Source organism: Trachurus japonicus, chromosome 6 (assembly GCF_045865225.1).
Source record: "Trachurus japonicus isolate A0001 chromosome 6, Traja_1.0".
NCBI lineage: Eukaryota > Metazoa > Chordata > Actinopteri > Carangiformes > Carangidae > Trachurus > Trachurus japonicus.
Window position 1 is genome coordinate 9,618,804 of NC_140912.1, and position 121,896 is coordinate 9,740,699.

A 121,896-nucleotide genomic window follows, 5' to 3' on the forward strand; every position below is an offset into this window, starting at 1 on the left:
GGATGAGCTCTGGACTGTACTGTTCATCTGATCCGACATCACTGGAAGCAAGCAAAAGTCTCTCTTTTAACTCGATTGCTCTAAAGAGGAAGTTTTGAGGGGACTCACGACTGTCTTGTGTTATGTTGACTAGTCGGTGATACAGGTCTGTTGAACTGTCCTCTTTGAAATGTCCCTTTAATATTGCCTTCAACTGGGGGAGGGTTAGGTCTCTTTTTATCTCAAGCATGTCGCGAAGACTCAAACCTGGACTGATCGACTTGATGACGGCCTCCATGACTTCAGCCTCACTGTGTCCTCTCATCAGGCCTCTGTCTATCTGATGCATCAGGTTTGTATATGAGAGTTTGTCCTTTTGTCCCTTCTCCCCAATCTGACCACAGATCTTGAAATCCCTCCTTATGGTCACTTCTGGAAGCCGGTTCACAGTTGTAGGCATCACATTTTGTGTTACTGAAGCTTGACTTGGAGATGCACTATTCAGTCTTTCACTCAGCCTTCTCACTTCATCTTGCATGGCTTGGCTGCTGAGCTGGAGCTGTGAGTATTTTTCTGCTAAACTCATTTCTTCAGCTGTTTTCTGACTGGTTTGTGCTGTGTTTTCTGTACTTTCTTCATCGTCAGTATTTTCACTATTTCCTATCATCTGATCCACTCGTTTCATTAATGTCCTTAGATGATGTGCTGCAACATCCTGCTCTTCATCATCAATCACACTGTCCATAGATTCTGTAATTAGTCTGATTAACGCTCGCCTTGTTGCGACCGTCCCGCTCTGGATTTTATTTTCCACACAGACCTTTTGGAGCTGGTTCAACTGTAGAAGCCATAGTTTCTCCGACAGGGTCTCTGCCAACTCTTCCAGGTCCAATGTGTCCGACATGGCGGTGCTCCCGACGCTGCGCGCACCCGCCGTCACTCCGGTAATCCAGCGCACTTCCTCGTCTCACGACGCGGCGTTAATCATCCCAGCGGTGCCTCCATATTTGTTGCACACTTGGACAAAGTACACTCCAGGCGTGCATGAAGTTTGTGTCTTTCTTTTAATATCTGATAACACAGGAATACAGACACGGTAAGTTACGTGGTCGCTCACTGCGGCGCTCTGTTTACTATCTCACATGTACACACTTAACTTAAACCGTAACTTTCTCACACATACTACTTTCACATTCACACACCATTTACTCAGCTGGTCTCTGTAATGTAACTCTTATCACTGTGGAAATATGAGGTGTAATACTGTTCTTGATAATTTACCAACATGCTCACCTGATAACACAGGAATACAGACACGGTAATTAGGAAAAATGTGTTGCTCATCTGTTGTTCAATCTCGTCTCTTGAGATACATTTGAGCTTCTCATATTCGTATCATTCTGTGATCATTTGTTTCTGAATTATTTCTCCTAAGGGTCCCTTAGGAGCAAGAGATAAGCTAAGAAGAGACAAGACACCAGTAAGACAAAGGAGGTTGAATTGAGAAAACAATTTGAGCAATACTTGAGAATTGGGATAAACAGATGAGATCTCATAATTGTATACCCCTGTTCTCAATTATGTCTTGGTTATTTGAATGAGAATTGGCGAGAATAACATGAGATGAATCTGAGACTTTTATGAGACAAATCTGAGAAGTATGAGCCTTAAAAGAGATCTTATCATTGTCTGTCCTATGTCTCTTCCATGTCTTAATTATTTCTCTTAAATGTCTTTCTTAAGCTATATATGAGAATGATATCTGAGCTATATTTGAGAAATACGAGAACAAATTGAGAATGTAATTTAAAGATGAATAAACTTTAGTAATTAGAAATAACTGTAAAAACAATTCTTAATATTGAAAAGTTGAAAACTTTATTTGTGTGACACCATTACTACGTACAACACTTCCAGATTGTAAAAAAAAAACAAAGCAAAAACACACTGACCAGCACTGCTGTGGTACGTGGAACAACAATGTACGGTGGCCTGGAGGTGCAAACCAACATTACAAAATCTGAAACACTTTTACAAAGCTTGAGACAAATTTACAATTTAGAAAACATTTTTACATATCATAAAACAAAATTACATTACCATAACACCGGTTGGCTGCTTCTGTTATCACCTCTGGTTCAACCCCAGAGTTGGTGCATTCCCTTTCCAGTTGATGTTATTTGTAAATTTGTTTTGGGACTTGCACATTTATCTGTGTTTGTAAAAATGTTTAGTTTCTTGTTAATTTGTTTTCTGAAATGTAAATTTGTTTCAGGATATGTAAAAATGTTTTCTAAAATGTAAATTTGTCTCAAGCTTTGTAAAAGTGTTTCAGATTTTGTTATGTTGATTTGCACCTCCAGGCCACCGTAAAAGGACCTGAGAACCTACTACTACTACTACTAACAACTCGCATACTACCAGACCTCAAAATGAACTTGGCATTTACTGGTCCATGAAAATGAATGAGAAAAATTTAAAAAAAAAAAAAAAAAAAAAGGTGAGAGAGAAAGCAGTCCACATAGGGCAGGCTATACCAGTGGCCTACTCTTTGGAGCCTGCTCTGGCCCTACATTTGTTCACAAAGGCTTTCTTGAGCTTGGCCTCCTCAATTGGTTCCCAGTCCGGTAGAGTTGCACATCTCAGGTCATAAGCTGTAAGACAAGAGCATAAAATCTGTCGTGAGTAATTTGACGAAAAGACTTACCACATAGACCATACACAACTGCACTTCAGGTTAAAAGGAAATAACACCGTGAGATGTCCATTTCAGTTCAGAGAATTGCAAATCAGCAAGTAAGATTTTGGGGCCAATCATAAATATAAATGTAAACAACAGTGTTATCCTTAAAAGTGCTGTAAGTGATACTGGATAACACTTAATTTCTGATATTAAACTTCTATTCTGATAGTTCAGTCAGACAACTCTGAAATAAGAACAAATCATTTATAAGCATGCATTGCAAGCTGAAGCACAGCATAGGTATCCTTGAGCATGGCTGCAGCAGGTTTAGTGTCAGGCTCTGACTCAGAAATTTGTTCCCTGAATGATCTGCTTTGCAAGACATTACAGGGAATGAAGCAGAATGAAGCATAGAGACAGAGCCCACAGGTGGATGCTGGGGAGGTGGTGGGTTTGCAAAACCTCATGTGCGGCAGCAGTGAGATGTATGCAGAAGCAGCAGCAGCAGGAGCAGAGTGTATGCAGAAAATAGCAACGGCAGCAGCAGCATAGCCAGGGATGAGCAGGTAAACTGGGGGGTTTAAATAGCCCGCCCTATTTGGATGAGGAGAGCATGTGACTGATCAGCTGATCAGGATGGGCGCAGCTTGAGTTGTCTGCCTGAACTAGTTCGCAGACTTTGCATCATTAATCATTGCTACACTGTCCTAATTGGATATAATCATTATTCCCACTATCCTGGCCTAAAAACACAGAGCCTTTTTTGAAAAAACTTACTTAGGATTCAAAAAGTGCATGGAACAGACGCATGCATGCGTGATTCATGGCAGCAAGGCGGAATGATGAGACGAACATGCTTCTCCCAGGAAACAGCTCCTGCTGGCCTGATGATGAAGATGGGCTGTCACGATGTCACTCTCCAATTAAGTCGCAAAGAGTCTGAAGCTCTCTGACCTGGCCTCGATCTGAAAGGGAGAAATAGTACAAACAATACAGGAGTGAGAAAATACCAAGCTACTCAGCTTTAATGGCAGGCAAGTTCATTTTTGAACATAATTAAAACATGCCTAGATAACCTTGCACATGCTACAACACCACAAGAAAAAAAAATTAGTGAGTAGCTTGTTCGTGTGGTGTGTCATGTCTTTCTACATGGCCTGAAGAATGCCTATGTGAGGCCAAACATGTAGGCATGTTTTAATATGTCCTAAGACTAAGTAGCCCACCATTAACTAGTGTGTCCCCTACAAAGGCTTTACTTGGGTGGCCCGCCCAAGAAGACCCACCTACGGAGCAAATAGATTTGCTGCTGCTAGGGGGCAGCTAGATTTATAGGCTACTAGTTCAGATTAATTTGATCACCTTTAGCCGATTTATAAACTTTACCTTATCATTAAAATCTCACAATAATAATTCATATAATGAATTGTTGTGCTGTTAAATTATGTTCATACTATAATTTAATTGCTATTATTGCTTTTAATTATTAAGTGTTATTATTAGATTAATTTAAATAGGTGAATGTAAACGATTCTGACCATTAAGCAAAAATAATGACAAAAATAATAGCAAATAATCTTCATCAGGGCCCATGAGTCATTCACATACTATTTGGATAACAAAGTTATCTTACTGCTGTTTTTTTGGTTATGAACTTCACCAAATCTGATAGGATAATGATTAAAAGTTTTGAACATGTGGGCCCAGGCGATTATGTAATAATTATGACAAACCTACCCATAAGGTGGTGGTCCAGCTGTGTTGCATGTCCCCCGTCAGGTGATGGATTCAGCGATGGAATTTTCTCGCCATGCTTAGAGACTGGGCTCTCATCTATTATAATGGTGTCAGACCCTGACGTTGAGTCTGATGGCTCATCACCTTTTAACATATTTATTTTGTGTGGAGTTGGGTGGCCTTTTGGCAGCTTAGCCAGATCCTGCAAGAGAGAGAGAATGAAAAAATCAAATCGTGACCCTAATTTTTTAAAATCAAAAGTCAAATCAAATCATGGGTTTCAAGAATTGCCACACCCTAGAATTTCACAGTCAAAGAAACTGAATAAATAAATGAACATCTGGTAACATGTAATCAATATTTCAATTAGAGATTTCACAAGTGTAACTTACTCAGTGGCTCTCAAACTGTTTTAATTTCAAGGACCCCCAGTTTGATATGCAATGTAGAACCTAATTAGAAAATATTTTTTGCCAGAGACCCCCATCAAAGATTTAATAGTGGGCATTTATTTAAAATAGCTAGATCTGCAAGTTCTCAGTAGGTTTGTGAACTTGTAGATCGGCTATTTCTCAGACTAGGACTAACTTACAGTAATTCACACCCGCGAAATCACACAAAAGAGAAAAAAAAAAAGTAATAAACACACATCGACACTTCTGCTAGCGCTAACGAGCTACTAAGGAGCAACTCTAACAGCACTAGTAGCGCGGACACTACTAGGAGAGGACGCCAGAGCCGTGACACAGTGCATCTACAGCCGATCCGCCGGCTCGTTAACGGGTCGTTAGCGCCGGCCGCACTAACGATTCCCATCCAGACAGCTGTTAGCAACCGTTAGCCGCAGCAGAGCAGCTAGAGTGCCTAGCAACCGTTAGCGGCAGGCAGCAGCCGGTGCTGATTGGTCGGGGAGCTGGTGGCCGGTGACGAAAGCGGCCACCAAACCGTCATCTGCCTCCATCTCAGCCAATAGAAAAATTCGATTGTGGTTTGAAATAAATATGATAAAAAATAAAAATAAAATAAAAAAGCCGTGTTTCAACCTTGGAGCTTGGAGTTAACGTTAGCCGTTAGCCGTTAGCTTATCTGCCATTGTATCTTACTGCAGCTAGCTTAGCTAACCATTACCACCGTTACAGTTCGGAGTTTCTTTGTCAATTACTTGTTGGACAGACGCCTAATTACCTAATCCCCACCTTCCAGCGGACCGCTCCGTCGCCACAACTGTTAATTTTTCACCTCATGAGAATGTCAAAAATAATTTCATTCTTACCTCTTCGAGTCTCGGCGTGGCTGGGGAAAAACGTTGTGCAGCAGCAGCAGCAGCGCAGCGACCAACAGACACTCCTCTCTGTCCCACCTGTGCCCCCCCCTCCCCCGTAGTTAACGGTCACGTCTGTAATGTTCCCGCCGTGCAACGGTTCAGCTGCTGCTTCTTCCTCTTTTTGTTTTTCGGCGGTTGTGCAGTGCACTACCGCCCCCTTCTGGTCTGGAGGATAGAGATAAACTGAGACATGATTGAGGTATAATATTAAATAATGTCTCATGTTGAGACTAATTTGAGAGCTTGCACTACTCTCATTTTTCTTTTTGCTGAAACACTAGAAAAGAGACAACTAGAGAATCTGAGAACTCAAACAGTGAGCAGTGAGAGACAGAATTCTCACTGAGACATAACTGAGGTCAAATTGAGACATATTTGAAAGCGGCATAGCATGTCTCATTTTTCTCTTAGTTGAGATCAGGAAAAGAGACAGCTGTGAGAGAATTTAGAGAACTTGCACAGTGCTCACTGTGAGACTTAATTCTCAGGAGAGACATTTGAGAAGAATGAGAAAACCACTTTTGTCTTGATTAGTGCTCATTTATATCTAGGAGATGTAAATGTGACATAAAGGAGATCTCATCTTCGATTTTGCTTTGCTATGGGAAGTTACGTGGTCGCTCACTGCGGCGCTCTGTTTACTATGGCACATACACGCCTTCCTGGTCCTGAGGACCCCTACCTGGACCCCTGGCTGCCCACAGTGCCTGCACTAATCTCTATTCTCTGCCTCACATTAACACACACACTCTTCCAGTTACATTCATCCACATTCAGACCAACTACTGTGAATAAAATAATGGTGAAATATAAAATACAATAATGGTGAGTATAATAATTAAAATAAATAATAAATGCAGATGGGGGGGTGCCCATGTTTCATAAACAACTGTACTTATGGGTCCCACAAGTGCAAGCTGTGATCACCATACAAATGTTTGACCAAGGTCAGAATCGAACCCACATCCTCATGGTCATTAGACTTCCACTCTGCCTCTAGGCCACAGTGCATACACAGTTGCAGAGACTGTTGTCTGTTAATGATCTGCACACTGTCAACATCAAGAAAGCTTGAGAGTCAAGCTTGAATGACTTAGAATGAAAATGTCTGTGAATTTCAGGCTGAGCACTAACCATATGGCCACAGAGAACCTGAGTTACAATGAGCTTTATACTATGAGGAATCAAAGACTGTGCAATGACAGCTGAATAATTGGAATCAAAAGTCAAGCAATGAAGTGAAAAGACTGAGGCAGGAATCGAACCCATGACCATATGATCACTAAACCTTTACTCTGCCACTCGGCTACAGAGAGCACACTGCTTTCAAAACTGTTGTCATTCATTGTAATGTGATGATGTGCTGCAAACTGGTATGAGTAATCAAGGAGATAACAAACACCTGTAACCAATTGAAGGCGGGGGAGGAGAGCAGAATTCAACATAACATAACAAGAGTTCTTCCCTTGGATTCGAACCAGTGACCTTAGGGTTGGCAAGCAGTTACCCTACCCACTACACTACAGTGGAGTTGTGAAAAAGAGAGGTTGAGACTTTGATGAATGTGAGATTTTTTGTGAAAAAGTTAAATATTTTAAAAAGTATAAATAGTTAAAAAGAGAAAAGTAATGCCGATAAAGTTCAAAAAAAGCTGCACGTTTTGATATATGAATTGTTGAAATAGCACAAAGTATGAAGGACTAGAAGAAGACCGTAAAAAGGCGGAAGAAAATGGCCAAACAGAAGAACAATAGTGTGACTGCTTCAGCAGTCACACTAATTAAGAGAGGAGAAGGAGTTGAAGGGTCGACAATATGTCACCCAGTATTCCCCCAAAAAAGGTGGGTTTGTTAGTTGTGGTGGAAAGTTATGGAATATTAACTTTATCCCTGTCTGTGGTCTATAAGCTATAGCTCACTTTTCTCATCATGTTAGCTCAAGAAAACTCTGGATTTTTACATTTCACTGTTATTTTAGTTAAATAATCAATCCAGTCAAACATTTATCAAGCTGTTCTTATTCAATTAGTTGACCTCCCCTCTGTCAAAATGATGCCTCATTCTGAACAGAGTCAAGTGCACCAGCAGCTGTCTGTCAGCCCCCAACCAGCCCCAGTGCCCCCACATGAGGAAGGAGCTGAGCAGCTCTGTGTGTTGAAATAATAATAATAATAATAATAATAATAATAATAATAATAATAATACATTTTACTACAGTCTCAAAACAATACAAAGCTGAATCTGTTATGGGAAAGATTAATTAAAATGAATGAAATAAAAATCATTTTGAACAATTTGAATGGTTCAAAAAGCATAAACCCTTTAAAAAAAATTAAATAGAACATGTGCAGTAAGAACAGTGGAGAAAACCTGTGGTGTGTGCAGCAGACTGGGGTGACTGCTCTCAGTCCAATCTGAGAAGTTTACATGTTGGTGACTATGCTATTACAAATAGTTATATTATAGGAAATACTATATAATTAATGTATGTCATGTACACTCTACAGAGCCAGGTCCAGGACCCTCTTCTGGTTTGTCAGGGAGGAATGTGGAGGAAGAGATGGAAGAGGGTACAGATGAAAGTGAGAGCGCAGAAACACAGGTGACAGAGAGTGAGGACGAAGATGTTGAAAGGAATTCAGAGGAGGATGGACTGAATGAGTGTACAGAAAGAGTCAGAAAGACCACAGAGAGGCAGGAAGAAAAACAAGCTGATGTTAAGGTATTTGAAAGGGAAGAAGATAATCTGACTGATGACCCTGGTTTCTGGCCAGCAGAGTTTACTGATCAAAAATACCATTAAAATGCATAATTGTATGTAAAATAGCATCAAAAAATGTTGTTGCTGTGTTGGGGGCCCTGTAAAGATTCTTTTCATGGGGCCCAAAATCCCTAGCGGCGCCCCTGGCAGTGATGGATAACTGTACCAGAGAGGCTCAACAACTTAACCCATAAGGACCCACGGTGACACGGGTGTCACACTGCCTTCAAGTGTCCTGGAAAGCCCCTTACACATATTTATGTTGAACTTTTAACTCATAAAGTCCCTAAGTGACATCTACTCAACATCCTGGTGCAGTCACATGACTCTCTGTGAATCTCTCTATCCATGACAACATTTCCAAGATGGTGGCCAGCAGAGTTGGCACATTTCACAGAGGCCGCTACTTTTAAAAAGCTTGCTTTCTGTCAATAAAATAAGCCACCACCCATTTCACAATGCAAATCCTTTTATAACATGTCCCTTGTTGTATTTAACCTGTTCTGACCTCATTTTTTGAAGAAACTCATATAAAACAACTTAAGAAAATATTGCTGTGACATATACGTCACATCGGGCCTTAGCCTTAAAAAAGTCAGGAAAAATACCATGTGACGCCTATGTCACAATGAGGAAAATGGGAAAGAACTGCTCAATTAAATTAGGTGATTCAGGTATTTTGAATTAATATACTCTATGTTGTTCAATTTAAAACATAATTTAAAAATGTTAACATAAAAATAATGTCAAATTCAATCAATATTTAATAAAATGATATATCAGTCCGGAAATTGAACCACAGATTTAGCAGAGACACTCTTCTCAGTAAATGAACAAGATTTTAGTATCCCATGCTGGTCCCATATTAATGTAATTACGCTTTTTTGCTGTATTTTCTGTAACAAAATAGGATACAGTGTTCAGGATGTACTGACGACCATCAGACGTGCAATAGATGTTGTATACAGAACAACAAATACATCAAAGAAGAATGAGAGTTTACATAAGAAAATATTAGGAAACAAATAAGAAAAGTTAACACAGTCAAACAGTCATGAACCAGGTTTGAGACAAGGGTTCTGGACTGCTGTACTGATGGGAGAGAGGGTCCCATGTGGTGCATTGTGAGAGAAGGACGTTTTACCCAGCTCAGTTCTGACGAATGGAATATGACCCAACTATCAGTTCTGTGAGTGGGTACCAATGTTTTGTGATTTCATAGTTAACAGAGATGATAAATAAGGAGACAATAACTGTGACAGGGCTTTAAAAATGGATAAAAACCAATGCTGTTTTCCCCTTACTGTCAGAAATGACCAGCCGACATTTTGATAAAGAGTGCCGTGATGAGTATTATATGAATCATTGGAAATGAAATGTAAGGCTGAGTGGTAAACAGCATCCAGGGGAATCATGGAACTAGCAGCTCTTCCATAGATGTCATCTCCATAGTCTAAAACAGAGGAAAAAATAGTGTCTCCAATAACGGTGCTTATTTCTGTATAGAAAGCCAAGTATTGTTCTTAGTTTAGCAATGAGGGTGGTGATATGGTGCTTAAAATTAAGACAACTTTCCATCCAGATGCCAAGGTATTTGTAGTTGGAAAGAAAATTGTGGTTGCACAGCTTGCTCGCTGGGAAGGCTTCAGTAACTGGTTAAAGTCTTCAATATGAGGCAATATTCGCATTTCTATAGTGTTTGCCCTTTTTTGTTGTGAAACTTGTCTTAAAAAGGTGTTAATAGTAACCAGCAAATTTGTAATTTTGATATATGTTATGGAAATGCAAATAAAAGGTCAAATTTGTGTTACAGAGCAAAAGAAAATGTTAAGCCCATTTATTTTCAAGTGAAAATGTAAGATACCAAAAACGCCCGATGTGACATATATGCAACATTCCAGATATCACGTGACGTCACACAGCGTTCGCAGCCGGTCACAGCGCCATCTTGGGTACCGACTTCCAAAGGCAGTCTATGGGCTGTGACCTAATACATCCATGGCTGTGACATCAAATCTCACAAAAATAGTGGATAAACCTTTTTTTATTACATGGCACTATTGAATGTCGTATTCCGATAATTTATTGATATTTCTGATATTTATTTACATCTTGGTTTTGCATTTAACAGTCTGTTATTCCTGTTTAACAGATCGTTGCTAAGTAAAATACACTAGGTAGGGACGCCGCTCTGATCAGCGCAGCACAGAAAAGAGAAACTATGCAGGATATTTACTTTCTGTTTCATTTTTTACCGTCATTAAACAGCTTGGGAGACATGTACGCCAAGGGAGGCTGCCTCACTCTACTGAGTGTGAGCGGCACGTACGTTCACGTTGCTTTCGTGAATTGTAAACACACAGACGCCCCCTCGGTTTTAGCGTCCAGCAGTTTAGCGGCTAATTCAACTGCAGTGATGGATAACTGTACCGGAGAGGCTCAACAACTTCATGAGCTTCATTTGAGGAATAAACGGCAGCTTTTACCTGACGGGAGACCGACACCTGAGCTACGGTAGCTAACAGCTAGCAGCTAGCAGGTTTTTACCTACTTTTCCTCTCTCCCTCCCTCCCTCCCTCCCCCCTTTCTTATCGCACACACACGGCCCAGGTTGTCTGTCATATCTGTTGTAAACCTTGTAATAATAGCTTGTTGAGTACAGTCAACACTATTGTTGCTTCGGTTTGAGTGTGGATTATTAATTGTTAACGGTTTGTTTAATGTGAGTGGTGGTCATCGCGTCCTGATGAGTTGGGTTTTAATAACAGCTGATAACGTAACTGTGTAGATGGTGTGGATTGTGATGAGAAGGTGTTGCACATATTTTAAGACTTATCTGTGCAAACCATTGTGCAAAACCTGTTTGTTGTGACTTTTTGCGTGATAAGATGATTTGCCGAATTCTTCTTCCATTCCTGCAGCCTTTTGTCTCAATGTTAACGATGGCAAAATGTCCAGATATTTTATTACTTTATGAAAATAAATGTCTGTGAGTTAAAAAGAAGTGGGCTACGCATTTCTGATTTGATTTGGCTTTTCGTGTATTTGGAGGAGAGACAGAGCGAGCGAGAGAGAGACAAGGAGAGAGAGAGACGAGGAGGTCCGCTGGGTGAGCTAGATTAACTTTTAACGGACGGGAGAGAGAGAGGCGCACCGCGCTGTCAAAGATCGTCTCAGCAGAAATGGTGTGTGCTTTCAAGGCAAGGCCATCAAAATGAGAAATATCCATATCCAAACTACATCAGGCAGCTAGCAGTCATTTCTGGTCAGAGAGGATGTGGCTGCATTGATCTGAATAGAGGTTAACTCAGTGTTCGGTACCCAGCATGGCGGCGGCCAGGTGGAACGCATCGTGACGTCACCCTACTGATAAGTATCTATCCACCTTATTCCTAGCCCCCATGATGCTTTGCGGGAATTATGGGCGCAGCTTCCAGTGCGAACCGGAAGTAGCGTTTGTTTACATGCTAACAGTACGCGCTAATCCACTTTCTGCGAGCGTTAGAGACATAAAACACCACCTTTTACAACTCAAACGAGACAATATCATAATACCGCTGCCTACTAATATTGTGAGGTGTGAGGACGACTTAAAAAAGTGTCCAAAGATAAAAAGATAACGTACAGTAGCATATTTAGCTACTTGTTAACTTGGTTGCTTCAGTTGTTGAGGCAACGAGCTATCTGCTAGCTCTGGAAAGTTGCCTCATATAAATTGGAATAATTTTATTTTAAAACACATTCCTCTTTTATAAAGAAATGTGTGTGTGGGGGGGGGGGGGTCTCTCTCTCTCACTCACCTCTTTACTGTCTGCTCTCAGGGATTGTGTGTGTGTGTGTGGTGGTGGTGGTGGGGGCGGAGTATTTTACTGGAGGTTCTCACCATGGATAAGACCACACACAGACACATCCGAGTGTCCAACCAACAAAGTTGTAGCAAAAAAAAATCCATTTAGTTTATTTTAATCATAAAGACCTATACTTTTGATACAGAGGGGTGTGTCAGTGTACACAACGTTTACACGGAATGAAACAGTAAACATAAAATTGCGTGTATCATTTAGGGATATAAAAACCCCTAAATGATACACGCAATTTTTTATACATATTTGTATACATATAGTCTTATAGATTCGGGGTCTAGATATTTATGTACCTATGCAAATCAGCGGGTGACACCAAACAACGTCTGCCCAAGCAAGTCACAGCTTTTATTTCTCTCACACTCACACACACCAGTGTCCTGGAGAGATGCAGCCGCATCTGAGGGGACGATGGCGTGTGTGCGCATAGCGTGTGTTGCCCCTTCTCCACTACACAGTTACAGCTCAGCTCTACTCCACTTGGTTTAGGTTCTTTTAATCACAGTCATAGTTTGTCATATTGAAGCGGGTTCGTCAGCACCGCGGAGCTGATCGCTGTCTCTCTAATCAATGAGCATTTCCCACCGAGTCCGACTCTCTTTTTTCTCTCCTTTCGTCAGCTCCAAACTCACTCTTCTGCACCGCGATTACGAACCGCAGCGTGGTTTCAAACACAGCTGTTATTTAACTCATGTGTCAGAATAACAATAATCTCGAGGGGGGGCTGTTACATTCATTACAATGCATTTCTCCTCTGTGACGGGCGGCGCGCCCCCTCACTCCCGTCACAACACACACACACGCACACGCCCAGTCGCTGCCTCTCTCCCGGTTCAGCCCCGTCCACTTCTCGGTCTCCTGCCCAGGTTACGTTGTACGAGCGGACCTGTTGGTCCGAGTGGCCGCGGTCCAAGCGGACCTGTTGGTCTGACTCGTCCAACACAGTCCAGTCCTCCACCCGCAGCCCCCAGAAGCTGCAGACGGGTCAACCAAACAGGCTACTCCCTCAGTTCTTCACTCGAGCTGATTTTTTAATTACGAGCGCTCACCACCATGGATCAATAACCGGTCTATTATCACTACATGAATTACCTCATCTACCGAATTAACTAAGAAAACAGAAAACAATGTGAAAACTTTCAAATAACCCGCTAACAGTAATGAAGACCGCTAGCAACCACTGCTGTTAGCCAATGGCTCACTGCTACTTCCGGTGCTGACCGGAAGTTCCACCCATAACCGTTTCTACAGTAACGACCCCAGGAATAAGGTGGATAGGTGGCGCTATTTCAAAAAAAACTTCAAAAATGTGTTCCATGCATTCCACTTGGTCTGTGTTTCACCCCACTTAATTTTCCTTCAAGGATAAATGGGTCTGGGTTCTTATGGGTTAATGAGCTTCATTTGAGGAATAAACAGCAGCTTTTACCTGACGGGAGACCGACGCCTGAGCTACGGTAGCTAACAGTTAGCTGGTTTTATCTACTTCTCTCTCTCTTTCCCTCTCTTTCTTACACACACACACGCACACGCACACACACACACACACACACACACACACACACACACACACACAGAGAGTTGTCTGTCATATCTGTCGTAAACCTTGTAATACGTTGTTGAGTGCAGTTCACATTATTGTTGCTTCGGTTTGAGTGTGGATCATAGACTGTAAAAAGAATGGACGTAGCGTCCGTGACGTCACCCATTGGTTTTGGGGAGTCGTTTTTGTGACTCAAATATGGCGGCCTGAACAGCGCCATGTTGGATTGGCCGGCCGAGAACCCGCCCACTGGCCTCGAAGCAGCTGTCCACGGAGCTGCTCGGACCTGTCACTCAACGTTTCCGCGCCCTAATTGGCCAGAGTTTTAACCTAATAACAGTAAAACGGTAGAGTTAAAAAAAAATTCACCCCCCTCAGAGTGTGTGCGGGGGTAGAAACTATCGATTGAGACGAAAAAACGTTCTGACACCAGGCTTTTAACATGTTTACTGAGGATGTAAAGTCGGCGATTTTAACACGGGGGTCTATGGGGAATGCTCCCTTCTGACACCAGCCCCCAGAGGAATCCGAGGGGATTGCAGTTTTTTGAACGCGGAAGTGAGCTTCACTTCTCAGACCGACAACTGCCCCCTTGGTGTGGATTAATTGTTAATGGCTTGTTGTGTAATGTGAGCTGGTCCAAAATCGCGATTCTGTTATTGATGAGTTAGGTTTTAATAACAGCTGATAAATGGCATGGATTGATGAGAAGGTGTTGCACACATGGTTGTCAAAATGAAATAAAGTGTCACGCGCTACGTGATGCGATGTCACGTACTTGATGGCTGGGGGGGGGGGGGGGGGTCATGTATCTTTTGATAAGGCTTATGCAGGGTCATGTGACTCCGACAGGGGGGTCATGTAAAAAAAAAAAAAAAAAGTCCCGTGAATCCCTCCGGTGGCACTGATGATAAATAACGAACAGTCCCTTAAGCTTCAAGGTCTTGTACATTTGTCACAGGAATGTCAGAGAAATTCAGATTCCGCCAAAAGGAAAAAAAAAAAGAGAGAGAAAAGAGTGATGTAACCTACACTCCTTATCTAGGTTCCTCTTTCTAGCCATTAGCGGCCCACATACAGTAGGTAAGCATATGATGCTATACCCTTGTGTGCCCACCTGCACAGGTTCACTAGGTTTTTCTCACATGGGGTAAACAGATGGATGCATCAAATGCAGCCTAGATGCTGGGATGAAATGATGACTGTAATAAGCAGCTGAAATATGTTTAGCATGCAGGCTATCTGTGTTTCTTCTAAGTAGCTGACTGTGATATTTTACATTACCATTAAGATAGTCTTTATAAGGTCTCTTGCCACACTAATTTCTGTACCATGAAGAGATGGAGATGTATATAGACACTGTCTATATACAAACGATAGCCTACATAAAATAGATGGAGCATTCAGGCTATAAGACTCCACCACACTATCACCGTAGCCTGACCATCTGCTCATTGCAGGCATTTTACTATAATGACAGTTCAGTCTCCTGAGTTGCGACCTCTGAGATGGCAAGGAGAGGAGAGCAATCAAAGCACATTCAGTTCTGCCACAGTCATTTGCCTGCTCTCAAAAAGCTATCACAGGGTGCAGCTGTAAACATTTTTGCTCCTCAGCACTCCTGAGACATGCAGTCAGAGAGGATAGCAGCTATCAGTCTCTTTCATAGAGGAAGCCTGAGTGAATACACTTTCCAAGCTGCATACAGAAGAGAGGGCAAAATACACAGAATAGTCCAGGGAGCTGAATTAGGTCAAAAATAAAAGAGGAGAGAAAACTGAAAGCAATGCTCAAGAACTCCCCTAGTCTCTGTTGTTGATGTGCAACACCCGTGCAGTTTATGTTTGTGAGCGAGCCAACAGCTGTTTATGTTCCCTATTATTGGGCACAAACATCCAAATAGAGAAATCCAATTAAATTGTGGTATATTGATGTGCTGATGAAAAGAAGGGATCACCGCCGACACGTCTTCACTTGTGTTCAAAACGAAGTTTATTAACAAGTAGAAGAATAGTGTACAAAAAATGTCGAATCTTGGAGCATCTCATGGTGCCAATGTGAGATCTCTCTCTATGGTTCAAAACCACAATCTTTATATGCTTTCTAACTCCAAAACTCCACCTTCTCCCAACATAAGGATAGCTTTCCGTATTAGGCATTAACTGTTCGACATTAATGGAAGCATTCTGTAAATCCAAACAATAGCTGTATCTGTCTAACATACACAGTTCATGTATTGTTTTCATAAACACAAGACAGGATCTAGCCTATATAAAATTTTACGACCTTGAGTTCATGCTTCGGACAAGGCTGAACATCAGCTTAAGGCTCTGAACAACAAAAACACATTCACCTAGGGTGCATCTCACAAGGGTCACTCATGTCTCATCTATTACTGTTACTAAACACTTTCCTTCAGTTCCAAGAAAAACAGAAGAACATAATACATGATGTTAAAGCAAAAAGTTCAGGTGGATAATATACTACAGAGTCTTTTTGTAATGAATTGAGCTTTTTGAATTAGCCTTCCATCACAGTGATGACTTACCAACTGTCAACTGCGTCGCTAATTAAAACTGTTACTCATCTGTAGCACAGCTTAACAGATATAAAAGAAAAAATACTGCAATATTTACTACACACATAGGACCACCAAAAGCTATGGTATATTCTATTTATTATATAACATCGCCCCCTTGTGGACATTTGTTTGGTTTCTCCTGTGCAGAAAACCCTTAGTCTGAAAAGTCATCATATCCAAAGACATATTGTAAATTTAGGTACAGTATGCTTGTTTATTTAGGTTATGGGATAAATATAAAACATTAGTGCTTAATCACCAAAAAGAAGGTGAGGGTTTCTCCTACATAACTATTTTTGTGCACTGGTATGAAATGTGAGAAGGCACCAACAACAAACACACTGACATGCAACACCAGGGGGAAAGAAAACTGGTCTACAGTAAATGTAAAAAGAAAAGATGAATCTTAAAGTAATTCTGTAGACTGATCATAAATCATGTGGTGAGTTTGAATGTTGTAGTCTTTCACAAATCCAAAGGGGCTGACCAATGAGGTCAGCCTACCGGCAGTTTTATTTAGGGCTGTAGGGCCTCTGATTCTCCCCAGCAGCTGTTGTGAGTGTGTGTGAGCGCATGTGCGTGCATGTCTGAATGTTTCCATTCTTCTGATCGTTCAACTTGTCTGGTAAGCCAACAACTCTATTTATTACTTGGAATCAAGCGACTACCTCTCGCTGTTGAACAAAACAACAGCAGCTGATACTTGTGCTGAGGAGTTAGAATAGATGTAGAGGTTTAAGTCTTTAAATAGCAAACTAGCTGCATGATAATGCAGATTTCCTGTTGTGTGAGGTAGGGCTATGAAATACGAATGGGCATATGCTAACAAAATGATTAAACAGTGTAAAAGAGTAGCTTACAGTACAGTTGAATAGGCAAAGGTTAAACAATACTACTTTTACATTTTCATTGACTTCCACTGCTACTATTTTGATTGAATGTAAAAATATACAACATAGGCCTATGATAATGGAAGAATGTCTCCAAATATAAAACTTTATATTATTTCAGTTCTGTTTTGTTAGTGACAGGGGTCTTATTTGTGAATCTCCTCAGGAAATCACAGTGACGATGACTCTCCAGTGGACAGCTGTGGCTCTCTTCCTCTATGGAGAGATAGCAGTCATCCTCATGTTGTGTATACCCTTCATATCAGCACAAAGGTAAATTCACAATCTAAAGTCTTGTGCAGCAGCCTGCTGAACCAGAAAGCAAAAAGTTTGGTTGTGAAGCAAAAGGAAGCAATTCACAGAAATCACCAGCAGAGTGCACCACACCCCTTCCAGGAAGAGCTGATGTTTGTTATGACAGCTCCACTCTCACTTAACTGTCCTTTTGACCTACTTTGTAGATGGCGTTCGGTGTTCAGCTGGAGATTATGGAACTGGTTATCGCCATATTGGAACAAGTGCTTCTTTACTATGATCATGGTCCTTGTTGTTCTTTTCCTTGGTAAGCAATCTGCTGTGTTAGACAATACTGAGAAGGCTGACAGCCTGGGTAGCAACAGTCATGTCTCTGTCCCTCCTGCTCACCCCCAGATGCTCTCCGTGAGGTGCACAAGTACTCGGGTCCTGAGCCCATGCAAGACGCCAAGGTGAACCCCAATGTGTATGACCATGTCCACATGAAGCTGTTCAGAGCCCAGAGGAACCTCTACATATCTGGCTTCTCTCTCTTCCTCTGGCTGTTAGTGTCATTTCTTTCTACATTCATTCAGAATGACAGCAAAAGATGTTTGGGACCTCATTCAATTACAAACGCTACTACACCATTCCACACTGTTGTCCTCTTGTTTATTCATTTTTCACACTTCGCTTCCTGAGGTCCTGTCCTGTCTTGCTTTGTCCTGCTTTTATTTTTTCCGGTTCTTGTCTTTTCCTGTCCTGTGAACTCGATCACAGTATCATGCGTCGGGTTGTCACCTTGCTAAACCAGGTTGCTGTCACACTGGAGGACAGTGCAGGCCTGCTGATGCAGATGGGCAGTGCTGTAAAAGCAGCTAAGCAGCACCAGGAGGACAACCAGAGGCTCAAACAAGTGAGAAAATTAACAAGTTAATTATTGTTTTTCTTTCTTATAAAGCCAGTTTATTTTCTTTCCCACCCCCCCAATAGGTGCCATCCTCTGTAACATCACAATATAACATAATGTTGCATTTTAAAACGTTTTCAGAGTATTGTTTCTATTTTGTATGAGCTCTGCTGTCAGCTGTTAAAATAATCCATTTAAGCTTGGTAATTAGAGATAATCCTTTGTGCCCAGGCTCTCCTAGATGATGAAAAATCTATGTCAGCAAAAAACGAACAACTGAAGCTGGAGGCTCAGAAGCTGGCAAGTCAACTGAAGGCTGCAGAGGAGGGTGAGTCATCATCATCACTGCCTTCAGACAGGACACTCTGCAGTTAGACATCTTGAAAGCAAAGAGTGCAGTTCGTACAAAGATTATTCATAAGGAGCATGAACCACTGTGGAGCATTTCTTGCATACAGCTGTTAAATTATGAAAGAAGTTCATTCTACAGGGCACTGATGATATAGAGCGATTTAAAGATGCAGGACTGTTTGTGTGTGTGTGTGTGTGTGTGTAGCTGTGCGCAAGTCTCACGCTGAAGTGGATACCATGAAAAGGCAGGCGAAATGTCTGGCACAAGAGTATGACAGACTATTAAGGGAACACCATCAGCTCCAGGTAACACAAATACATAAATGCATACAAAAGTTTTATGTGCATGTAAATACACAAGCACAATAGTGTATATTAAGTCTACTAATCCTGGAGTCATTGTTTTAATCCTTTACTTGACCCACAGAATCTCCAGAGTGATCAAGACAAGAAGGATCAGTAACCAGAGGATGGCACTGATAGTTGTCTGCTGATGTTGCCTCACCTCTGGACCTTCATTGTGGATGCATCTTCTTACCATTTAGAATTGTGTGCGATTTGCAGTAAACAACACGTGGCCATATTTGTATTGTCTTTTTCAATTGTAATTTTCCTTTAACTGTGAACTGAGGCGTGTGTTTAAATTGATAGTATAAAAGAAACAAGTATACTTCATAGGATAAAAATGAGTTCTAAATTTACTTTAGGTGCAAGTATTTAATAATGATTAATACCTGACGTGTGCTTTATACTACTGCAGCATCTTACTGTAAAAACCTTAATACCAACATATACATGCGTTATGTAAATAGGTTATCACTCTTTATAGTGGTCATAAACAGTAAATCACTGTTTTAAAAACCATAATGGAAATGTTGTTTTTTTTTTTTTAGGGGGATGCACTAGACTTGATATTTAGGATATTTTTCTAAAGATGTTCAAATTCTTGAAAACACTCAAAATTTTCTTTTGCATTTTTATCATCTGCCTTTTAAATTTAACTGACCTCTCTGGAACTGCAGCGCTTTCTTCCAACCTTTATATATATATGATATATTTAATATAATGGGCTCTTTGCACAGCTCCACTACTTCCTGTTTGTGATTAATCAGTTTGTCCAATAGTGTAAGACAGGAAATAAAGGAGCAGCATTAAGTTCAGGAAGTAGTGGAGCTGTGCAAAGAGCCCATTTGATAGTATGTTACCTACTGTAATGCTGAAGCACAAGCTTCAAAATGACCACAGTGACAAGGCACTGATGTGCACAGTCAGGTACTGTTCTGGTTTGCTGCTGTTGACAGAACAGGCTGGGTGTAAATGCAGAATTAGACAAGGCAGATGTAATGAGCTGGTAAATGGTGAAAACACTGGCTTACATGTTGAATTGCATGGGAAGAGAAGCAGGCAGGCAGGAACACAGGCTGGTGCTGTAGAGACAACAGGATGGACAACAGGAAACAGCTTGAACAGGAACATCGGCAGAACTGTAGGCAGTAAGATGATCAGATGGCCATCACAGAAGTGGTACTCAGGGTGGATTAGTTAACGAGCTGCAGGTGGGTAATGCTAAGTGCATGGCTGAAGATAAGTGGGAACAGGTGTGCAGCTGTGAGGGACCTCTGTCCAGGGCCAGACCCCTGGTGGCAGATGGAAGAATGGCAGGAGACAGGGTGGCCAAAATGAATAGCAGGAGTCATGACAGCTATAATAGATGTGGTGGGGTTTGTCAAACAAAACTGCAAAACTCTTCTCTGGAAGTCTACTTCGACAGTAGTCCTGGAGCCACTGACCATATCACACAGTGGTTGCCAGTGGACTGAGGTTTGTCGTGGACCTTTCCATGATTGATGATTGGGAGAATCTCCAAGGCTTCACACTGAGAGAAGTTTGACTGTTAAAACCACAAAGTGATGAAATAGTGATCCTTCTGCGGGAGCGATTTCTGTTACATCTAGGTAAGAAGCGATAGTTTCCCCTCTCTACGCCAACAAAATAATCTTCCAGTGGGCAGCTGTTCCTTTGTTGCCTCCAGCTTTGATCTGTGTGTTGACCTCATTTGTTTGCAAGCTGAAATATGTACTCCTGCCTCATGCAGCTATATTCAGCAAGTGTGCCACAGAAACAGTCTACACACCTGTTTAATTTGTTTCTTCTTGGAGATTAAAAAAAAAAAACTGAAGCCATGAAAACAAGACTAAGATGATGCCACTGCAGTGGGAGATAGATGTGATTTTTAACAAGTTTAATCATAAAAACCAAGACCAATTTCAATTCATGAAAAATACAAACACATAAATGTATACATTCCTGAAATAGCCTGTTTTGTTTATAAAATGACTCTTTTGTCAGGGATTGAATGTCTGCATAAAACCTGTACAAATATATACTCTGTGTGCTATGAAAAGTGTGTCCACAGTGTGTGTTCCTCTATACATCTGAGTCAGAAGAGAAGAGATTGTGCTGAGGCTCATAAACCAGTTTCTCTGTCGGGACTGCAGTCCAAGGCCAGTATAAACTGCTCACAGTGTATGGAGTTGTTCTCCTCTTTCTTTAGTGACTCAAGCTCTGCACTCCCATTCAGAGCGTTTTTCTCCTCCCGCTTAATATGTCGTTTCAGTAGAGCAAAACCCAAAATACAAAAGAAGAAGGAGACTGTCCTCAAGCCGAGCGTCAGGCCCAGGTACATTATCCTGCAAAACAGTAGTGCAGTTTGGGTAAAAATAAGAGAATTGTTTTTTTAAGGTTACAGTCAAGCTACAATTCGTTAAAAACAATTTGTTAAAAGTTTTTGGGCCCTGAATAAAAAATACTACCAACACTGTAGACAATGTATCAGTATTAATGTTCTCATGAGTATAAGGGTTTCCTTTACCATGGCTTTCCTTCTAGTAAACTTATGTACACTGCTTTATATTTTGTAGTACACATGATAAGAATTTGAGGATAGCAAAGTTGTTTCTCCATTTTGCACTCATTGAGTAATATTGTTATTGGTATTACTGTCACACAGTGATGTTTCTATTCAGCAGACTTGAGTTGAACAGACATCCTGGTGGATTCTGTATACAAAGTCATAGTCACCTGTAAGCTGAGGTGTTGTATATTCTGCATGCTCCTTTTCCTCCGCACATTTTGTATCCCCACTTCAGGCAGGTTGTGTCGATTATGGCTCCAAAGTATATAGGGGCAGGTATCCCAGCTGTTGGACAATTCAAATAACTTCTTACTTCAAATAAACCACAAATACAGAGCTATATACTATTCATTAATATTTGGTGATGAGCTGCATGTAATGATTTGTTTATATAACTACCAGTCAGAAGTTTTACAACACCTCCATTTCTGCAGATGTTACTGATATTTACAAATTAAGAATACAATATAAAAAGAGGAATGGAATCTTGAATACAAAATTTAATGTGAAATTGTCAGTTATTAAGCAGCTGAAGCCACTTGAGGCAACTACAATGGAAATCAAATATTGATTGCAAAGTTTATTTCAGAAAAGTGTTAAACATGTGGTTTGATTTTCTTTCACCTCGTCTCCAGTTCATCCCAAACCAGCTCCAATGGGATTTAGGTTTAGAGACTGTGATGCTCCTCCATTATGTGAAGTAACTGTCTGGTTCTTTTCTTGTAATGATTTGGGTCATTATCTTGTTCTCTGTGAAACTCTGACTATCGAGTTTGTATTCCTTTGTTTTTCACCTTTTTTGCACTATTCTGATAACAATGTACAGCCAACTCCCTTAATTAGCCTCCAGTGTTGTGCCCAATATTGCATCAGAGGGTGTAGAAACACAGTTTGTTCCTTCATCCAGACAGAGGGTTTGTTAGTTATCAAAAAGTTATCAAAATTGTTTGTATTACCTTTAAGAGTCTGTGTTCTATGACCTTTACAAGTTTTTCATTTTTTGTTAACTTCACTACCTTGTTACTTTACCCAACTAGTTTACAATATAAACAAGATACACTGACATGCTCTAAACCCTTTGACTGGATGTGTATACAAACATTATTTCAGCAATCTTCCTCACTGCGACATACAGCATATAAGTTCTTACTGTAAGTGATTTCTTTGTTTGTCTGCAATTCATGGTGGAGGCAGTTACTATGTGCAAAATACCAAAGATAATTCTCACCGAGAGTGCGAGTAGCCAGCGTGTGGATTCCAAGTGCGAGGGATTTCAGCTCAGGCTTAATGCACCTATAGAAACAAGAATGAGGTGTTATAGAAGACTCATGGTTCAGTTTCAGGTTCATTTATTTAGCACAATAATACCAAACAAGAGACAAGCAGACAACATACATGAGCTAAACAAAAACAATCAATCAATAGCAGCAGGAATCAAGGTAGGACTTGAAGCAAATAACAGCAAAAAAAATATGTGACAAAAGCAGAACAATGACAGAGAAAATATATTTAAGAGAAACATAATTAGGTTCCTGTGGAAAGTAAAAATTCCTTCTTTTCATTCTTCATTCTTTCATTCTTTTTAAAAATGCAAAGGGAGGAGATGGACCTCAGTGATAAGTTTAATTCAGTCCAAAGCTTGGGCCTTCTATAAGTAGCCTAATGTTGAATTGATGACTTGATGTTCGGGAAGACGGTAAAAATAAGCTGTTATGACTAAGCCTTGTTTGATAGGAATGAATATCTGTAGTCGGAATAAAGAAATTATGAAAAGTAATAGGCAGATCTTGTTTCCTGTTAATAAACCTATGGATGAAGAGGCATGTTTGATAGGCATTTACCTTATCAATAGATAAGAGTCGATATTTCAAAAAGAGAGGCTCATCTTTTATGATCTGTTTTACTGAAAGACTTAGAACTCCATGACTGGGCATTGTACTAACACCAAATCAGGTACAGAAGAAGAAATTCTTTAATGAAAGCTTCTGATTTCAAACAGCTTTACCCATTTTTAAAAGTACCTATATTAATGACACTGAATCATGGAGGAGTGGTCATTTTTTCTGATAAAGGCAGGAAGTAAAACCTGTCCAAGAATGACATGGTGATACACTGGTGTAAAAAAAAAGGCCACATGTGAATATGGTCTAATGTTTCCAACAAGGTGAGTGTTGACAGACCTGACAAGCAGCACAAAGCCAGGTGTTCCCCCGAGAGATATTATGAATGAGCTGAGGACAGACAGAGCCAGGAAGTATGGAAAGATTTTGTCACAGCTGTCCCTGTGTGGACACTGGCCTAGAGTAGCTGTCAGGTTGCCTGGTTGGGTATCAGCCAGCACCACACACCTGCAATTTTCAAAAACCTAACGGAGAAGAAATGAGAACGTTGGTGATAAATGAGAAAAACTTCTGCTTTAAATATATGTACTACTATTTGGGCATGACTATATTGCATAGCGGTTCAACCTACATGTTAATGTTTCTTATCCAGCAGTTGTATTAAGAAATATTATAAATGAGGGAGACATTGGTGTGTGTCTGACCGTGTTCCTGCCGGAGCCAGAGGAAGAGGTGCATCCAGCCAAGCACGGGGACACGTAGGTGATCCCATTCTCTCCACACACTGGATCCCACTCTCTTCCAGAGCACAAGCAACCAGAGTTACAGTCGGAGAAGAGAGATCGCTCCTGATTGGATAAGCCTTCCACTCTGCATGTGACAACATAGAAAATGCATATATTATTGACTAGCTAATGAAAAATAGATCAAATAAGAAAAAACACGGCCATTACTGTGCATGCAACGAGAACACATAAAGGTAACAGACAACAAAAGGAACCCTAGGAAGTGAGTTAGCTATAACAATGACTGATAATTGTAGAATTGACATAAAGACATCATATACCTGGTATATGAAACGGTGATGCCTGCCACTCTGGAGTTCTCGCAGCCCATGGCTAAGAAAAAGAGCGACAGGAAGTAGCCCAGCAGGGAGGTCCCAAAGGCAAATTGTGCTGCTCCAATGATGCCCAGCTTGTACTTCTTCATGACAACCCCACCTGAGAACATCCCAAGGGCCACAGCTGGGATGTTGATCATGCCTAGCAAGAACACAGTGTAATCTTAAATGAATGGGGGAACAGGAACCAGCGCGCACAGGCAACATCAGGCACCATTAACACTCCCCAAAAAGGATCAAAGTCAGAACACTCATTCATATCAAAGTAGTTTAATTTATATTTCATGTAAAGTGAACCAAAGTCATATCGCAAAAGATTAAAATTACTTTTGATGCTTGAGAGGATATGGAATGCATTTCCCATCATCCAACACACCATGCACTCATTCACACACATAGATGTAAGAGCTGTTATTACACCGTCTTCACTTTCATCATGCCAAACATAAAACTGGTTTCACTAATCTGTCTGCTGTTTAAATAAATGTCTCAATGTCATTTCAGAATGCCCAACAATTGCAGTAAACCTGGTTGTCATCTTCAAGCTTACTTAAGAGGGATGTGGGAGTTGGATCATAAAAAATTCATCAAAAGCTGCCTCATGAAACAGTCATGATGACCGTCCAGCTCACATCATTTTGCAGCACTAAATACTTTTCTTTCAGCAAAGAAACACAGGTTTTGAACAAGCTTACAACTGACAACATTAAAGAAGGCAAACATTATGAATTATCAAAAAAGTCTGCTTACCCATGAGAAAATTGGCTTTTGATGCTGACTGGCCATAGTGTTGCTCAATGTATTTGGGTTTGTAGGTGACCATCCCAATGAGGGAGTTGAACTGAATGATGGTCACGCATAAGTACACAATGTACACAGGATTTCCCAGGAGGCTCTTCAATGTAGGCATAAATTCTGTATGAATAAGGGGCAACAAAGGTTCATGCAGTTCATAATTACCATCTGAACACTTGTGTTCATACTGTAATTTATAAAATTACACAACTATATTTATAATCAAGTATGTCATGTTAGGAGCTAGACCCACAAACAGGTCCATGTCAGATCCTACAAACAATATTATGGGACTTCTTCACACAAAGTGTTCTCAGATTCAAAGGCAATTGAAATTGAAAACAGACATGATTTCTTTAGGGGGAAAAAACAACCTTTAAGCTGTAGTACAATTGTAATAATAATAATTATAATGAATTTTAGTTGTAATGCACTTTATATTGAGCAAACAATCTCAAAGTGCTACATTAAAAAGATAAAATTTGGAGAGAGAGAACACCCCCCCCCCAAAAAAAGAAATTGTGAGCATCTTTGCTTTTTTAAACAAAAGCCAAATGATGTGACAAATCAGGATTCATTACATCCTAAACACTTACTAAGTGAATACAGATTACGATGCCAGCATTGAACGTATTAATGTTGTTCATACCCTTGGCCATCTGATGTAAATTTGCTGGCTCCTCAGGTCTGAACTTGTGCTCCATGTTTGGGGAATCTTTGATAAACCTGGTTTGCTCTGGAGTGCAGCTAGTGTCGTGTTTATCAACAGGCAATGGCAGTGATTTGGGCAGGAACCAGAAAGGGACAGCCGACATAAGAGTGATGACACCAGCAACGAGGTAGCCCAGCCACCATGCCCCCACCCAGCGGGCATCACCAGGGTTAATAGTAAGAGTTTCTGCAAAGAAATAAAACATTTTCTTTTCAGTTATATTTATCTGTAAGGCAAAAAAAGCAAGTAGCACCGCTGTTACATCTAAAATCTAATTTATACTCACCAGTCACTTTATCAGGTACAGTACACCTGTTAAACTGCTTATTAGCACAAATATCTAATATACCCATAACCCATCACATGGTAGCAGCTCAATGCATTTATCCCTGTAGTACATGGTCAACACAATCTGCTATAGTTCAACCTGAGCATCATAATAGGTAAGAAATGTGGTTAGGACCAGAAGTGGCATGGTTATTGGAAAAACACACGTATTTAACCACCACGCTTGGTGCTACTCCTGCCAAAAAAGAGCAGGAAACGGAGGCTACAAGTTGCACATGCTCACCAAAATTGGACAAAAGAAGGTAGGTAAAACATTTCCTGGTCAGATGATAGGCTCAGAAAAAACAACATGAAAACATGGATCCATTCAACCCTGTATCTACAGCTTAGGCTGCTGGTGGTGGCGAAGGAGGCCAACCTGGTACCAGTCAGGTGTACCTAATGAAGTAGCTTGTGAATGTTCATACAGAATTACTTTCTAAGGCTGTCTTTACACTACAGGCCTTGATGCCCAATTCCAATTTGTTGCCTATATTACTACTACGTGAGAGGGAGGATCGGACAGTGGCATAATGTCACTGTCCCTGGACATCTCATAACAGCTGTCCGCTCCACGCAGGCACTTCACTAACTTTATTTTGTAAGGACAGAGTAGATGTTTACTTTGAAAACAGTGACGTGTTGGATATAAACTCTGAGCGCCAGACTCATCTTTATAGTATATATAATTATTATGGAATTATAACGTGACAATCTCCAATCTTTAAAGAAGTTCACTATCTTATTTCCTATTCAGTGGGTTGTGCACGCAAGCAAAGCAGGTGTAAATGCAGATATCAGATGTGGGTCACTTCTGATAGAACGTGTAAATAGACAGTCAAAAAAATTGGATATAGGCAACAAATTGGAATTGGGCATTGAGGCCTGTAGTGTAAAGACAGCCTAAGTGCTTTACATACACCTCATGCTTTAATGTTCAAAGGCAACATTTTATTACATGAAGAGATGCCTCCTTACTTGTGTTGTTCAACACAACTGGTTTACAGAAGCTTCAGATTGTTTGCTTTCCAGTCGTATTAAACTGTGTCACCGGATTTACACTGTCCTGATTCAGTGCCTCTTGGCAGGTGTGTTGTGTCTTGTGCATCCTCAACACTGCCTTGTACAAGAACCATTTTCCAAATCCACTGCTCCACAGTGGAGTGTTGGTGCATTATGTTATTGTGAGCTGGTGATAATCCACAATAATACCCACACCATGCTCACTGGAGCTTTTCTATCATGGTTTATCAATGACAGTTGCCTGAGCTTATTTACCCATGTCCACATAGCCGATGTCAACGTAGATTTTGGCACAAAGCGACCCTAGCAGGTATCCGAAGACAGGACCTATGATTGATATGGTCTGAACACAACCTGTAATACACAACAAAAAAGGCACATTTAGCCACAAACCACTCTTAGTAATAGCTAATGTTTTTGTGCACTATTCAGTTTATTATTCAAGATTATTTTGGTACTGTTAACACATCACACAAGTCAATTCATTACAAATGTATTCTTTGAGCAAAAGCATTAGTGCACTGGACATGGAAACATGTAGGAGGCAAGATTTACTTAAGTCACAATGAACCCTTAGCACATCATATGTGCTGCCAGTACATGCTGTAGTCAGACACTGAGACTTTCACTATCAGGACAGCCACCAATTTACTATTGTACTTTATTTTCTTTGTGTGTGTGTCAAGGGCAAGTACAAATTCTACATTTTGACTGTATTGTTGGTGGTATGATAATAAAACTGAATTTAAATGACTGTTACTCTGCTTGAGGGGTCAAAATTAAGCATCAGGATGTCATTTATTGTGTCCAACAAAATTAACATAGGTGAAAGTGACATTGGTAAATTATCACACTATAATTAATCATCAGCATTGTACATATGATGTATAATAAATGTATGCTAGACCTGACAGACATTCCCTTAGCAATAAATTGGTAATGAGATAAATAAGACAAAACAAATTATTTCCTGGTTGCCAGAATATAATTTCTGACATAAGACTATAGTAAAAATCCACTTATGAAATTAATTGCTTTGAAAATGAACTGACATTAATCCATACAGTTCAAATCTAAGATAAACAGTGGATGAGGTACATTACCAATATAGAGGGCAGCATTCTCAGATTGTGCATAGTCATCAAGGTAGGAGATACCCAATGGCTGCACTGGAGTCTCTCCGATCCCACGCAGGACATTTCCCAGAAACACATAGATCCACATTGTAACACTGGACTCTCGCTCACAGCCTATATTTCAAAATTAAATTGGAGAATTTTTATTAGAAATATTAATAATTAGAAGTCTTAGAAACTGGCACAACTCCCTCTGAGTTGTTGCAGACACTCCATGATTAATCCAGACATATTCCTGACGAGTTAGGGACAGTAAGTGTTCTTCTGCGTGTGTCTTACCTCTAGAGGGGAGTATGGAAGGTCTGTCACCTGCCCTGATGGACTCAGGTGAGCTTGCTGGACATGGAGAGAGGTTATTTGTTGAATTCACTGAAGATCTAACTGATGTTTCAATCTTATAGCTGCGTACAAAATACCAATGTGACTGTTAAACAAGGGAAGGGAGAAAGCATCAGGTATCGTTAGATACTCTGTGAAGCATAAATACATCAATCAGAGATTACATTTTTAAATTCCAAGAAGTCACAACAATGTATTCACAGTGCTTGAAGCCTTAGGGTTGGAGAACCTATTCTGGAGCATTTTTTTTTTTTTTACAAAATTATTTGAAATCCTCTTCAACCAATTAATTAAACGCTTTTTATACAACAGTTAGTTCCGACCGGTCCCAACCGAGCAATTTGATTGGACAAGAGACGTTCCATGAGTGCTGATATACAGTATAACAGCACTGCGACTTTTTACGGACGTTATCACTCCGCTGTTCAGCAGTGGACAGGGGGCGCATGACGTCTGTCCGACTACCCATTTCTCCGACCACCCATTTCTCCGACTCCGACCATACATTTCTTTATTTTTGCGTCATCAGTCCGACCTCCCACTTCTCCGACTTAAGTAGCCCTAACCCTTAACCTTACCCTAAACCTAACCTCAACACTGTAGAATGGGTAGTCGGAGAAATGAGCCGTCGGACTTGTGGGCAGTCGGACTGACGTATGCTCCCCGCCTTGTCTCCCTTCCAGTTGCGGAACTATTTCTGTTGGCGGAGCTAAATAAATGATTAAATAAACAAACAAATCATAATCTCTTGTAGTTTATTACTGTTCTAAAATGCGCTCGTAGCACTGTTGTATATGTATATCAGCACGGCTGTGCGGCCGAGTGCCGCAGATAATCACACCGTGCTGATATACTTAATTCACAAAAAAGAAAACTTCTCAGTCACCACACCGTACAAGCGTTTGCGTGTTCCTGAGCTCTGGAGGCGTGGCGAGAAGTCTGCGGAAAGGTGCTTTGACTTGTGTATTTTCAAAATGTGGCCTGCTAGAACCATTTTTCAGGATCTCCAACCCTACCTTTAAATTAAACAAATACAAAGATGGCATTTATGTATACAGACATGAAACTTTCCCTACCGGCCAATGATGAAATGTGGCATGGCAATCAAGAAGGTCCCAAAAGACATCAAAATACATCCAATTGCTATGATCTTGGGTCTGTGGAGTTTGGCACCAAAATAGCTCACAAAGGCAATCACCAACAAATTCCCTATTGGTTTGAAATGATCAGAAGAAAGATGATGACGGGTCAAAGACGTCAAATATGGCACTGTGGTTTGGTAAACAGTAAGCAAACACACCTTTGTTATCATTTCAACAGTATATCCCCTTCATCGTGACACTGGTGTAAGTATCTGTCTTTGAATGCAAGATCCTTATGGGTTGCTGTGTGTATTCGCTCTGTAGTCATTAGGAAAAAACTGACATGGAAGTGTTTATAAGTTAGTTATTTCAGGTGTATATGTTAGTATCTTGCTCTTTGCATATTGTGCATTCACAAGACATTTGGGGCAGATGTACCTCTGCCCAACCAGGGACCTGAATAGTCTCTGATTAAAATCAGTGAGAATAATCGTCTGTCTACACACATGCAACATCACATTTTCGTCATTCATTGATGCCTTTCTGTTGTGCAACTACACAAATCATTACAAATCTATTGAAGCCTACTGTGGCTTCAAAGGATTTTTTGCTCATTAAGAGTCAATTAGGTATGCGACCAGTGACTATTTAAAGCTCAAAGGGAATGCATATACACTATGGTGTCACAGGGGCCGAGGACATATTTATGGCTTTCTTGGATTAGCATTTAAATGCTCCAAAATATATGAATTGCCAGAGTAAATAGAGAGATGTACGGACAAAAACTGAGAAACTCACCTACTTCAAAGCTCCCGTCTATGATGCCAATCAGATAACTGGAGATGTCAAATCGCCTCTCTAGTTGTGTAATTGTGCTCTTCATGTAGCTACCAGATAAAGCCTTAGCAAAGTAGGCAAAGGACAAGGCTGCGAGGAACATCTGTGAAAACAGAGAGAGAGAGAGAGAAAAATATATAGCAGTGTGTCAAATAATAAAGCTTTTAAGCGTTTTTCTCGCTGTTTTAATTTCCAAGGAACATATTAATCTGTTTCATAATTATTATATTTTCATTATTATCATCATTATTATCATGTTATACTATTATTATTGATACACGAGTGCTCTGCCTGTAATGCATTTATGAGGCATATTGTGAACAAACTCATAGTCATAGTAGCAGTTGAAAACACTCACAGTTCAGTGAGCTAGACAGCCACGATGGAAAGGAAACACAAGAAGTCATAAAATAAGTTTCCAAAGGTTGAAAAGCAAAGTTAATATTTATACCAAATAAAACATATTTAGCTGGGCACCAGCTAGTAGGGAATGTGTTTACTGTATGTATGACGTAAATGTGCAGTGTAGATACGTCTTTGTCAAAGAAAAGCTGGCAGTGTGCTGTTAAAGCTTGGGCCAGAGGGTGTACTGAGCTCCCCCTTTCTTTTGCTCAGCCACCTGTGGACAGTGACAGACACTAACAAAAGGAGGATTAAAGAAGCCAATCCCACCAGGATATAGACTCATCCAATGTACTCTGATCTGACAAACCAACCAACATGCAGCATAATTGGAAACAGGTGAGAGGTAACCATAATCTGCACTTTTAGGAATGAAAATAGCCCGAGCTCAGAAGACAAGCACGCGCCTACAACCAGCACATGCATAGTATACATCCTCTTTTTTTAGTCAACAGAATAATTCTGTTATTTGAATGATATTTTAAATTCACATACACCTGGTTTATGACAATGACATTATTATTATTATTATTATTATTATTATTATTAGAAACACATTAAGAAGATACAACTCTGCTCTGTTAAGTTGTTGAGCAAGCAACAAAACATAACAAGGCCTTATAGTGAACACATTATAGTAATGACTGCACTGACTTAGTCAGCCATTTAATCTGCTTACAACATACAGCAACTTTCAATGGCAATTCACTGTGCCCCATTAACAGTGAACAGCATTTCTGTTGCAGTCCAAAAGGTTGGAGAATTAGACAGCCTGAGTCCTGTTGTGAGGTGAATAGTAGTAGTATAGTGAATAGTGAAAAAATACAGCAAATTTTTAAACAATACAATTATTAGGTGAGTCAGTTTTCTTCGGAGTCTTTTCTCAGTCAGTGTGAGGGTCGAGGGGCAGAGGATGTTGTTACGATGTTGTGTAAAGCCCTTTAGACAAACGGTTTGTAAAAATGGGCTATACAAATAAACTTGCCTCGCCTTGCGTCACCTACAATAGACAATGAACAAAAGAGGAGTAGGACCACCTCACATTTAATCATTCAGTTACAATCCAGTCTTCAGATCCCCCTCTATGCAGTTTATGAGTCACGCCACCCAAAACTCATGTGAAGCTCACCAAAATTATTTTTTAAAAGTTGGCAATGTGTAGCCCAATTATGGTGTTTACACATCAAAACTATAATCTACTTTTTCAGTGAGGTGTCAGCTAGACATTTAGCCTGCTCTGGAAATATTTACTGAAATAAACTATACTGTAGTAACAGTAGATAGTTTGGTGTCATGTACATAAATACTAAAAGTTTATGGTTTTTTTTTTTTTTTTTTTTTTTTTTTACAGATCATGTATCCAAGTGCAAGCACAGAGGAAACAGTATATTACGGCATATCACATCTAATATCTCTACTGGTGGCTCAAAGTAACAGATCTGTGCAACATCAGTGAGGAACCTGACAATCTCAACAGATCAGAACATGTTAAAAATTAAATGTCAGTGACATAAAATATTACAGTAGTGCTACCACACACATCAGGATAAAGCTGAGCAGAAAGTATCTGAGTGCAATGACTTTTTCTCAGTATTAATTCATATTTATAGTTTATAAAAATGGATTATGTATTGCAGGGTAACAGTGTATAGGTAAGCTCTCTGCAGTTTGTGCCCAACCTAACGGCAAGGACAGCTTACAATGTTTGTCATGTGGTAACAGCCAAACCAGGAGAAACAATTCTAAATTGATAAGCAATTATCTTAATTTTCCCTCTCTGACTCACTCCATCTGCAGCTGTAGAGACATGAGTGGCGCTGAGTGAGAGATGAACGAAGATATAGGCCATAGTGCAGACAGACTTAACTACAAGCTTTCTCAATTATGGCAAATAAATGAAAAATCTGAGGGACCAGTGAAACTATGGCAACCACCAGGGTGGTCCAGGCTTTGCTCTAATGTCAAGTGGATGCTTAGCATTTACACCACAGAATATAATTGGATATAATGCCTCTGCAACTGTTCTCAAATGACTGCATTACAGTTTTTCTGAATTGATAAAACACCGGCAAGGCAAGACAATATTTAGCAGTTAGACACAAGTTCCATTACCTGTTTGTAAAACTCAAACAATTTCACTCACTGAAACACACTGTGCACTGTGATGCACTCTTGATGCATGATGGCAAACACAGGTTGTACAGCACAGGTGTCATGTAGTGACAAAACTAAAATAAACTAGATCAGAGTGTAGAAGGTTGAGGAAAGAAAGAATCAATGGAAGAAAATGATGTACAGGAGGAAGAAGAGGAGGATGAGTAAGAACAGTACTTGGTCTTGCATTTATATAACATACATACATATCAATATCATTAAATTCGAACATTCTCAGCATGTAGACAGATATAGTTTTGTAAGTGCTTCAGAGAAACAGGCCTATGCTGTGGAGTACAATTACTCACTTACATACACTGTCCGTACAGTATGTAATGTGATGCTAGGTGTCCTCACACTCCTGTATGGCAGTCTTGCAATTCTACAGAAGTGAATGTGCAAAATATTTGTAATGTAATGTTTTGAAATAGTACTTCACTGATAAAACAGTACAGTAAAGTACACTGTGCCTGTCCTATTGTCTAAATCGGTGGACTACAGAGAATCTACTGATGTTCCCTCATTGTCATGTCCTGGTCTGTGACAGAAGCCCGGATTTAATCAGAAATGACCACTCTTCATCTTCATCTTCCTCCTTCTTGACCCTCTCCTCTTCCATGCAATCTTCTACTGTGTCTCTGATTGTGTCTCTCAATTGTTTGTATGAACTTGCAGGATGCACCTGCTTGCACTCTGAAGTGGCTTATACAGTACTGGTTGTCACGTCATGAGAAACAAGTGTGATCAATCTTGAGTCTTTGTGTTGTAATGGATGAAACATGTGTCTAATTTGTATTTATCTTTTGCCACTTGTTATGAGTCACAAGTGCTTCACAGTGACAACTATGTTTTATTGCATGAGAATGTGTTTAAAGTTTTGCGTAAGGAAGGACTGAGATCTGCACATGGTGTGTTTTTCTTGGTGAAGATTGTTTATTGTGAAAAGTATGTTTGGTTCAGTGAATGACAACTAATAAGTAATAGTAGTAATTGATTCACACAACAGGAATTAATGTTTGAGCAATTCAGAAAAACTCTAAATAATTGCTTAAGTACTTATGGTGGGTCAGACAGTAACTGTCACTTGCTATTGGAAGTATAAATAGATAAATAAAACATTTTCTCTTTTAAAAGGATAAAAAAATGAGCTACATGCTGTGAACACTGTTTTCCATTTTTCTGTGGAGTGTGTAATTAATAATCAGTGGTGTTTTTATTTTTATTGGCTTATCTAAGATCTGAAAACAGTTTGATTTTGAGCACAGATAAAACAGTTTTGAGGTGTGTGTTTGGTTTTGCAAGAGGAGTAAGAGTTTTTGTGTTTTTGGTTTTTCGAAAAGCAAAGAATTGAAAAAAAGTGTTTTAGCAACTGTGAAAAACTGTAATAGTTATCATTTGTCACTACTCTGACAAACTGAAGTGTGTGGTACAGTATATTAGGAACTGTCTTACTATCAATACAGCAGCAGCTGCAGAGGTCATCATCTATGTCTAAAATTCAACTGAAATTTTACAGATGAGTTTTTAAGCTCACGATTTTCCCTTGTTGGCAATATAATACTGACTTTCACTGTGGTGTACAACTTGCCTTGAGTCTTATATATACACAGCATACAATAATCAAAATATGGGCTAAACAAACATTCAGCAGCAGCAACTGCAGCAGCTGACAAAAAACCTTTTCTAGATAAATAAGTAAACCTTGTGTCAAAAGCAGCTCACACTGAGAGGTTCGCAGCAGGATTACAACACAGAGGGAAAACACACATGGACAAAAAGCAGAATGACTGGAATTCCTAATTATTGTTGCTTGAAGCTGATGCATTTCACTAAGCAGCTTTTCAATTGATTCTTAATCCAGTAAAGTGGTACAGACCCACCCTGACCTCTTTTACTGGAGCACAACCTTTGTCTAAGGAATTTTTCATAGCAGTCTAATACCCAGTCCAAAGGGCACAGAGAGCTACTGTAATGCTGTCCCCAATGGCATTTGAATCTGTATAGCTGTCCTTCTCTGCCATTTCAGAAGTAGATTTTTTTAAATAAATTCCAGGTTTGATATGCACAACATTTTCTGAGTAGAGACATTGTTAGGTTTTGAATAAACTGGTGCAGAAAAGCTGAACTCAAGACATAGGTACATTTCAGTTTGCTGTTGTTATAATCTCATATTCAGAATCTGTTTTACATGATAAACATGGATGATCTTAAGGTCAAAGAGCTGGGCAGGATCTAGTTTGTCCACAGAGCACTATACCTTCAGGTTGGGATGGCAGGAGTTCTTTACTGCAGAGGATATAGGGTTGTTGTCTAGAATCCAGCTGCCTGCAGGTGTGTTGTCCATTTTCTTCATCGTGGCAGCCTCCTGCTGTGTGTTACCTGAGTTGTGGCGTCTCTGCAGGGGATTTGCTATGACTGTCCTCCTTCACATCTGTTGGGAGGAATTAAGATTTAAAGGTGTACAGAAAAGAAAATTGAATTTGAGCCCACTCTGGGTCATAAAATTAGTGTAATAACTCATCTATCAGACGATGTAGGCCAAACTTTGTGCAAAATTCTATTTTTGAGTAAATCCGTGATGAAAGTGTGTATTTTAGTGTAGTTTTTTTTTTCGTATTGGATAATGCAGGCGCACGGATTATACGTCAGCCTGTACACGATTCACTAGCCACTGATATTGGATCCGTAATCCGTCATTCAAACGTCTGAGACACGCACACACACACGGAGCTCGGTCTCGCCCCAAACTTTGAATATCCCGCCCGCTCGATAACGACCAATCAAATTCATTTTCCTTACTCGGGTAAACTGGGGTAAACTCGTGTTGCAGCTCGTGACAACTCGGCGCGACAAACGGGACAAACGGCCATTTCTGTACACCTTTAAAGATGGGCAGAGATCTGTGGTCTTCTGTTGCAAAACAAGACAGCAAATCATTATATCTCCATGTTCTAGGAATATCATGTTCCTTGTACTAATAACGTAGATATAAGGTCAAGTTTATTTTTATCTCTGTGCACCCACAACAGATAGGTTTAAGATATGTATAGTCTAAAAAAATGAAAATACGGATTTAAAGCAACACAATCATTATATGTAGTATGTTGTATCTGCTTATATGCATATTAAACACACTGAGCAATGTAGTTGATTTTTAGGGGTAAAGCTGACAAACAGTTGAGTGTAGCCACTGCAGATAGCATCTAAGAGGTTTTGTTCATGGATTTTCAGATTGTCAAACCACTGAACTAGATGTTGGAGGGAACAATTTGCTCTAAAAGTTAAAGTTAGCTATTAGCAGCTTCCTACAGCTTTCAGTCTCTGGGTTAAACTTGGCTAATCACTTCCTTCACCAATCTGAACATGACACTGATTCTGTTCCTTAAAATGACTGCATATTCCTTTAGGTGACACTGGCTGGTGCTGATTCAAATGAACTACTGCTACACTACTTATCAACTTGTTAGTATGTGAATATATCTGTTTAATGTTTTTGTATCTTCTATAAGCTTTGTTTACTGTAAACATAATAATTAATCACACTGTAATAAAATCTAATTGCACATAACTAGGTACAGTATATGGCAATATAGCTATGTGCAACATCCAATTTGCAGGAGCTGCTATTTTTTGGATAAGGCGTTTCACAACACTGTTGTGCATTTCAGTGATATGAATGGCAATAAATCATATTGTCAAGATGTAACAGGACTTATTTGTTTGGTACAAGACCATCCATAATCGCTTTATCACATTTCTATTTTCAAAGTGAAAATGATTAGCAAAAAGAAGTCCAACTGAAACCACAATCTCATAATCTGCCTATATGATCACAATATGACCCTTTTTTTTGCATACCATGCAGCCCTAAACTTTGGAACAAGAAATTGCAGCAAAACCATAATGGCAGTAATAATAATTTGCTGAACTTTAAGGTCTTAAAACACTCAGAGAGAGAACATCTCAGCTTGAAGAGGATCTTTGAAGATCAGCACAGAGGACAAAACACAGTAATCAAGTGTTCCATGCCTGGGACAACTTGTTCTATACCACATGTACTCTCAAACCAGTATTCCTGGTTTGAGAGTACATGTCGTATAGAAGGTATGAAAAATTCAGTATCATCTATGATCATCATCAACAACCTGAAGAAGACACAATGCCTTTTATCTTCACGACAGGCCTACTGACAACAAAAGGAGGTTGCTTCATTAAGTGAAAGACAACTGGCATTTGTATTAAGTCCGTTCAGCTTAGTGTTGCAGAAGACATAGAGATAGAGAGAGCAGAGCAGTGCAAAGAGCAGAGCTGTGACACTGTTTAAGAGGCAGAGCTTATTCAGTGGCATGACAACTCCCTATGGATCCCTCCTCCTTGCACCAAACCAAAGAATGGCTTTGAACTATGCAAGAAAAAAAAATGTAGCTAGAGCTGTCGACAAAAAGGCTTTCGTGCTCATGTAACATTAATAGACATTGAGTAGAACAGCAATTTGGCACTGCAAGACTAAACTATACTGATCTCTGTTTATGTATTGCATGAGCTATGCTGTTCCATGTTTACAATAACTTGGCTGCACATATAGGAGAAGTAGATGTCCACCTCATCTAACCATCTTTTATCAATAATAGTGACTTTATTCTTGTCAACAATATTCTTAACATATACCCTGCGAATTGTTTCACATTCAACATTCAAAAATATTTATATACATACATATTTTCTGATGTCTGACAGTTGAATCTGACTAATAGGGACTGTTTATGAACCGTTGTCACTGTTATTACACATTATTACTCTCCAAATTCACTATGAGATTTACACAGACCATACAGAAGGAGGAAGTGGGAAAGGGTGCATGCTTCATCAATGTACTTTTAAAAGGTACTCATCTCATACACCAATCAGCCTACATAATATCTGCCATGTAACTACAATCTTCTCTGCCATCTCTAAAACTTCCTGTCTCTTCACCACAAGACATACTGAGCAAGCCTTCATTTCTTTTTTGCTGACAAACTGGTGTAAGGTACTCTAATAAATGGCCTGTTATAATGATTCTCTCTGAAAGCAGTGGGTGTCTTTCTGATTCCTGACTGTGATCCACAAGTGCTTGGCTGATGTTGAGAGTGGCCTTTAAGATCAAAATTAGAGATAAAACAAAGAGTTTTCTAGGAAAACAGCCACTTTGAAACCTACTGACCCAGATTTATCTCACAAATGAAAAGCATGCACCAATTAGAAATAATAAAAAAAGAAAACAGGAATGAACTTGTGCTGAGTTCAAAGGAAATTCTCTGTCTGGGATTAAACGTGATGACGATCACGTGATGTCGGCTGACTTATTGGTGATGGCACACACTCCTGATACAGAGATCAATTTTCTCTGGCTTCTGCAAAAGCCCCGTCTGTTTCCGTCGACAGCTCTGCGCACTGCACCGGTTAAGAGATGCAGAGTTGATGCTTCACTGACACAGATGTTTTGTTTTTTCCTATCCCTTAAATCTGCAATATTCTGAGCTCATATAAATATAGCCTTCTAAATAACGAAAAAATACCTGCACGACTTTTAATGACGGTAAATCTTGACTGAAAAGAACATCATGACACTTACCCAAATTCGGTGCTTCAGAGCTCTTCCCTCAGTGTGTCTGACTACTTATTTAAAATGGAAAGAAAACAGATGATAGAGGGAATATCCTGATGTTTCACGGAAAGGCTCCAGCCACATCAAATGACACTTGTTCTCATCAAGTCACCTCCTCATACTGAACACGCTCCTCGGCAGCGGGGAGCGGAGCCTCTTGACTGACTGGCACAGACAGGGTGGATGCAGAGCGCCGCGTACACTGTCAACCACACGTGACGCGCGAGAGCTGCGATTTGTACTGGCCACACAAGGGCGTAAGAATGAGTTTAACATGGCGTGGGCGGGGGGGGGGGGGCATATCGGAAACCTGACAGTCATAAATGATTTGAACAGAAACATTTCATACATTCACTATACTGCAGTGTAATATTAAAATCATGTTTGTTATAAATAATTACAATTTTAATTCAACCTGAACTTCATCTGATCTCTAATATGAAAGCAGTGGACATGAATAGTTTTATTGTCACTGTTCAGAAGAAAGGAGTCGGATCTGGAGCAGCATTTATTTTAAAGTTTAATCAGCACCAGTTCTTATAAATAAATGTGTGCTCCGGCCACAGACACACAGACATATAGCCCTCCGGCTCATTCCATGGCTCAGTCGGTCGTGATTCACCCTGCGGCATGTTGTGGCATCAATCCGAAAATGACTCTGTTCAAACAATACAAATGGACAAAATGTTCCCATGTTTAGCATACACAACGAGTCAAGTCGAGAGAAATTAGAACTGGACAAAGTGCTGTGCAAAAAGACTATCATGTAAATAAAAGCAAGTGAAACAATTCAAATACAGTGCATAATCACAAGGGCAGCAGGTTAATAATCTGTAAAATACATGAATATACTAACAAACCATACAGTAACAACAAGAAGCAAATACGCAGTATGAACATTATAATGGACTAGAAGGTTAGAGAGTTAAAATGGCCAGTGTTTAAAAAATTGTCTTTAGCCTATAGACCTAAAAATGAAGATGGGGAAGCAAATCTGTTATCAAATGGTAAAAGTTTTCATAGTTTTGGAGGAGCACCTTAGCTTCGAGATCTGAGAGGTTTAGGATCTCAGTGACAGTGGATAAGATCTGTAAGGTGGGGCTTGATCATTAAGAGTCTCCTGTTGTCAGCAGCATCATGAGTTGAATTCTGAAGAGACCAGGTAACCAATGGAAGATAGGACTGGGGTGATTTGCTCGTGCTTTAGAGAACTGAGTAGTGATAAAGACCTGAATTACTTTCTCTATATCATTGAAGGACATAATCAATTTCAGTTTGGGGGTCTGAGGTGATATATGTGTCAAGGCACAGGTAGAATCAAGGATCATATACCACGATTTTTAACATGAGGCCACACACTAGGTGGCCCAATAGCTCACTAATGAGGAGGGATCACAGGTGTCAGATGGGGAATCTCTTTATTCACAACAGCCCTATATCACCAACGTAGTCAGAGATATCTTCCACACAGCTCAATTTCACTTATCTTGCACTTTGGCCATGTAAGTTGGCTATAACTCAGCACTATAGAGTGCCGAAGTGGAAGCAGCCCCATGGGTCCTCAATTCGAAAAAAGTCTCCATACGAATGAATGGGAGTCCAAGATTTATTTCGTGATCCGTTTGAATTGTGCCATGACAAAAAAATATGTCCTCCACCTGTTTAAAACATCACGTTTCATGCCGAGAAATCAGCCGTTTGTTGTAAAACTATTGTAAAATAAAATCCCGAAGAGTCCGTAACCAGAAAGACTACAAGTCGCGTAGGTGACGTCACACACCAAATGCCGCCCTTTCCCGTGTCAGTTGGTGACGTATTTTTTGTGGGACACCAGATCTGTAGTCCGCAGAGCGTCGTCACACAAAATACATTCTTCTGTTGCCGTTTTACGATAAACTGCTGATTTCTCGGCATGAAACGTGATGTTTTAAACAGGTAGAGGACATGTTTTTTTGTCATGGCACAATTCAAACGGATCACGAAATAAATCTTGAAGTCCCATTCATTTCTATGGAGACTTTTTTTGATTTGAGGACCCATGGGGCTGCTTCCGCTTCGGCACTCTATGTGTGTGTGTGTGTGTGTGTGTGTGTGGTGTATTTCACTATTTCCCAATATTTCCTGGCTGTTATTGGTCTTAAATTGTTTGGTGCCAGTACAGGTCATAGTGACCTGGGTCAAGTCTTGGTGACCTGGCACTCACACTCCTATTGGTGCCCAACCACGTGATATGCATCCTGACCTGGACCCTGTCATTCTCCTACATTGCCTTCCAGGCTTTAATGTCCTTGAAAGAGTCCAGGAAAGGTTGAATGTGGGTGGAATGATGATAATACAAGCTTTATTACAGCCTCATTTGAGTGCATACGGGGCAATTGCTCAGTCATTTGAAATTGAATTGTAAAATGTATTTATTGATAAGCATTAGACACACATAAGTTATTCTAATTAATGATTAATGATAATGCATCATATTATCACTATGTCTTGCTCATAGGAATAAACCGGTCTTCTTCAAATACTTCTGATAAAATGTGTCTTTTGAAAGCAATGTTTGTGATCAACTATGAGATTGCCACAAAATTGAGTCCAAGATCATTTGACCTAAATTGTGTCAGCAACCTCAAGTCAGATTGGAATCATTTTCATTAAAATGGTCAAGAAATACAGGTGCACCAGGTGAATGCAAAGTGTGCAGTATGGGCCAAAATGTGAATTGAAGTTTGGATTGACAGTTCTATTAAAATTATCTGTTCAACTAATCTCAAATAAATTTTGATAAAAGAAAGACAGATAACAAGAAATGAAAAGAATGTAAAAAACAAAACAAAAATCCTGATGTAAAAAAATGTGGAATCAACAGACCTTTAATACTTATACTTGCCTACTAAAATGCATCTTTAGATAAGGTCATAATTCTCCTGTTGAGCCTACTGACACACCAGGTGGTCAGATCTCATTTCTCAAGTTTCCCTGTTGCCATGGGGATAACTGGTCTACATACAGCAGGCCCACTTGTTATGAACATGTCCACGCCTCTCTCTGTGGCTTCAGGGGTAGGATAACATGACCTATTAAACACCCAATAGTCCAGGCAATTTAGCTCATTTTGGACCCCAAAATAGAACTAATTGTCACAGAAGGTTTTTCACCATACATCATTTCTATGAGGTGTCTAGAACAACATACTAAAAGTCCTAAGAAATCCTAGTTGGGGAAATATGTTTAATTTGCATCATTATTTACTGTATAAAGTCTATGGTGCCGACAACAATACACCCCAATGGGGCTATTTTTTTCCTTTACTCCTATCACAATGAAACTTTACATGATGAAAGTATCCATGAAATGTAAAATTTTTTGTATTACAAGTTTCTTTGAAAATGAATTTGAATATGCAAATGAGCCTTACACTAATCAAATATGCCCAAAATACACCCGAATAGGCTTATGTTTTTCCTTTACTCCTACCACAATGAAACTTTACACAATGAAAGTAGACATTAAAAGTAACATTTTTTGTATTACAAGTTTCTTGGAAAATTTATTTGAATATGCAAATGAGCAATACACTAATGGAATATGCCCAAAATACACCCAAATAGGCTTATTTTCTTCCTTTACTCCTACCACAATCACACTTCACACAATAAAAGTATACATGAAAAGTAACATTTCTGTATTTCAAGATTCTTGGAAAATTAATTTTAAATATGTAAATGAGCTCAACACCAATTGACTTATGGTCAAGAAGCCATAAAGCCGCAAGCAGCAAAAACAGGGGCCAAATAACTTAGTTCTTAGTCCCGCTCATATGTTGTTGAACATAACAGCATATTTAATATAACATCACACACAGTCGTTAAAACGACTTTGATGAATTCTGACTTTCTTATGATGTTCTCTGCAAACTGGGAGGAAAGTCGTTAAGGCTTGTTCGCTAATAAAAAAAAAAAAAGAATTTAGAAAGCAACTGGAGACAAGACTGTGCAATTAATTCTTAAGGTCAATATACAGTAGGTCTTTTAAGTGTGGCAAGTGACATGTGTGTATGCATAAGTCAAGTGTGGCAAGTGACAGCACTCAGTGCATAGGTTAACTTATTGAATGGACATGAATGTGTTAGTTGTTTGGCCCCTGTTGCTGCTTGTGGCTTTATGGCTTCTTGACCATAAGTCAATTAGTGTTGAGCTCATTTACATATTTAAAATTAATTTTCCAAGAAACTTGAAATACAGAAATGTTACTTTTCATGTATACTTTTATTGTGTGAAGTGTGATTGTGGTAGCAGTAAAGGAAGAATATAAGCCTATTCGGGTGTATTTTGGGCATATTCCATTAGTGTATTGCTCATTTGCATATTCAAATTCATTTTCCAAGAAACTTGTAATACAAAAAATGTTACTTTTAATGTTTATTTTCATTGTGTAAAGTTTCATTGTGGTAGGAGTAAAGGGAAAAAATAGCCCCATCGGGGTGTATTGTTGTCAGCACCATAGACTTTATACAGTAAATAATGATGCTAATTAAACATATTTCCCCAACTAGGATTTCTTACGACTTTTAGTATGCTGCTCTAGACACCTCATAGAAATGATGTATGGTGAAAAACCTTCTGTGACAATTAGTAACTTCATAATTTACTTTAAAAGTTTGTCGTTTTGTCCCAGAACCAATGTTTATCACCTGTGTTTTGCTGGGTAGAATTAATTGATGCTATAATAGTGTGTATTATCCAAGGTGTGCCAAGGACCTCTGTTCATGACAAGTGCCCAACAAGGTACTTTTCTTTGCATTTGTCATGTTCTTCTGAGCCCGAGCGGCCCCTATTCAGGGGGCCGCCTGAGGTGCGTGTAGTAGATGATCTCTGCACGCTAGGAAGCTCCAATACTAACATAATAGCATACCAAAATGATGGAGAGAAACTCATGCCAAACATTGCCACCCAAACGCAACACATCTCAAACCCCAAGCAATTATATGGGCATGTAACAAGAACGCAAAAACAACGCAGATCCGCTTCTTCTCATTTCACCCAAGTGGCAACCCTCCGTGACGTCACCCATTGGTTTGTGAAGGGCCGTTTGTGAAGCCCGGAGATTGGCTTTCAGGGCGCCGCCATTTTTGATTTTTGGAGCCAGAAGAAACCATATTTGGACAAGGGGGCGGAGCTAAGGAGGGTCGAGGGGCGGGTCGGACCTTCTTTTTACAGTCTATGGGTCGGACCCGTGTCTCCGAGGCTGCTAATTTACCCAGCAACACCGGCTAACTGACCCATAGACATATACATAGACGCCGCATTGACTGCTGCCTTCCACTAGAGCGACGTGCCTACAGGGTGGCCATCTTGGAACAGGACTACTCACTCCTACAGTGCATTACTTCCATAGAGGTATGATATAAAAGTGATCATAATTCGCTCAACTGTCAAGCTATTTTCACGGGGTTTGTTTGTAACAAATGTCAGACATGATAAATATGTAGATCCGGTCATTATTTAAGGAGTTTTTTTTAAGGGTATATATTATTATATTAGGCTTATTAGTGCCTCGTGCTGTGCAGCCAGCCAGCCGCCCCTCCAGAGCTCTGACAACACACAAAACACACTTTGCTCGGCACCAGCACCGGTACCAGCAACGATGATTGCATTGTACCGGTACCGGTACTGACGACGGCAACACATTCACGTGGGCTGCTCTCGGGACACAACCACAACACAGGCAGCAGACAGACAGCTGTCCCTCATCAACCAGAGCACCAGCACCACGTAACCGGGCCGTTGCTAGGGACGCCGCTTGTTAAACCGTGCCGGTAGTTTTCTTTTTCAGAGGTAGTTTATAGATTGATAACGTCGCATTTTAACCAACATTTTGTCTCAAATGAGTTATTTCACCAGTAAGATAGTTAGTCAAGCATAGCAAACGTCCTGGCTGTTTACAAACATACCAAGGGGTGAAGTATGTCTTGCTGCGCCGTCACGCATGACTGCGCAAACGGCGCGAAAACAACCCCCGCGAATCACGCCCGGGAAGCTGCGTTTGTTTATGTCGTGGATGGATGGATGTATTTGGTTTATGTTTGCTCGACCCGGATTTTCAGCAGAAGAGGTTCTCCGTATGCTGGAAGGAAATAGTGGGGCCAATGTTTACCCTGACCTAACCCTTGTCAAGGACAAAAACTGTTTTGTGGAGTGGTATGATGCTAAAACCAAACCCCGTTTCTGTCCGTAGGGGGCAGCACTGAACTGATAGCTATAAAGGCCTGGGTGGATTTTCAAAATGACTCAAAAACAGTTGTATTTGGATGGAATGAATAACCATAATTCACCATTAGTGAAATAAAATATTTCCTGTCTGGTACCTGAGAAAGGTTAAATTGCGCCTGGACATAGGCCTGTGTTAAAACAGATGTAAAATTGCAAAGGTTCATTTTTTTTTAGCATACTTTTGCACAGTTATTGATCAGATATCACTTTCTACTTTCAAGATCAATTAGTATCCATCATTCAAAGGTAATTTTCACTCTAAATAATGTGTTTCTTGATTAGGCGGAGATAAAATGTTTACATTTTCTACTGTGTTCCAAATGAATTTATGTTGACACAGTAACACATATCTTGATTCTGACACTTATGTAGAAATCTCACAAGTCTTAGCTTTCTTTTGAGACCAAGATTATTTATACAGCCCTTGTAGTTGTGAAGATATACTCTATTTAGTTTAAGTAATTTCGGACATGAAGCAGCAAAAATAGGCCTGGTATGGAAAAGGTTAAAGCAGAAGTAAGCGATCCGGTCGTTTTGGCTAATGCTGCGTTCCAGGCAGGCTTTTGAAACCGTAAATTACAGCTTCAAGTCACAACTTACGACTTTGTAGCGTTCCAGGCAACCCACTCGTGTTTTTCCGACCTGTTTTACCTGTGAAAGTGCACTATAACGGCCACTCGTAACTTCCGACCCGTGAACTCGTACCAGATTGAACTGGTATGACTTCATAGGTCGGAAAAACACGAGTTACGAGTTTCCTTGAACGCACCATAACAGTCCTCGTCCCTACGTCACCACATTCACGGCGTCCCTTGGCTGCACACACAGCCCTGCATGCCGTTCTCTCCCCTCATTGGATAAAAACTGTAGGATACGATAAATGTTTTCTCCTCGGCTCAGAGCAGAGCAGAGTGACTGACAGACCCGTGTTTCGGTCCAAACACTCTATGTAAGTGATTGCTGTCGGAAGATATAACTATTTAAGACTTATATTAACACAAATATATCACTTACTTCTGCTTTAAGTTTACACAATGTGACATTTAAGCTTTGATTTAGCCTACTGAGCGGAGCCTGTGTAGCCTATATTTGTATTATTATACTAACAGTTTGCACGGCATTAACAATTTAAGACGAGCCGAAATAAATGCCACTAAAAAAGAAACGATCTGTGTCTGTTGTGACGCAAGCTACACAAATCTTTAAGAGGCATGGCATCTTAAACCTGATGAATGATTATTTATTTTGTAGACTTTAATATGAAACACATTCTAGGTATAAATCAACTGATAAAGAAAAACACGACACAGAGATACCACAGAAATTATAGTCTTGTAATTCAATGTATTCACATTACAACATCCACATGGTTCAGTTTGTGACAACTTCTAATGATCTTCAAATATATTCACTGTATGATACATAATACCAATGTAGGCACTTCCAGTAAGTCTGGCAATATTGCAGCTACAGTATAGTGTCTAAATTACAAAATGGTAAAAATAAATAATGTATATCTAAAAGAGTTTTTGTAGTTTTAAAATTTCTTTACTGTACAGCATATATGTGTATTGTACAAAATGGAGCATCAACCTGCAAGGAAATTCATGACTTTACTTTGACAAATACTGTGTATTTGGACATATTCTTCCTTGTGTAAGTATTAGTACATATGGTAAGTGCAAGGTTCTAGTGAGAAGAAAGCAATTAATTATTTAATCATGTGTCAACTATATAAAAATACTCATCTCATTTTTGTTTACATAATTGTAAAGCTTGTTTGGTTCCCATGGTTACAATTATGCTACATGTGTGAATAAGTATGACAATCGAATAAAACCAATTAACACATAAAAATACACTATCAAAATGTATATACCATATCAGCTCAAATGCAGGAATTGACTTGAAACTGATGTGACTGGGGGAAAATGCATGCATTATCAAAAAAAAAAAAAAAAGAGGAAAAAAAGAAATGTGATCATCCAATAAAATGGGCAAGATCCCATCACCTGAAGATGAGGGATGTTTTGTGATGAACACTTCTACCTCTGTTGCCAGTGAGGATCTTAGATCTGCAGGCAAAGCAGGGTGTAGATCAAAGAGGAAGCGCAAGGAGAAATGTGCTATAGGGCCTTCTGTGAATAACAATTTCATCAGAACTACTAACTGCATCACCATCTCTTCTGGTGAGTAGAAGCAGTACAATTAGTCAAACACAGGACAGTTACACCAGAGGCCAGTGGAAGAATTCAAATAGGCAAAGATGCAAACACACGCGCACACTCTCTCTCTCTCTCTCTCTCTCTCTCTCTCTCTCTCTCTCTCTGTAAACACACATTCACGAAGCAGGAGCTTTAATAGAGGCTAGGAATTGTTATATTATCCCAATGAATGACATGAAGAGAAAATTCTGGGCCACTTCAGTAGATGTTTATGTTGAAGCCAGTAGTTTTTCTATTAAAAACTGGGAATATCTTATCAGGCTTTTTCAAAAGCTAAAGAAAATGCAACACCTGTGTCTATAATGATAATAGATTAATGAATTTCAGGAAACATGCAGCAAACAGATGGTACATGAAGACATGATTATAGTGGCCAAAAATTGTTCTCACTCAGTGGTTTCACAGAATTCTGATCCGATACAGCGTTTGTTTAATACTTTTCTAATCATTCTAATCAGTGGGTCAGTCAATTACCTTCAACCCATGTGGACTGAGCTGCAGCTGAGTCCTTCCCCTCCTTGAACACAGACTATGGCAGAGCCTGAGCAGTAAACAAACAGGTCATTATTGATGTAGTGTGATATTACCACAAACAGGAACATTGTGTCATAAGAGAGTATGTTAATGCAGGACATGCAGAGCATGATGTTCCACACCTGTATCTGGCAATGTAATTTAAATGGAAAGGAAAGTTCTATATCTTATATGGGTTGGTGTGTGCTGTTCTGCCTTTTTAAGATCAGTTCAAAGAAATAAGATTATGAAAGTAAGCTGTGGTAGAGTTATGAGATATCAACCCAGAAGATTCAGATGTGCATGTAGGTCATGAGAACTTGAGAAGATTAGCAGTGGATAATTTATTACATATTGCTTCACTCACTGCACTTGTGACCATATGTGACTATAAGTTGACTTGACAACTCAATGTAGAACACTTCACTAATTAAACTCAAGATCTACTTTTAGTCTCCCAAACATGTTTTCTATGTAAATGTAAATTATTAAAGAAAAGCAGGATATTCATCTGAGACATTAATATGTAACTGGATTTCCTAATGGCTTTGTCTCAGTTCAAAGGAAGGGGGCTATCATGTGAATTTGAGTTTTACAGCGCACTGGGCTATTTTACTGTCCATCAAGCATGAAGTCTAAGTTTTAACTCTATTATCATGATAATCAGATGAGCGTTATTTTATTACATTTACTCTCACAGATCCTTATGTCTTTTGACAATTCTTAAAAAGCTGTTTCTCATTGCTAATTGCTCTCTTTGATTTTAGCAGTTATGTGAATAAAGCTAACATTCTCACTACTGTTGTTTCATTTTCTTCGTGAATATGAAGTAACAATGAACCAAGGATGTACATTATACACACACACAATGTGCTACTGAGGCAGTCACTTTCCACCAATAAAAAGAAGATGCACAAGATGTTTGTTGTCTATTGTGTTTAGGCAAAACAGCTAAACTGAAGTGCCAGGGGAGGTGATGGCAACAGACTTCACCCTTGCTCTACACAACTTATGAAAATAATTAAATGATCAAATAGCTTACTATCCCTGCATGTTTTCAACTTAGTCAGGTGATATAGATGTTAATAATGAATTGAGACAGTTAAGAGTTTCCTGAGGGTTAAAGGTCAGCATTATCATTCGGGTGAATACCTTATAAGTACCAGTAAGTGTAGAGTATAATACAGCAGACTGAACCTGTATAAAGTCAGCAAGCAACTGTTAGAAAAGACAAGGACACTGCATTGGTTACCTATGGTGATTGTAAAGGAAAATGAAGCAAGGAGATGAATCTATTTTAGAGAGGGTAGGGGGCTGTTCCTGTTTCTATCTAATGCTTGAATTCGTTATTATCTGTCTTCTTGTTCTCCCCTCTTCTTTCCTGCTTTGTGTATTCTGTCCACACCCTATAGAGTTCAATGGCCACTATATTCACCTTGGGGCTGGCTGGAGACCAGAGATGGCACAAATAAGAGGTAATCTGCTGATTCTGTCTATGTCCTCTGCAAAAGAATAGTGCATATGAGCGCGCTACTTTAAACACTCGCGCACATGCACACGCACACAGAAGAGCCTCACGTCTCCCACCTTATACTAATATGGCTACACTGACTAGTATAAAGTACTTCATTTGGCAAAAAATATCAGACGTAAAATGCATGAAGGTTTGTGGTTTTATGCTCAAGCCCATGGGTGAGTGATTTGTTTTTGGCAGAAGTTGAAAGGAAGAAAGATACACCAATGTTCCTCATTTGATTGACTCCCTTTACAATCCATATATAGAAAACAAAACATATTATGGCCCATGTGAGACCTCAAAAACTCTTGCTAAAATTGAAACACAAGTACAAGTAACTGTGATGTCTATATATAATTGCATTCTGAAAATAATTATGTATAAATTGGCAGCAAATGTCTGCAGTCCTGTGTTACCACAATGGGTTGAGGTCTGTGCAACCAGTCTTCCTCTTCTCTTGACAGTAGCAAAAGAGTCTGTATCCCAAAGTACACAAATAATCCCGTATTGCAATATGGAAAGCTCCTTTAAATGTTTGGTGAATCCGGATATTCAAATAAAATGTGTAAAGCACAAATTTTCCCACCCTGCTTTTTTTTCTGTATAGGCACACATTTCCCAAACATCTACAGTGTTGTGTCTAAGTGATGTGCTGGCAAAAACAGGAGTCAGTTGATAGGATAAGAAACAAAGAAATACTTTTTCACGTCCTTGCCCTGACTGACGCCATATTTCCCATGGGCTCTTTCACTGTTGGTCCCCCTCCTCTAGTTCCTCTGGAGGTTTAGATTCTTCCTGTGGGGACACAGGCCACTCTGGTTCCTCCACTCCCTCCTCTGGATCCTCTCCTTCTACCAGCTCCTCCCTGCTGCCTGGCTCCTCTTCTTCCTCGTGAATAGCCAGAATGGGCTCAGCTACATTGTTTAAATGGACGGACTCTCCTCCTTGTCCCTGTTTCTGGGCCTCCTCGCTCACTATCACCTTCTTCCACATCTCGTGGTTCTCCAGCAGGTGCTGGGAGATCTGACAGAACACTTTCCTTCTCTTCTTAGAAGCTGCTTTCTCTGGAATGAAAAACAATTAACTTCATTATTTTTGATGACTGTGTTTCTACAGTGCACATCTGAATCTAAAATGAATGTACAAGTTATTTATCAGTAAAGACAAACACCGTGTGTCTAGCTGATAACAAATCTCAATCTTTGTACAGAAACTGCCACCAGGCTGTGCACATAGCCTGGTGGCATTTGCCACGTTAGTGCAAACTCCTTACCAGCTTCCTTATCAGCATCAAATATCTTCACTGACTTACATGTGGTTTATCAGTGTTTTCTTTCTGTTGCCTCATTACTAGTCAACTAAACAGAAAATAGCACCCACAAAATCATCATAATCATTATTGTTACTATAGCAACAATATCTACTGATGTTTCATACATTACTGATTGCCACTAGTGCAACGTGTGTTGCTACAAGAAATTGCAAATTATAAATGTATTATACAACATATTCCATTCCAGAGGCTAAATATAAAAGATCTATCCTCTGGCTTTACAATGAATTGTCAGTAGTGAATTACTCTCTGTTGGCTTTATGCACAGCTCCACTACTTCCTGATCTTAAGCCAGCTCCTTTATTTCCTGTCTTATATTATTGGACAAACTGATTAATCCAGGTGTGTCTGACCATTGTTGTGAGGTCAGACACACCTGGATTAATCAATTTGTCCAATAATGTAAGACAGGAAATAGAGGAGCTGTCTAAAGTTCAGGAAGTAGTGGAGCTGTGCATAAAGCCTATTCTATTGTATAAACAAACTAATATAGCATAGCAAAGCATGCAATAGCATGAAGAACTTACGTGATGATTCTGAGCTGGTGGATGTGTCTTCTTCTGCAGTATCCTCCTCATCTTCATCCTCATTCTCTGTGATCTCTGGCTCCTCTGCCTCTGGGTTGGGCTCTACCCATCGCCCAGGTATGAGGCAGGCTGAGTCATAGGAGTTGCACAGCGGTCCCACAATGTGCGTGATGAACGATTCCTGGAGTTTGGCCAACTGTGGTGCTGCTCTGTCCATGAAGGGGCTGATGGGAAGGCCCAGGCTGGACTCCTCATCACCCTACAAAAAGCATTTGCCACGTTAGTGCAAACTCCTTACCAGCTGACATTCACTGACATTCACATTTCACTGCACTTATTATTCCAAAGAACCAAGTAACTCCAGCCAGAGTGACTAGGTAGGATTGATGTCAAGTCAGAGTCTGTTAAGACCTGAATCATTTGCTTCATAATTCATTTTAAATCTTAATAGTGTAAAAATTTGAAGTTTGTTGGAGAAAACATGAGAGGACAAAAAGAGACCCCAGAAATTCATTTAGTGCAACAGGTGTCGCCACAGCCAGTCACTTTTACACAAACTACTTTACACCTGTGATGCAAAGTGAATCCACTTAGGCAGGTGTCACATTCCTGAAGGCCGGGATGAGATAAGCATAAAGTTGATTGCTGAGTCCTTGCTCCAAGCCTTCACCAGTGCAGTAGGCCACTGTACCTCCCCTCAAAGGGGCTAAAATGTAAATGAATGAAAGCAAGGAGAGGAACTGCCTGCTCTACATATGTTAAATTATACAAACTTAAAAATAATGATATATTTTAACAATTAGCCTACAGTCAAATACAAAAACCTTCTGACAGATTTAGTGAGTGATTTCTAGGAAATTATGAAAACTGGTTGTATATAAAGAATGGTGGCACTTGGCCTAAAAAGGCCAGAAAATGTAAGGTGACGGTAAGAGGAAGGGACAGCAACATGTGAGCTGTCAGTGACGTCTCTATGGCTTGAAATGAACAAGCTACAGTATAACAAGGTTTTCTGGTTGCCTTGGTGACTGACCTCTAAATGTCATCCCATACACTACAGTATGGTGTACAGTGCATCTGTTTTGAGCTCTTATGGTATACAGTAGCAGTAAGAAGAGAATCATCTAAAATGGAAATGCAATTTGACAGAGTTACCTGACAGGGGTGGAAAAAAACAAGAAGAAGAGTAAATCAGAGATCTGTCACCATGACCACATCCTAACTAAACAAAATTAAATTCAGAGACTTTAGAAGGTTGCTTTCCCAAATTATTGATTCCTTTTTCATACATTTAAAAATACAGTGGTTTGAATACCGTAGCCAGCTGTATTCTAACTCAGACATCCAATGAAGACATGTAACTGTTTATCTCAGGAATGTAGTATCATGGATTAAAGCAGAAGTAAGCGATCCGGTGGTTTTGGCTAACTTCTTGTCAGCTGATGGAGTTAGCAGTCCCCGCCCTCGTCCCTACGTCACCACATTCACGCGCATCCCTTGGCTGCACACACAGAGAGGACCGCCCCTTTATGCCGTTCTCTCTCCTCATTGGATAAAGGTTGTAGGAAACAAGGAAAGTTTTCTCCTCGGCTTACAGCAGAGCAGAGTGACTGACAGACCCGTGTTTCAGACCAAACACTCTATATAAGTGATTGCTGTTGGAAGATATAACTATTTAAGACTTATATTAACACAAACATTCCGCTTACTTCTGCTTTAAGTATCAGCACCTGTATTACCAGAGTTTTATTTTCAGTATTCAAGACATGCATATCCTGGGTGACACATTATCAGTTTCAGAAACTAATGTAAGGCTGTAGTCTCATGCTCCACGACAAAGTGTTTGTGTGTGTGTGTACAATGTTATGTATGCTTTCTGTACATACCTGAATATATAACACAATAATACATGTTACTGTATATGGCTTTGCTGCTTTTTTCAAGGTTGTTGCACTCTTAAGGGTGTCCATGTAATCAGTCGATGCACCACTTAATGACAGTTGCCTGGGCACCCTGCTTGCGTCACCACATCCAGCAGCACTAAAACTATGAAGAGCATTTCTCTTGTTACTCTCTTACTCCCTGTGTCTCCCTTCATAGGACTCAGAGTGGAGTGAGTCTAACAAGCTTGTGTCACCTAGCTGAAGTAGCAGGGTACACAAGGGCAGAAGGATTCCATGCTTTACCCAGAGGCAATTAGCGGCCGCTCACTGCCAAGGGACACACTGTTTTGAAGGAGGAGTCTCTTTGCGCTGCAGCCCCTCCACAGGTGGAGGTCGGTGCTCTCAGAGAGGACCAGAAGCTTGAATGAATCGATGGAAAAATCCAAAGAAAAAGCCTGGAGCACACGAATCACTGGTGATGCGAGCACAGCGTCGAAACGTTGGTCCTCTGCTGCACTGATTAAATAAATCGCATCACCAGTTTCATTATTCGATCTGAAGAACGAGTATTGAAAGGACTTTGTGGCTGGTCCTCAATTACTGAAGGGTCTGATGAGGATGAGGGTCCAGAGATTAGTTTTGGGGAGGAAGAAAGACTTGGGTTCATGCTAAAGTTGAGGATGTGTATGGTGTACAGTAGGTGAAGATTAAGACAAGGCGCATAATTGTGGCTAAATTATGTCTTGTACTAGCTTGAATTGAGTTTTGCCTATGAAAACTATATGTTTGTATTTTGGATCATATGGATCATGTACACCACAGCTGCCATGCTTTCATATTGTGCTCTATATATGGAAGGAATATTACTGTTTGTTTATATACATCCGTAATATTCTGTTATATTCTTCTTGTCATAGCTGCAACATATTCTATATAAATATGTAAAAAAAAAAATCAAGCTGTTAAAAATCAGTTTGGGTTTAAAAACATTCACATTCTCACAAATGGATGATTTATGATTCCTGAGATGCTGAATTGAACACTGTGCAGGTGGCTGTATTGCTGGCTTTGCCCCCTGCACACAATCATGGCAGCACATTGATTGCCACTAGTGAGTACAAACAAGTTCTCAGCTCTCATCGGAGCTGGTTTACACACCTGTTCATAGAACTCGTTGACGATGCCCTCTGTCCACTGCAGATGCAGGTCCTTGCACTTCAGAGGCCCATTGATGTCAGCCAGCTTAATACACATTTGGCACACCAGCAACCTGTCGTTCTCGTTGGACCAGTCGATGCCTGTGGAGGGATCGTCACCCACCTGGAGGATCAACAAATGGGCATGTTGGCGCTTAACATATTTGAACATGATGGCAGACAGACACACCATGTGGCTTGTAGATATTATATAAATGTAATCCATTAATATGCTGTTGAAAGATTATGTATTTATCTATGCTAGTTAGTGAGACACACAACAACTCTGGAATGTGAATGAGAGAAAAGCAAGGAGGATTTTTACATGTAACTTCTACCACATGTGACTTTAACAACTACTGTGCTTTAAAGGTCATCATCACTTCCAGTTTATGTAATATATATGAAGTTCTCTTCACTCAGTTCAAGGAAACTGGCAGCACCCTCACACATGAAGTAAAAGCTTGCTTGCACTGATTTAAGCAAAATTCATTATTTGTAGTTATGCTTAAAGAGCTTCAGACCTGGAGAAAGAGGTCCAGCAACTCCAAGAGTTTTATCATTCTAACTTAATAACTAAGGAAGCTGAGGAGATCAAGCACAAAACCTGATGGGTATTTCCACAGAAACCTAATTTGCTTCCAGGAAGAGCAGTGCAGGGTGCGCTACAGTGAGATACATTGCTGTTACTTTTGCTGCCTGGCCAGCAAGCTCAGTGCTATAGCTGGCAGGCCCTGGCCCTCGAGCACCACCACTGTGCTAATACTCATAACGGAAAACCGAAGACCCTCGAACCTAAAGCCAACATTCTGTCTGCACTTAAATGAGTTCTTGAAAAGCTGCAGGGTGCTTTGTGTTGTTGACTCTAGCTGGACATATTGCAAATGCTGCAATGTTATAGACAAACAGACCTGTTCCTTGGACATTTCCCTTCAATAAAGGTATGACTGTATGAGGAAGGCAGTGGGCACATCTACAGAATACACTTAAACTGCACATATAACATACACTCACAAAACTGAACAATTCGCTCATCAATTAAAGGTACGAAATATGTCATTCTGCTCATCTAGATTCCACTGTACTGTACCTTGGCATTAAACTCAGCTAGGAAGTCAAAGTGCTTCTTCAGATCAGTGGCCAGTATGGCCTCAATGACCAGGAAACGGAATCGTTTAAACTCCACGTGGTCCAGGTTAACTAGGAAGTTGAACTCTGGCCGTGACATGAAGAGGTTCCAGGCTGAGGCAGCGTGGTGGTTTTCCAGAACGGATCGATCATTGTAGAGCACCGCCTGTGAACACACGGAAACACTTAACATTTACAATAAACACATACAAAAATATCTATGCATGAATCCAATAATCCTGCACAAACAGAGCTAATGGGGAGGTAAAATATGTGTGAAGATGAAACTAGATAATATTGATGATTCAAATGTAGCTTTCAGCAGTTTCCACAAGTTGTGATGAAAAGTAAAGTGTATCTAATCAATTACTGCACTAAAGTGCAATTTTAAGGAGCATGTTTTTTTCTCATGCTTTATATTATTAATAATAGAAGACTTTACAGATTCAAGTGGCAAATTAATAAACTTTGCAAAAGTACGTCATATACTGTAATTTAAGTGAGCCTTAAATGGGGATCCTCACAAATAAACAATAAACAATGAACTGAACCGAATTGAAATGAATTGAATTGAACTGACGATATTTGACTCTGTTAGTCAGGCAAAACACCCTTTATTGAGGAAATAATTTGCTGATTAATCCCCAGATCTACAAATATACAAATAAATAATTTGATTTTCTTGTAATACACCCATTTAAAGAAAATACAGTGAATGGTATCTGCTCGTAGCAATGACAGTTCTCTGCCTTTGCCAGAGTTTTGTCTAGAGTATATTTAGGTTTATCATATTATGTACATATAATTGTAAAGGAGTCCTTACACTGGAAGAAATAAAAATGATTAGTCAGTCAATCAGAGTCAATACTATATTGTTTACTACATTGCTGCTATGTGAGCTATCCTTCAGTATCATAATATCCTGTTTCTTAACTTCAGGAGATTTGATGAGACAGAAGATTAAACAGATAAAACAGTAAATCCAAGTGTTGAGGAGTTACTGTAATTGTCTGATTACACCATCAAAGACTGATGATACCTTTGAGCCTTGCCAGAGCAACTTTGCAGTAAAATAGACACAGGGAGGGGAAATTATCAATAATGATTATAATGTTGACTCCAAATAAAAACTGTTTTAAAAAAAAGAAATGAAAACTTGTTTGTACTTTTATCAAGTTCAGGTAGTAATCGATAGTCTGATTAACATGAGTACCTGCGGGGCGCTGGTGGCCACAAGGAAAGCATTGGTCCGTCCGGGGTGGTCGTAGTCGTGCATTGCGGCAGCCACGTAAAGAGCCATGAGCTCCAGAGCAGGTATGAGGCCTGACAGGCAGCCATAACCGTCTTCTGACACAGTGTAGGTCTTTGAAACCAGGAAGCCCATATGACTGTGTGTTATTCCACTGTCGGAGTCTATCCACAGGGGAACAGACAGTGAGGAGGGTGAAGAGCAGGGTGGCACAATTTACACAAACACACATACAGCACTTTCATGTGCATATGCCTTAATACACATATGTGCACTCCAGAGCGTGCACACACACACACACACAAAAGCACACTTGAGCATTCAAATCCACTTATATGTGGATCAAAGGGATGGCCCCAGTAAGGCATACAAATGAGGTTATGGAAATATGGGTGAGAGGGAACTCTAATCTGCCTTTAATTTCATGCTGTTCTAGACTTCAAATAGTGTTTGATACGTAAATGCAAGTGCCAAAAGCCTGAGTAAGATAAGACAAACTGTGAGTAGGATAAGAACACACACTCCAGCAGGTTTGCAGGATGCTCTGACATTAATGAGATGGCTCACAGTGAAGCTGCAGGCAGATGGAAAAATCTAAACATAAAGGTCTGGCCTAGTTATAGGAAATCTTTACAGACATAAATGGCTTAACAGAAGTTGGAAAAACTCAACAATAAAGTAATAGCAAATCGTTTGTTCTTCAGAGCCATCTCAACTTACAGTAGAGTAACACACCTGATACGGCCCTGATGGACTCACATACACACTAGCACCCCCGCCAGGTCATTCAAATGTCTGCATGCGAGCACCAATCAACACACCTGAGTCACTGGCAGAGCCGTGGTCAGTGACGAGGCTGGGCAGACCAGGCACAGCTTGCGTGGTGAGGTACCAGACTGCATGAAGCACATCTGTGGCGTGGACCCTGTTGTGATCTGGGTCAGGAGAGAAAACAAGTCGGCTCAGAGTTTGTAATCATCTCCACCAGGGTGCACTGCTGGGCTGCTTATGCTTCTTCTCACACCGTAAAGGCTGCCTTGCATCATATATGACAAATATAAACCCTGTCTGATATTTCCCTCTAGTGGCTGGACTCATTGCTGCAGCGAGGGGATATATAAACTGAAGTGAAAAGGAAAACAAAAGAAATAGATGTTGAAGCTTACATGGTATGTCTCTATAACCATTCTCAAGGGCGTGGAAGTAGTTCATGAATTCTTTTACAGGGATCTTAAAGGTCTCAAACAAGCCAGTGTCTTCAAACAGCCTGTAGGAGACCTGAGACACAAGAAACACATTGTCAGAAAGTCTGTGGATATCACCAAGCTGGAGTAATTAGTGAAACTATTCCAAACTGCAAATCAAAAATGACTGTAGCCACATATTTCATCTAATTTCACATCATTCATTTTCTTTCATCTTCAGAACAGAACAACATTCAATGAAAACATCTGCACACTGAGGTGAAGTGGTTCGAAATCATCGTCTTGAACTGTAGCTAGTGTATCAATCTTGAGAGTGTGTTGCAGATAATTCTGTGTGTGTGTTTGGTGCACAAAAACGTAATATACATATATTGTATATCAGCGGTTCTCAAAGTGCCTGAGTTGCTGGGGGCCACCCAATTCATTTTCATTGTGATTTAAATACTTTCTGTGACTTAGTTTACTTGATAAGAAAAAATAACCACTGTTGTATATAATTGTCAGGCCATTTACAAATGCAAAGAAACATTATACTGTATTACTATGTATGTCACCAGATTGTGTTGCTTTTAAGTGTTTGTCCAAATGGTCATTGTCTGTCATTGACGCTTACCTGACTGAGGATCCGTCCACATTTCCCGTTGGTCTTCTCCATCAAGCTGAAGATGGGAAAGTTCCAATTGTTTAGCTGACTCATCAGAGGTTCAATGTCCTCCATTATTAAAGGCTCTGGAGCCAGAATTGGTTTGTCCTGCACAAATGACACATAAGACACGTAAACACAGTGTAAATAATGGATGTTACAGTGTGATCTTTTGTTTTGCTGCATTAACAGTTAAAAACACTGCACCAGAGGCTACTGATGTGACTAAAGGCCTCACGATACCTCAGGAGGTATTAGTGGGTGGAGGATGACATTCTGGGCAGGGTTTTTTCCTTCCTCCGTGTCCTCCTGCGTATGTGCTACATCACTGCTGTCACTGTGGTTGGCTTCGTGGGTGCTGTCATAGTCTGATGACACAACCACTTGGTCCTCTGCTAATAAAAGGAAAAAAAATAAAGAGTTGTCACACTTCTGCCTCAGTGAAAATCCACTGTTAATCTCCTTCAACATATGAGTAACAGTTGCTTGTTTTTTGGGGGGGGCAGTGAGTTCACTTCTCTGGTATATACACTTCCTCCAATCCCATTTTGTTAAAGCTGTTAATTTTCAAAATCAAATTCCTGAAGATGGTCAGTGCTGTTGTTCAGTAGGACTTTGTTCATCTTGTTGATTGCTGCCACGCCTCCAACTCAGCACATGTGGTGGTGGCTGCATTGCATTATAATTTGGCTGCATCATCAAAGAAACTGGTACATCTGTATTTTCTGTGGGTAATGGGGGCGCTGTGGGTAATGGGGGCGGGACTAGATAAGCTTTTGCTTCTCCCGCTTTTCCCTTTCGGCCATGTATTGTATTATTTGATGATGAAGTGTGATGATGATGATTTAAATTGACATGCCCGAAATAAACAAATTGATTGATTGATTGATTGATTGTATTAGCACTATAACACCAAAACAGACAAAACTTTAAACAGTCAACAGCATAGTTGGGTTTAACCCCCCTATACAGAAATATATATTATATACAGTATGTATAGACAGTGTATACTGTATGAGGTGTCAGAGGGAAGCTGAAACACTATCATATAGTAAAATTAGCCAAAAAACATTCTTCTCAGGCTGAATGGATGCAGTGGTAGTCACGTTGACTGAGAGCATACCTGAGCGCGGTATCCTGTCTCCCTTGTCTATAGAGCCCTCCCCATGGCTCAGTCTGATGTACGGTCTCCCACAGCTGCAAAGAAGAAGAGTTTTAGATGTTAGAGACAAAGTACAAAGGAGGATATGTCTGATTGAACGCCACAGCACATCACATTCCCTGTTGCCATACAGTGATATTTGCAAGCTGGTGCTGTGTTGATTTTTCATCATACACAAATGTCAGCATCAATCAATCTTTAATGATTTTTAAAGAAGATGTTGAACCATATGCTACAGATGCCACGCTCAGCCGATAAACATAATCCTATCAGGATCGATCTTATCATCTGCTCTGAGATGAACATCCAAATGTGTATCTCAACATCTGTACTGACCAAATGGCACAAGTTCTGTAGTTATTGTAGCATATGATGTACTGTATTATTCTTGTGAGTACGTCTGGTGTTTATCATGATGTTAGTTATATCAGGTTTCTGTGACAAAGGGGAGAATTAAAAACCAGTCCAGACTCCAAAATAAACTCAAAATATTTTTAACATTGGGAGGGACAAATGCATAACACTACATACTGTATATGTTTCCTCTAGAAAACAAAATGTGCAATGGTCCTGGTGACTATAGCACCGCAAAGAATTGGAACTAACATCGTTCACTACATCTGTCTTTGATGTCTAACCAGTTGGCAGTAGTTGTCAGGAAAAAAAAAAACTTAATGGGATTCCTACTGCGCTGTCCCCACATGAAGCCGACGTTCTACAGATGCTTCAAGAGAAAAAAACTCATTAATGGACTTAATGGATGCAAACATTAACACAATGCAATGGTGATACACAAACCAAACAAATGTGAAACAGTTGCCGGTACTGGCACTGGTTATAAATGACTCATTAGAAATTAAGCCCACCCTCTTTGAAATTTATGACAGACTGAGCAGTGTCAGCCACAGGAAAAGTGTGCTGCTCGCCACAACCTCAGAGACAGATGAGAATATTCACATTAACTGACTGGCCTATAAATCACACAACAAATATTATCTTTTAGAGAAAGAGCCTTGAGCTGGCCTGTGCTGGTTAGTTAGCTGTGTGACACCACAGGGAGCCTCCCGAGCCGCTCTCAACAGCTTTTCCATGTTTCTCCACTGAGGCTACTGTCAGCCTGTAGGTGGTTCCAATTAAAATACCTCTCCCTAAATGTTGTAAAACCTGCCTTCTCAGAGCAGGAAATGCCTGCCATTAGAGCATGGTGTCACAGGGAGCACAAAGGCCTGTAGTGTGTCTATCTCCTTCTGATAAATTGTTTCTTGAACACTTTCGAGCCGTACCCACCCTACCTAATGGTCCTGAGGCCCCAACAAAGGAAGTTCTGTTGTGTTTCCACGGCCAGGTCGGACCACTGTGTGTAATGCCTAGCAGGTGTGGAATATAAAATAGTTTGATAGTTTGGCGGGCGAACAGTTAGTACATTATTGTCAGGGGGGTCTGGGCAGGCAGCAGTACTTGGCTTAAAAGGTTTACATTTAATGAAAGTTGAAGAACTGGCAGACATTCTTCCTATTCTGCTAATGCAGCAGAATAACTTCAGCTACTGACATCAAGCCTTCAGCACAGTATGTAAATAAGGAGGGCAGCCATTTTCATTTGAGGAATCTGTCAGTCAGACAGACAGTGACTCTGCATTTATCACAAAAAGTGTAGTTACAGTAAGTTAACTGAGACACTGTGTAGTACAGTGTGCAGTATGATATGAAGACAAAATACGCATCCCTGTATGTTTTTGTTTCAACACTGTCTCCTAGCGATGACATCATATGGTTGCAAGACACCTTTGGGAAGGAACTAACTTGTGTCTGTAAATACGTTTGTGATGCAAACATCCAGTGGCGTGGTTACATTTAGGTGACACGTGGGGTTAATATAAGGAAAAGGCCATAAACAGTTTTTAATTTGTTTTTTGTTATTACTATTTTACCAAAATTCAGCCTTCACTAAGTGCTGTAAGTGTGACCATAAAAATAATACTGTCATTGCTACGAGCAGATACCATATATTTTCTTTAAATTGGTGTATTACAAGAAAATCAAATTACATATTTGTAGATTTGGGGATTAATCAGCAAATTATTTCCTCAATAAAGGGTGTTTTGCATGACTAATGGAGTCAGATATCGCCAATTCAATTCATTTAAGTTCAGTTCATTGTTTATTTGTGAGGATTCCCATTATTGGTAAAAACAAACAAACAGTGCATTTAAAAAAAAAACATTTTAGCTGATTTTCCAGCTCCAGAAAAGTTCAGTGACTTTGTGTAATTTTTTTTTAGTAAATTCTAAAAAAAAAAAGAAAAAAAAAAAGCTTATATATATATAAGCTTTTTTTTAAATTTTTTTTTATATTATATATATATATAATGTAATTTGGGTGGCGTCAGTTGTTTTATTGTTGACTTTTGAGAAAAGTCCAAAGTCAACATTTCTTGGTTACACATAATTAAAGAAATATAACAAATGCGTTGTACAACAGTCAGTTGGGAGTCGTTCACTGACTGGAAAATCTCTCCTGTTCTTACAAACTCTTAAACAAAAGCACCTTGGCTTTCTTACTCCAAGTCTGAACCTTAATCAAGTTAATTATCCCTCAATAGGAAAATACTGTATAAACTGTCACATGCTCTGCTCTGTCTGAGAACAGTGCCGACACCTTTCCTCCACCTACAGTATGCTGCTTATCTTAATGTTTTGAGCCATGCAATAATCTCTGGTCTGGTCTCTGCCTGCTTCCCTCTCTGCTGCAGCTTACTCCCAGATTTTATACTCAACCACTCACAGCAGGTTGACAGATTACCTTTGGTTCATGGCCCAAACGGACAGTGTCCAAGCCACGATAAACACAGCAGCCATTATTTCTGCTTCCAGTAATCTACCTACTCTCGAGCCAGATGACGTGAAGAAGATAACAGCACAGTGGCTGGGGCCGAGGGAAATGGAAGGCATTAAATCGGGCCCTTTTTACCAGGTCTGTCCGATAAAAGTCCGATATTGTAGCTTTGAAGTTGGTGTTATTCCTTCTTAATATTGTACGTCACTGAGAGCTGACATGATGGAAAAAGGAGGGAGAAAAAAAAGAGAAGCCTAATGTCCTAATTAAGATTGTACAGATTTGATGATGGAGCAGAGAGAAGGCAATTGAAGCCATGTGTTCATTTTCTCCCAAACCTCCCCTCCATGTGTTCTCTCCTTCCCTCCCCTCTCCCCCAAAAAATCTCTGTCTCTCACTTCTCTGAAAAGACTCATTAAATATCAGGAATGGTTATTGCTGCTTTGTTTGATCTGTAAATAAATTTTTACATTTCTGCTATCTTGGCCAGGATTCAACAAGGATAACAACACTGACAAATACCGGTCACAGTACATAAATTACAAAGGACTCCCCTTCTACTCCCCTAAAACTTGTGATTGCTTTGTTAAGGACTACTTCAGAGATAACGTCCTGGCACAGTGCCGATTGCTATAAGAGACTATCACAGGTTCAAGCCCAGCAACAGTGAATTGTAGTCTTTAGGCATGGACCCTGGATAAGTCCGCTCTCTTTTTCATTTCAGAAAAACAACATTTAAATGAAGTGTTAGTCAGGAGAGAGCCCTCTCAGCTGCAGTAAACTGAACCCAGAGACTCTCTGTTCTCTCCAATTGTTTCTGTATAATCTGTGCCAGAAGAAGCAGCTGTGACAGTGTATCTAAGTGTGTGTGTGTGTGTGTGTGTTAATTGTGGGGTTCTGGTGACTGGGGAGAGGCCCAGGTGTTTGTTTATACTCACACCACCATAAGTGGCCATAGCTGGGGCCTGCTGCTGGGCTGAGCTGAGCCTGAAGACCAGGCGACACGGCTTTGTGTACAGAACCTACTCAGTGTGCTTACATTTACAGAACTTCTTCAAGTATCACACTGTCATTGTGGAAACAGACCCAAACAGGCCGCTGACAGACGCAGCACACACAGTTCTTCAGAAAACAAAACAGTGTGTGGGATTTTTTTTCATTTGTGTTTCTTTCTTTTTTTTGGTTTGTTTTCTTTTTTGTTACAGTGCCTAATTGAGTGCGGTAAACATGATAATTTAGAACTGAAGGTTGGACATAGACATTAGTTGTGTATCATTTTTCCGGTCAATACTGAAATATGAGCAAACTGCAATATGGAATCTATTAAAAAAATAAACTGTTTTTCAAAATGATCTAGAAAGAGTACAGATGGTTGAACATACTTGAGCACTATTTGTATAATGAATAATGAGACCAACTCTGATTAAATCTGCATGTAACAACTTACTGGTATATTTATACAGAAGTCTTTGTTTTATTATCATGATTCAGTGGAAACCAGGACCACTGTGGCGGGAAGTCAAATTAACTTGGTTTATCCTGTATTGAACCTCAGATTGTGTAAAATGCAATTTTTAATTAGTTTCATACAAATTATTTATTGTACCTCTATATCCAGGTCCTGTGTACTATTAAAAAAATTAAAAATAAATAAACAAATAACTTTTAATCAACCACCATTATACACAGTAACAGTCATGTTGTTCAGATAATTTGACATAAAGGTTTGTAAGTAATATTTTAAATTTGTAGTCTTTCTTAACTCACCTTAAAATACTAACATCAATATGTATTAATGACATATCATTAGTATGAGGGTGTCAGTCTCATGGAGAGCTCTATCATTCAAGGACGTTTTGGGAAGATACTGTATGTATGGTCACAGAAATATTTTGTAACTGATTTGATAACAACATGATCAAACACGTGAACATAACACACGTCATTGTTCAACATTTTAGTTTTCGGCCACTGTACAAGCCCCCACTCCTCTGGCTTATCTTTACACACTAGTCAGCAATGCTGACTGAATATGAATGCTGACTCAGCATTCATATTCATCCAAACAGTATTTGATGTGGTTAAGGTCAGGTTTCTGTACAGGAAAACTCAGAACCCCACTCTACAACAATGTCTTTGGCTTGTTTGGCAGTATCATGTCTCTTTAAACATTTGCTGTAGAGTTGGACACAAACTAACTAAATGTTGTAAATTTAGGATTTACTGTAATTGAAACAGCAAGGGGAAACCATAACAAACAACAGCAGGCTAAAAGTATACAAAAGTGACGGGACAGATGTGTCTACATACTTTTGGCCTTCAGTCAGAGGTCTGCAGAAAGGTCAGTTCATATTTCACACACATGATTTTAACAAAAGCAGAGATTATGACATTGTGCAGATGCTGAAGCCGTTCTTACTTTTCTGTTACATGATCCGCCCTGATGGATGAAGCAGCTCAATGATCTGCCATTTTTAATGAATATTTAGGGAGAAGCCCTCACATGTGCCAATAAGGTGCAAACCAGTGGAAACCTTACTGCACCTAATCTTAAATCTGAGCAGTAGCTGTGTCTATAACATGAGCTGCAGACAATTCTGACTGGCTACTTAGTTTGTCAGGGCAGCTGGGCTTAAACCATAACATGGGATGGGATGGAGGCTACAAGCTGAAAGGCGTCAGTCTAATAAAGTAGTTTTTCTTAGTTTGAAGTGTTACTGGAGCCTTTTTTTAAGTTTCCTGGTTCTCCATGCACCTTGTTAACTGGTGAAATTGTGCCAGATACCCCCACTCTACTGCTGAAACCATGACATTGAAAGACATGAGCTATATGGGAACACTTCAGTTTAGTTTTACAGTACCATTAGCATCGGTACTATTGAGCATAAGTGAAAAGCAAAATTGATAACCTGCGCAGGGTGCTGGAAAAACTAATTTCAGACAAGCAAGACGCAATGAAAAGGGAGTTGGAAAAATGGTCAAAGAAATGAGCCTTCATCTGGCGCTTGAAGTGTGGATCCTGAGCTCAAGAATGAAAATGATTGAGCTGAGAAAAGCTGAGAAAGTCCCACAAAATAAATGTGCATTTGATCCAGATGTCTTGCTAATCATAGTGGGGTTACCACAAACGAAGATCTGATGGCTGAGGTGAAATATCTGCTAGGTGAGGGCCTTCAGGGTGACCCAGTGCCCAACCCATTTGCCATAGAGTGAAAACACACGACATTTCGAACCCTGGTCTCCTGCACCGCGGGTGACGATGCTAACCGTTTCGCCAAGAGGTCAATGACCACTTGGCAAATGGATTAGCACGTCTTTTATGGGTAACTTCAGTACCGCTGACCGCCACACGCTGTCACTTCTCCTTACTCACTGTGACTATACCCGCAGACCTCCGTTACCCTGGTAAAAGTCAAACTACAACTGGTGCAAGAGAAAGCTGCGGTGCTCAGAAGACAAGCAAAGCTGAAGAGGCAATAAGATCACTACCAGAAAGTTTATGTTTGTGAATCTGTGAAATCACACACAGAATGGGTGTTAAGTTATAAATTCAAAACTCTCAGACAGACCCCAGCCAGGACGCATTTCTATGTGTCTAGTAATGGTCAATTGGTGAAGCGGGCGCCCACAGGAAGCACAGCCAGAAAGAAGCCTGTTTGAGGTGAACATGCCCAGATTAATATTTAGTGCACATAAGTGAAATTCACAGGTTCTTTTACTGGCAAGTGAATTAACTTGAGGCAGACATCAACTACGCCAACGATACCTAATACATTTGTGACCTCCGATCAATCACCTACATAAATCCTTGAACAAAGGTACCACTGGATGACCTGTGATTGGTCTTTGATCTTAATTTCTAAACCAGAAAAAAACAAAACAAAATAGAAAAACATGGCAACTCTTCTGGAAACATCGAATTTCTCCAAAACTATCCACCAAAATTAGTTTCTAAATTAATCTGAGGTGGGAAATAGGCCATGCAGCTGCAGGGTCACGCCTCATTTTACATCTAAAACACATTGTATTTTAGATGTCAAAGTTTTAGGGAGTTTGCAAAAGAAGTGAGTTAGTTTTATCTAAACATTCGCTGACTGGTCCAGGAAATACATGAGCAAGCTGATTCAAATCTCAAGCTCCAGATTTACAGCCTGTAGTTAAGGAAGAAACCAGATACATCTGTTGTTCCTCTGAGTGTTTGCACATACAGTAAGCTTGCAAACAAATGCAGAGGTTACCGCCAGTTCAAACTGTATTGTTTGAATTTAGTCGAGCTGTTTTCACAGTATTCCTCAGTCAAACATCTGACAGCATTTTCTTAAGTTCTTCTACACATGAATAATTAAGGTTCAGTTTAGAGATCAGATAAATGTTATGCAACATTTAAAAAAAATGAAATTAACTTTGAAAAACAACCATACACACACTCTCACACATTTGAACAAGCCTACACTATGTCCCAACTGAGCCCTTCAGTTTGGCACACCACACACATCTGTGTTGACTCGCTACTTTGCCTCCATCAGAAGACTTTTGTGCCTGTGACACAAACTAGATAGGGGAGCAGCTGAATGGAGTAGATGAAACATAAAGAGACTCTTTCTTGTTGAGGCATAGTTAATATTTTAAAGTCAGGGAGCACGTGCTGTCTGGACTGTTTCTGCATCCGCATCACAAAAACATTGCATGCACGATAACTCAGACCAAAGAGCAAGCAAACATGCACAGCTGAAAATTTCCAAGTGGAATATCCTATTTCTACCTCTTTGAAATTCATAAAAAACATTATTACCCATGAGCCGCTCCAGGATTATGAAAACATAACGTCACAGTAATCACACAGTAATTCTAAAGAATACAATCTCTGGACTGATCACAGTAAATTGTGCTGAAATAGTTCACTTAGTAACCATAGCTACTCTAATAAATTAAGACTCTTGTGTTTATTCAAGATTTAATCCATCAATGTGATTTACTAGCAAAATAATTCAGGGGAAACAAACAGAGTTATTTGTTGTGTTTTCAAGAATGGGCGACTGTCATCTCTTTCTATTTCTACTGATTTGCTGCATATTTTCAGTGTAACCATCGGGACACTTATACTAAACCAAATGCTTACAGGCATAAACCCCAGCACACACATACATGCTCACAAACGCTCATCAGCGCACACATAGAACCTGCAACCCTCTCTATCCCAAACACCTTTACCTACAAAATGTTCATCTCCCAAACACCGATATATAAAACCATGATCCTTCTGTGTGGCACTGGCCTCATGCTATCTTCAGCAGTGCTAAGAGCTGCTGTGTGTCTTAGTTATTCAGGTTAATTTGTTCGCCCGTGGGGCATAATTTCCATTCTGGCTCCCTTTTGCACACGCATCCTTCTCCAAACTGCTGCGCTATTACACACACTGCTGTCTTTGGCATCTTCAGAGAGATGTGTCATGCTGTGGTATCCATTGGAGGTGTTTGTAACACAGGCACAATGTTACACTGTATACATCCTAATTAAAACTGAAACATGAATCTGGGGCTTTGCTTCAAACATAGGAATTATACAGCAAAAGAACAAAGTGAAGCTGGGGTGCAGCATGAACAAAAGAACGTGGGCTGAGGAAAGAAGGGGTGAAATGCATGCTGGGCTATAGCTCAGGTACCTGCAGGTGAGTGTTTCGTGGTAGGGTTTGATGCTGGCGCTGCGGTCCCTTCGGACAGGCCCGGGCTCGATAGTGGGCAGGCCTGTGGCGGAGGTGGTGGTGGTCCACGTTGACGAGATCCTCCTCAGAAGACCAGGGTGGAGACTCCGCCTCAGACGCTGCAAACAAACACACGGAAATACTGTATATACACATTTGCATGGCTAACGCTAATGGAAATCTTTACAGTATTACAAATGAAGACAATGTTCACCCATGATTGAGTGTGGGAGTAAAAAAAACATGGTTCTGATTGTGTTTGCATTTAGATAAAAGCTCTAAGTACTCTCTGCTGTAAGATAAAATTAATACTTATTCACTTTGTCTCCTGTCAAATGGATCATCCAGATGGGATAGTTGTTTTTCCTGCATCTGCCCAAAATGAAACAAATGATGCAGATGATAAAAAGCTGTGCTTTTATCATCTGCTGCAATATGTGCTACAATATTAGATGCAAATGTCAGTTTTTTATTGCACAGATTCATATCCGTCTTTTCTTTGTTGTTACTCTGGGATTCCCAGTGGTCTGTGCCCTCGTGACGCCTCCATCTGTTTGGTGCCATGCTGCAGCTTGGCACAGCAGCACTAAGCATGGCAGTCTCTCTCTCTCTCTCTCTCTCTCTCTCTCTCTCTCTCTCTCTCTCTCTCTCTGTCTTATACAGGGTGACCTAGTAAAGACTACCTCAAAATCCTGAATGAACCCATTTCATTGGAGCAAGCAAGGCGTCATATACTGGGGCACGGTCACACACAGTCATATAAAGGTGTTGGTTTTGGTCACTATGGGTGACATTTCACTGACTTACATTTACCACTGCCCCATAACCAAAACCTTCATTTAAGCCTAATACAGACAAAAATGATTTTCATGTTAAAATGTGCTGAACTCAGTTGCAGACATAAAAAAAAACTATGCATAATCAATATGAACGCACACAGGCCGAGCAATGACACATATATGCATGTAATGGTGCTATGACAAATGCATTACCAGTGTGTTTCGTTCAGTGTATGCCAGAACTGGATGTAGATGTGAAATTTGCTATGTAGTATGATTTTGCAGCTCCATTGTTCCATTCTTTAATTCTTTAAAGCCCTGGAGGCACAAACCAAAAGCAGAAACAGCCATGACACAAAAAACACACACACACACACATCACCAACGGCGGCTGCCTGGCAAAACCAGGCCATCCTCACAAAAAGAATAAAATAAATAAAAAATTACTGTTGCTGAGTGCTGCTGCCAGTGTTGATTCAAATTTAGAAGTAGGCCTATTTCTATAACTGAGGAAAGTGAGCTGAATGTGCCTCAAAACATTTTACAGAAAGCTGTCGGATTTCGTCTCGCATGTTTTTCAGTTGTGCAGCGTTGCGTGTTTTAAAACAGCAGCGTCACGTTTGCAGCACAGAGAACGTGCCCCGTGCCGGACAATAAATTAGTTTTGGAAAAGCGGTTGAACGGCATCAGTATGCACCACGATGGACAGCAGGCAGAAACGCAAGCACAGGGCTTTCCACTCCACCACTAACCGCCTTTACACCCCACCCCCGCTATTCTCCTCACAGGCAGTTAGAGCCGGCCACGTCGTCTCTGGGGAGTCCTAATGAGTGCAGCCTCGCTGGCCACTCCACTGGCTCACTTTGTCTTAGCTACTTTTACAAAAAGTTGAGCTGATGTAAAATTACACCTGTCAGTTAGGTGACTGGCAGAGATGGCATGGCAGCTGTCGACCACACACCGTCTTCCAAGTCAGCCAGGATTAGGTATCTTAAATAAATAAAATAGCTGGATACATAATGGTGGTGGTGGTGGTGGGGGAGCAGTTTTGTCCCCTCTTTGTAACCCTTTGAAAGATGTGTTCACCTTCTTGTTGCCTCTTCTCTTCTACTCAGTTCACACACGCGCACACGTACACATGCAGGCAGACACATACACACACACACACACACACACACACACACACACACACACACACACACACACACACACACACACACACACACACACTGTCTGGCTCTGCACATCTGTCATGTTGACACAGCTGTGGCTATGAAAGAGAGAACAGTGCTCCAAGCAGTAGATGTGCTCTATTTTTCTTCACTCAACTCTACGAAAATACTCTCCTTCATTTGATGCTAAAAGCTCTGAGAGCAGGAAACACTCATTAGCTGAAACATGGGCTAAAAGATTAACATGTGTGAGGAGCGCTGTGTGGTATATAAATCATTTGGCCTTAATAAGGTGGGCTGCATTTCCATCTAAGGATTACTTCAGCCGTCTCCAAATAAAATTGTTTTGTGTCTGGGCCTTGACTACTTTAGATTAACAACCCCTGCTTTTGATATTTCGATGAAATATCCCTTTCCTTGTCCCACGCATCTTACAAGTAAAGCGTAAATCATGACACATAGGCTTTATACATGTCTTTACCTTGTGGATGGATGTCTTCTCTCCTTTCTCCGGCCCCTCCTCTGAGTCGGAGCAGGTGTAGGCATCACTGGGGTTAAGCAGGGGAGCAGGGCGTGGCCGGTGCAGCGGCTGGAAGGTGAGCTGGGTGGTTAGCAGGTTGCTGACGGCCCGCAGTGAGGTGCAGGTGTTGGGAGGCAGAGAGGGGTCAGCCAGCAGGTCTGTGATTAGTCCATGAGCCTCTCCCATCACCGCTATGTCCACCATGACAGTGGTGCCTGATGACTGTGGGGTGACAGGGAGACAGAGAAACAGGAAGTAAACATCACTTCTCTGTAGGTAATGTGAGTTGAGGGTTAAGGGCAGGGTCCAAACAATGTCAACATCTCCCCCGTGAGAACATAAAGTGGTCAACAGTGTCTCTCGTCCTGCAGAACTGAACTGACTTTATCCTTCTTACTTGTGGAAATCAACTATGTACCTGCATACTACTGTTAAATTATAGTCTTAGGTTTTTATTCTTAACTTAGTTGTAGAAAAAATCTCAATGTCATTGTTATTCATGGCTGCAGTTGTCAGTGACAGATAAACAAATTAAGTGATTATCTAATGTCCCACTGCAACAGAGCGGAAGCAGCTTAAGAGTCAGATACTTTGGTAATATCTGAACTAATAGAGGAGTCAATATAAGCTCTAAATTGATACATGAAATTGTTAAAGGGATAGTAGCATTTTTTTTTTAAAGTGGGGTTGTATGATCTACAAATAGCCCCTAAGTACTTTAATTGCAGTATAAGACTAGAAGAATAGGCCGTTGCTTTGGGTCCATTCACAACAATGTATGTTGTAAATCTCTGGGCAGGGCTATGGGCTGGCGTTGCTAACGGGAGGAGTGCAGAGAGTCTTCTACTGCAATTAAAGTACTTAGGGGCTATTTGTAGATCATACAACCCCACTTTAAAAAACATGCTACTATCCCTTTAACTTTAGGTTAACTTTAACTTTAGGTTAAGCATCAGCACTAAAGAGCAGTTTAATAGCAGCTCAAATCTTGCCAAATCTTGCAAACAGAATGCTGATTACAAGTTATAAATAAATAGTAATATAATAATAAAATAGTAATAAATTATTATATTATAAAGAATCAAAAATTAGAATAACTAAAACTACTGATGTGGACCACTCTACCTGCATAATCAATGTCTTTACTGTTGATATGAGTGTATTTACATTTTGTTCATTATCCAAACACTGTTTATGAATTGATAATCATTATTGTGTTATATCTAGTCTGAATGCGTCTTTCACCACTTGTCTCTCTTCACTCAAAAACCATATCACATCAACAACTACACATCACGTAACAAAGACTGATTTGAAAGTCGCCACAGTCTGCATGAAAATATAATGAGTCAGGCCAACTGTACAGAAGCAGAAATTAACATTTGATGGGAGCTTTGCCCCATGATAATAGAGGATGTATTATACAGTATGAGGACACTGGGAGCACCCACAGCCAAAACCAAATCATGTTTGGAAAGTGCACTTAAGTCCAAATGGCGTAAAATAAAACAAATAGACAATAGCCGACCTAACAACAGCATGAAAATAAGAAAACAATAGACAATTGATTTGGAGCATTATAACAGCAGATATATTCAATCACATCAAGCGACACACACACACTGCCACACACACACACACACACCACTTACACCTCTATACCTTATATGGGTGCTTTTTGCTCAGAGAAAGCAAACGCACGAGGAGATGCGGGGAGTGGTTCTTCACAGTAGTAGGAGGTGACATACTAGCAGCCATTTAAAACATCTCAACAACAACATCAGGCTGAAACATGTTCGGAACAGCTGTGATTACTTGATGTTTAATGAATGGAGTCATTAGCAGTGTCTTAGCAAGAATCTGACCTTTGACTTCCTCGCTCCTGACCTCGCAGACGGCCAACAGCCCTCGTCTGTTTCTGCGTGTCTGCCTAGTAGCTTTGAAGGCACCGGCGTAGTGTGAGCCGGCCTTGTTTTCACAGGCCAAAGTGAAAAGTTCACAACCCACTCTAAATTGCTGCACCTAGAGCAGTTGAACAACCACAACTAAACACAGGTCAGTCTTGGCTGCCAGCTAATTTATCTAATAAGCTCACAGATTCCCTGTTTTCCCCAAAGAATGTTATCAGATTTTTCTCCCCCAAAGTCCCATTCACTTTGACACCAGCTGCCAGGCACCCAGAATGATTACACTGGCTAAGTGGTGAGAGGGTGACCTGAACAACGCGTCTGAACACCTCACTTTTCACTTGGGGCAAACAGTGAGGGTTTTGTATTTTATTTTCCCAGTCATATCAGATAAGTCACTGTATTTATATAATTTTCCTATTGAAGACATCCTGTGGGACGTCTGATGGAACATTTCTGGACAGATGACTATTGTGCTCCCCTCCTCTACGTCTTTTCCTCTACTTACTACCTCTCCCCTCTTTCCAATACTCTGCTCTAATGCATGCTGTGATGATCAGATGTAAACACCTGTCTCCCAGCTCATTTACAGGCTGATTTAGGAGTTTGCTAAACAGAGGTTAAAGGATAAAATGGCTGCTGGAGAACATCTGGCTGGACACGGATGACAGTGATGCTCAGGGGGGTCTGAGCATCTCCAAATACATGTGCATGCACACAAAAACCTCATCTTCCACCACAAAACCCTTTACTCCTAGTTCTCACGCAGCAAGTACCATATGTAAAAGGCTGACTTGAAAATATAGCGTGACATTGGCGCATAAACAAACACAAAGGGTATCACCCAGAGTATTTAGCACATAGACACGTGTGCATCCAGATATGCAATGGCCACAGGTCACAAAAGGGGAGAGAATGATGAGTGTGTTGGGTTTGATTTTGCCATTGAATGCCAGAAATCCAGACATAAAAAAAAGTGTGCTGAAAGGCTCCAGGTGCATGGACAGTAATTGAGATGTAAGCTTTGGGACATGTGGGGCTCTAGCTTCCACTGAATGCATCCTATTTATGGTGACCTGAAAAATTAGTAATACCTGTTTGGTACAATGTACAAGCCTTTATCTTAGTGCATTAGAAAGAACGTGCCGTTAAAGTATATCAACCTCTAAAAATCTCCTCTCTGGTCTTCTCTACAGCGTATTTGTGTGACAGGGAGTTTGAGCTTTGAGCTGTTAAACAAATCTGACTGCAGGGAAAGATAAACGTAAAGCCCTGACCATCCCTGGCTGGGGCTTTTATGTATCCCATAAAAGCTGAAGTCTTGGCTGTAAGTTACCTCCTGGTGCTCCTGAAAACTTAAGAATCATCAATTGACATCCTGTAAAGGATCAAACTGAGAGTAAGTTACGTAATATCATTAGGTTATATAAGCACTTCCTGTCAGGTTAGATGATCAGTTTCATTCATCAGCCGCGGCCACCTCTGTAGCAGCAGGCTTCATCTTCTCATACGAGCCCCACACAGTGACCCCTGTCTGGGAAACAGCACCGTGAGCACCACAGGAAAAAGCTTTTGGACAGATGTTATGATGGTGTGTTTCAAAATTCGTAATATTTCTCTGGAAGTTTCATGCCGGATTTTCCGACCTTGGATGCATCTGTAGTGTTTGTAAAGTCCATTAAAGGCCATGATCAAAACAAATGTATTCTAACTTTCCAGTGAGACTGTATATGTGTTTAATTACAAATGGTTCCGTAAGCATACAAACTCTTTTTACTGTGGCCCGACACCACAATCATATTAACACATAGTCACATCTGGGAGCTGTCAACAGTCTGCCACTGGCTCACCCTTTTCTCAGTAGAAAGTTTTCAGAGAAATATACTCTTCAGCATTAGTCTGGGATCCAGCACCTCAGTGTGCTGTGTGGAGGAGATATGTGAGTGACTACTTTAAATTACAGAGCAAAAAGAAGAAGAAAAAACTTTGCCTCTTTGATCATCCAAACAACAGCTTCCTTGTTTTGAAAATGATTCATCGCTCCTCTGTCTCCAAGTAAGATGGATCAATGTTTGGTAACATACACACAGTCGGCGGCCATGAACACAGCTGGCAGCAGCAGGCCCTGCATTTTGGAAGAGTGACAAACTGACAAGTCCTCATTCAGCCAGATGAATGACTGGCACACTGGATGAGCCGCTCAACTGAATTTACGCCGCCTTCTGAAGTTTGATTTTTGGACGACTGTGAGATTGTTTTTCCAGTTATATTTTTTGGGCATATTTTATTTGGGGATTTATTCTGATAGGTTGATATTCTGATAGGGTTATGGGATGGATGTGAACCTAGGCCACTGCGGTTAATATTGAGTCTTTATGGTACCTCTCAACAAGGTTAGCCACGGAGGCGTGCAGACTGTGAAACTTCAGGTTATGGGTAGATTATTCTTAATCAATTGACATGGCAAAAAAAAAACTTTTTAGACAATTTAGGCAATAGTTTGACAAGTTTCCAAAATGTGCTTCTTTGCTTTCCTGCAGAGAGTTTCTCATGTCAGTTTGGTAAATATGAGGCTGAAACTCCCAAACCACTTAACCTAGCACACAGTGAAGACAGGGGGAAACAGCTGGCTTGGCTCTGTCCAGAGGTACCAAACCTGCCCAACAGCACCTTGAAAGCACACTAATTAACAAACTGCATCCTGTTTGTGCAAACCTTTAGATGGCTGAGGCTGAATGAATGGCTGAGATGAATTTTTACCTTCGATAATACACAACATTGGTATCAATCTTTTCATTTACTGTAACTGTGAGTGTGATAACAAATAATAAAAAAGGCTAAATCAGTGCTTTGATAAAAATAAAAAAAACAGCCATAAAACAACACTAGGTACGTTGCATTTTAATGTGTTGACTGGTGCTTTTAGGGAGGAACAAGTTACTCTATATTCTCATAGAAGAATAATACATTACGAAGGGCACCTATACATCTGGGTCATCCGTTCCTCCACTGGCTTTTCTGCCAGGGAGAACATGAAAACTCTACCCAAAAGGGCCCCTGGCCAGGAATCGAACCCTGAACTAGTTGAGAGGCGACAGTGCTAACCAGCTGCACTGCGGTCATCAAAAGCCATATTTATAGCCATATTTCTTTTAAATATGGATGCCTGTTTATGTTACAGTTCAACTGTGGCCAACTTGTTTTTTGAAGCATGTAGATTATTTCCTGCTTGCAGCCTTTGGTGTTTTTTTGTAACAATCATGCAATCATTTTGCATTTAACTGGCAGGAGGCACACTCGTCACCGGGCCCCTGTGTCACAAAGCGACCACAAACCTATGCAGCATCTGTTCACTAGCCTGCAGCTTTTGTTGCTACATTTAAAAGAAAATGAGTACAAGCATCAATAAACAGTTTTTATGACTCTTCAACAAGCCAATTCACATACTAAACCATGCACAGACGATCTGTTATGACGTTTTACTATGACTAACAACACTGCACACATGATCAATGCTCTTAATTGCCTGTGTGAACACAGTTTGGAAGAGTATGTCAATAGACAGGCCATAGATTATCACCCGCACAGCAGTTCATGTAAACTCAACCGAGGGCCAGTCAAAACAAACCAGCAATCACTCCTGAAGAGTGAAAAGTTGTTTGTCGCTTTATGTACGCAAGGCTCCTCTCAGCTGTGAGTGAAGCTTAAGTTACAGTAATGTGCACCAAAAATAGATCAGATAATATCTACAAATAATTTTTAATGCTGCATTAATCTGGACATTTTATAAAAATCAACTGCACCCGTTCCTAAAGTGCTGTTAGGTTATACATACAATAAATAATGATGAAAAATATTTGTTTAATTCTAGTGCTTAGACATGTCTCTATGAACATCTGATAAATGCATGAGTAAAATTTACAGTTTTAGTTTTCAACATTGTTTACTTCAAGAAAAAGGCACCAACACAGAACGATATAAATATAATTGCTGGTGTTTCTGAGTCCACATGTTCTTTTGTCTTGTTTTGTTTTTGCCAACCAGGACAGATGAAGTGCATTTGGTGCAACAAAAAAAAACACTGATCCCTCTGTCTAATGATGATTATTAATGGGATACACAGACAGAGAGGTCACATATTTGTGATTTCTGAGATGGTCGCCTTCATGAACTTTTAACCCCTTAACGCACTCGTCCAAACATAAAGTCCCTGAAGTCTCTAGTAAAATGACAGTGATGTGTGGTTTTCTTGAAATTGTGCAATGATGAGAATATACAGTAACGTATCCCAGAGGATAGCTGGGATGCCTTGGGGGCCTTCTAGAGAGAGAAAGGTATTTGTTTCTCTTAGTAAACACATTTCAATAATGTAAGCAGCTTTGGCTCTACTTGAGGCACAAAGACACATACTGTGGTGCTTACTTTGCAATTAACCCCACGCACAGAGCCTCACACTCTGGGAAATGCTGAGCAAGAAACTGGCGAATATATTTAAAAAAAAAAAAATACTGAAGTGCATCCTTTATTTTTCTCAGGTTGATTTCATTTTCACAGAACTCTCAGCATGTTTGAAAAATCATTACTGTTCAGTTTTCTATTTCAGTGGCAGTGCAGTTAGTGTAATGGCCCTGATTACATCTGTCGAGATGGATTAGTTGAAGAGGAGCCTGGGAGATGGTGATGTTCTCTACTTAGAATAACAGAGCAGTGATACAGTGTGAATCACAGCAGAACCGTAACTCTAAACTCCACTGAGACACTCCGCGCTCCCGGCTTCAGCTCCTGCAGCCAAAACTACGCCCAGCGGTGCTACACTTCGCACTTCCAAACCAGCCCCCACCTCTACAGCGACCCAACTCTCCTCACAACCCCTCCGTCAGCTAAGACCGAGGCTGTGCTGAGCCAGGCCCTCAGCTGCAGCCAGGATACAATTACATGCTATTACATATTTTATTAAAAGAGGGGGGGGGGGGGTGTTGAGGGATGTGGGGGATATGAGGGATATTGGGGGGTGGTGGTTAAAACAAAACAAAAAAGAATAACTGCCTCATTAAAGATTTACTGGAAAAGGTCAGGCCAATTGACCCCTAACATGCAGCCATCTCATCTCCAAGCAGAGGCTTGTTTTTCCTTCCACATATTTCAGGGTGTTTGATTCCAGCAAAGGAGCCAACGAAGATTAAAAAAAAAAAAAAAGCTGAGGTAGAGAAACAGACACACAGACATGCTGGTAGAGGCAGAAGAAAAGAAATGAAGGACAGAGCAAACAAAAGAGATGCATGAAGTAAAACAGATGGCTTCTGCCTGGCGATGAGTGAGCGATGATTTACCACATGGTACAAGTGGTTAAACATATATCTTTCATCAGGATTGCAGCCGGCACAGTCAGGAGTTTTTAAAAATCTTGCAAACTACTATAAATAAAAGTCAGAGCAATGGCACCAGCTCAGAGGTAGTTCAACATTTTGAATTTAGTCTTACTTCACTGTCATGATGGGACCAACCAGAAAAAGGGCAGTGACCTTTGTCAAATGCTGGCTTCAAACATTTGAAGTGCTGCAGTGATTTTGATACATTTTCAACATGACTACAGTGTCTGGGCCTATCTGCCTGACACACCACTCTTGCAGCCTTTCTGTAATTTAGAATAACAGTCACAAGATCTGGGCCTACAAACACTCTTTTCTCCGATAATCTTTTCGGGTAATGTTCCAAAACCAATGTGTTTTCAAGTCGAATACAAATATTTAAATAGCTCTTTCCATACATAACTTCACTGTCAATTCCTAAGCTAAAACATCCACCTCAAGCTTTGGACAGGAAAAAAAAAAGATGTGGTTTGGAAATTGAGCCCGCTAATGTGCGCATGTTGGCGAACGCAACACAGTGGAGATCAATCAAGCACTCTGGTCACTGGCTAAAGAGCTGAGTGTGTGATTTACACACGCTACGAGGTGCCACGGCTCAGGGAAGTGCTACCAGCCTCTCTGAACGTCAACCTGAGAGCAGAGCCGAGGGAAAAGAGCCATGAGATGGAGAGATGTGCCAACATAAGCCTCGACTTCTTACACGTCCTGTCAGTCTCTGGACTCTTACAGGATTCCACTGACGAACACAGAGCACCAGTCCAAATAGAAAAAAGACCGAACTGACCACTGAGTTTAAATGGCAGCTTAGGGAATGCATCAATCAAAAAATATGTGCTTGCCTACTAACCCCACATAACAAATTGATTTGAGACTGGGACAATATTTCAAAAGAGTAACATGCTATTTGAACATTTCTCCACTGTGAGGGAATAATACTATAAGGAACAGATATACCGGTATATGAAATTATACAGTCTATAATTTAATTTTAAACCCAAACGTGAACTGCAGTTATGCTCACTATTCTTTAAAACATACCCTAATTTTCCCTCCAAACCACTAAGCATACTGTACATTGTCAGCACAGACGTTAGGGCCTATAGTCTATTCATTTCTAAAGGATATCCTCCTGATAGCAGAACATGCAGTCCAGAACACACATGGCCATGGCAATGCCAGAGCCAAGGGCATTGTTTGTTCTTCATGTGCTCCAGAATCCTGCCCCGTGGCTCTGTCGCACCTCAATACATCAATTCCCAAACACACACACATACACACACGCATAATGTGCACCCCAAAGATGGGAGAGGTAATCTCAAGGATGTGGCTGTGTGTGTCTGCCTGTATATCTCCTGTGCCCAAGTCTTTCTAGTTACAATTCCCTGGCCTTTAATGGCTTGTGCTGTGCATTACAGCCAGCTTACAGGCCTGCGTCCTTCAGACTAACAGAGGACAAGAAGGACTGTGCTGGGAAGTGACACCTCTGGACATGCTGTTTAACCATGGCTAAAATGAGTGGGTGAACAGACCCTATTAGTGGTGGGATTTTCTGCTATTTGCGTCATTTATAAGGTGTGTGTGTAGGCGAGTGACGGAGATCCTGTGTGTTTTTGTGTGTTTTCCTGTCAGCTGTATATCATTATTGTTATTACTGGTGTGTCTCTTTTTCTGCGGACGGCGCTAACCTGTGATCCTCGGGAGCCTCTCTTGTGGTCCCAGTCCGAGCGGGGGAGCATCTGAAGGAAAACAAGAGACAGAAACATGTTCAGACCGCAGTCCCGCACATCCTGTTTCTGTTACCGAGTCGACACCACGGTGGAGATATACGGCACTGTGGTGGAAAAGAGGAGGAGCAGGAGTGGCAATGCCTAGAGCTGAATAAGTATGTGTATGTGTGTGTTTGATGGGGACGAGGGGGGAAATGCACATAATTGCAAAATATGGGTTTTGTCAAAAAAATTTTTTGCTTTCCATTAAGCACAGACATCTAATGCAATTTCACAGTCAGGTTTGGTTTACTTTCGCTCCTATTCACTGCCTAAGGGTCTGGTGGAGGCTGAGGATTTTTACGCTGTCTAATTACCAGCCACTGTGTCCTCCCACAGGCCTTGTAAACCCGTTTTCCACTTTCTTGGGAGTCACCGAATACATCGAAGCAGCTCTGTCACTGATCTTTGGCGAGCACGTCGCACGAGAGCCAAGTCAACATTGAAGCCCCCTCCCCTAACCCCCCGCGCCTCTGTTAGGGCTCTCTGCCCTAGAACCGAGGAGCCCAGAGAGAAACCCAGCATGTCATCGTGACAAATTGCCACCGCACAAACTGAGGAAAGGGGGCTCAGCATAAGAGCCAAATTGATAATTCAGGTGTAATTTACTGTGTCAGTGGAGGTCATTGAGTTGTGTCACGCTGCGAGTGAAGACATTAGGAAAACGGTGGGTTTCAGATGCCAGTGCTGTGGGCCTGTCTGGACAGCAGTGTTGTTTTGTGGAGTGTTTTCCCACAGTGCTGCTTAGGTCTAAACAAACACAGCAGTGGAGTTACTGCTCCTGTCGCCTTGTTATGAGGGAGTATAGTCTGTAAAATCTGAACTATTCCCTGTGACTCACTGCAGTCCTACGTGTGTCTGACCACACAGATAGTTTTAGTTTTATGTGCTGAAGTTTTTTAATTATCTGTGGACATTCAGTGGAGGTGGGTGGAAAATGAGTTTGTATTGCTAGCCGCATTAAAATCTAAGAAAGGAGAGGGTTTTTGAAACAGAGGCTGTTTTTTTTAATGATTGTTGATTTGCAGTAATATAGTGTAAAACAAAAGCCTGTTTTACTGACTATTAAATCATGTGTTAGATGAATAGACTGTTAAACTTATATCAAGATGATTGTCTGTGTATTTCAATTTCCCTAAATCTTGAAACCTTATGTAATTGTAACATCAGTAGTTGATACTTCTGAATAGATGAACACTCAAAGTCTCAGCTAATCTTCTTCATCTGCACTGTGTGGGCAAGGTTGGATCAAATTTGACTGACAGTTGCCAGCGTTATCAACCAGCCACCCTGCTGTCGTCACAGTTGGATCCAAATATTGCTGAAATGTGGTTAAACCCTGAAAATCCCTTTCTTCTAACTAAGCCCCACCCTCTCTCCAAAACAGCGACACAATCTTCAACTGAGAACTCTTATGACTTTGATGATTCATCGTGTCACATCATGTCACTAAAGACATGGACTGAGAGACCTTTAAAGACCTTGACTGTAAATTGAGTTGGGATTTAAATCAGGTTTAAATCCTGTCTTTTAAATTTTGGTGAGGACTCGGTAGTTTACATTTTGATCACAGAGTGCATCTTTGACATATTTAGCAGGACACAAGGTCTGCTGGTGTGTCGGCTACTTTGCGGGACAGTCATTGTACACCTCATCCTTTCGTCAAGGTTCTGGCAACAATGGACTGAACATGGTAACCTTGACAGTAAGCAAACAAGTTCACCAACGGAACAATCACGTACTGTACAAAGCGGTGCACACCCATTCATAAAATACAACAGCCTCTCCATACTATGACATTTAGGAGGTTGTAAAAGCTTCAGCTTCATTCTCTCATCCTCCATTTTCTAGTCCAAGCACCACAGCTGCAGCTATGAGGAGCCTACACGCTCCAACCGTCAGCACGATAATATCTGGTCACTTTAATGCCCCATCAAGCATGCATGTGCCACCTCGTGCATTCAAATACCCATACAAGATGGAAAAGGAAGTAAACAAGCAATCAGCTGTGTAAAAGGCTCATGTATGGGATGTAAATTACTGTAAATGATAGTATTAGCCAGCCAGAGAGCTGTTTGTCTTCTCCTTTGTGGCTCTGGTGACAGGATTTTTTTTTTTTTTACAGTATAGGACCTGGCAGCGAGCTCGTCCGTGGTCACAGCGCAGTCCTGCTCCATTAGAAGGTCCTAGAATCAGTGAGGTTCTCCAGGCGCGCACACACATAAACAGCCTCTCAGTCTTACGGTCTTATGTAACCCAACCTTTCATCTCCCTGCTCTGAGTGACAGACCCAGACTACACAGAAGTCTACATGGGCCCTTTGATGTGCCAAAACAAAACACACACAAAAAAAAGCCACACAAAATCAAAGCTGAGCAGAACATTTGAGCTCAGGCGCAGATAGCCTCACGCACACAGCGACTTTACAGGCCACAGAGGAGTTCATTTCCTCTGAGACCGCTCTTAAAAAATGGGATCAACAAATACATGTGGATGCTGTACTGTAGTGCTCACTTACTAAGTCAAACAGTGGATGCAGTCTGGTGCCACTGTGTTCAAATGTTTTTTTTAAGCGGTGTTGGAAAATCAGTAAACAAAATTTCAAAAGTTTGGTTTCAGTGCTTTCAAACTTCAAACCGCCAGTGTTAGAATAAACAAGAAATGACCGTAACACAAACATCATCTGTTTTTCAGAGACAAAAAGCACAAACGATGATGACAAAAAAACAAGAAAAACAAAAACAAAATGTCTTGTTCAATCTTTATTGCCTTGTTTTTGCTCCAGCAGTTAAAGGGAGGAGCAGTCTGAGATTATACTGAAAACATGCGACAGCTCAGTGCCAATATTATGTCTGAAGAGGTAAAACCACACGTGAATGATTTCTTAGATATCTCCTGGTTTTTCATGGACACCATCCAAGCGCTGTAACACAGTCAAAGCAGTAAAATTTCCAAATGGATTTGTTTTTGTCCTGAAGCTGCAGTGCACCTACCAGGAAAAATAACAACTTTGTAGAAGTTATGCCCTTTGTTTCACCCTCTGCTAGATTCATTATGTCGCCCCATAACTCAGAAAAAGCCAGGTTGAGCAGTGGCTTTCCATCACTTGGAGCAATCCTGGTGATTTATAAGAGACTGAAGCCAGTCCTTGGGAGAAAAAAAAAATGCTTTGTGTCTTTGAAAATGGAAGTATGTCTCCCAATCATGGCGCTCTATCTACCAGAGTAACACGATACACTCAATGAGGTCGGAGGCATTTTTATGGGACTTTGGTTCCATTGTGAAGGCATTCTGGAGATTTACTGTACTTCCATGATCCAGTCTGATGCTCTCAAGAAACAAGAGGAGAAAGAAGTGGTAACAGTGCAGTCAGTGGCAGTCAGCTGCGTGACAAGAGCAGACGCAAACAAGTAAGAGGATCTGTCCACAAAATGAATACACCACCCTTCACATTCCAAACGTGTCACTATAATTTTCTTTTTTCTATTGGGCATTCAAGATTATCTATTCTTTTTCCTCTTACAAGGCATGATGATTCTGGCACTGCCAATGTTTAGATTGGTCTAAATATCATTTTGTTCTGTCTGCGTTCATACTACGTACTATCACTTGGAGAGGCTGGAACTATTTTTCCATTACAGTTTCTACAGTACTTGCTATCTAGTTTTCACACTATCTCAGCCACAGCATGTGTCAGTGCAACTGACTCAGGTCCTGACACTAATTATTGTTATTTTGTCCGATGTCCAATTTTTAGTTTTCAAATGAGATAGAACTTCCTGCAGAGCTCACAGTCACCACTCAGGTACACCCTGGGGTTGTGGTTTAACTTTTTAGGTATCTGTTTGATTCCAGTGACCATGAATGAAATTTAGTCTGTGGTGTTCACGACAGTAAAGAATTTGATTTAAAATCTTCAAAAGCAACATGTCTTTCCAGGAACAATGTCCCAGTTGCTCCAGTTGCTCACTGTCAACAGTTTTCTTTGGAAGTATTCTCTACCTATGAAGCCTGTGAGGTCACAGTGCGGTCTGGAGTATCAGGAGAAAGCGAGACATTGTTCCTGGAAAGGGAAGCAACGCTGTGAATAACTGAAAACAAAATTCCTTTCACCGTCTACGTACTGAAGTGGAGGTAAGACTTGGACAAATGAAACCAGACTGATGTGCATGGCTAGATATCACAGGAAATAAGTGAATAACCTTTTTTTAGTAACATGGATCAAGTGACTCTTTAAAGGAGGCTCCAGTCTCTGAAGTTAGCCAAAGTGAGTGAGAGTTACAGTCAGATATTCCAATCATGTAGAATCAAAACATAGGATTTTAACCTTCACACAACTACCAGGGCAAAGATACTTCAGTCAAACTGATGCACTTTTTAATTAGCTTCGGCTGAGCTGCAGGATGTTAATATGCCGGGGATCAGGGAATGTGGATGTTGTCCCACTTTTCTTACAGTGTAGCGGAATGGCTTCATGACTTATATGTAGAACTGGGATGTCGGTGTCTGTAGAGCTGTCCAGGAGAAACATTTATAGCTGTGAAGGTAAATACTGGGAAGAATAGATTATATGGAAACGTGAGAAACAAAAAAAAGCAGCGGGCCAAAATATGCCCGCTGCCCTCTGGAGATGAACTGCTCTCTCATGACTCAAAATAGTGCCCGCCAAGTAAACTCCCAGCCTTCCTCTCACCCGGAGTGTTAAGAGGGCAGCAGTGTGGATACGAGTATGCAGCCATGCCCTGTCCACCACCGTGGCTCCGAGCCACAGCCCACAGCAAGCTGCCATGCCTCTGAGGTGCTGGGTAAACACCATGATGTAAAAGCACAAACAAACTATTGGAATATGCTTGTTGTTTAACTTGCTCCAGCCAATAACCAGTTGAGAACCACTTCCCTGCGGGTGTGAAGTGGTGGGAGCTACAACAGCAGCACCCATAGAGAAGCTCCACTTTCACACAGATCGACGCGCGGCCTCGCCATGAGCCCCGAACCCACTGTCATCCAGTCACTACAGATCACTTTTCTAAATCTGTCTGGAAGAGGAACCGGAAACAGCCTTGTCCAAATATAGCTCAGTGCGAGATAACTGCGAGCAGTGTTTCTTAATCATTCATTCATCATCAGACCTTCATTCTTTTTTTCTTCCACTGCCTCCCGCGTCCTATTTTGTTCCTCATTACTGGCTTGATATGAGAGGAGTTGATGTGTGTCTACTTGAATCTTTAGTGGCTGTGTTAGCTTGTTAGTGCACTGGATTTACTGGGACCAACACTCAGTGTCCATTGAGGTCACAATTACAGGAAGTGCCGACTGGAGATCTCCTGGTTGGAGAGGAAAGGAGAGAGTGAGAGTGCTGATCCTTCCGCATGGTTGGCTTCATTAAAGTGCTTCTGACGAGCCATGAGATCAGTCTGCAGGATTTCCAATCAGCTTGACCCAAGGGTTTTATGCACCACCTCTCTGTCCAATTAATCGCACTATGCTCTCACTTACAGTAAGGTCTGCAAAGTCATGAATTCACACATATGTCTCCACGCACACACACACACAGCCTAAGGGTCCCCGGATATTTTCTTGCTTATTCCTCCTTTGTTCTTTCATCACTGCTCTCTGTCAAAGACACTCTGACGTTTGCAGAGCTTGACTCAGACATCCCTGCACTCACTTTCACTTCAGCTCACAGAAAGAAAGTAGGTCAGGCTCTACTAAGTCTCGCTATATGTAGACTTAAGAAATGACAGTGGCTTAGCCATGAGGATGATGCTGAAGCAACAATCAAATATCCTTTCACGGGGGTTTGGGCCACGGTGGTAAACTCGATATTGCTCGTCACGGCTTTGAAAATGAGGTGTAATCTTGTTTTGCACCTGCAGATGGAGGTATTCTCATGATTGGTGTCACATAACTGTTTCCTCCTGGGACTCTCTGACACTGTGCTTTTTGATTTATGATAGTTTTGTAAGGAATCATGATGTAAGGAATACTTGGGTAACGGGAGAATTTTGTCAGAATGACACATATTTTGCAGAAAACTGCAATTCTTAGCATAAATTTGCACATGCCCATTAATTGCTGCCTAAGCTTCGAGCACGGGGAGCTGTGATAATTGAACACCCCTGTCTACCTGCTCTTTATCTCTTTCTCAAGTGTAGACAGATACAGGCCACCCACGTAAGGGAGATTAGCTTGTGTTACTTTATAACTGTCAGCCTAAGAGATTTCTAAATTTAGCCTTGGACTGCAGAGTGGGCCTATTTCAGCATTGTAAATTAGCATCATCACTAATATTATGACAGGCAAAAAAAAATGAAAGGGGGTAGATTTTCCTGTAATTAACAAACAGATATAACAGATGAACGTGAGGATAGAGGTGTGAGTATTAGTACTTTTTCTCTCCATAGTGTATTTACTTCAACTCTTACTTAATCACCATCCTCCTTGGAAAGTCTCTTCATAAACTGGAGTTAATTGGATACTGGGCGACAGTAATATGAGAAAGCAAAGGAAAACAGATATTAAAATGCTGAGAATTAACAGGGGTGTGTCCAGTGTACAGCAACAACTGCAGGAATTGAGTGTGGAAAGGCTCGGGTCCAGGCAGACAAAAAATTTGTGACCAAAAAGTGTCTGGCTTTTTATCCAGGTGACTTCGAAAACCTCGCCCCACCTTCTGCTCCGCCGCCACATCCACTCCGAACATGGCAGCCGTTCCGCGCTGGGGGAGACACCTATAAATCCTTCCCTGCCTGTGTGCTGAGGGGAGATGACTGAGAGTCATTCCTATTCACGCTGGCTAATGTTTTACAGGTTTTACCGTGGGGGTCAGTCATTGTGGGTCATTTGCGTCATCGCTGGAGGGAAGGGAACTATTGAGATGGGCTGCCAAAGCGGAGTGGAGGGGGGGGGGCAGAGAATGAGGAACCCACTTGTGTGTATACGCAAAGATTAGCACACACACACACACACACACACACACACACACACACACACACACACACACACACACACACACACACACACACACACACACACCTAAAAGCTGTTTGGCACCCACACCTTCTCACATTCTCAGTCTCATGCAGCAGCCTGTGAGGTACACACAACTATTTAATGAACAGAACCACACGTGCATGTGCATTAAACATGCTCACATGCACAGATATGACCCCATGGTATGTTTCTCACACCAGCACTGTGATTGCATTGGGGTTTCTGTTTACCCCTCCATCTACTCTTCACACTTTCTCACTCCGTTTCCTAATTTCTGAAGTGTGACTAATGGGATTTATCATCCTTACGTTTCCTGGGAGAGACTTACACTGTAGCCTGGTCCTGGAAGAAACCCAGTGTATGAGTTCCTACCAGAGATAGAGCTGTCAGTCTCCCAGGGTGAAAGCCTGTGCCATAAGGATGCTGTGGCCTAGAGAAAAAACCTCAATGGGAGTATCCCACATTCTGACCTCAAAAACTAACACAGTGGCATAAGTCACTGACAAAGCGAAAACCTCCTCATGAAAGCCAACATGGACAGTATGAGAATACTTTCAAAACCACATCCATGTGGTATCATGAATAAAATGATTCTCTCTTCTTCTTTTTTTCTAATATAATTTGTGTACACACTGTCTTTGCCATTGCCTGTGCGTCCTGGCTGCCCCCTTCTCAAGCCGTTAGGTTCCCAGCTCTGCACTTTCAGCTGGGTGAAAAAGAGGGGATCTGGCTGGACAGACCTGGCATCCCACCTCAAGACAGCATGCCAAAGCCATTAGTGTATAATGGTCCAGTCAGGATTACTGCTGGGGCCTAGAGAGCTGAGAAGGGAACACAGCACTCACTTGTTTGTTTGTTTTACAAGCCTCTGCCCTGTTCAGTCTGCAAGGTGCCAGTGGGCTTTGTGCGGTTAAATTCACAGTTGATTCAAACAGCATACAGTGTGTCAACAATAGGCCAGTGGATACTCTCTGGCCTCAGGACACTTGTTGAGAAGAGTTATGTCAGAATAAATCAGTTGTGACACTGCAATTCATTTAATAAAGCTAAGCAAACTTTTCCTCCCCTGAAACACAGGATCTGGAGCTGCCACTCACTCACGTGGTCGATACGGGTCCCGGAGGTGACTGCACCTGCTCAGCTAATTACACACACTTCCAGGGTCAATTCTCTCTTGCGTGCTTTTCACGTGTTAGGCTATTGGTCTGGTTCCATGTTCATCAAAAAGGATGGACAGCAATGAGATAAAGAGCATTTCCCCATCATCCATCAACTCAGTGATTCAGCCCTTCAGTCACTTGGGTATTTTCCAGCTGAGCTTTCATTTCAAAATGGAAATGGTAATATTGATTTATATGTCTTCTTAAACACTTTCTGTACCGTTTATGAATTACATTATGAAAGACATGAGGATTAGGAGTGTAGGCTGATTAAAAAAAAGGCGGGGGTGGGGTCAAGCTACATTTTTGCTGCTCATAGGTCTTATTCAAGCTATGAAAAAATGATGGATTTGTGCTGCTTTTGTGCACAGTCACAGGTCTTAGACAACAGGGCTGGGTGTTACAGTAGTTCCACTATAAAATGTTTTTATGAAGCCATAAGTCTGACTGAGACAGCAGGCAATATTTCTTTTGGAGGAGGTGATCTACGTCAAGAGAGGTTTTCAAAGTTAATGACTGGTTGAATAACAAAACAATTTGGAGCTGAGCTTGACGTGGGAACTGACACACATGCACACAGTTTTTGATTTGTGCTCACTCTGACTGTATAGTGACATGTGGAAATATACTTTTTGGGGTTACACTGATCTAGCTAGATTATTCATCTAAGGCGTTATACATAAGCGAGTGAAAACTGAGTGAGATGCGGAGAACACGGAGTTTGGTCAAAGGCAACGTTACGAAAGTGGCATAGGGATTGTGCATGCATGCTGCCTCCATTGCATACATTTTTCATCTTTTATTCACAGGCCTGACTCAGCAAGGTCTGTGTTCTGTGTTTTGTCTGTGCTCATCAGAGAGAGGACCACACACACATATCCCCCACTATTTCAGCTGCACATAGAACATTTACAGTCCCGTTGAGATTCCCACAGGACTCCAGTAAACAAACAGACAGCGACTGTCCACTCAGCCATATGCCTTTAAATCATATCCCTCCGTCCTTTATAAATCACTGTACACATATTAAGTCAGGACAGCAGCGACAGCACGTCCTGACAAAGCATGTTCGCATGCACCAAAGTGTGTGAATGCCAGCCTCTAATAAACAGCATGTGTACCTGTGTGGGGGCATAAATCTCTGCTTCCTCTTTTTTGCAGGTGGAAGAATTTGCCAAGGAGAGGCTCAACAGCCCCACGGGCAGGTTTTCCACCATTAGCTTGTAAAATGCTTGCTTTGTTGAAATTCCCTGTGGGCTCTGGTTCCCCATCCAGAAGGAATGCAGAGGTCTACAGGGACCATGAAGGTACAGCCCACCCGACACACTCTGGTGGGCTTCTCCCAATGAGGAAAAAGATGAAGCCATCAAGATCCAGCCATCATGCTGATAGCCATCTTGGTAACCTGGCTTAAAGCAAAGCAAACAGGGGGATAAGATACGGGAGGTGTTGGGCATCCTCTGGGGAAATAGTCTGCAGGCTCCATGAGTGACAGAAAGCATCTTCTTCAATCACATCCTGACTGGGGCTTACTGGAGCTTCACATGCAATAAACAATATATACATTCTGAAAGTGCTCCCTTCCACTCACCTAAATGATATATGATGTGATAAGAACCAAACATAGTGTAATTATATGCTGCCACTGTGTCGTGCAGCGGTTATGCCTTTGGCGAAGGTATTTCATCATGTATAGTTTTAAAGGAGCTTTACTGGAAAGTGACAACAGCTCTGGACCACACACAGTGTGATTGTTCACAGGCCCACTGCAGAGACACAGGTTTTTAAGTGTTTATACAGTGCGTGTGCAGGCCAATGGTGGAAGTATTGAGATGCTTTACATAAGTACTGTAGAAACGCTGCAGTGTACAACTAAGCCCTGTAGAAGTGTTTTGAGCAGCATTACTTATTTTGTTTCCACTTGGGGGCAGCAATCCAGGCTGGAAATACCCAACATTGACATATTATCACTTTATAAATTGATATTTTGAACTTTTATCAAGCAGTTGCTAACTTACAAGTCCAACTGGACTTCTTGGATAATATTAATGTCTTATGCGCCTGAAGCAACACCCCCTCTACAACTTAGGCCCTTGCATTGTTTTAATACAGTGCTGTTTTCAGTCTGATTGCCCCTTGCAACGATAAAAAAGTAAATGTACTTATTACTGAGCACAATACCCCCTGCCACTGTTATATAACGATGTGTAATTTTAATGGATTATTGTTAGTTTTCTAAAATTGAACTTGGCAGAGGTAATGCAAAATTTAATTGTATCTTACCATATTATCTTGAGTTTTGTATGTAAAATGTTGATCTTCATAGCAGGTGTAAAAAATGTGGCTGCATAAAAAGTGCAATATTTCTCTTTGAAATGTAGAGCAGAGGTATCAGTTAGCCTAAAATGGAAACACTGTAAATGTATTTACAAGTGGTGTAAAGACACAAGCCTGTATACAGTCTATAAAAAGTTTGTTTGTGTGTTTACACCATATATTTTAATCTTTCCATGGGTGTGTGTTTAGTGTCAGCCTGGAAAGTATACAGTAATATACTTGTGCATGGCTCTGTGTGTGCATGAAGTTGTGTAATGGTGTACATGTATATATGCTTAGGATGGGGATCAGCATTACGGCCAACCACAAGCTAGGGGAAAGGCTTTTATAAAACGCTGTTGGCTGCTGTTGAAACACTGGTTAAACAATAATAATAATAATAATAATAATAGTAATAACGATTATGATGATAATAATAATAATAATAATAATAATAATAATAATAATAACATGACATAAGATAACAACACAAGTATCTGTTTCTTTTTTCACACTGACATGAAGTAAAGCTTCCTTGAAGGAACATTTTGCTCCTGAATCCTCTTGATGAGAGCCCCTGGTACCTCCCCCTCACACCAGACCAAACAGCTAGTTGTGTTTACCTAGCCATGTGACCGAAGCTACAGTACGTTCAGTGACGTCAGTTTGCATTCCTCACATTCATCAGTCTCAGTTCTCACTGATAGTCTCAGATACTAAGGACTCTGGGAGCAGAGATCATACATTATAAAAGCATCAATCATTCACTGGGACTGTGTTTGTTATATAAGCTCTACTTTGTATTTGCCATCTGTTTTCATAAACAGTTGTGTGCTCATGAACAGCTATTGCCTGAAATAGTCTTCCTGTTCCACTTGAAACATGGAATCCATAAATAATTGCAAAACTGCTGTCAAGAGAAGGATACGGGGAACAAACAACTCACCCCATAAATATGCATGAATACTTCAGTTTTAAACTATGTTTCATGTTTTGTTTGGTGCTTTCGCTCGTCGTTTTGGCAGCTTATTGTTAAATTAGTGCATTTTCCTTCTTTTATTATGGAGGACATCAGCAGTAGCAGCAGCAGCAAGAATCCTAGAGTATAAAATGTAAGATAATGTACAGTGGCTGGATGAAACATTTGAATCTGTACAACGACTGGTGCAGCACAAAGACATTACTCACAGTATGAGAAAAGAAGAACTTACTGGTTCTTCTTGTTGTGTGTATTCAAATACAATCTGCTCTCAAAGGCACTGGCTAAACATACTGACTAACCTAAGCAAGCAGGACATTAAAGTAACAGTTAAAGTTGAAGCTTTTCACCAATCAGACAACACATGTTACCTGACAGAAAAGCTGATGATGCTGCTGCACAACTGTATTTCCTAGCTGAGCCCAAAAGCACTGAATATCCACTGCATGTCGTATGCAGGCCTTATGCATAAGCCTTTATTTATTTTTCATCTACTTATTTTATTTATTAGTGATAGGTCACCTTCTGTTGCTGCTGTGACAAAGTGAATTTCCCCCTGGTGGATTAATAAAGTTCTATTCTATTCTATTCTATTCTATTCTATACTATTATACAAATAATTCTGTAGTGACAGAACATATAGAGGGATTATTTGTTTACCAACAAGTCAGGATGCGTGCGCAACCTGACTGCAGAAAGAACCGGTTGTCATGGTTACCTCTATGGATCTAGTGTAGTCAAAGCGGTGTTTGCTAGCGATGTTGTCAGCCTACTACAACAGTTTATCACCCACTGATGTAGTGTGTGTTTTATACATAGACTGTAGGTTTTATAACGGCAGGAAAAAAAGAAAAAAAAACGTCAGGACGGAGGATCGAGTTTGTACCGCGGCAACGGAAACTCAGCCACGGGACAAACCACGGACACTCAGAGCAGCGGTGGTTATCGGTAAAAACAACACTGTGCATCTACAGCTATTTAACAGACAATCATGTTCAGGAAAATACTCACGATTACAAAACTCAGTGTCTGTGAGGACTGAGGTGCTGCCTGGTCAGAGACGAGGGAAGAGGACGGACATGTCTAAAGTCTGGAACAACTGCATCCTGACCATTGTCCTGACCCGAATTGTAACGTTACATGCATCACTGACTATGTACCGGTAATTTAAAACAATAAAGTTGAACGTTAATTAATCTGAGCTTGCTTTCCATTAGTATGTGACCTCGTCTTCAGTCACTGTCGTAGTAGCCTAAACATTTCACAACTCATTCGCTGCAGTTCTACAGCTGTGACTGTGGGCATATTTAGCAAATCACCATACAACGTGCCTCGAAATTAATCCCCAATGTACTATTTTCTCTCTCGTTTGCCTTGAAAGGGGTGCGAGTCGACGGTATTCTGTAAAATTTGCGCGTTTTGTTATTTTTATCAAAACGATTAGTGTAACAGCACAAAAAGACATGATCACGGCTCTTGCTGCTCTCTTTCTGCAGGCGACATGCGCAGTAGAACGTCAGTGACGTAGGCTGATAATCCCTCTATCCACCTTTTTCCGAACGTCAAAAACGTAGCCTGTTTTGCCGGTTTTGGAATGTTATGTTTACGTTTCCATGGTTTCAGTTGCCGCGGTAAATGCATGGATTCCCCCCCCCCCCAATGAAAATCTGTAAAACGCATGGATCATCACAGCAGCTTTTAACAGTGGATATCACACAAATTGACATCTGTGTTAAAAGCCAGCGTTAATAGATCCATGCGTTTACCGCAACTATGACAACGCCTGAAAGCCATGGAAACGTAAACGTAAAATTCCACCAAACCGGCAAACCGGAAGCCAGTTTTGACCATAGATGACGTTCAGAAACTTGTGGATACTAGGCAAAGGATGTCTGTAACAACCCTGTACATAACTAATTTGCTGACAGAACTGATTTTATCAACCAAATCATCAAAAAATGCTGACATTGAACTTGTGCTAGCAAAATGTTCCTACTACAGTGCTACATTTGTTCTTGCAATACAATATTCGCTTGTGGCACCTCTTATGGCGCATTTCCACTAGCACGGCTCGGCTCGATACGGCTCGGCACGGCACGGCTCGGCTCGGTTTGGTTGTGTTTCCATTACAACTGAGTATCACCAGTGCCGCCGTGACGTCATTTACACGGCGCCGAGCAACGCTCTAAACTCTGTAAATATATAACTTTAGCAACATTTGAAACATTTTCAGGCGAGAAAGTAGTCGTTTAGATCCCCAACGTGTTGAAAAACTGACAAAATACCAGCTGTTTACAATTTTGTTTCAACGAAGTCGGCGTTACTAAAGCTAGCCGTAGTGAGCAACGCACTTCCGGTTATTTTCACAAAATAAAACACCTGTTGCCTTTTATCATAAGGAAAGCCATTACGATAGAACTGGTGCTTTTACTTTGTAAACAGGAAGTGAACCTACCCTCGCTGTAGCTAGCTTTAAACCGCCGTTTTGACTGCTCTCGTCCCCATAACGACATTTAATTTTCAATATGCCTTACCGGAGAGTCTTGCCAGCTCCGAGATCGGCCTGGTTCATTGTAAAACATTTATTTATTGATGTAAATGTGGTGTTTTCTGTGCGTACAGAACCCAAGGCAGTGCTGCTCTTCTTTCTAACCACAAACAAACTGCTGCTACAGCCACAATTGTTAGATTTAATCAATGAGACCAACATTTAAGAGTTTAACCAGCCGGTGGTAAACCTCTAAAAAGCCATCGGGGAAGTTAATTAGCGGTCTGTTCTCCTCGGGGTGACGGTGGTAGGCTGGCCGGCGGAGCACGTCAGGAGCCGGGCTGCTGCCTCTGTGATGTCGCGGTCGCTGCTCGGACCTGGAGCTTCACTTCTCCGAAAAACATCGGGGCAAACTTCTAAACAGCCGTCGTTTGGATAAACTAACCGCACATGGGGATCTAAACAGTTACTTTCTCGCATGAAAAAATATTAAAACTTAATAAAGTCACGTAATAACAGAGCCAGTCTAAATATTAGAAATTCTCTGGTAATAACAGCTTCAGCAGGAACATTTCTGTTGTCGGTCGTCGAGTGGTTATGACGCTTCCAGTGACGACACTCATCGGCCAATCAGTGGAAGGCAGTCGGCTGACGTCACGTTTTAGTAACGCTTCGGCTCGCTTGGAACCAGGGCTGAGGTGATACCAAAACTGTACCCGGTTGCAGGTACTGCGTGCTAGTGGAAACACGCAATAGCGCGCCGAGCCGTGCCGTACCGAGCCGAACCGTGCTAGTGGAAATGCGCCATTAGACTGTTTTAGGCACTCATGGCACTTGTACAAATGTTAAAAGAATGACTGTCATCTCTGATTAACACTGACAAAGTCAACAGTGAGTTGAAGAACAATAGAAAATCAGTTTATTTATCACATCGACCTAACCTTAACCAAAGTGCTTTCTCTGCCAAATTCAGGATGCCTTGGACCTTGGCCTGTGGTTGTCTAGTCTTCACCTTTGAAAAACATTACAAGTGAACATAATCCAGACGGGAATTACAGTAATGGTGTAAAAAAAAAAATCGGTAACATACTGTATAATAATAATAATTGTACATATAATCTGTCCATGTTTTCCCTTTTCTTGATGACAAAATGGTGGCTTCATACTTGACATTCTCTCCTTGACCCCCCTTACTAAATAAGAAAAAGAAAAACCCTCACAACAGGGAATCTACAAGATAACAAGACAAAAGGGCTTCTGAACTTGTAACCCGTCCTGAACAGTCCTCAGTGCAGCACAGCTGAAGAAACAGTTTGCTGAGACCTTTGCCTTTAACATTCTGCTCCCCACGCCATGCTCCAAAGACACCACAGAACAGCAGGCTCATCTTGCTACCATATGAGAACATGTTCAACCAGGCTCAGTCACTGCACTGTCCAAGCCCTCATCTGTTATTCTCTTAATTGGCTAATCAGTAACAATGGCAGGACAATTCATCAAACAATGAATAGAAAGATTTATCACGGTTTTAAGATTGTGTTCAACAAGGGTTCACATCCCGTATATATATGTCCGACAAAGTGGGTCTATAGCCTGAAGCTAGTGTGACTTCTCTGTAATTGCTGTAATTTCACTTTCCGTAGACCATGTAAAAGCAGAAACAAATAACGTCTGCTGCAGCTCTGAATAAATGACGACCATCAGCCAGGATTGTGAAAACAATCCTGGCTCGAAAAATGCTCAATTGGAAAGGATAATCCAGTATAATGGGAAATAGTTCAATTAATTAGGGAGGTAGAGCAGAAGAGAGGTATCATAAAACTGAGCTATAAACAGCTTCAACTGCACCATTGATAAGGCTGTACTGTGCAAGACTTGTAAATACAAAATGGCCACCCTGGAGTTAAAAACTGTGGAAATTTGGGCAAATAGTCATTTTTTTCCATCCGAAAAATCTGCACATTTATTATCTACATGTGCGCATTAATCTAATGAAAAACAGACCCCACAACAGATTAGTTCTCCCTATATAACCTGATTAGCACAGATGCACCAGCCTGGACCAAATGGATCTGGTGCAGAAAACCAGCAGGGATGAAAAAAAGAAAAGAAAAGGAAAACCTGTTTGGGGGGGGGGGGGGGGGTAGAAAGCTCACAGATCTGTCACATTGCAAAAACCCTGAAGACAAAAGAAGAGGAAGAATCCACAGACAGACCTCACCCGACCTGCATCCACTTCCAAAACATTCGCTGTGTGATTATTACAACGTAACAGAACTAATCACAGCAACAATAATGAGCTGTCAGAAGTTGGAAGCCAATGGCTAAATGACGGCTGTCAGGTCGAGGGGAGATTGTTTTTGTGGAACAGTGCATTTTCCATGTGTCACATTTCATTCCCATCTTTTGTTCTCTCTGTGATTCAAACTAGTAGATTAACACTGATGGGGTGTAACACAGCAGCACTGCTTATGAGAAGGATTCACCTAAAGGATTCAGTTTGATATTTTGGGATAATAATAATTGATTTCTTTCTTTCTGAGGGATAAAGTAGCGGATCAATTCTGGCCTCATATTGTAAGTGTCTGTTAAAGCTGTAGCCAGGGGAACGTTAGCTTAGTTTGGCATAGAGACTGGAAATAGCCCCCCAGTCTGGTTTCTGTATGGATCAAACAAATGAGATGTAACATGTTAATTAGTGAGTTTAGAGAGGTTGCTTGGCAGACAGGATCGAACCAGTAGTTTCCTTCATGTCAAATGTTTCCTTTAAAAATGTTTCCTCCTCTTTTTGAGCGTTTTTGTTTGGCGTCTAATTCCAAACATCCTTAGTGTGAGTGTAAATCCACCCCGACCGACCGGCTCCAACGCTCACCTTGTCCTTGTCCTTGACTGGGCTCGATCCCCTCTGCTGAGCTGGCAGTGCCACGCTAAAATGTGAGCAACCAGGGGACCTGCGTTGGCAGAATGGGCCTCGCCTCAGGCAATTACGCCCTCAACTGTGGCTCATTGGGTTATGGTTCGATAATGCTCCCAGGGTCTCGGGTCAAAACTCCAGTCACATGCAACAATGCACTAATGGACATGGCTGTGTCTGTCCCTGGGCCTCTGAAAGGCAAGACCAAGTCAGCCAGAAACCCAGCCGTGACTCGGGGCTGAGCTGTAAGGCGGCTTTTTCTTTTTTTTTAATGGTTGTCATCCGGTAGGGCTGCAGTTCTGGCAAACCGCACAGAATCACACACACTCACGAACAACCCCTCATACTTCCTCCGTCTGACTTTTTTCCCTCTCTCTCTCTCTCTCTCTCTCTCTCACACACACACACACACAGTCACACATCCACAGAGAAACTTCACACACACACACATGCACCTGTGTCACAAGGCCTGTTTTCCACTGGGGTCTAATTGATTGGAAAATGAAGATGGACACCTGTGCACGCTGAGCCCCGTTGATGAGACACAGAGTATATTACAGCGGTCCTGTTTCCGACCCAAACACGTCACCCGGACAACCAGTCAGTCTTCATTGCTCGCCACCAATCACACTCCTGACTGGATGAGTGACGGCGGTGGTGAATCACTGCTCGGTTTTGGGAAACAGCAATAGCCCTTTCCTTAGCAGCGATACAGCACTTTGAATAGAGGGATAGGAGGAAATGGGTTGGAAATAGGCTGTGTAATGCTTTCAGCCCCATCCTCTCTGAGCAATGACAACATACATAACACAGAGCCATTATGTGAGCTTCACTATGTGAGTGTTTGGCTAGCCAGAAAGAGCAGCCGCTGCTAGCTAGAGACTGAGGTTGGCCTAATTATTGACATTTTGATGGTTTTCGGGCTTGGAAAAAGTCAGACTTTATGGAACTTTGATAGCTTTTGGCTATTGTGCTTAAAAAGCCTTTGTGTAACTCTGAATTACACATACTACTGTACACTGGGTATTGGAGAGACACATCCAAATGTATCAGATTTAAAGCTCAGTATATCCGCACCCACCAAGGGGTAATTTTTCATGGTGTTCCTTTATCAGTCTAGTTTTAGAAACTAAATCTGAGCTTCCTCTGGCACCCTCGGGATGGCTGGAGCTGTATGAATCTTGCAGATACGAGGGTGGGTCCTCTCAACAGAGCAAGGAAAAAGGGAAGAAATGGCAAAACTGTACAGAGGGAGAACCTGTAGAGAACAGAGGCCGTTTAGAGGAATTCAACAGTGCATGAAAGGCAGGGAGAAAAATGAATACATCTGGCGTGGAAATAAGAGAGGTGGTTTGTCAGGCATTACAGAGTTTGGAGATGAGAAGAAAGGAGAGGGGAAAGGAGAGGACAGAGAATAAAATGGGGGCTAATCATGAAAGAGATGGAGCCAAGAGGCAAGAAAAGGCAAAAAGGATGACTAAAATAGGGACAGTGAAGTAAGAGAGAGAGAGAGAGAAAGGGAGAGAAGCTCAGAGTGAGACGGGTTTGTAATGAAAAAAGTGGAAGTGGAAGGTACTGTATAAGAGAGCAAAGTGAGGGGCTCTAATCATACAAGCCCATTGCGAAACTATAGATTAGGGGGAGGAGATTTTAGCTCGAGGAGTAATGTCTCCATCCAGAGCCGGAGCTTTGAGCGCACAGAGGACAAGATGTGGGGGAAAGGAAAAAAATGAACGCACCTCCCCAGAGTGGGGAGCACTGTGTTACCATGGCTACAGCTCTGACGTCAGAGCAGGCATTATGTGATTACTCATAGAGTCTGTTGAGGAGCGGGCCAATAAAACAGGGACCATTACTCACATGCAGGGAGATGGCCAGAGCTCAGGTTACGCACATGCTTGCATATGCACGCGCACTACTCACACACACATTTACTAGACGCACAAACAAAAGCATATGGATACACACTTGTATACACATTCAGTGCCAACTTATTTGAGTAGTACCACCTTAAATAAATAAGAAGCAGGCTGATGATACACTGTATGAACATTTTTACAATCCAGGCTCAGTAAAATCAGCACAATTTTACAAGGGGCTCCTGATTTGAAATATAAAACGTGCAAACTCAACGTTTGCTAGATAACCTCGGTGCTGTGGAATGAGGCAATTACTTGAACACTCATCGCTCAGCACTAAAACCTCAACACGAGCGTCACCTCGGTGACTGCAGCCCACAAGTCCAGCTCTCCGTCGTCACAGCGAGGAGTGCAAACTTCACCTCATCAGCACAACCACAACCAGGATATCACCGGCAGAATCTGCGTGTTCTGCATTCCACACACTCTGACCCATGTCTGACAAAGTACATCAAACATGCACACTGACATGTACACTATTGTGCGTCACAGTGCGCACACGCACACACACACACACACACGCACACTTCCTCTCGCAGTCTCCCACACATTCTCCTCTGGGAGTTAAAACACTGTTAGGGCTGATAAGGATCCAGGCAAACAGTGTGGATAAACAGTAACTCTGGTCATTAAGAAGCACAGGCCTATCAGAGAAGAGTATGCTGAGACAAACATGTGATCCAGACTCCATTACTATCGCCGTATGCATTCCCATCACAAAGACCATTAGGTGAGTCCAGACAGAGGCTACTAGTCACCAGAACCCCTACAGCCCAGACTGGCTCCAGTAGTTTCAGCTGTCATCATATTTACTGTGTTTCCACCTAAAAATGTTAACTTCAAATCTCTGCTGTTGAGAAATATAATACTTTATGATATACAAAACTGAAAAAAATAAAATAGCTGCAACATACAATGTGTAGATAAACATATTACAGTAAAAGCTTTTTCAAACATCAAATACAGCACTACACCTGTTTGTCAAACTAAAGCCTTTTTGTCTGATAGACCTAGGAAGGCTTAAAGGAAAGAACCGCAGTGTTTTCATACAGTATTTGTTGTGCAAGAGGGAACAGAGCAGTGCCACTGCTCTTGCCTCATGCGGCTTAATCGCTGATGGATTTTAAACTTACTTTACTGCTCAGGCTTTGATAAATAACCATGGTGGCGAAGGATGCTCAGCCCTGCTTCACGCTATTGAATTCCCTAATACAGCAAATGTTCATATCATCTCATTAATTAATTCATTATTGAAAATGTAGGGTATGAGGACGCTGGTTATGGTAGCTACAACAGTTTTTCTTTTTTTTCATCTCATGTTTGTCCTGAACTGAGAGGGAGACAAACATAAAAACAAAAAAAAACACACCCTCAGTGGCTCCAAACTGACTCGTTCAGAGCACTTTGTGGTTTGATAAACATATTTCTCTAACAGGAAATTATCAGTGTGTTACAGAGCTCTTAATTTTTTAAGAAATGTTAAGTCTGAAAAGTGCTAAAGGGTCAATGGTTATAGTTATATTTTTCATTAAAAAATATATCCTTTTTTTTAAAGCAAAAAATAAATGAAATGAAATGTCATGTTTCCAAACACTAACACAAAAAGGCACAGATCACCAGAGACAGTAATGAGGCCTCCCCTCGACGAGCACATAAGAATATTTTCTGGTCAAAGGATGTGGGGATATAAAATATAGGAAGTAATAGCAAATGATTCACCAAAGTCCCTCTAATTAGGTGAGAAAAATAAGGTCAAACAACAGAAAGCACATCACGTCAGATTTTCACCACATTTACAATAGATGTTACACGTTCTTTCTTTTTTTCCCCTTTTTTCTAGATTAGCACTGATGATAAGATGCATTAACGGCAGCAGAGCTCCAGTCTGATGAACCATCACACTCTCTGATCGTACAAAACTGCTACATGCGTAAGCTGCACCCGGCAGCATCAGTCCATCTTTCTCCGCAGTGTCTGTGTTTTCAACTGTCCTTAATGTGCATGACGCAAGTTCAGTTATTGCATTTGGGACAAGTGCTCCATGTCACTTCTCTGCCACAAATGTGACTGAGCTCTGGCCAAAACCTGATATACAATACACAACATCATCACTAATGTGGTTACAATGATACCATATCTGAGTTGATGTGATTAGAGGCTTACAAGCCCAACAGCCCTCCCTCCCTCTGTCTGTCCCTGCATAGGGTGTGAAAGTGTCTTACTAGTGCACCTATTAGCAAGCACGCATGCATACAGTCATGCATCACAGTGTGTGCGTGCGCACGTCTGTGTATGTGTGTGCTGAAGTAAGCTGCAGTCCACCTGGCAGGTCAGTGAGCTTAATGAGACTCATATTCATGCAGCATGTGCAGCCACATCCTCTGCCTGAGGCTCTGACCAGGTGCTCTGACACAACACATATTCAAAAGTGCTTGAGCAGGATTGTCCCAGAGGGGTCGAGTCACCGTGACCGACAACGTACCACCCAGGAGGAACATTTTGCTTTAAATCTCCTCCCTAGTAACATTACGTGCCTCAGACTAACTTGAGGTGGGGGGGGGGTTACTTTTCAAATGTGATTCACAGACTTCTGAAAACTGCATATAATCATGTTTCTCTCTGGTGCTATATAAATGAAGTAAATTGTTTTAAATACTGTAGGCGCACCACTCCAGTTTCATGGCAGAAAAATAGCATATGGTAACTGAACCACTTCTTATAACTTTGTTTTTCTTGTTTCTGTGTTCTTACGTTTTAGATAAATGAATGGTCAGTTTTCTTTTTAACAATACTGCATTAATATATTTCATAAAAAATAACAGGACACAATACTGCACTACTCCTGTTATGACTAAGAACGTGGTCAATTAAGTTCAAGAGCTGAACGACCATGACTAACCAAAAACCAACATGCTCGGGTAAATACTGTAATATCATCATAAATAACTCAATGTCTCAAAATAAAAACAATGACACCACATCAGATGGCCTCAACAACACTGGGCTATACAGCGGTGAAAAAAATGTACATGCCTGTGCAGTAAAATACCTAATTAATAAAGCCTATGTTTAAATAAGAAGCTTTGGCTTAAACAAATAAAGTTACATTTTCTGCCAAAATTAAATGAAAAGAGAAGGAGGGAGAAAGAGTTTAAAATTTGCCTGGAGGTCACATTCTCACACACACACACACACACACACACACACACACACACACACACACACGCACACAGTGAAGGTGGTGAGAGCAAATAGCAAATAGGTTATTCAATGTCTTGCTCAAGGAAACTTTGACACGCGGAGCTGGAACCAGCAACCGAGGGGATTAATGCACAACATACTCCACTTGCTGAGCCACAGCCACCCTGAACTGTTTACAGAGAACTGTTTATAGATGTTTGAGAGGACAAGATTGTTTTAGATTTGTTCCCCTGCACCATAAAGCTGTTAGGATTCCTGCTGCAGAAGACAGTGTTCAAAGGCTGAAGAAAAGACTAAGAGAAAACATTTGCAAAGAGCTGATAATGGTGTAGAATACAGAGGGTGAAAAGGCCCAAAAATTGCAAAATCTAATGCTAAAAACACCAGCCAGGATTGTTGCTCATTGTTCATTTGTCCTTCCTATATTTCAATATCCAAAATGAATATGGGTAAAAACTAAATTGTAGAGTTTTCTGTACACTCTAATAAATAAATAAAATCATCTATAAATACATTATAATACAAGCCTTACACATGTCATTGGAATGTCTCTGTGCACACTGGAATAAAAACAGTGAGAAAAGTTCAAAGATATGTGGTTGGCCCAGTAGGAAGTATCCTGGCCTGGTCTGGCCTGGCCTGGCCCTGGTCCATTCCTGGTCCAGTCAGCTCAGACCTAGCAACACAAATAATGAATCACAGCTGCATGGTCTGAAGAGAACCCCCACCCCCATACTTTACTTCCAAAAACCCTTTGCAAAACACTCTCCCACTCCTCTCCTTCCTCACTTGCCTCTCCTCTCTCGCTAAAAGTTGAGGGGGTAGACCTGCACTCAAGAGAACCATTTCAGCAATCACTACAGTGGGTTGGACTTTTTCTTGCAATAATAACCGTGTTGCTACTGATGAGAGGCCTTTCAGAGTTCACTCACGGCCACAAAGCTTTACTGATGATCCTCAGACTTCCTTGGAACAAATGTCAAATTTTTTTAGGGCTTATGATTCAAGGAGTGACCCAGGAGGAGACGAGTGTTAGAATGTGTTGAGCTTCCAAATATGAGTGGGGATTTATTTGCAGCCTACAGAGTAGCTGTCTGCTCTGTCCTGATGCCAGGCCCTGTGGATATGATCAACTTGGCTGGTGCAATACTACCAGGACAGCAGTGAAGGGCACTACAGGACTTTGAAGAGAGAAAAAGTGTGTGTGTGTGTGTGTATGTGTGTGTGTGTCCGACATTCATCATCTCCCCTAATGTTTTCTCTCAAATGTGACCTCTCGTTCCAGTTCCTTTCCAGCAGCTGACCACCATATGTAAAAGGCCCGCACAGGTCCACTGAATCCCTGTCTAATGGGCTGCACAGATGCCACTTTCCTGGAACAATTCCTCCTGTGTGTGTGTATGTGTATGTGTGTGTGTGTGTGTGTGTGTGTGTGTGTGTGTGTGTGTGTGTATCTGTCTGTCTTGCTCCATGCAAACAGACTCTAACGTTCCACACATTTCCCTCAATATGTTTCACCACTGTCTGGAAACAATGAAAGGTGCTGGGTGGGAAGTGAGGAGCTGAGAAAAAGTGGAAGAATTGTGGAAAATGCCACGGTGGGAGAAAGGGAAACACATAAGGGGGAAAGTTATGCTGCTGTTTGGACAAGCGTTGTTGAGGGTAAGTAAAAAGGGAAGTACGTAAACTAACAGCAGGTCAGTCGTGAGGGGAGGAGAGAGGGCAGATTATTGACTTAATGGCAGAATGGAGGCTGTCAAGGGCTTCAGAGACACTGTTTGTGTAGTTTGGACTGGGGCTGCTAGAACGTGCGGCGTGATGATGGAAATCTTACACTCACTCAAAACAAGTCCACTGACCTTTTCATCTGCAGGCCCCTGAATCAGTCTTAACATTCTGCCAACATGGAAATGAATGAGTGCTTATTACATCTGTGGCAACATCACCGGCCCCCTTTACACAGGTGTGTGTGCTGTGCAAGTGCAAGTGCAAGTATAACTGTTGTCTGTTTGTATTTTCTTCAACATCCAAGAGCATTCATGCTGTCAAACAACAATATGGGCACGTGTGAAATGAAGCAGAGATGATCTTTATAAGCATGTACTGTTGTCAGGTCTTCTCTCAGCTCACTGCCCCTAAGCTACATACACAACCACAAGGATCTGGGCATGACAAGAAACATTAAGACCTCAATCACGGTAAATTGAGTTGCTTCTTGAAGGTGACCAATCTTCATTACCACTGATATTTCAGAAATAATGAGCTCATCATCGACAACGTGAGAAGCTTCTCACTGGAGGAGCAACCATTTCGTTTTCTGGACTTCGTCTGAATTATGACAACAGAGAAACAAGAGGCCTGACCCCCAACATCTGCCTGCAACGATATTAGACTCTTAGGCTTTTCCCAGGAGAGAGCGCAGCAACTGAAGGGGATGTTGCTGCCAAAATGGAGCTAGATTAAGAAACTAAATAATATCAACATATCAATAGCACAGGCCCGAGCTTGTGTTTGAGATCAATAGGAGCTGATGTTTCTCTTTTCCATAGATGTGAAATATTTTGAAGATTTTTTGTCAAGAATTGGAAAACGGCTGCCAAATGCGGCTTTGGCAAGTCGTGAAGCAATGCAATTTTTTGAAATGGAGAAATGCTCCGACCCCATTATGAACAGAGATACTTAAATGCAACATGCAATCCAAAAATGTCTTTTGAAAGTGATCCAAATAATCACAATGTAAGATTCCAGGGGAAAGTGCCCTGAAATGAGGTGTTTATACAGAGAATGAGTCAAACCTGTAGTGTTCAAACATAAATCACAAATACTCTCAGATTGCAGCTCGGACAGGATTTGATTTAATCAGTATGAAATTTGTGAAATGCCTGCCCCCCCCTCCCCAATCATTACCACAAATTACGTAGAAGATCAGTTACACCACAAATCATGATGTGTATATGAGGTTTAGAGGCTGAAATCAGATTAGATGAAACATTATCAAATCCCACAGTGGACTGAGTTCTGATGCACATGGTGGCATATGGCAAACTGATGGACTGACAAAAAAAGTGATAAGAAAGCAAATGACTAAAGCAGAAAATCTCCACTTGAGGGCAAGAAAAATAAGCAAATGAATTAGCAAATACTATGATTTACGCAATATCTTTCAGTTAGAGTTGCATTTCAATATTCACTTTGCTTTTAGCTATGTTTTGTTTTTTTGCTCTCAGGGAAATACCTGCCTCTTTGGCTGGTAAGTAACCCAACTAGCTGCTAACTTTATAATGTACTGGGCAGTTCACACCAAGTTCATCTGAGTTTTTCTGCTGTAACTAGAAACCAAAAGGCTAAACTTAAAGGGAAACTTGGTTTTTTTTCAACCTGGGCCCTGTTTTCATATGTTTTTCTGTATACGTGAGTGATGGATAATACAGTTATTGAGGTGGCTCCAGTATTGAGCAGGGCAGGCAGCCTGCAGCCCAGCTAACGCTCTTCAACCAGGCAAGTGGCTCCCGTCAAAGTTTGCCATATAAATGTGCATTTTTTTCACACTGACAGGCTCAGATAGTTTGAGTGTCCGACAACATACAAGAAAGGAGAAATGAACGTATGTCTCTACCTTTAGCACGTCTCTTCTTTGACTGGCAGTTGTCATCCCCGGTCAAAGTGCTCACAGCAGACCCTGTGGTCGGCACGGCGCAGTGGATCGACAGGAGTGTCAGCATCCATTTGTAGCACAGCTAGCCATAACTTGTGAAAGCAGCGCGAAGAGTAGCCCAACATTTTGTTGCTACAATTTGTAAATGCTCCGGTCGTCTCTCTTCACCTCAGTCAGGTAACAGTATTCCCCACCGGGGAGTTATCGCAAGATTTCAGAACAAGATTTCTAGCGTGGTGAGATTTAGACACAGATCACAACAAACAGTGACCTCTAGCTATTACTATTACGTTCATTTCTCCTTTCTAGTATGTTGTTGGACACTCATTGTAACTATCTGAGCCTGTTAGTGTGACAAAAATGCACGTTTATAGGGCGAACTTTGACGGGAGCCACTTGCCCGGTTGAAGAGCGTTAGCTGGGCTGCAGGCTGCCTGACCGGCTCAATACTGGAGCGACATCAATAATTGTATTATCCATCACTCACGTATACAGAAAAATATATGAAAACAGGGCCCAGGTTGAAAAAAAAACGAAGTTTCCCTTTAAAGGCCAAAAATGCCCTATAGAGGAACTGCTACGCCAAGTTACAATCCCTGTATTCCTGCCGTAGCTATAAGCAACATCTCTAATACAGTACAAGTACTCATATGACCTATAGTTGAGATCTGATAATACAGCAGATTTAAAATCACAAATAGCAGAGAGATGAAAAGGGGCTACTGCTCTGTAACACGTCTAACGAACTGACAGAGCATGAAACGCTTTATGTAATGTCTGAAAGTGCTGGAGTGATGGCAGAGAGGAGGAGGAGACTGCCTCTGGGGCAGGATGGAGCCAGTGGAGAACTGAACTAGTGGTTCTCTGAATAGCCCAACGTCACCTTGTCTTCCCTACATCTGCCTTATATAACAGAAGCAGTGTAGCTGACAGACATACCACTTTCTACGCTTTTCAGTTTGGCTTTGAGAAAATTTGTGAAGCACTTTATTACCTACACCTAGATTAGTCAGACAGGCTGCAGCTGATTGGTGATACGGGGCCGATAGTGTGCCAAGAAAAAATTCCCCACACCATTACACCTCCCCAACAAGCCCGGACTGTTGACACATGGCAGGATGGATTCATGCTGATGATATCAAATTCTGACCCGACCATCTGTGTGCCTCAGCAGAAATCCAGATTCATCGGAGCAGGCTACACTTTTCCAGTCGTCAACTGTCCGGTTTCGTTGAGCCCGCGCCCACTGCAGCCTCAGATTTCTGTCCTTGGCCTTGAACTCAGCACAGTTCTCCTGCTATTACAGCCCATCCACCCCAAACTTCAAGTGGTTATCTGAGTACCAAGTCACTAATATCACTTTTTTCCCCATACTCTGATGTTTGATGTGAACATGAGCCAAAGTCTCTGACCTGTGTTTGCATGGTTTTATGCATTTCCCTGCTGCTGCATCACTGGCTGGTTGGATAATTGCACAAATAAGCAGGTGCACAGGTGTTCCTTATAAAGTGCTCAGTGAGTGCATGACTTAAAGGACTCACTAACACCCTCCCTTTTGTCATGCTTTACCTCTCCTGCCGGCACACGAGTGGGCGACCACATCAGTTCATGGCTGTTCACGACCACAAACCCAAATGAGATCCGGCTAAAGTTTCTCTGCCATCAAATCTTTTTCTATGGGTATTTTATTGGAAAATAAAGGCAGAGTAGAAAGTGTACAGAGTCAGTTTGTGTGTGTGCGCCTGCACACAGGCTCATCTGTGGAACATCTGCTCAACCAGCCCAAGGCTCCTTGCCTCTTGAGAAGTGGGTCACGTTTCCCGATGACGTCAAAAGTCCTTCTGCCTCTCCAGTTTGTGGAGCTTTGCCAAAACCACCACATGCCATTCTTCGTCCTTACAATGGAGACGCTCTCTCCAATTCTTACATCTCAACACTGAAGAGGGCCTGACCATGACAGAGAGGCACAAGGTGAAGGGTTGATTGTCCTTGGAGGAAAAAACAGACAATAAAAAATGTCGACCCCCGTTTCCGTATTAGCTCAAACAGGAGACCAATAAGAACGATTTGTGGCAATAGTGCTGCACTGTGGTCTAAAAGTCATCAGCCTCAGATCCAGGATCTGATGAAGAGAAGAGAAGAGAAGAGAAGAGAAGAGAAGAGAAGAGAAGAGAAGAGAAGAGAAGAGAAGAGAAGAGAAGAGAAGAGAAGAGAAGAGAAGAGAAGAGAAGAGGTGTCTGCTACAATAGATGGAGATTTCATTTAAGCTGTCCAGTCTTAGAAGACACAACACAGGGATCTGCGAGACTATGAATGGAACAGCAGCTAATGGAAAACATCATGGGGAGCAGGGTTTCCCCCAGAAAACTTGTTAAGCCCGGTGGTAGGGTGGCACCGGCGGACCACTGGCGGCCCATCCGCGGCCCATCGCCGAGCCACCGGTGCCCAAGCATGTTTTGTTGTGACAGGGGCCTGACCCTGACCATTGACTGATGGCAGGGCCCTGTAGGTAACAGATTCATTAATGGAGCAGTAGCATTTATAAGGTGTGATTCCATAAGGCCTTAAGATCAATGTTAAAAGTTGACTGGAAATTTGAAAATATTATCATAAACATATGTTATTATAGGACATTTATGTAACATATTAAACACCAGGTATAGCAGAGTCTTACAGAAAGGCACTCTTGAAATGCTGTTCAATAACCACAAAAATAAATAAATAATAATTATTATAATTATAAAATAATATTTAAATAAATAGCATCAACTGTTTGCATTAAAAACTAAAAAGAACAACTGCCTGGTGTCTCCTTTAGCTTTATTTCTCAGATTTTATTTTTTTTATTCTCTGAGATTTTTTATATCTGGAGCATAGACTGTAAAAGATTTGGAGTCACGTAATGACGTACCACGCTCTTTTTCCAGTCAGTCGTCATGGAAACGTGACACGCGGATTTACTGTTTGGACCAGAGAAAACAAACGTGTGTGATCGCAAACTTTACAAGCTGAAAAATGAAACAATGGATCATTTTTTCACATCAGGTCAAAGCCCCGCGGCTCACAGGAGTCCGGAGCTCTGACGCTGCAGGGGACGACGTGCTAACAGCTAACAGCTAACAGCTAACAGCTGCTACAGCAGCTGATTGAGCCTCTGGAGCCGCGGCTCGGCTCACGTTAACGTGGACTCGATGCGTTACTCTCGGTCAGCTGGTGAAGCAGCGGGCTGATCATAGATGCGGTCTGAGGAGCATGATGTCCGTGACGTGTCCCGTTATGCGCGACGAAGTTGTGACGTTGTCAGGTGATGAAAAAGACACCTGATCACGTGTTTATGGAGTATAAAAACTGATTTTAAAAAATTAATAAACGATGCTTAGCCTGGCGGGGGGGCAAGTAAGGCCTGGCGGGCCGCCAGGCTTATAATACACTGGGGGAAACCCTGGGGGAGAGTAACCTGAGGCAGCCCCAGGCACAGAACTGTTAAAATAAAGACCCGGTGTGCCTTTTCTAACCCCGATCGCATTGTCCTGAGTCCCATTTTCACTTTACAACAAAGAGTGACTTCCCAGAAACACACAGGGCATGTGGCAATGTGTTATCTGTGTGGACGAAGGGCTGCGAATGGGGATTCATTTGAAGTTTTCTGGAACAATGCCATGCGTCTTATCAATGTGGCTCACATGTTGTCATGGCGTGTCCTTTCTCACTTCTTGTTTTCCAGGAGCAGACGTGGTCTGAACCAGCAGCCGTGGATCAGGGCTTGTGCTCCATAAAGCAATTAGCCTGTTAGCTAGGCTATCTTGAGCAGGAAGGGGTGCTTGGAACTAGCAGTCCACTATTTCCACAATAACGTACAGGGCTTGTCTGACCACACACACGTGCACACACACACGGAGCAGCCTGCTGTTCATAGTCATTGATTGTGCGGCCAGATATAAACAGATGTCACCTACACACGAACACGTCAACACTGACATTGTTTAGTGTCTCCAGGCAATGCAGAACATAGCAGCAACAAATCGATGAGACTTCGCTTAGCTAGTTCGCTGAACCGCGCGTGTATGTGTACTGTATGTGTGTGTGTGTGTGTGTGTGTGTGTGTGTGTGTGTTAGCAGGTGGTTACAGTTTATAGAGAGGTAGTAGGCCTACTGTAGCAGTGGGTCACCAACTCCTTATGGACAAAAAGCCTCAGCAGAGAGTTGTGAAAATGGGCTGAGGACAAGTTGCTGCCTTCATCTAACAACTGAGCAGACTCACATTTTCAGAATGAAACACACCGTCTGGGTCTTTTGAAAATCTTGTCCTCATCATGTACCTAACAAGTGACTGTCAAGTTGAGACAACATACGCTTTAAAAGTAAAATTAAATATTTATTATGCTTAGCACTCTGGAATAAAAAAAAAAAGTTCCTCTAAACTTTTTCTAACGCTCTACATTAAAAAATAATCAGGCACAAACCTCCATGTGCACAAGATTCTCTAAATCTTTATGGCAGGAATGAGGCTGACAAATACAGATTAATGGAAAACACTGGAATCACAGAGCAAAAAAAGTTTTAAAAAATAAAAACGGCCGACTGCTTGTTGACTTCTTCCCCCAGTTTTTGCTATTTTTAATTGATAAAAATAACTCATTTCCTTGTGGTTTCTGTTTGCAGAGTGGATTCAGAAATGTGTGGGCGCTGTTAAACTCAGCGTCATTACCAGCATTGGTATTTGTTCATATACGGTGTGTCTATAAAAATGTAAATGATATAGACACGGCGTACCATCATGCAAATTCAGCACAGGACTACACCTATAGGCTACATTGCACTTAAAATATTTGACTAATTGAAAGTGACTGTGTGAAAACAGCCCTTTACCCAAACCCTAGGACTCTTGCCCCTCGCAAGGGGTGAAATAACCCAACTGACAGACAGATGTACAGACAGATTTTTTTTCTCTAACATATTTAGAGAGTAAAACACAGCATTGAGCAGGGAACAGCGGAGGCCTTGTTGGCTGCAGGGACAGACAGGCTCATGGCGAGCCAGTGAGGCAGCGGGCTGGACGGACGGGGAGGGCTCACCAGGCAGAGGTTACAATAACACATTTCCTCGCATCATGCCACGGAGTGAGACAGACATGCAGCTCAGGGACTGAAGCTCATAACATTTAAGTCCAGACTCCAAAAGATATTATTCCAAAGTTAGATCTCTACTTGTGATAATACCTTATGTTTCGGCCAGGAGCAATGCAAAGCTTATTGAGGATAAAATGTGACAATGTTGAGTTTTAAAAGGAATCTGGGTTCAGGAGCTAAAATGGTTGAAAGAACAGAACCGCTTGTACTTTGCAGTAGTGAAACACGACTAAATCTACTCAAAAACTATTCTTACTCTAACTACAATTTTGAGGTACCTGACTCCTTCCATTGTCTGATACTTTATACCTCAACTCTACATTTCAGTGAGGAATTTTATGCTTCTTACCCCACTCGTGATAGATAAAACTTTGTAATGGGAGAAAATAAGTTGTAATATGAGCTCAACCATGACAAAATATAATGTGAAAATGGTTCTTAAGTGTGTACTGTATGAATTACTAATGATGGTTGTATACAATATAGTATACTGTATGTATTTTACTATAAGCCTGACAGGGGCCATTATGCTGTGTAAAAGGTACATTGATAAAATGTCCATACTTTTATCTTACTAATATGAATGCATGACCTTAAATAGCATATTTTCACATCCTGTTGCTAGTGAAGGGAATGCGATGCAACAGCCCTGTGGTGAAATTATGAGGTTGTGATGTTCACGGGAAAATTTGTGCAGCATAAACACTTCGAATCAAATAAAATATATGCTCCAGTTTGTCCAATTGTATCCATATGTACCAGCTAGGCAGAGGTTTACCACCCATCATTAAAAACAGCCTCTTTTGTCATGCTCCTGAAATATATAATCGATTAATAGCTTAGTATGTTTGGATTTATTGGACAGCCTCAGTCAGAAGGGTTCAAAATGTTCCTGCTTGTTAAATGAATCATGGCGGCAGCAGTAGCGACTGTGGCTTGCTCTGTTTCTAACATGGCCAGACTGGACCTGAGGGATTAGCTGCACTTCCTCTCTGAACCCGGACACCAAATCTAAAGCCATGAGATCAATATTTGGGACCTCGCTGTCCCAAATGTGCACTTGTACACTCTGAGGGGGGACATTAACAGTTGTTTCTTCCATTTGTTTTTGACACATTCTACTGACTACAGCTATTTACATCTAGGGCTTCACCCCCAACTCTCCACTTCTACCTCTCACACAAACATGCACATGCACACACACACTGTAGCACACACTTCCCGGGGCAATGTGAGAGTGTCTATTCATTCGGGAGAGGCCAGCTGCACACCTGGTGACAGCCCAGGATGGTGGTGTTGGCTCAGGTCAGGGTGTACAGTGAGGGAAGGGCCAGGAAGGGGGAGGAGGGCTGGGTGAATGGGCCCACAGGCTTGTCCTTCAGGGGCTGCTCAACCTGCACATTCCAGTTCATTCAGCAGTGGGGCAAGAGCAGGAATGTCCCCTCATGTAAGGGATCACTGTCTTAAATGTGGGCTCCACATGTGATTGAAAAGGGCCTTTAAGAGGATAAATAGAGATGAAAGCCAAACGTGTTACGTTCAGTTCCCCAAAGTGATGTGCTGCCGTACCGGATATGTAACTGCTACTTATTAACCTGCCCATCCTCTAAAGAGAGAAAACATTGCTTCAGCATTGCACGCACACACAAGTGCTTGTTTTGCACATGGGGCTGGGAATTTCTTAATTACAGTAACTGTGTAAAGTATCAAGAACTGTCACGTGCTTGAACTTCTGAACTGAATTATATTTACATATTACATATTCAGACTGGGAGGCTATGGCTTCTTTTGTATAATAAGGTTTAGAGGGTAACAAAGATTAATTTAACCTATATGTCCTTTAAAGAGCAAAAACTGTCCTTCAGGGTCACACACAACTCACATATCGAGCAAAACCTCAACCCTTTTTTTGATTTGGACTAAAATGAGTCTATAGAAGGGAATCAAACTGTTAACTTGTTAGCTTGTATTTCATGCAGGCAAACATCATGCTGTTCGTTGGAGGAGGTGAGGTTTGGCGTACAGTGTCATTCTCAGTATTTGGATGCTGGTACTGCCTGTGACAAGCTACAGTACCTCCTCCTGTGCTCACCTGTAGCCAGAAGGAGGAGCAGCTATCTAGTCGATCAATCTAGAAAATATAGTGATGGTAAAAATTTCACAACCAGCACAGACATCATTTGGAGCAGAAATAATCACTCAAGGTCACTGATGTCTGTAATCAGTTTTCCAAAGCTGCCTGCCATCTATTTCTAAGTTTGTCAGCCCCCTGTTTTTATATTCGTCCTATCAAACATACCTACCAGGTTGCTGAATATTATTATTGAATTGATTTAATAACACTTCTATTGTTAGTATTAATACTGTAGTTAGGATTGTTTGTAGTATAAGGTAGTTGGATACTTGATTTTCAAATGCCCCATATCTACAACTAAAGCCCCTAATGGAGCCCCCAAACCAGCCCCAACATAACATGTTAACCAGCGCCGCCTCTAGCAAATCACGTTAATATTTTTCAGACCAGTTAATTATCAACAAATGCACTGCTATGGTAATGGGACAGAAGCTCAGGTATCATGTTGGCTGTATACATTTCAAAACAAAAAACGTATATACGCAACATATAGGTGGTGTCCAGTTATCTATCTATCTATCTATCTATCTATCTATCTATCTATCTATCTATCTATCTATCTATCTATCTATCTATCTATCTATCTATCTATCTATCTATCCCTCACACACACACACTCATGCACACACACTCACATACTGTACGCATACACACATTTGTGCCAGGAACATTCTGTTCACCTCCATCACTGAAATAGTCGGTCTCATATGGTAACACAGAAAACTTGAGTGACATAATTGCCTTAGTCCAGAACAGACAGAGGAAGAAAGTACAACATGTAATCTACCCTTCAACATGCAGAAAAAAAATAAAAAATCCATAATTCACTTCAGATTCGACTCTTCTATTCAAATAAGAGGCCGTTATTAGGATCCTGAGGTGTTAATATGTGTGCTGTGTGTCAGGACTGAAGGCCTCTGCCTGTCTAGCAGTTCCAGCTGCGTTGGGTTGTGTCTGTGGTTTGAGGCCCTCCGTGTTTCTCTGAGCAGATTCAACCTCTCAGCCTGCAGCAGCTGGCAGCCATCAAGCTGCTGGCAACACACACACACACACACACACACACACACACACACACACACACACACACACACACACACTCTCTCTCGCTTACATGCACATGCACACACATGCTCACACAGACGTCCTTCCATAATTTCCATGGTAATCAGTAGGGAGCCAGATCGTGGTCGTGCCAGGGGTAGGGAGGAGAAGGAAGAGGGGTACTACGCTTAGAGCTGGACCTTTGGTTTGGTTGGCTTAGGTGATCAGAAGACTCAGGATATGAGCTACTCTTGTTCCTGAAACTGAAGGTAATGAGAGATTTGGAAACACATGCATGAGCCATGTAATGTAGAGTTTAAAGGATAATTCCACTTTATTACAACTGGGGTCTTATGTTGTTACGTAGTTTGGCTGTCATTGCTATTGGTAAGGGTAACATTGTTCTCACCCAGTTAAAATGGCAAATGCCACTAAAATGAGGATAGGTGGTGTAATAAGCGGCAAGTGATCATCATCACATTTCAAAAGGAATAGTTCTATATTTTGGGCAATGCATCTTTTCAGGTTCATGCTGAGAGTTTAATGAGAAGATACCAATCTCATGTCTGAATGCTAAATACAATACAAAGGCTAGCAGCCAAATAGTGTAGCTTAGCATACTGACTGGAAGCAGTGGAAAACAGTAAATAGGCCCTGTCCACAGTTACTGTAGAAGAAATGGATCAAACAGTACAGTCAGAAATAAGGACAGGGACTCATCATAGTGTTTTCATCCCAGTCAGCTCTTTAACACTTCAAACAAAAACAGTTTAAAAAGATGCAACTAGGATCAAAACATCATGGAGTCCATGTGTGGGCACTGTAGTTTTGAAAAAGGGCTTAATAGCAGAATTTCAGGTGCTAACACTTTTGGTTTTAACCCCAAATGAAGTGGTTTACAAAATCTGGCTAAACTGTCGGTTTGTTTACAATCTCTTGAACTGTTTGATTTTGTGCCTCCACCCGCAGAAATTATTGTAGTGATGCTGCTCTTTCGAAATCTCAACAATTGCTTTGGCAACCTACAGTGTTATCAAAACAGATTGACACGATTGCCAAAACTATGAAAATAAAACACAGGTTGTCATAAAACTAAATTATGCTGTACACAGCTGGGAGCTGGTTATCGCAGAACTGTGCAGAAGTTGTCAGTTTGGTGAGACAAAAAAAAAAATGTGGGCAAGGAGCTCCTGTATGTGCCGCCACAGGACAAAACTCAGCGTAATGTGGCTTCACGCTGGGCAGCCAACATGGCAGAGGTAACACATACAAATCTGGAGCACAAGCACGCTAGAAGTTGCTACACAGCATCAGTCAAATGCAAGACTCTTCCACCGTTCAGGGGGGTAAGAGTAAGCCTGCTGTTTTGCCTGGCTACTAAACAAAACCTCGAATGACCTACTTTCATTCCTACCCCAATTCCTCCACCCCTCGCCTCCTCACACACGCACAGCGCAGCTAATACACTGGGACTGAATGAGGATTGAAAGTGTGAAGTGGATCCCCCAATCACAAGACACACAACCCCATGGTGATATCAGCTTCCTTTCCAAATGCGGCAAGAGGCTTTCAATGACTCCGTTTCTAACCCAGAGGCCAGTCCAGTCGAAAGAAAAAAAAAGTAAAAAAAAAACAAACAAAAAAACTAACAAAACAAAACATCATATCCCACGAGGCTATGTGTTTAGAATACAAACAAGCTGTTTGGGATGAGAGTGTGCAGTGGCCCAGTGGTAAATCACTGCCCTACAGGCTATCAACAACCTCCACCATGCAAAACACAATTCAATTATGGACGGTGCAGCAAAAATAGAGTACCAGGAAACATTTACAACAGCAACAGTAATTGTGTTTGGATCCCATTCCACAGGAAGTCATTATCATAGATTTCAAGAATATCTTTATCATCCAAGTTAAGAAAGAATTTCCTCCTCTGGTTGGGATAATATTTGTGTTGGTGTCAGTGAAAGGACAGAGAGCAGAGTGCTGCAGAGAGGGGAGGAGCCACCAACAGGAGGGGGAGGTGCTTCCAACACCTCGCTAAGAGAGTTGTCTGAAAAGCGGAGGCGACTCACTAGTGTCCACTCCCCTCCACATCCAATCAGCGATCGGCTCCGGCTCAAACTTCGCAGCTCAGGTAGCGGGTTCGGTTGAAAAGTCTCGATCTCTGCGGGCGGCATGGCAGACTGTTTTCCTCTGCTTGTGAGGAGAGAAAGTTCCATGACAGCGCTGATGTCTGCAGCAGGAGAGCAGCCTTGGACTCAAATTTCCTTACACACTGTGAAAAGCGATCCACACCACAAGTCCACACCTCTTCCTCCAGTTCAATATCCCAGCTGAAATACAGAAGACCGGTCTGTCATTTTGCATTAACCCGAGAGGCAGAGCTATCCCGCAGAGGCCCCTGCTAACCGCTATCAGATCAGCTGATAATGACTTTCTTTTATTACGCCCACGATGAGGAGGATGACCCCAGCGTTGCGAAATCCACCTACTTGATGAGCTGATAGATGCTGGCAGCCAATTTGTAATCAAAAGGGGGAGCAAATGGCTGTTTATTAAATCTACAGTTGTGAAGATTGAAGCGTAGCCTAGGCGCATATGGCTTTGGTGGAGCGGTGAAGGGCAACATGGCAGCTTTAAGGCTTGTGAGATAGAAGAGACGGAGGACTTTCTCTTTGCTCTATTTATTTTGTGAATAAACCGTTTTTACACAGTGATCATTTTGAGGGCCCTTTATATAACAACCTCAGTTCCGTGATGCGCCATCCGACCTGACACAATCCTTCAAACACTTCAGATGCCGGCACTAATGCAAACATCGTTGGGTCAACAAAGTGCAGATCTACTCTTTGTCACGCCTCTATTGCTGCAACTTTAAACACTGTTACACACAGCCAAAGTGCAGGAGTGTTAAAACATCACTCGGCCTCTTCAGGCCATCACACTAAGAAGCACTACCAGGAAAATTGTGGCCCTGTGCAATAAACCTATACTTGTCCCTTCAGGCAGAGTCAGTTTGACACTTCATGCTGTCTGGCATCTCCCCCTGTTCCCGTCACCGTGTGGTGCTTGCATTATGCCCCCCCCCCCCCTTCTCCTCCTCCTCGAACGAGTGTCTGACCCCCCTCAGGGAGGCCAGAGCCCTGTGTGAGCAAGGTGATGACTAGTGTGGGTCAGCATGGGCTTGTTTACACATTACAGACCACACAGACAAGACACGGTTAAGACAGCATATGTATGCCATGTGTGTCTCAATTACACACAGGCCACAACTGGTCAACTGCTTAGCACAGCAGCCGGAGATGTGCAGGAAAGACAGACTCAGGCTTTGTTGGAGAAAATCTATTATGTCTTCAATGTTTCAAACACTTTCAGGAAAGTGTGAGCACTGCTGTCTAAATGCACCATAACAAGGTCATGTATTGTAATGGAGATCATCTCTCAGCAGAGGGCTCCAGCCTGGTGGAGGTGTCAGGGCAGAGGATGGGAAACCTTTGCGTCTTTGCATAATATTGTCTATTTATTATGGTTCGTCCATTCTGCTCAGTTTTTATTGGGACATCAGTGCAAGAAAAAAATCTCTGAAGCAGACCACAGTGTGTTTATTGCCACAGTTCCATCAAGCTGTTAACGACTAATGTCTTGATTTTAGGGCTGTTTTTATTGTTCTCTAACTAACTCCATCTTGAATCCTGTGTAGTAGTGGAGTCAGAATCTATGTAATGGTGACCAGCCTATTCTGTCTGTCCTCATTTGTCTTTGAAATAGTAAAATATTGTAAAAGAAAATAATGAATAGAAAAATAAAAGTTTTATTGTGTGAAGTAAAAAAAAAAAAAAAAAACAGCATTTATTTTTGTTTTTTCCCATACTGCTTTCCTCTTCTCACTATGCTTGAGCATAGTGTTAGACCATTGGGTCATAGGGAAGGTATAACTTCATTATTTAATGCAAAATATATATACATAAACTCAATGAACAGTTTTATGCATACGTTAAAAAATAAATAAAGGAGTTGCATCATTTCTTTTTAAAACAAAGCAGTGTGAGAATGCCTATACACTTTCTTGTTTATTGCCATACACTAACTATTCAGTGTAAAGTGGAGCCATCATTTTCCAGCTCATCACTCACTCAATTACAAAGGTACATTCTCACTCCATTACTGCAGCCAAGCCACAACTGAATATCAAATTAATAAAGATTGACACTTGAATAAGCTTCAGCTGATACATCACACCTAAATCAGTGTAAACTGTAAAATATAAGAGTCTTTTCATTTCCAATATGTGCATGTGCTTGTGTATGTGCGTGTGCGTGTGCATGTGACCACAAAGAAAAACAAACAAGCATACGACAACGCTAACCAGCCCTGAGAGCTGAGGGCATCTTTCAAGTGGCTGGGCCGACAGTGCAGCCTCTCATCTCCCAACCTGACCGCACTCACAGGTCACAACGAGAGCTTTGATCACTGCAAAAATCTGTTTCCCATTCACATGCTCAGCATGCTCATTGATTTTCCACAAGGAGGGCTGAGGAGCTGAGATGAGTTTGGTTGAGTGAAGCCTCCCATCTTCTCTAAACACAGGTATGCATGTGTAGCAGTATCAGAGGAGGTTTAACAGCCAGAGCTGCTACACTGGGGTTTAAGGACACAAGCCCAGATGAGCGAGGTGGAACAAGTGGCATTAAAGCCCAGGACAGAAAGATAAAAAATGCTTTTGTCAGTTGTGTAGCAGAGGCTCAGAGATCATCTGGGGGGGAAATGTTTGACATAAATAACTAGTGATGAGATGAATCGCTGTCATCGTATCCTCAGCTTCCCTTTCTCATCAGCATTTGAAAGCACTGTCTCTAAAATAGCATCTATACAGCAGAAAAATACCTAATCTAATTATTTATTTTTGTTTTCAAATGTCAAAAGACAGTAACAACGGCCTGTATAGTGTAAAATAAAAAACATATATCTTACTCCAATGAAAACAATGTTTTCAGGAGAAAATGTGGCTAATTTGACTTAATTGTTTTTTAGAAGAAAATATGTAGAAGGGTCCAAAAGTCTGAGGACAGTTCTCCTTTCACCTATGGCTATCATTTTTAATTATGGAAAAAAAAATAGTTTTGGGGCATGACGTAAACAATGCTACTGTAATGTTGTTTTAAAATATATATATATTGGAAATTCTTATAAATCCATATTTTCCTGCAAAAAGCTGCAAAAGGCTCCAGATATCAGCCCAAATGTCCAATGAAAAAGTCCAATGATCTGTGCAGATCAAACCAATAACAACTGATCAGATCACAGCAAAAACAAGCGAACTGTTCACCCACACTGCAACCGCATACATCATCATCATGTAAATACAAAATAATAATTATAATAATAGTAATAACAATAACAACAATAATAATAATAATAATAATAATAATAATAATAATAATAATAACAATGTGTAGGTGACTCACTACAGATAACACTTAGAGGACGTTTTTAAAAGCTTTATCTCCTTAAATATTAATAACACTGCTTCACGGTAAAATAAATAAATAAATAAATAAAAATAACAATAACCTATACTGAATAATCTAAAAAAAAATCCAACGGTCCTCATTTCATTGGCATCGCTCTGAGCCTCCTTCTCTTCGGGTCAAACATAAAAACTTGGAAGAAGAAAACAAGCCAGAAATAGAAAAGTTGAATGGGACAGAAACTTCTTACCTGGTCCCTCTGGATGCATGGCAGAGAGGTCCGGCGATGTGACTTACTGTTGGACTGACTGTGTGCCATGTCTGACGCTATCACAGAACTGGACCTCCTGCGCCTTTTAAATACAGGGATCTCTTCCCTGGCTCCAGTCACGGGGGTGCAGCCCTCCTTGTGTCTCCCTTGGTTGGGAAGGAGCTTGTCAGCATACCTCGCCAGCAGGATGCCCAGCACTCCAACCAGGTACGCTACGTACGGTCTCCAAGTGGCCCTGACTTTGTGTAGTGAAAAGAGTGAAATAGTCCTGATTATGCTGATGAAAACAATCACAGATATGCCCTGGTTGAGCCGCGCTACCATGAGTGCGCCGGTGGCCACGCAGACGAGCACGACCACTGCCGCTGTTGTGAATGAAAACAGCTGCTCATCCGTCCCGTCCAGGAGAGACCATGCCGCTGCTTCGCCCAGGTGGCACACGGTCAGGAGGGACAGGGCGGTCTGGATTAGAACCCCGCAGCGGATTAAGTACACACCGACCCAAAAGAAGGCACATAGGAGGGTGAACAATGGCGAAACCACACTCCAGCAAGTTTGTAACAGCTCCGCCGCGCAGCCTGTAACCAAGTGAAAGGGAGACGATGAATGCGAGAGTCTGTTGTCAGCGCTGCTGCTGCTGCTGCTGCTGGCTTCAACTCTCCAGTCTGCACATTTGACCAACAGAGCGAGAAAAACCGAAAGCGACCCCATACACACCGCACTCCGGAGTCTCTGGGAACTCCATATTTTTGTGAACATTAGCCTCACCCACGACTCGTAGTCTCGGTCACGGCACAGTGGGATGACACATGTTTTCACATAACCATTGCGATCCAGTGCGCTGACGCTTTTTTCATGAGTGCTGCTCTGCGCACAGGTACTGTCAGATTCTGCAGTCATCGCCATCACTCATGGTAGATATGAAGTATGAGGAAGTCTATAATGCATCTATACCAGTGGGGTCATGGGACAGGACATGAGTTAGTGACAAAACAAACATCATTTATTGCAGGCATGATGAAAAAGCACAGCGAATACGCACAGATGCGTCTCCATTTACGCATGGAGATGTGCTGCCACTGAACGCATTCTCTTTGTTTTTCCAGGTGCGGGTTCAGACAGTGCTGCCCGAAACAGCGTGAAAAGAGCCACAGTGACAGAGTAACTCAGATATTATGCAGATCTAGGGCATTTGCCTCTCTGCACACACGCGTCCTGCTTTGCACTCCTTTGTGGGGCACCGACTCTTTGACTTGTGCTGTCATTCTTTTCGCTTTGTGGCTCCACGGCCCGCTCCGTGCAGCAGTAGCAGCAGCAGCAGTTGTAGTTGTAGTCTCAACAAAACATCAGTCCCGTTCCGTGAACGCTCAGCGGTGAACCGTGCTCCCCGCGTCCTTTGTCCGGCCACTTCCCGGTCTCTCCTGAAAACGGCGCAGGCTCCAGTTACTTTCGAGGATAAACGCTGCTGAGGAATTTAAAATGTTCGAGTGAGTGTGAGTGTTGTTGTTGTTGTTGTTGTAGGGACAAATCCGTAGTGTTTGTCACCAGCTCTCCAACCAGCCGTGAGTCCTCAGCTCATTTACACCCCCGAGTTCCGACTCCACACAGGGAGCAAGATACTGCAGCAGCAGTGAAACCCCCAAATCGTTGCTCAGCCAGCCCAGCAGGCGTTGTCCTCTACAGATCTGAGTTCTGTTTAGATATTTCCTCTCATTAAAATTTTTGAATTTGAATGTATTTTCATATTTTCTTAATTTTATTACAGCTGTAACAAATCCTTCTGTATTTAATGAGGCTGACCTATATTTTCTTGGTGTGTTTCTGATTAGAACGAACATGGTGTATTTCAGGCCATATTTTATTTCAGTAGGTGCGTTGTGATTTGTGGTTTTTGGTTTAAGATTTCTCTAAGGATACCAAACCAAGCTGCCTTCGCATGGATTCATTTTTAATTGAGGGAATGCTGACGAGACAAATGGGAGCTCTGCAAGAAAACTGTTTTGGGGAGAAATCTCCAGAATTGTGTGGTTGCCCTTCAGCTTGACTCCAGATGTCCCCACTCCACCAGGTCATTGAAATATTCATCCTACTTTAAGTGTCACTGATGATGTGTTGCATCACAGTGGAGGCTCTCCATCAATGTTTCA

The 121,896-nt window shown here is 41.3% G+C and overlaps 3 protein-coding genes across 7 annotated transcripts; 1 reads left to right on the forward strand and 2 right to left on the reverse strand.

Annotated features, from left to right (window-relative positions):
* Positions 1–16,940: 16,940 nt before the first annotated feature.
* Positions 16,941–19,731, forward strand: LOC146985566 (B-cell receptor-associated protein 29-like). The gene is made up of 8 exons (XM_085780569.1): positions 16,941–17,095; positions 17,527–17,633; positions 17,822–17,922; positions 18,012–18,159; positions 18,375–18,510; positions 18,736–18,832; positions 19,061–19,161; positions 19,283–19,731. The coding sequence occupies exons 1-8, from the start codon at positions 17,054–17,056 to the stop codon at positions 19,316–19,318; spliced, it is 768 nt and encodes a 255-aa protein (XP_085636695.1). The 5' UTR covers positions 16,941–17,053; the 3' UTR covers positions 19,319–19,731.
* Positions 19,732–21,121: 1,390 nt separating this feature from the next.
* On the reverse strand, positions 21,122–39,338 carry LOC146985567 (solute carrier organic anion transporter family member 1C1-like). 2 transcript variants are annotated; one of them, XM_085778639.1, is made up of 15 exons: positions 39,152–39,338; positions 35,795–35,968; positions 30,943–31,084; positions 30,139–30,271; positions 29,003–29,147; positions 28,691–28,837; positions 27,843–27,941; positions 26,175–26,423; positions 25,481–25,645; positions 24,677–24,872; positions 24,315–24,480; positions 23,950–24,134; positions 22,998–23,062; positions 21,937–22,054; positions 21,122–21,545 (listed from the first exon to the last, which is right to left on the reverse strand). In XM_085778639.1, exons 4-15 carry the CDS (start codon positions 30,196–30,198, stop codon positions 21,323–21,325), a joined length of 1,818 nt encoding a protein of 605 aa, XP_085634765.1. In that variant the 5' UTR covers positions 30,199–30,271; positions 30,943–31,084; positions 35,795–35,968; positions 39,152–39,338; the 3' UTR covers positions 21,122–21,322. The 2 variants fall into 2 exon arrangements, with proteins under 2 accessions (XP_085634765.1, XP_085634764.1); XM_085778638.1 differs by having other exon boundaries at positions 21,128–21,545; positions 29,003–29,124; positions 39,152–39,273.
* Positions 39,339–49,938: 10,600 nt separating this feature from the next.
* Positions 49,939–121,378, reverse strand: LOC146985568 (cGMP-inhibited 3',5'-cyclic phosphodiesterase 3A-like). Of its 4 annotated transcripts, none has more exons than XM_085778642.1 (14): positions 119,729–121,378; positions 79,998–80,048; positions 70,998–71,258; positions 68,527–68,684; positions 59,992–60,065; positions 59,112–59,263; positions 58,839–58,976; positions 58,187–58,298; positions 57,842–57,955; positions 56,985–57,184; positions 55,734–55,937; positions 54,606–54,767; positions 51,565–51,823; positions 49,939–50,768 (listed from the first exon to the last, which is right to left on the reverse strand). In XM_085778642.1, the coding sequence occupies exons 1-14, from the start codon at positions 120,653–120,655 to the stop codon at positions 50,452–50,454; spliced, it is 3,129 nt and encodes a 1,042-aa protein (XP_085634768.1). In that variant the 5' UTR covers positions 120,656–121,378; the 3' UTR covers positions 49,939–50,451. The 4 variants fall into 4 exon arrangements, with proteins under 4 accessions (XP_085634768.1, XP_085634766.1, XP_085634769.1 ...); XM_085778640.1 differs by having other exon boundaries at positions 59,112–59,260; positions 119,729–121,362; XM_085778643.1 differs by lacking the exon at positions 79,998–80,048 and having other exon boundaries at positions 59,112–59,260; positions 119,729–120,888.
* Between the last annotated feature and the right edge of the window lie 518 nt (positions 121,379–121,896).

Coding starts and splice junctions, on each gene's coding strand:
- LOC146985568 (XM_085778642.1), bottom strand. CDS start 120,655: ATGGCGATGACTGCAGAATCTGACAGTACCTGTGCGCAGAGCAGCACT. Junction 58,977..59,111: donor ACCCACTAATACCTCCTGAG/GTATCGTGAGGC, acceptor TCATTTGTGCAG/GACAAACCAATTCTGGCTCC. Junction 51,824..54,605: donor TCAACGAGTTCTATGAACAG/GTGTGTAAACCA, acceptor TGCTTTTTGTAG/GGTGATGAGGAGTCCAGCCT.
- LOC146985566 (XM_085780569.1), top strand. CDS start 17,054: ATGTCTGAATGTTTCCATTCTTCTGATCGTTCAACTTGTCTG. Junction 18,160..18,374: donor TTCTCTCTCTTCCTCTGGCT/GTTAGTGTCATT, acceptor ACTCGATCACAG/TATCATGCGTCGGGTTGTCA. Junction 19,162..19,282: donor GGGAACACCATCAGCTCCAG/GTAACACAAATA, acceptor CTTGACCCACAG/AATCTCCAGAGTGATCAAGA.
- LOC146985567 (XM_085778638.1), bottom strand. CDS start 35,890: ATGAAGAAAATGGACAACACACCTGCAGGCAGCTGGATTCTAGACAAC. Junction 28,838..29,002: donor TTCCATACTCCCCTCTAGAG/GTAAGACACACG, acceptor TTTGAAATATAG/GCTGTGAGCGAGAGTCCAGT. Junction 23,063..23,949: donor GGCTTTGTGCTGCTTGTCAG/GTCTGTCAACAC, acceptor TTGTTTCTATAG/GTGCATTAAGCCTGAGCTGA.